This window comes from Geotrypetes seraphini, chromosome 4 (genome assembly GCF_902459505.1).
Source record: "Geotrypetes seraphini chromosome 4, aGeoSer1.1, whole genome shotgun sequence".
Lineage (NCBI taxonomy): Eukaryota > Metazoa > Chordata > Amphibia > Gymnophiona > Dermophiidae > Geotrypetes > Geotrypetes seraphini.
The window spans coordinates 232,848,653-232,992,831 of record NC_047087.1 but is presented as its reverse complement, the minus strand read 5'-3'; the positions used below and the strand labels follow the sequence as shown (position 1 = coordinate 232,992,831).

The window sequence follows — 144,179 nt, the reverse complement described above, 5'->3', positions numbered from 1 at the left end:
ACGTGATCAAAAGAGGATAGGTAAAATTCCTGTGGAAATTCCTGATTTTGTAGGCTAACTGGGCAAGCCTCCATTTTGTTAGGTGATTAATGATAGATATGGATGATGCAGTATATACAGATAGGTTGTGCATAATCTTACACTGTCACCTCTTGCCGTCTGTGGCTACTTGTGGCCAAGTGCTCCCCAAGGAGATGACGAGTTCTTGGAGTAGTCTGAGTGGAAGGAGCTTCTGCTTTTAGGAGAAGCAGAAAGAACTGATTAACATTTTGATACAGAAGCTGATGTCTTTAACAGTGGGTATAGATACTGTAATAGGGTGGGGGAATAGCGTTTAGCAGGAATATGAAGCCATAACAGCATTTGAGAGAAGCCTTTTGTTTCCTAGATATCTCAAGAAGGAAAAGGTGTGTGGTGTGTTAACTAAAGGAAGCTTTTTCCACTTGCACAAACTTGGTCTGAGAATGGGTTGAGTGGTGTAGGGATGATTATTTGTGATACTGTTACATTCTTTGAGATTGAATTTTGGAATCGTTTTTAGTCCAGTGCTGCCAGTCGAATTATAACAGCGTGGTGTTTTTTTATTGGGGTTTTTGGTTTTGTTTTGATTTTTTTTTTTGCAAGTCTTGTTTTTATGCATATAGATGTCAGATTAATAGCCTGCTGAATTTGCCTGTGGCTATTCTATTAACTAATAAAAGCTCACATTTTAATTGTTTTAGGAGGTGGAGGAACACAAAGACTTACAAAGGTAGTTGGGAAATCACTGGCAATGGAAATGATTCTTACTGGAGACAGAATCTCGGCCCAGGAAGCAAAACAAGCAGGTACCATGAAGCAGTAGATTGTTCTCAATGCTTGAGGTGGAATTCATCCACTTGTGGTATCCAGTGGTCAAAAACCAGAAGAAGTGTTATTCGGTCACATTTTTGGCCATTTGAGATTTTGCCACCCTGTTCATTTCTCGCATGAATGAAACAAAATGTTTGTTTTAAAATGAATAGTTCCTTTTTAATATGTTCTTTCAAGTATTCATTCTCCGGGAAAATGAGAAATTGGTACTACTGCTCAGATTGAATTTGAGAGCAGTTGGGGTCTAGAAAAATATTCTTTCCTCCATTTCTCTAAGCAGCTTATATATCTAAATAGAGCTTGTTACTGAATAGTGGCAGTATGACAAGTACATCTGTCACATGCAGCTCTGTATGCTATAATATTCCTATGGAATATACAATAATAAAGACCAGATTACCAGGAATCTGTTTGCATATTCATCAGGAGCTACTCCAAATGGAAAAATTTATTTTTTGTTTGACTTAATGTCCTTTCACAAATTCTTTTAACTTGGGCTGTTGGGCCTTTTTGATATTATAGAACTTAGCAGTGGCTATAGTAAGTCTGCATTAGAGAGCTGCACGGGAACAGGGACGACGGGAATCCCACGGGACCCGCGGGTTCCCCATTTGGGTCACGGGGATCCCGTGGGGACGCCTCCGAGGGTCGCGGGGTTCCTGCGGGGCTGGATGTATTCAGCCGCGAGGCTCGTCTCCCTACCTGCCCTGCTGCACACAGCCGAACGGAAGTCTTCCTGATGTCAGCGCTGATGTCGGAGGGAGGGCTTAAGCAAAGCCCTCCCTCCCTCCGACGTCAGCGCTGACATCGTGAAGACTTCCGGTCGGCTGTTTTCTGCGGCAGGGCAGGCAGGGAAAAGGCAGTGGTACAAGGCGGGGGGCGGTTCGCCCCGGGTGCAGCACAGCCGACAACAGGCCCGGTCCGTCAAACCTCCCTGCCCTGTAGCTGCGAATCTAAATTACTTTCTTACAGCAGCTTCAATACTCCAGCTGCTGTAAGAAGGTAATTTAGATTTGCGGCTACAGGGCAGGGAGGTTTTTTGGACCGGGCCTGTTCTGTTGTCAGTTGGGCGGGTAAGCGCCACAAAGGTAAGGGGCAGGGAGGGAGAAAGGGAGGAAAGGTGGAGTGGAGAGGAAAAGGCGCTTAAGGTAAAACTGAGGGGGGAGAAGGATGCTGAAAGTACTGGGGAAGACAAAGGGGTGGAGAAGAACGCTGAAAGGACATGGGGAAGATGGGGGGGAGAAGGACGCTGAAAGGACATGGGGAAGACAAAGGGGGGGAGAAGGACACTGAAAGCACATGGGGAAGACAGAGGGGGGAGAAGGACGCTGCCAGGACATGGGGTAGATGGGGGGAGAAGGACGCTGAAAGGAAATGGGGAAGAGAGAGTGGGGAGAAGACACTGGCAGGGAAGAAGACAGAGATGCCAGACTATGGGGGGAGTGGAGGGAAGAAGATGGGTGCCAGACCAATTTAGAAGGGGGGAGAAAGGGAGGCACAGTAACAGAGCAAATGGAAGACGCAGAGAGAAAGTATAAGAACATGGAATAGCATGAATGGATGTGTTCCCTTAGTAATCTTTTCCAGTGTAACCAATCACCTTCAAAAGTAAAAAACATGAGTTTCCATACTAGGACAGACTGATGGTTCATTAAGTTCAGTATCTTATTTCCAATAGTGCCAATCCAGGTCACAAGTACCTGGCAATATCCTAAAGCATGCAAACCAAGCACATTGCCCTTCTTGTTTAAATTGCACCGAATTGCACAATAACATGGTACATTAATAGGTTCCTGTTGATATTCTCTGCCTCAGAATTCTTCTGCCGGCTCCTTGCTGTTTATGGTTGGGTCTTTGCTTTAAAATGTACAACACAGCAAAGTTGCAAAAAGGCACGTATCTGTTGACCATTCTATCCCTGCCTCGGACCTTAGCCTGGTGCTGTCTAGCTATATCTAGGCCTTCTTTCAGGTGCTTCTCTGTTGGTTTTCACTCTCTAGACCGTTAATTTGGCTTTTCATTTTCATTGGATAGTGTGTTTGCCTGCCTTTCTGCCGACAGGTTCCTTGACTCAGGATCACCTGTTGAAGAAACTGGTCGTACGCAGGGTTCTCCTGCATTATTTGGAGGTCAATAATGAGTTTCGCCTCTCTGACCATCTGTTTGTGCTGACTCATTTGATTAAGCGGGTTGCTCCTGCTTCTAAGGCCACGATTTCCAGATGGATCCATAGGGTCATTTCATCAGCTTATATTCTTTCTAGGAAACAGTCCCCCTGTTTCCATCAAGGCGCTTTCCACCAGGAGTGTGGCTTCTTTGTGGTCCGAAGCTAAATCTGTCCCTCCTGAGGAGATTTGTGGGGTTGCAACATGGTCCTCGTCCCATGTGGGTCACGTTTAACAGAGTGGATGTTGCTGCAAGGCAGGACTTAGCCTTTGGGTCCTCGGTCTTAAGGGCCGATGCAGCAAGCACACCCTAGCTATTTGGGGGGGGAGGGGGTACTGCTTTTGTATGGGCCTATTGTCTAGAATGACTCACCTATTGCACTGGAAAAAGAGATTATGTACTTACCCTAGTAAGCTCTTTTCCAGTAGATAGGCGAGACATTCTACACTCCCCACCCTGTCCTTTCTGCGTCTGTTTACAGTTTTGTCAGTTTATGCTTCTCCATGCTGCTTCTTGGAGGCCACTCAGCCCTTGAGGGCTGGAAAGAATTTGTATATATGTTCATTTTGTTGGGGAGTTGTGCTGCACTCCTTTGGAGCCTGTGTTGGTGGTTAATGGTACTGTTTCCTTCCTTTCAACAAAACACTTTGGGGCTCATAATCGAAAGAGAAAAACATCCAAAAACCGGCTTAAGTCGGCACTTGGACGAACATTTCTCAAAAATGTCCAAGTGCCGATAATAAAAACGGGTTTTGGACGTATTTCTAAATGACCTAGGCCTTCATAGTGCCACTGAACAACCAAAGCTAAATGGGGCGTTTTGGGAGGCGTGTTGAGGGTGGGAGTTGGGCAGGACGTGGGCCAGCTTAGACTTAGTCGTACAGCATGTATAACCAAAAGTTTTACAACGGAGCCTACACGGAACTTGGACGTTGTGACTTAGACCATGGTCTAAGTCACAAAAACCCACCTAAAGTCACCAGATAAGCACTTCAAACACATAAAACAGACCCCCACACACACTACCCCAGTGATCACCAACCCCCCCCACCCCATAGAGAGAACCCATAGGGATAGGGACCCATAGAGAGGAGGACCCATGACCATAAGCCCCTGTAATACTGCATTGATACTGAAACATGTGCACTGCCCTATACACCCCCAAAACCCTTTTTTACTGGCATATAAGTGGCTCCTGCAGCCATAAGAGCTATTGGGGTGGTAGATAAGTGGGTCTAGGGGATTCTGGAGGCGGTTTGGGGGGCTCACCGTAACCTATAAGTGAGCTGTAGGGAGGAGGAGACATGGCACCCTTTCTGTGAAGTTCACAGCAGTGCCCTGTAAGGTACCCCACTATTTAGGTGGCAAGTCTGGGTGTGCAGTCCATCACTTTGCAGACCCCTCCCACGTCCAGCAGGGCTTTTCTAGGCGTTTTGGACTTGGACAGAAAGTTGGACGAAAATGTGGTATAAAGATAGACGATTTAGCTCCTTGGACGATCAGATCGTCAGGACGTATAATTAAACGATTTTCGAAACGGAAAAAAAGTTGGATGTATCTTTTCAAAATGTGTCTTAAGCTGTTTTTTACTTTGGACGACTTGTGAGATGGACGTAAACGGACTTAGATGTCCCTTTTGATTATGCCCCTCTTTGTTGAGCATGTTATTACAGGTGCCTCTCAGTGCTTGGGTATTGAATGTAGAGGGCACTAAACCAATCAGTGAAGTACTACAGAGGCGGAGTGAAAAATCTGGAGTGGATTCCTTCTGCAGAGCATGCGAGTATGGGGAAATAACCCTTTTGTCTAGAATATCTTGCCTATCTAGTGGGAAAGAGTAAGTACATAATCTCTTTTTAATGAAGACCCACCATGAATATCACAAGTATGCAAAGCAACACTCGGATACTGTAGCTGTGCATGAAAAGGTTTTCTAGTCTTGAGAACTAAACTAGAGATGCATTCCTACCCAACAAAGCACATCACTCTGAGAACACAGGGACAATGACACTAAGACTTACCTTAAGAACATAAGAATAGCCTTACTGGGTCAGACCAGTAGTCCATCAAGCCTAGTAGCCCATTCTCATGGTGGCCAATCCAGGTCACTAGTACCTGGCCAAAATCCAAAGAGTAGCAACATGTCTGTCTCAATAACAGACTATGGACTTTTCCTCCAAGAAATTGTCCAAACCCTTCTTAAAACCAGCTAAGCTATCCTCCTTTCCAGTTCATCCCAGGATGCACCAGGAAGGGGCCTCTTGAGTCTACTATAGTCAGCCCATGCCTAGCCATGTCTTCTGTTTCTGCTTCAGTGGTGCTGTTAGCCTGTTGTGCCCTAAAACTTTTTTATATTAAAAAAAGAAAGAAAGAAAAGACTGCAAATGACACAGGAAACTAAACAAAATAGAATTTTTGTCTGCCTGCACAACCCTATTCCTCACACACTTAAAAAAATTAGATTAAAATAAGCATGTTGGTGAAAGTCAGCCAGTCAGTTTATCTGGATTTTCAGGAAACATTTGAAAGTGCAGTCTGTCCATTTTTAATTTTGTCATAAATATACGGAAACTTGTTAATGGTAGGAAACAGTATAGAGGTTTAACAACGAAGTAAATCTCTTGATTTTTCTATTGGAGCTGAATCTCTACAGTTTGTGTCTAATGTATACATTAATGATCTTGAAAAATGAGCAGAGAGAAAGGTGATCAAATTTTGAAAATGGTGCTTATTCAAATTAAAACATGAAAGCACTGTGAGGAATTACTTGAAGATCTTGCAGGTTTGGGGAACTGGGCCTCAACATTAGGCAGGTATTAGCTAATAATGTAATTTGTGGTCTAATTGTTGCCAATGCTGCCCAGTTGACATTGCTTTTTACATTTTTGGACAGGCCTTGTTAGCAAAATATATCCAGTTGAGAAACTAGTTGAAGAAGCCATCCACTGTGGAGAAAAAATTGCAAATAATTCTCAACTTATAGTATCCATGGGAAAAGAAGCAGTTAATGGAGGTGAGTGAGAAACAGTAGACATAGAAGCAGACATGGTTAATGGAGGATAAAATATATATTTTTTATTGAAGAATCAAACAGAAAAATCAAGCCCGACACAACTGTGTTTCTCTCATTAAGTGCTACTTAAGGGGCTAAAACATTTTTGTTTAAACAAACTTAACAGCATTAGTTTTGCAGAATAACTGGGGTCAGTGAGTATTGGGCCAGTGAGTATTGGGAAGATCATATGAAGAATGGAGGGGGTCTAGCAGTGATGCTGACTAGCCCCTTATGTTGAATGTTTTTTTCCCTATATGAGTGACCATGGGATCTTTTGAGAAATGTTAAAACAATCCAAGAATATAAGCCTTCTGAAATAATAAATAAATATTTGGATACCCATCATACAGGACTCAACGAGGTCCTTGGCTTTCTTTCCCACTAAAAGTAAATTTAAACTTCTTTGACACCTCTTTGTCTCTAACTACCACTGAAATGCTTTCATATTTCCCTTATATATACTGATTTTGCCAACATTTGCTTATTTCTGATCTGAGGAAGAAGGGGTTACCTTCGAAAGCTAATCATAAACCACCATTAAGTTAGTCCAATAAAAAAGGGTATTTTTTTTCCCTTTTGTTTTTGGTTTTTTTTTTTTCCTACATATTACCTTAAAGAATGGACTAACACATCTATCACACCATTTCATTCATGATTTTAAATAACACTTTCTTTTTTTTCTTTAAGCTTTTGAATTATCTTTGACAGAAGGAAACAAATTTGAAAAGAAATTATTTCATTCAACATTTGCCACAGTAAGTACTCCTAAATCAGCAAAGAACATTTCAGGTTCTCTGGTAAAAGTAGGGAAGGGGCCAGATGAACATAGGACTAAAAATGGATGCCAGAACAGGACTGCAAGACTCAAATAGTCTGCCCGCTCCTGATGTAGTACTGCAGAACTTTTCCCAGCCTAAGACTTATTTGTAAGGGTTTTCTGTGTTTTATCCCATGCTTTTATTTCATTAAAAGTATTACTCACTTAAAACCAAAATAGCAAGTTACATAAAACAGCATCAGTGATAATCCACCAGTACTCCAGCACACTCCTCTCTGCATCATGAATTCTGTACTTGAATCCCATTATCAACTGCCCAAACAGCATTAACATTAGAGAATGACACGGTGGCGGTTTACCCGCGGCTACTGCGTTTAGCCGCAGGTAACCCGCCAAAAACGGGGAATGAAAATTAGCCTCTGCGGGGACGGGGACAAGGCCATCACCGCCCCGTGGAGCGGTGAATGGTCTTGTCACCGCAGTGAAGCATAAAGGATCGTGCAGTCCCCGCAGCGCCCACCCGCACGTCGGCTCGATCGTTTAACCAGCTTCCTCTCTCCACCTCACCTTAGTTTGCCGACTTTCTTTTTCGGCGATGGAACGCTTTCAAAAGAGCCGTGCACGCGCGGCTGCTCAGTATTCAATCTTCTGCTCTGACCCAACCGGAAACAGGAAGTTGCAGCAGAGCAGAAGATTGAACTTTGAGCAGCTGCGTGTGCGCGGCTCTTTGAAAGCGTGCCGGTCGCCGAAAAAGAAAACCGGCAAACTAAGGAGAGCAGTAGCGTACCAAGGGGGGGGGGCGGAAGGGGCGAAAAAGGTAATGGCGCCAGGCCTTGGAGCACCGAGGCAGACAGCTTCTCCCCTCCCAGCCGAACCCCCGCTGACCCTCCTATCTCTCACCCCCCCCCAAGTGAACCTTTCCGACCCTCCCAGGGAAAGCAGCAAACCTCCATACAGTAGCGTCGGCTTTCTCCTCCCTCTGCCGCATCACTGATGACGTCATCAGTGACGTGGCAGAGGGAGGAGAAAGCCGTGAAGGAGGCTTGCTCTCGCTGGGAGGGTCGGAAAGGTTCACGGGGGGGGGAGATAGGAGGGTCAGCGGGGGTTCGGCTGGGAGGGGGGAGTAGCGGTCTGCCTCGGTGCTCCATTACCTTCTTTGGGCAGCAGCAGCGTTTACAATTCGCTGCTGTTGCCTGCTTCAGGTCTTGTTCTCTGCCGGGTCCTGCCTACTTCCTGTTTTCATGAAGACAGGACCCGACAGAGAGGAAGGCCTGAAGCGGGCAACAGCAGTGAATTGTGAATGCTGCTGCTGCCCGATGAAGTTAAGGACATCCGGGAAGGAGCAGGGAGAAATCGGCTGCTGGCTTGGGGGTGAGGGTAGGGAAAGAATCGTGGAAGTGGAGAAATTGGCACGATGGCTTTATGGGGGCTAGGGGGAGAGGGAAAGAAAGGAAAAAATAAAGAGGGGGGGCAGGGGAGAGAGAAAGAAAGGCAGAAATAAAGAGGGGTCAGGGGAGAGAGAAAGAAAGGCAGAAAGAAAGAGGGGGTCAAGAGGGAGAGAAAGAAAGGCAGAAAGAAAGAGGAGGGCCAGGGGGAGAGAGAAATAAAGAGGGAGGCCAAGGGAAGAGAGAAAGAAAGGCAGAAATAAAGAGGGGGGCCAGAGGGAGAGAGAAAGAAAGGCAGAAATAAAGAGGAGGGCCAGGGGGAGAGAGAAATAAAGGGGGAGAGAGAAAGAAAGGCAGAAATAAAGAGGGGGGCCAGGGGGAGAGAGAAAGAAAGGCAGAAATAAAGAGGGGAGCCAGGGGGAGAGAGAAAGAAAGGCAGAAATAAAGAGGGGAGCCAGGGAGAGAGAGAAAGAAAGAGGGGGGGGGCAGGAGAAGAAAGAAGAAGGATCAGAAGAAGGACCAGAGACTCATGAAATCACCAGACAAAAAGGTAGGAAAAATGATTTTATTTTCAACTTAGTGATCAAAATGTGTCCATTTTGAGAATTTATATCTGCTGTCTATATTTTGCACTATGGCCCCCTTTTACTAAAACGCAATAGCGGTTTTTAGCGCAGGGAGCCTATGAGCGTCGAGAGCAGCGTGGGGCATTCAGCGCAGCTCCCTGCGCTAAAAACCGCTATTGCAGTTTAGTAAAAAGGGAGGGGGAATATTTGTCTATTTTTGTATAGTTGTTATTGAGGTGACATTGCATAAAGTCATCTGCCTTGACCTCTTTGAAAACCCGCGGAATATAAATGATAATTAACATTTTCTCTGCGTACAGCGTGCTTTGTGTTTTTAAAATTTTATTGTTGGTAGATCATTTTGACTTGGCCACAAAGGTAAGGGGGAGGGAGGGAGGGGAGCTGCTGAAAGACATCTAGTAATCCTTGCAGGCTTGACTTTGCAGGGAATTATTTTTGTAAAATCATGTTTTGTTATGTGACTGGCACTATCTAGACTTTAATTTCTATGAATGAATAGAATGAAAATGATATAAAATTACTTGCTTGCGGGGACCGCGTGTTCCGGTTCACACAAGGAAGGAGGGGGTGAAAGGGAAAAAGTTTCTCTTCCTTGGAAATAGATTCTGAAATGACCTCATCAAAGAAGACCAGCACCAAATGTACAAGAAATCCCTTAAACAATGTCAAAAGAGCCCAAAATAGAAAACTGCTACTGCCTTGAGACTCCATTATTGAAGGAATCAACTTGAAATCACAGAAGAGACAGGAAAAGGTTAAATGCCTCATGGAATCCTCAGGTACAAAACACAAACCAAATTGTGAATGAAATCAGAGCAGACAGTAAGAATTATAAAATTGATGTCATTATCCATCTGGAAAAAAAGGCGTACTAGAAATAATGCCTCAGCAATACAATTTTCAGAAGTTCTATTTGCTCATGGTAAGGGAGAAGAGAGACTGCTAGTGATGATGGGGGGACTGATAGAAGATATGAAAGAAGGGTGGTAGAAAGGAACAGATGGTAAAGGAGGGAGGGAAGGGTGGTGGTGGAAAGGAATAGAACAGACATTGAAAGAGGGTAGAGAGGAACAGACCCTGAAAGGAAATGTGGAAGGCAGAGTGGGGAGAAGATGCTGGAAGGGAAGAAGACAGATGCCAGACTATGGGGGAGCGGAGGGAAGAAGATGGGTGCTAGACGGGGACGGTGACGGGGCGGTGAATGGGATGGCAGTGGCGGTGAAAGGGATGGTGGTGACGGTGACGGGGCGGTGCAGAGGATGGTGGGCCGGGGACGGTGCAGTGACGGGGACAGATTTTTTCCCCGTGTCATTCTCTAATTAACATGTCAAGGAAACAGAGCCGGGTTTAGAAAATACATTGGGCTCCCTTCCAGATGTTAATCCATGGGAACTGATTCCATAAAAAATAATTTAGCATTTCTTTGCCTGGTGGAAGACAGTCGAGTCAATAATTTAGCATTTCTTTGCCTGGTGGAAGACAGTCGAGTCATAGAAGGAATAAAGTCACTATAATACTTGTTGGGAAGATGGTCTTAATTTGCATGTAACTAAATTGCTAATCTGAAATTGTTGGGACCACTTTGATTTGCAGGCTTTTGATCACACATTAAGAGCATTCCTTTTTGGTATTTTAACCAGTACTCTGGTGCCATCTACTGGGCTTCTTTTATACACCCCTGAGGAGGGCTTCCTAAGCCGAAACACGGACCGTGTTGGGGTCCAGTACTAAAAGGATTAAAAGACTCTCTGTTAAGCTTGCATCATCTTTTATATGTGTGTTAGCTATTTATATGTTTCCAATAAATTGATTGTCCTTTAAGTTGGATGACTATGTCCCTTCCCCACTCTTACTAACTATACCATCTGCTGATCACCGGACCTTCGGTATAGTCATTTTTGACCTTCTATCCCTCTTTCTGTAAACAAGCAATTAATTATGGAGTTTGTTGTGAAAGAACATGGTCAGATCTAGTAAAAAGGCTTGGACAAGTTTCTGGAGGGACATATACACAAGTTTGGATAGAGGTATTATACATAGTCTACATAGAGGTTAGCTACTTCATACTTTTTGGAGTGAGAGGGAGGAAATGATCTTTCTGGTGGGATCTGTTCAGTTTCCTCAGGTGACCTAAAGTGGTCTTTGCTAGAGACAGGATGCTGAGTTCATTGGACCAGTGTACTATACCGGCATGGCCGCCATATATTCTTATTTTAATCTGATGGTTGTTCACAAGGAGGGGTCAGAATTTGATAAAATAAGAAAATACTATAGTGTCACACATCTTATTTTTTTTTCCCAATTTTAAGGTTGACCGTAAAGAAGGAATGAAGGCTTTTGTGGAGAAAAGAGCAGCAAACTTCAAAAATGAGTAGTCCAGCAGATTTAGAATAATTTATGAATGAGTGTGTTGAACTGATGACACAATGTGATGACACAATGTGGATAAGTGATTTCAACTTTCTAAATTTCCTGCCTGACATCAATTGATATTAGATTTAAAAGAACACTATGATCCTTTTAATGCAGTAAAATGTTAATCACATATAATATAGGTGAACTGAAAAAATTGGAACATTTGGGCACCAGTTGATTTTGGGTTTGGTTGGGGTTTTTTTTTTTTTTTTCTTTTCCATTTGTTTTCTTTTTCTCTTGGTGTTTCTTCCTACAAGCTGCAGTTCCTCTCCCAAGCCACATCCAGGGTGGCTATGTTTGTATGGGCCAGAGCCATGCACTGATTTTTATGTGCCTGGGCAACTTGGCATCCAAGAATATTACATTCTGAATATAGGGCTAAAGTCAAAATTCGATGTTTAATGCAATTAAATACTAGAGAATTAAATGTAATATTTAACTATTGAATTGCCCTTGGTCATTTGTAGTAATTGGAGACAGATGCAGTGGCTACATCTAGTCAGGGTCGATTTTGTGTTTTGCAGGTGGCATTTGGAATCTGCTGACCACTCTCTTGGATATTTTGGACACTGATAACCAAGAAATTTGTTATGTTTTAAATAAATCCTTAGGAGGAGGTGTGGAGGAATAGCTTAAATGAGCAGTGGGCTGAGAACCATGGCAGACAGGTTCAAATCCCACTGCTGCTGCTTGTGATCTTGAGCTAGTAATTTAACTCTCTATTGCTCAGGTACAAACAGATTGTGAGCCCTCCAGGGACAGAAAAATACCTACTGTACTTGAATGTATACCACTCACGTCAATTGTCTTTCAGACTTGCAGGCAGTATATAAGATAAAATAAAGAGATATTTTTTTTAAATATAGGCAAATGTGTGTTTTACACAACAGTCAAAACAGTTTGGGAGCTGATATGCAGTGGGGGGCCACCACATTAATTTAAGCACAAGCATTTAAAACATTTACAGCATTCAGCAGGCAGTCGGTGGTACTGAATAAACGTGAAGCCCCATTTTAGATAGACTATAGAACTCAGAATTGAGATGTTCAACAGGATGTGCCCTCTGCTGATGTAGAGATGTTTCTAAAATACATGCTGGAATGTATATGTATCTAATGGCAACATGTAGTGGAAGGAGCAATTTTACATTGTCGATGTCTAAAATATCAGTGGAAGCAAACAGGAGAACTGCAGAGTTGATGTACCAAGTCCAGAAACTTTATTGGAATAAACAAATAGTGATAATCTAACTGGTGGTTCTCATAAATGAGAAGACGGTGTGAGTATTTCTGAATTTTGAATTCTGTTCTTTACAAATTGAAACGAACAAGATCCGTTTCTGACGGGACCCCACATGGTCTGTGTTTCGAAAAGCACTCCTTCCTCAGGGGTCTGATGATGTCTATGCGACTCAAAAGAGAACCTTATGATGTAAAACAGATTGGCATAAAATTCAAGTAAAACAGGTGACGTGAAGCTCCTGTAACACTGCTGCTCAAACTATCAGCTGCTGTGCATTTAAAACCAGTTAGTGTGGTTAAAAAAAAAAAAAAAGGAAAAAGCCCAAAACCAGAACCAGCTACAGGAGCAGATGGGGATGTTCCTAAAAGGTGCATTATTATAGAATATGCCCTATGTGTGCATAACTTAGGTGCATGCATTTAGCCCTGACCTAAATGTCTGCCCCTAAGTTATGCATTGCACACCAGCGCTAAGCATTAAACATAGAAACATGATGGCAGATAAAGGCCAAATGGCCCATCTAGTATGCCCATCCGTAGTAACCATTATCTCTTTCTCTCTTCGAGAGATTCCACGTGCCTATCCCAGGCCCTTTTGAATTCAGACACAGTCTTCGTCTCCACCACCTCTTCTGGGAGACTGTTCCATGCATCTACCGCCCGTTCTGTAAAAAAGTATTTCCTTAGATTACTCCGTAGCCTATCACCTCTTAACTTCATCCTATGCCCTCGCATTGCATGAGTCTATAAAAGGCATTTGCACCTTGGGGAATTGCACTAAGCATCATTTTAGTCAGCACTGTTTTTTTTTTTTTTAAGGCGCTATATATAGAAAATGGCCTAAGAGTGCAATATTATAACTGTGTGCCCACAGTTGCATGTCTCTTGCATGTATTTAATTTAATTTAATTCTTATATACCACTAATAACCATGAGGTTTCTAAGCAGTTTACAAAAATGATGCATTAAAAGATACAATAAATAAAAATAAATAAGATAGGTACTTGAAAATTCCCTAACTGTCCCAAAGGCTCACAATTTAACTAAAGTACCAGAAGAAACAATTTATGAAAAGTAAAGATAATAATATAAAGACAGAGATAGAGATAGAGATAGAAATGAATATTCCAACAAGATGGCGGCCAGTTAGGTCATCTTCTGTGCTGTCTCCCTTGTCCTGCTTTTTTTTTTTGTTTTATTTTGCCTTTGTTGATTTTTCTTTTAAATTTCTTTTTTGTTGGTTTTTTTTGTTCTGTCTCTGCTGTTTTCATTTGGGACTTCCAGTCTCGTTGGTGTTTGCTTCTTTTGAGCTCACCTACCAATTTGATTTCCAGTTTGACAGTTGGAACCAAACATATAAAAAGCCTTTGAACCAAGAAGGTGCTCAGATCCAATAGACGGAAAGAAAATCTCCGATCCGGGGACAAACCCCTGTAGGGACTTTCACAGAGTCTATCATTGCACCATCCTCAGAAGGTAGAAAAGCAATTTAATATTTGTTCATTACATCATTGTGTCATTTGTAGTATCCTTGTAAATATCCAATGTTATAAAAAAACCTGTGTTTTTCTAAATAATAAACTTATGTGCAAAAGGCCACTTAACTTAGGGTTATTAGGAAGAAGTCTCAATACAGTGTGTGCTGGCGGGTTCTAATGCGTTTCGCCGATAGGCTTCTTCAGAGAACCCCCTCGCGCTGGTTGTAACTTCAAATTCGATTCCTTTCTAGCAAAAGAAGATAGAGAAACACCATTTAAAAATTGAAACCACGACAATCTTCTAACAAACTCACGACGCTGTTGGCGGAGTACTTCACTCTTCACTCGTGATTGCTTACTTCCTGTTGACGTCAGAAGCAGCTGATCCCCCGGTATTACTAATGTGAATAAGTGTCAATCACTAGTGCAGGAGCGCCCACCACTCCACTTCCCGATTTAATCCTGTAGGGACCACTGTCTTCCAATGAAATATCCATGACTGCTCTCTTTTCCATAGCCAAGCCTGCTTATTCCCTCCTCTCCTCAGGTTTGAAACTTCCAACACCACCAATTTAAGATCTAATCTGTGCGACTTAGTCTGCCAATGTTGAACCAATGGAGCCCCCATGTCTCCCCTACGGATCTTACTCAGATGTTCCGTGATCCGTACTCGAACGCTTCTGATGGTATGCCCAATGTATAACAGATTGCATTGACAGGTAATCATATACACAACCCCTTGAGTATCACAGTCTGTATGATGTTTTAACATGTGTTTTGGGTAAACAGGGGTGTGTGACTTGACACGTCTCCACAGCATGGGAACATATACTGCACCGGCCACATTTAAAATGACCCTTAGGGGATGCCGGGGCACAGACGGCCTGCTCAAAAACTGAGAAGAGGTTTTCCAATCATGCAGGTTCTTTCCCCTAGAATAAGCGAACATGGGGAATTGCTCGAACCCATTATGAACCTGCAAAATGTGCCAATGGGATTTTATAATTTTGATTTCAAAAGCCTTATAAGAATATGGCAATGTACATATCATTCGGGTCTCAGCAGGGGCAACCGTACTGGCCAAGAGATGAACACGGGCATACAAGGCCCTCTTATAGGCCTTTTTAATAACTCCATGTGGGTACCCTTTTTCTGCAAAACGTTGCCACATTTCTTTGGATCGCACTTTATACTCTTCTACAGTGCTGCACAAACGTCGCAGCCTTAAAAACTGGCCCACGGGCAGATTTTCATGCAGGTGACGAGGATGGTAACTATGAAAACACAAAAGGTTATTTCTGTCAGTATTCTTGCGGTTTATTGTCTCAAAATGACCCTGAATCAGATGAATTTCAATGTCCAAGAATGGAATTTGTGTATAAGACATGGACGCTGTGAACTGTAGGTTAGGATCACTGCAGGAACGACTGAAAACAATCCTCTGTGTTGGTCCAAAGTAGAAAAATATCATCAATGAAATGCTTCCATGTGTAGATGTCTGATTGGAAAATAGAGGTGTAAACAAATTTCTCCTCAAAGTCACTCACATAAACATGCCAATGAGGGGGCCATAGTGGCCCCCATGGCTGTACCTTTTATCTGCAAGTTATACTCTGTGTCAAATTGAAAATAGTTGTTTTCTAAGGCTATACGTGCAATTGACACCAGAAAGTCTAATCTTGCCGCAGATAGGCTTAAAGTGCTAAGATGTTGACGTATAACCATTATAGTAGCCTCTTGAGGTATGTTGGTATATAGAGCAGTGATGTCGAGGGTGGGAGATAAGAGCATATGATGATGATTATTAAGTGTTATATTTATTGTTAATTTGTTTGGATATATTGTTACACTTATTGTAAATTTGAAAATGAATAAAGAATTAAAAAAAAAAAATCATCTTCATTAAATTATCTTCATGGTATTGGATTAACTTCATAGCATTTATAACTCCATATCATCATTGCAGCACTATAACCTTTCAGCATTGACATTCACATACTATCAGCTGTTTCAAAAAAACTTATCTGTAGGCAAATCTGATGCCACTACTTTCTTCCTCCCAGATCAGATAGGCTCCATTCAGTTGTTACGGGTGAAGTCAACTTCGGCACCTGGTCACATCACTGTACCTATAAGAAGCACGTCCGCCTTCACAATATCGATGAGGTCTGCATTTTGTGGCAAATGCTTTTAGCTGCTGCCTCAGAATTTCACATTTATAGGGATAGGAACATCAGTCTTGAAGCCCACCCTGTCATGATTCCTAGCCTGCCTTTCTGTCTCCGACTTGTCTAGCACAGGACAGTTTGCTTCTTTCCTTGGCCTCTAGCAAGAGCTGAGATAAGAGAAGCGCCTATATCTCAAGAAAACAGGTGGTATCTGATAGAACTCCGTGACTATTAGTGCAGGCTGCACTCAAGTAGATGACCTGTGTTCTGTCTCATTATGGGTTATAAAGCGTTCATCGTTGTTAATGTTATTTGTTGTTTTATGAATAGAACAGACTAGTTTCTTGGGGAGAGTCCCATACCCCTTACTTTTATGTTTATTCTCCAGGGCTGATCACCTGCTTTGATATGAACTGAGGCATACAGGAGAGCCCAGGGAGAAGGGAGGTGGAGCAGAAAATGCAAATGAGGCTCTCTACACATACCCCATGGATGAAGATGCATAAACCCACTGGTTCAGGACTGACATTCTATCTCCTAGAAAGAAAGTTGATACATAATCATCCCATCACACTGAACTTTTGGGGCATATTAGTGATCCATCAATTCTAGTGTAATGTAATTCTTTTGTAGATGTACACTTTTTTTTTTTTTTAAATTGGGAATAAAAACCAGTATAACTAAATCTGGTATATCCTTAGAAAAAGGCCAACTGAAGGTCAAGAAGATCCCAACTTACTCATAAACAAAGGTGAAGACTATATATCTCAAGTGCCCATAGCCAGTTACCAGAGCTAATCTTAGTTACTTGGCTTACAAATGGGCTATCATTGATAAACGTCTTCTCCGATATGTAAGCAAAGTGTGTATTTTATTATTATTTTATTTTATTCTTAAGCCCACTTATTGAGTCTGAATTTAATTCTTAATATGCCATAATGCTGTATGGTACTTAGCTTGGGTGTTGTGTATTGCCCGGCTTTCCTCCACTGGTACGATGGAAGATCTCCGTTTCATTTGAAAGCTTCTTCAGGACAGCATTTTGTATATCAATTGTTCTAAAACAAAAATACACAAAAGCAATCTTTTAAAATTATGTTAAAGTGTACTTATGCACTATTAAATCGAAGCTAAGAGCCTCTCATTCTGACCGTCCAAAAAGGCTCGAGGAAACCACCCTCTAACTTCAATTGTCTATATCTTATACTTTAAAGATCTTACAGGTCAAGCGGATCTCCTTCTACCAATATATTAAAATAACCTTGGTTTACTTACTGGTTATTATGACTGTGAAGCTGTTATCACTGCATTCTAATACATTGAGAATCGCCAGTGCGATTGCCAACGGAAAAACTAGTTTTAACGACTTTCTACGTCATTTCCGATTATACACCACTTCTGCTATTTTGTCCCCAGAGGTTAGGTATAATTTTAAAGCCAAGATAATTTGATCGTTGTACAACCTGCATCATACAAGGCAGGCTGCTGCTGGAACTAGCCTGTCCCATTTTTGTATAGAAACAATTAGTCAAGAGGAACAGATAGATACTCATATTCAAGCTCTAACTGTTCCTTTCCATTATTTATTTATTTATTTATTTATTTAACTATCTTAAACAATTACTGCCTGCCAATTAGTCAGTATATTAATCTATTCAAACCACATTTTTATTCTTATTCTATTTATGATGATCTTCAGTTGGCCTTTTTCTAAGGGTCTTGAGTAGTTATACTGTTGATTGGATTGGATTGTAAATCTGGTATATAACAGCTTTGCTTGTTTACAGCCACAAGATGGTGCTAATGGTTTAACTTTGATATGTAATGACTTTGCTCTGTCTCATATCTATTTTTATTAATGACTGCAGTCACTTCTTGTAAAATAATTCACTCTTTTGTTGGCTTTTTGATTTGTTACTTTCATTTTCAATTATAAAACTATTTTTTCTTCTGTTGAGTGACTTCATTACATGTTGAGTGACTTCATTACATGCGAATGAAATCCCCTAATAAATATTTAGAATATGGACAGCAATTTATAAACAAGCAAAAACTATTGTCATACTACCAATATGAAATAAACAGATGTTCTAGCTAAGGAACAAATAGTCTAGCATGTTGTTAGAGATCAATTCCAGAAACCATGTGTCATAGCCCAATTCTTCCTTTTTCCAAGTTGGAGAAGGATAGGCTGGGACAAGTGAGACAGTTCCTTTATGCTTTCAAAATGCTTCATTTTGTAGAGAGGGAGAGTGAAGGAATTCTGATGGCACATCATGTTGACCTGTGTAGATAATAAAGGATGGCATGGGACAGGCAACATACTACTGGAAGCCACCTGCATCACAATGTGTAAAGTGTCTAGAGAATGGTAAGCCAGCACTACACACTGCATGGATGGCTGTACAGGGTCAATTATCAACAGTCATTCATGCAAACAAGAGGTTGCTGCAGATACAGGCAGAAGAGACAACCCATCACTGCTCTGAGAATGTTCTTTTATACAAGAGCTACAGGAACCAATGGATCTAAAATTCAGATTGCTTCCTGAGAAGGTGCTTCACTCATGGATTGTTTATGGACTGTTTTCAGGAATGCATGATGTGAGGGCCCTTTGAGAGGGATGGAGGATCCTCTGTTCTTATCAAAACTACAATTCTCTACCATAAATCCACTCAAGCCCCAGAGAGAAGCAGGATCATCCAGGGTAACATAAATAATCTACAGTAAGATCCTCTTAAAGCCAGCAAGCCACAGGCTAATGGTTGGTAACAGTGAACTAGAGTACCCAAAACCAGTAGGGCCTGTGTGGAAAAAAAAAATAGTGTGTATTAATGCATAAAGCTGTGCCCTAAACAGAAAATTATTATTGATCATTGCATTGGAAACGTAATATACTTTTTAATATTGTAAGTGCAACCTTATCATTAAGTAATGTACACAACATATTTTTAATTGTTCAAAGGTAACCTGTAAACAACTTGTGTCTTGCTTTGCATTATTTATTGAGTGATGACCCTGTATAAAATGTTTCATATCCTCATAGTGTAATTTGTGCTTTGGGAATTCAGGGATAGATAGCAGCAGTCAGCCTTTTGTAGAACTCTGATGGTTTTATGCCCAGATATTCAGTACTGAGCCATGTCCAAGTTCCAGCTATCCAGGTTTACGTGTGCAGTTAAAACTTAACTGGCTAAGTGCTGGTTCTGCCTCCAGCACCAGAATGCTCCCAAAATAGCTGGTTTCGACTTGGGAACTAACTGGGTATTCTCAGCAATACTATCCAGGTCAGTGCCACTGAATATGTCTGGTTAGCCCCTAACCTGCAGTTTAAATGTCCAGGAGCTAGTTCTGGCCCATTTGATTGCTTTGAATATCATCTCCTGAAATGTGACTATTGAATGGCGCATATCTCATTTTGTAAAACCTTACTAACAACTGAAAATATAGATATCATTTGTTTGGTTTTTTAACAATTACATATGTTGGCTTTATAAAACAGATGGAAGCTAAATATTTCATTTAAAATAATGTGTTGCCTAAAGAGTGACTGGTTAAAAAGCATGTGACCTCATTCACAGAGCCAGAACTTTTTTTTTTTTTTTAGCTTTCGAGCTAGGTGCAATAGAATAAAATTGAGAAGCTAACACTGTAATTCAGGGAATTAGCTACCATTATTCTATTTATATTTCAAAACAGAAGTTTTTTAAAAAAAGTTATAAACTTGTGAAAGAAGAGCTTTGAAACAAAATCTTCCAATGAAGTCTCTACTAAAGAGTAGTAGAATCAATAGTCATTCTTTACTTTCTCTGCAGTTTGCTTTATTTAAGACAATTGTCCCCAAATTCTATAAAATGTGCTAAAAATTGCATGCACAATTTAATTGAATAACAAGCCAATTAACATCAGTTGGGGATTTTAATGAGCAATTGATGCTAATTTTAATTAAGATATGCATAAGCTGGTGTGGAACTGGGAGAGTTATGGGTGGACTGGGGCATATGTGCATAATTTTAGAATAAAGGGGATTAGTGCCTAATTTAGGTACAAGTATTTGCATCATGTTTAATGTGAATGGATGCACCAAAAGTTAGCCATGGGTCCTGTCCATAAGCACTACTCTATAATCATGCTTAACTTTAAGCGCCATTATAGCAGTCAGCATTTTGTTCAGCACCAATTCTTTTTTAGGCATTATAAATAGAATCTAGACCTTGGAACCTCATTTTACGTAACATAGAAATCAGAATTGAGACATCAGGTTAGGTTGTGCTCACTTCCAGTGATTGGAACAAGCCTGGTAGCTGCCATGTAGCGGCGTCAGTACTTACACATGGAAGTGGTGAGTTCACAACTTCCATGTGAAGCTGAGCTGTCCTGTCTTACAAACCTACACGTATGGGTGCCACCAATTAACCAGACAGGCTGTAATTTTAACAGGGCTTAATATTTTTGAGGTGGGATTAAGGCGAGAGACTCCTTTAATCTCTCATGTAAAGCTGTAGCTGAAACGAGCACTTTTAAAAAACCTACGCATGCCTTTGAGCTGGGTGAAACTTGAAGGTATGTTTTTCTTGTAGATATGTACGGTATTCCTTTTGTAATCATCTCACCCAGCCATGCACAAAACACACTCCCTTGATTTGTAAAAGTAAAGATAAGGGGATTTAATACCCTTCTGTGGTATGATCAAAGCAGTTTACATTTATTATATGCAGGTACTAAGGGCTAGATTCACTAAGCCCGTCAATCAACTTCTGACCACTTAGCGACCCCTTTATGACCCAATTTCCCTCTGACCCGATTCACTAACCTCTGTGCCGATCATCCTCTGATCTGCGCATGCAAATGAGGGGGAATGGCATTCAAATGCAGGCAGGTACCGATTCACTAAAATAAAAAAGCAACACCGGCTGGGCTGGCCAATCCAAAAATAAGCGACTGCTGAGGACCAGTCGCTGAGGTCCTTTCCGATTGCCGTCTTCTACGGCCCTGCTTTCTGCCCTGCTTCTCTGCTCTCGGCCCTGATATCCTCTCTCCTGCCTGCCCCGAATCTCTCCTGCCACCATACTCTCCTGCCCTTCCCATGGGTTTAAAGTGGGTTAAAACCATGGGCTTGTGAAGAAAAATAAAAAGTAAAAAAATAAAGTAAAAAAAGGTCACTGCTTTTAAACATGTGCAGACCATCTACATGGTCTGCACATGCGTCGGGATTGCTAGAGAGCGATCCCAACAGTCGGATGGGGGCGTGATTCCGATCTCCCTCATTTGCATGAGGGCGATTTTGTGAATCAGTCACCCGGACACAGATCAGATCCCTCACGAATCTGATCTGTGCCCTTTGTGAATCTAGCCCTTTGTCCCTAATGCACACACAGTCTTAGGCCCCTTTCATGAAGCCACATTAGTTTTTTTTTTAATCGCCAGCCGTGGTGAAAAAAACTCAGATGCTCATAGGAATTCTATAAGTGTTGGAGTTTTTACCACCATGGCTGGTGGTAAAAAAGCCTAACGCGGCTTCTTAAAAAGTTTTTCTACCCGCAAAAATGAAGTATTAATTCCCACATTCTATATAGTTGAGTGTGCCATTTTGGGCGCAGGTCACAGGACCAAGGGTGGGTCAGGGATGTTCCCAGAAATTAGGTGCGATATTATAGAATACCTGCATTGCCACGATGACCTGCCATTAGTTGGGCACAAGCATTTACAGCAGCCATTGGCAGGCCTAAAGGCTCACACCCAAAGTTAGGTGAAATGCATGCTCAGCTGGTATTCTGTAAAGGTTCCACACAGAGCACCCTTTACAGAATATTTGCTTAGCATGAATCTCACTGCCATTTACTGAATTTCCCCCTAAGTGACTTGCCCAGAGACACAAGGAACTGCAGTGGGGTGGAAATTGAACCCAGTCCCTCAGGTTCCAGGCCCACTGCACTAACCATTGGGCTATTGGTACGGTACAGTTTTCCACATCACCTGTAAATAGCAGTTTACTGGGAACAGCTTTGATACTTGCTAGTTGCTGATGGGAGACAGACATTTCCAGGGTCAGGAGGGAGTTTGCTGCCTCATCCAGAAGAATGCTGTATAAAATTTGCAGCCTGTATGTGTTTGTTACCTTGTTGAGGCAGATTAGTTAAATCTGATATCTTAATTTGATGTTACTTCTGTGCTACCTTAACAAGAGTTTTCTTGTGAATATTGTTTGAAATTGCAATAAATAAATAATATATACATTAAAAAAAAAAATCTGCAGTCTGCCTCGGATGGGGGGTGCATGACCCAAGGGGCAGGTCACACTCCATTAGTGCCCCTGCGGAGCTGTAAGTTTTTACCTAGGTCTCACTACTGTCCATAAATCCTTCAACATAACATCGGTTTTATCCCCAGTTTGAGAAACAGAATTTTCGTTAGACATAGATGCCGTTATCACCTTGACGGGAGTAGGAACACAGGATACTCGAGAACAACCAGCAGCAGCAATATTCCTAGATGTGGCTCTAGGCACACAGAGGAAAACACAAGTTTCTCTTTCTGTTGTTCCATCCTAAAGTGCTCCAGACTGGAGCTACTTTCTTTTCAAAATATCCATACAATTGTATACACAGAGATGCCAAATTTGTGCATATTGAGTCTTCACAATCAACTATGTTTCTAGCTGATAAAATCCCTGGGGGGGGGGGGGACATCTACTGTCTTATTAGGCTGCCCTGATATTTTGTCTCATAAATTTATGCTGCCAATTTAAATATATCTGAGCAGTGTGCTGTCATAATTTCTTTATATCAGTCAATATTCCTAAATGAAATTCTCCCCTCCTCATATAGTTGACTTTGTTTAATGCTAACATTTATAGGATAGGATTTCTTTTTCTATTTTCAGGTTTTTAAAAAAATATCTATTCCATTCTCTGAACAAGGGGATTCTTGGTATGTAGTATTCAAAATTAAAAAAGAAAAAAAAACCCACACCACAATCTTTGACCTTTCTTTTGCTTGTGTCTGTCATGTTTTCATGGGATGAATGTCATAATTTATTACAATGAACTTAGAAATAATGAAATGGAGTGGAATAATGGCATCTGATTGATTGGAAAGCATGACATTGTGGAGAAGGCTAGTTAGTTTCCATCTGTTGTCCTGGGCTTCTTTCTTTCTTAAGATTTGTCATTGGATATGAATTCAAATGTGGTGGCTCCAGTATGTACACTAGAAGGAATGAAGACTGCCATCTCTTTTCTCTTCCAACGCTGCTTCATTTAAGGAATGGGGACGAGCAAAGGCAGGGGCTATTTCCATAAAGTATGCTAATATTATAGGAATGAATATAAACATCAAGAAATAGCTCTTTGCAAAATTAGGAGGATCAAAGTCGGATAAATGTAAAGTAGAACAAAGTAATAGGCTTTATCCTTTTATCTCCTTGGGCTTTATAAAAATCAAGGTTGAATTACAGTTATGGTCCCCCAGTGCCTTGCACATTAGGAGGGCACTAGCTCCAAGAGTACAGGAATGGAGGCTGTTTTTCATTCAAGAAATGTGATGGTTCAGAAACTATGGTCTCCTTTTGCACTAGCAATTTTAGGGCTGGCCGCTGCGGTAACAGCTCCGACGCTCACAGAATTCCTATGAGCATCCAAGCTGTACCACTACGGCCAGTGCTAAAAATGCTAGTGTGGCTTTGTAAGGGAGGGGCTAGGCTTTTTTGTCACTGGCCACGATGGTATTAGCTCCGACGCTCATAGGAATTCTATGAATGTCGGAGCTAATACCGCCACGGCCGGTGATAAAAAAACCTATCACTGCTTCATAGAAAAAGGGGAGGGGGTGTATGTAATTAACAACAACATTTAGGAATTGTAATAAATATGAAATCCCGAGCTATTGCACTTTTATCTTCGATTATACAAACAAGTAAAGGCTGGGCCCTCATTCTTATTTATGTACATTTATAATCTGAAAATCCCAAAAAATCTTGTTCATGATGTATTTGTCATATTTTGTTCCACTTACATAATTAGGAGAACAAAACATATCACTTAGAACCAAACATTAAATAAAATATAAGAAGCCATTAAATAATTAAACAAAGTACAAAGCTAGCAAGAGTTACCACCTCTTTTACAAAGGTGTGCTAAGCTTTCTAGCCCACGCTAAATATTAGCTTGCGCTAAACGCTAATTTGTGCATGTTATCCTATGGATGCGTTAGTGGTTAGTGCATGCATTGATTTAGCGTGTGCCAAATCTGTGCTAAAATGTTTAGGGATCCTTTTATCAAGCGCTAGCGGGTAAGCATGTCAGACATTTCATCATGTGCTAAACCCCGCGGCTGGCTAAAAAACTAACGCCTTCTCAAGGCGTTAGCGGCTAGCGCGGCAGGAAGTTTAACATGTAGTATTACGTGTGTTAAACCCCTACCGCAGCTTGATAAAAGGATCCCTTAGTGCGCCTTTGTAAAAGAGGGCCTTAGTTTACAAACAAAACCTTACCCCTTCTTTTATCAAGCCACATTAGAGTTTTTTTATCGCCAGCCGCTGCGGTAAAAGCTCTGATGCTCATAGGAATTTTCTGAGTGTTACAGCTTTTACCGCCATGGCCTGTGATAAAAAAAAATCCCTAATGTGGCTTGATAAAAGGGGGAAAAGGGGGGGAAGGTTAGAAAATATGTATTTTTCACTTCTAGATATATTACCAATCAAACAATAAACATGCCACTAGACAGTTTACAAATTAAAATGATAGAAATGAGGAAGAACGAAAACGGAGCGTGCCAGAGAAGGCTTGCCAGCTAAGCTAAAGATGAGAGCTAAAGGTTTGAGGAAAAGCCAGGTTTTAACTGCATGTCTAAATTTAGGGTAGGAAGTCTGAAGTCTAAGTTCAAGTGGAGGTGAGTTCTGTAGATAGGAGTCTGCATAGGAAAAATATGTCACCTGTAATATCTAGATGGAGAATCCTGGCAGGAGGCTTGTTGAGAGGAGTGGAGGGAGAATGAGGAATCAGAAATATAATCAAATGTGAGTTTAGTCTACCCTTAAATACTATTATTGGTAGAATGGGGAGTCAAGGTTGAAGTACTACCTAGTAGTATACCTGAACTATAATACTCTTGAGGATTGAGATGGAAAAGGTGTAATGAAGGCTAAAATCATAATTCAAGATTTTTAAAAATACTATCCCTTCCCCCATCTATATACACACCACCTTTATCTCTGAGGTCAGAATTTCACGCAAATGCAACAACTCAGTGGGTCATAAATAAATTCATGTTACATTAATCAGGTTTTCTATTCCACCTTTACCTATTCAGTTCAAGGTCGGATTAAATTACAAGAGGTTGGGTCAGTTACTCAGGAAGTTACAATGGACAGATTGACACGGACATTCGATAGGGTCTCTAGTACTGATACATCAGTACAGTTATTAACGCAGTTAGGTCATAGTTACAAATACATAGTTACAAGTAGGTCATCCTTGGTTCTTTGCTTTGTCCCAGGAGTTGCATTACACAGTTTAGAAATGGATTTTTACAATTACCTTTTCAGTAACTTCAGGGCTGGCTCCCTGTCTTTGTACAGAGATGCTTTTAAAGTTTTCTGAACCTAAGATAGTACTCACAAGATCGTAGTGTACGTGGTAGTTGATGCCAGCATTTTGCTAATTGATATTGGATGGATATGGTAATTTGCCTGGTAGACTTTATATTGTTGCATGCAGGCAATTTTAAATGGAAAAGATTTCTGGTGGAATACCTGTTGGAGGCGCCCTGGATTCAAAGATGTATGCCACAGTAACATACAATAAAACGCCTTTTGCAAAAATTCTGCAGAGTATCTGAAAAACAGGAGAATCTATTTAATCCTTGTGAAATTAAGCACACCCAACTGGAAACAGCCTTGGGATGGGAATTAGTGCTATGGAGAGAGGCATGGTGCAGTCTTTGTTGCCTATTCAGTCTTGGGCTAGACCCCTCCATCTCTATTCTGTTGACAACCACATGTGACCTTAAATCTTTTCGAAAAGAAATCAAAACTCTGTTATTCAAAGAAACTATCTTGTCCGCTTAACCCCTCCTCCGTAACATCCCCCTCCCTGTATACCCCACCATATAACCAACCCTAATCTCCTCCCTCCCTACAAGTTTCCTCAAATGTCCCCCCTTCCTTAAATTTACCCTCTTAGCCTCCACTTCCTTAAATTCATCCTCTTAGCCTCCACTATGTATCTAACCCTATCTTTTATTCTAGCATCTCTATGTAGCTTTCCTTAAAATTTGTAACTTCCTGGAAATGTCCAGCCATCTTCAATTGTAATCCGCTTAGAACTGCAAGTTACAGGCGGAATAGAAGTCTCTAATGTAATGTAATTTCTTATACATCTTTGAAAGCTATCAAAGTATCAGGTACAGTAAGGTTTTCCCCCCCCTCCCCTATTCTTGGAGGGCTCACAACCTAGGTTTGTAGTCCTCAGGGTTAAGGAAGTTGCCCAAGATCACAAGAGCTGCAGTGGGATTTGAACGGGACTCCCTTAGTTTGTCTCCCCTCCCCCCTACCTAACTATTAGGCTACTCCTCTCTTTCTTGGTCTGCGGAAAAAAAACCATTCAGTCGCCACCCAGCCCAAGCACTCACAGACCCCCTTTTCTGGATGCAGCATTAGGTAGTGTTGAGCAGACGGAGACTGAACCAAACAAGTCTAACACCGCTGCTGTCTGCTTTGAAGTGTCCTAGAATGTTAATGCTACTTTGTTAAAAATATTTGAGGCCAAATAATATAACTTCCCGTTATGCTTTTTCTACATCATTTTATTAATTTTGCGTGGTGTACACAATATGATGCAGAAAATTCGAAAGTCTCTTCCGTGCATCCACCTCCATAAAACTTCTCCTTTTATCATTCTCACCAGTTGTTTCCCGCTTGAAATCTGTACACAAACTTTAATAGTTTCACTTTAAACCCCTTTAGGAACAATTGAAGTCCTGTGGAGGCTATTAAACCCCCCTCTGGGCTCTGATACAGTGCTGGTTTAATCGCATTTGTCATCTCTTTATTCACAGCCTAATAGATCATTTGATTCGGAACGCATGTGTTGGTGCAACCATTAAAAGCAGTGTAGCATAGGCCTGAAGAGCAGGAGGGAAAAGCATAAATTTTTGAGCCAGGAATTAAAGGCTCCATAATTCAGGTCTGTATTTCCACGATGCAGAAACTTTACTATGCTGTGCTAGCAGTTCTCACATCGACTCTAACTTGTTTGTAAAATCTGTGCGTTAGAGTTTTATTAGAATTATATTTTAACTATTGGAACATTTTAGTTCTCACGGTAAGATTAATAAATTAGTACATAACAAAGAAATATAAGAAATATTGCCTCCAACATAACGATTGAACGGGGTGAAGTAATTCTTTCCTGAGACTGGCAGCGCTTAAAAACCAATCCAAAACTATTCAATATTCAACGGAAATTGTAGTCAAAGTATCAACACTTCCCATAGTTTTGTTTTTAGCTCGTATATAGCTATTTTTAATAAATGGGGGTTATTATTCTTACGGTCCATGTAGAATTTATATGTGCAAAGATGTATTTTGTGTGTGTTTGGGGGTGGGAGAGGCTGAAGCTCAAAGCAAATGTTACAGGTTTCTAAATTAATACGTTCAAAATACTGTATTTACATTTGTATAAAAATATTTGACTACAACTAATTTCAGCAAGGCCTGAAGTGGCTGTGATTCTAGGGTTCAAAGATAGGAACTGAAGGGTTATACAGTTAGTAGGCAGGGATAATCATGTTTAATTCTTTATTGAAATGTTTTAAATAGAGGCAATAACTACTTTTTATTTTCTGAATCGAACCCGCCCCAGAAGCATCGATTAAAAACTGAGAAAACGGACAAGTTATGCAGGTAGCAGCAGAAAATCAGTCTTAGGCCCATTTTATATAACAGCCATCCAAATGTATGATCCTTGAATTTTTGAAAGAAGTCTCTGGGATCTGGCAGGTACCTTCTAGTCTAGTGCCTCAAGCTGGCTACTTTCAGAGACAAGATTCTGGGTTCAATGTAACTGGTCTGACCTAGCATGGTACCTTTTAGGTTCTTAGAAATCATTGTTCATATTATGAATGCAAATGATGTTGTTTGTATGCATACTCAATATTTATTATTTTGTCAAAATGGATTTGTAAAAAGCAAAAAAACAAAAATTAAAACCCAAAAACCGGGAAACGGTGATTTGTGTGTGTATGTGTGTGTGTGTGTGGGGGGGGGGGAGTTTATAGAAGAAAATGTAAAACTCAAGAAACAAATATTATTAGCTACCACACTGCATAATTCTATTTAACATAGCCACTTCTAGTTTACAAATGTAAAGCCAAAAAAATACGCTTGCTATTTATTCTATTTTCATGCCCTTGAAACGTATTCATTGATAGGGTGAATACGTTTCATCAAATATAGGTACAAATCAGTCTTTATCATGAGTCAAATGTACATTGATCTGTTAAACGACAATATCAAAACACCTCTTCTCTTTTAAGAACTTGACCTGTCGATACCCTTTAAATATTGCCATTTTTTTTTTAGCAGTAGCAAATGACAGCAGATATGAAATAGTTGATCCACCCACTTGTCTTCCTCTTAGGGCTCCTTTTACTAAGCTGAGGCAGCATTTTTAGTGCGCGCTGAAGATTGGCGCGCGCTGCCCCCCACGCTACGTGGAAAATCTAACGCTAGCTCAATGGAGGCGCTAGCATCTAGCGCACGCGGCATTGCAGTGTGCGCTAAGCGCACACTAAAACCACTAGCGCAGCTTAGTAAAAAGGAGCCCTTAGGTTTTCTAAGAGTATATTGTTTTTAATTTAAATGTCTTTTAACCAGTTTTTCATTCACATTGACAACATAAACTTCCATACTAGAATGTTTATGTTTATTTAAGCTTTGATATACCGCTTCTGCATTTTACTGACTTAAGCGGTTTACAATGTATCAAACGAAAATGAAATTAGGTATTTAAGAAAAACTATCCCTATTCCAGAATGTAGTAAGTAAAATATAACTATTTTAACCCAGAGGTCGATGTTCCTCTACCCCCTATTCCTTCAATGCCCCCCTTTAGGACAATTAGTGGGTGAGAGACCCGAACATCAGGCCACCCTCCTTCACCAGAATTCCTATCTTCTTCCATTTCTCTCAAGACTCATCGCTGTCATATTGAATCTACCATCCTCTTCCAATATTTTTGAAACAATCTTAAATGAAACAAAAACAAAAAACTGTGGATACAGATGTTCTGGAGATAATTTATTATATACTGACATATAAAAACATGAAAATTCAATTCACTGTATTTTTTATCATTGTACTTTTCTCATTGAATTTTCATGTTTTTATATGTCAGTATATAATAAATTATCTCCAGAACATCTGTATCCACAGTTTTTTGTTTTTATCGGAGGATTGTTTTCACTGTGGATCATTGGGTCTCCCCATTTTTTTTTGTTGCGTTAAAACCAGGTCCTGGTTGAAATAGGAACACAGAAAGGATGAAATCCAAAACTATTTTTGATGGTTTGAGTTTGGAGCTTCCTCATTGCTAATTAATACTTATTATTTAAAACATAATCTAAAGATACATTTCTTGGTTGTTGTTGTTTTTTTAAATCTGTTCCAACTATCGGTATTAATATGAAAGAAGGCTTTTTCACTGTTGTAATAGTCACATGAGATTATTCCCATAATCCTTCAGCATCTGTCTTTTGGACCATTACTGTGGGCACTTAAACACCTTCAATAATGAGCAAATTCTTTGACTGTCTCTAGGCAGGGGTGATTTCCATTATTCCATTAGGTTAGCACCCCCTAAACCATGTTGAAAAGTTAGCATTTATGTTTTGGGCAAGTACAATCTAGAAAAGCACAGTAAATAAGCAAAGGTGAGTGCACGGTTGAAAATGGGGGGTGGGGGGGGTGAACAGGTGAGATGTTAAGGACAGGCGCCAGGGTGGTTCTGTTTGCGGCGTTCACTGCAGGGTGAGTGAAGGGCACAGGATGGAAGCAGCCCCCACCCCCTCCAACCCTAACCCAGCCAGAGAAAACTCAGCAGGAGCTTTTCCCATGGAGAGAAGGCAAACCTGGAGTGCACACAGCAACTTTCCCTGCACTCCCTGGGCAAGGCTCCGCCATTCAGCTGGATCCGACATATTCTTCCAGATCTGGCTACTGTACTTGTCTTGTTAACGCTACCATTTCCTAGAACTGTGAGTTTATCTTGCCAAAACTGTATGAAAGGTACAAAGCAATATTTTAGGATAGTCTAAGGCTGCACTCTGCGTCCAGAACAGTTTGGATCTTCATACAATTAAAATAATGTTTCCTGAGTATATGTATGCAGCAATTTTGCAACAAGTAACTTCTGTTCATTTACTAGTCTTCACTCTTCCTATGGAAATTATGAAGCCTCAAGACTGTAGGTAAACTTTCTATAAACAGCTTGAAAAAGTTAGAAAATCGTTTTCTTGATGACTAGAGAATGGCTGGATGTAGAACAGACCAGCTTCGGTCTAAGGCAGGGGTGTCAAAGTCCCTCCTCCGGGGCCGCAATCCAGTCGGGTTTTCAGGATTTCCCCAATGAATATGCATGAGATCTATTAGCACACATTGAAAGCAGTGCATGCAAATAGATCTCAGGCATAGTCATTGGGGAAATCCTGAAAACATGACTGGATTGCAGTCCTCGAGGAGGGACTTTGACACCCCTGGTCTAAGGCATCTTCTCTGCTCTTTTCATGTTCAAAAAAGTGCTGATCTGCAAAGGTGTGGATGGGAGACAGGTATGAGCGATCTGGCTGGCCTAGGCAGGTCTATAATCACTCAAAATGGTTTCGGCCTCTGCTTAATCACTTCTGTACAGCAGATCAAAAATATCCTTGCTGGCCTGCTGACAGGGCATTCTTCTATTTTGAATGATGACCAGAGAAAAACGAATCCAATTATAAGTGATTTGCACTTATACTTTTTTCATTATTCAAATTGGGGAACACAAAATACTGGAAACAGGTCGTACAAATTTTCCAAAATAGAATTAATCGCTCTTCTTAGTACAGCAAGCCAAGCGTCATTTCTCTTTTTCCTGCGTACACCATATTGTTCGGGTGACGCACTAAATTTAAAAATGATGATTATTGAACAGATTTTCGTAAAACCAAACACAACGGTGACAGTCTCCCGGTCAACAATACCTGCTTAGTTTTGCCGTTGCTCCCCCCCCTCCTCCCTCGGGAAAGCGGAGTTTCTCTTTCTCACTTTCTGAAATGTACCATGGCCGATTTGATTATAGAGGAACCCCTTTTTCCTTTTCTAAAGCCCATTTTTTTTTTTTTTTCAGACTGAAAAGTTCCCCCCTCCTTCCACCTTCACACTATTTCACCCTGGCTTCAGATGTCCATAGACTAATTGATTTTTATTTTCATTCAATATTGCTCTAGAGATGGCTTTCTTCTCAGCTTCTGGCACACAACTTTCTTTTTTTTTTTTATTCATAGAAAAAGGAGGAGTAGGAAAAAAAAAAAAAAAAACCCTTCTCATTGAAGCGGAGTCACAAAAGCTTTCTCTTAAAAGAAAACAAAATAGCCAGTGGCTTCACTTTGATGTCTCTCCCCTGCAAACTAAAGGTCAAAATAATAAATGTAGACCCAAATTGAAGCGTTCAAGGAGGACAAAGAAGGCAAAACGTTACATTTTGGCAGAGGCAGCCCTCAGAGCGTGATAAACTCATTTAAAAAAAAGGAGAACTAAAAGGAAATCAGCATGGGTCCGTCGGCGAAGAATGGAGCTTTCAGCAGATCAGACAGCGCTGGCTCCTCCGTTCGCGCTCCTTTCTTTTTGCCCCTTCTCCCTGTCTGTCTCTCACTCTTTCCCTACCTCTCTCCCTGTCCCGCAGCTGCGGTGCCTCCACACTTACATTCAATAGTGAACTGGAGAAAAAGTTCTCCTAAATTACAGACTAATCAAGGAAAGAGGGAGGAGAAAGGGGGAGAAAAGTGCGGCAGCAGCTGCTGGCTTGTGATTACGATTTGGGGGATTAAAAGCAGGCCTTATTTATGATGCGGCTTGTATTTTTTTCCATTCATGTTGTTGTTGTTGTTTAAATTCAGTCTTGATGTTAATTTTGCATTAAAGTTTTTTTTAATAAAGATTGAAATCTACTGTTTAACATCTTAAAACAACCTTCCATACATAGTTGTCATGTATCTTTTCTTTTTATCTGTCCTCCTTACGCATCCAGGGTGGGAGGGAGGGAGGGAGATGGGAAAACATTATAATTATTATTCATTATATCTATTTTATTGAAATTATACATGTGGTTTTATTTTCATTAGTTAAGGGGAGGAGGGGTATGTGAAAATGTTTGTTGTTGAAATATTTAAAGTGCTTTTGTTTGATTCGTTTATTTTTAAATTCACTGTATTGCACTGTTAATAATTGAAAACTAATAAAGATTTACAAAAAAAAAAACCCACCCCAAACAACCCTCCTTCTTTCCAACATAAAATTATCTATTGACATGTCTAAACTCACATTTGATGCATTCCATGAGCTGTTTGTTCAAAATTAATTTATTATACAGTATCTATAAATCACCTGCTGAGAATCCATGAACACTGTGGAAAAACATTTTCATAGCACCTGTACTGTATATAATGTTCAATGTCCACATTTTCAAATATCCTTTCTAAACTCTGTAACTGCTTTCAAAGCTGTTTTAATGCGTGCATGCACATATATGTATACAGACACGAATTAAGCACAAAAATTGCAACACTAAACACCTACTGTAAGTGCAGCAATAAATATACACTTCTTCCTCCGTATTCACTGTGATAGGGGATTAACAGAACTGCAAATACAGAAAAACCACGAATAACTTTTTCATATGTGATTCGCTGTTTTCTATTAAAAGCCATCGTGAATATGGTGAAACGGCGAATAACATGGTGGGAGACCTGACCTGTTTCTGAAGGAGAGGCAAAACACGGTGAAAAAAAGTGCTGGGAATCAGCGATTTTCTCTGTAAACGCTTGACATCAACAATTTTTCTATGCAAGCTGATATAATTTTGGGGGGGAGGAGCCAGCATGCTAAAAACCGTGAATAATCGAAACCGCGAATGCTGAAACCGCGAATACGGAGGGAGAAGTGTATTCAAATTTTGGATGTGTTGCATAGGTTGCAAGATTGAAGTAGACTATTCAAATAACGTGACCTATGTCAGTCAGTCACTCACCTTTAACACTGCCCACTTCCTCCTACCTGACAGCAATTACACAGGACTACAGCTGCCTATTACTGCGCACCCTGTAACATGTACGTGATGCTGAAGGGATACACTTATTGAGACAGCCCTTGCTCCGTGCAGATGACAAATACCAATAATAAAAATTTCCCAATCTTTATAAACATTCTTTTGTCTCCTTTAAGTGTTGTGAAGTCAGCCGTGTGACTTTGCCAAGTCAGTACTGGGGGGAGGGGGGAACCATTTTATGTGGAAGGTTTATTCTGATTAATAAATAAGAGGGCATCCTCACTGATTAATAGCAGACATCAAACAAATGGGAAAATAAAACACAGTCCTCTAAGACCCCAGCTGGCCTCCACAACACAGACATTCTGTGGTAAAGTAGAAGGGTGACTTTTTAACAACAATTTAGGCGAGCAATTCTTGGAATATTTTCAAACAGAGATATTAAAAAAGGAGACGTTCTTTGAAGAAACCGGCAGGTCTTTTCATTACAGAGCTAGGGAAGCAAAGACTTATTCACCATATATATTCTCCAGCCTAGATTTAGAATACACTAACACATGTTTTAATATAAGTAAATGTTTACCAGGTTTGTGGAAATGTAAAAGTTTTCTTTCTAAGAGGTTAGCCTATCAACTTGGGTTTTTTTTTTTCCGGTTGTGTTTGGATTTTTTTTCTGTTGGTTACGATTTTTTTTCACTAAAAATAACAAAGATCACCAATATGCATAAAAATCTTTCAAGCAATCATTTTTACAAATCCTTGTATACATGTATCAACTAAAAAAAAGGGAATTTCAGCCAGGGCTTTGGAACAATGATCAAATATCTATGGAATTAATTTAATTAAAATTAAAATTGTTGCTTTACAGACCAGTGACTAGCAGGTGTGAAGGAGGAAGCTGCAGATTGTACAGATTTTGCATTCAAAAGAAAATCTTAAAAAATGGTGTTTTAATAAGTTTTTCACAGCACATATAGCTATATATAAAACATATTAAATAAAGGTTCCAGACATAAAATAATGGTAGGAAAAATAGTACAATACAAATATATAACTATTTATTGTCATGATGATTGGAAAAAATAATATGCCAAGGAAAGAACCTTATTTAGAATAAATAATTTAATTTTATTTTTTATATACCGCTATACCGTGAGGTCTTAGTGAAATAAAAGATAACGTTATTTAAGAACATAAGAATAGCCTTACTGGATCAGACCTGATGGGCTGCCGCGTGAGCGGACCGCTGGGCGGGATGGACCTCTGGTCTGCCCCGGCGGAGGCGACTACTTATGTTCTTATTTTCACACAGAGGGTGGTGGACACATGGAACACCCTTCCGGAGGCCGTGATAGGAAATAGCACAGTAAAGGGTTTCAAGGAAGACCTGGATAGGTTCCTGGAGGACAAAGGGATTGAGGGGTACAGATAAGAGCAGTGGAAGGTTTAGAGATAAGTGTAGAGGTAGGTATAAAATTAGTCAGGGACCGCTGCTCAGGCAATATGCCTGATGGGCCGCCGCGTGAGCGGACCGCTGGGCGGGATGGACCTCTGGTCTGCCCCGGCGGAGGCGACTACTTATGTTCTTATGTTCTTAGACCAATGGTCCATCTGGCCCAGTATCCCCTTTTCATGGATGCCAATCTAGGTCACAAATTCCTGGCAAAAACCCAAATAGTAGCAGCATTCCATGCCACCGATCCAGGGCAATCAGTGGCTTCCCCTATGTCTGTCTCAACAGCAGTTTATAGACTTTCCTCCAGGAACTTATCCAAACCTTTTTTTTAAAACCAGCTACATTAACTGCTCCTATCATATCCTCTGGCGATGTGTTCCAGAGCTTAACTATTCTCTGAGTGAAAAAGCATTTCCTCCTATTGGTTTTGTATCTAGTAAACTTCCCAAAGTTTATTAGATACAAAACTGCAGTGAGTAGAGAATGTGCTTATTTTTGCAGCGTTTTATATTTTTTAAAGAAATAAATTAATGTTTTCTGACATTAAAATGTTATATTTCTAGGACTTGAAAGACAAAGGAACTTAAAAGCAAACTCTGAAGCAGATTATTTTGAAGGGATGATTATGAGAGCTGCTGTATGCCCCTTCCCTTCTCCTGCTGAAAATAAGTAAAAACATACAAGCCCCTTGCTTTCTATTTTAACACAGAAGAACATACTTACTAAGCTGCATTAGGGGAAGGGATTTTGGACTTAGATCATGACTTTTTCAATGCTATCTTTCAAGGTGAGTTACATTTGGGTATTTCCCTGTCTCCAGAGTGTTTACAATCTTAACTACCCATCACTCTTTTTACAAAGCCGTGACAGAGGTTTCTACTGTGGCCCGGAGGCTAAATACTCTGACAATGCTCCGACATCAGAGCAACACAGGAGCATTTAGAACCCAGGACCACAGTAGAAACCTCTACTGTGGCTTAGTAAAAGAGTGCCTAAGTTTGTATCTGTGGCAATGGAAGATTAAGGGGTGAGTGCTCAGAGCTATTGTCAACATTAACATGCAGTTAATGCTGGATTTATACACATTATAAGCACCCAATGCTCAGGGGGCTCGAGTGCCAGTGTTAACATGAGCACTTAAGATGGGTGCAAATCACATATGTATTTAAATGGATGCTAAAAAGGAGGGCCGTTCTCCCCCAATGCTCAGAGAGAAGTGCTCTAATGCACAGAAGCAAATGATGGCCTATAACACGGAAGACTTACCACTGGCTCGGAGGTCACATAGAAAGTTTTAAGGACAGGATTTCTTGGCAAAATCTCATATTGAACTGCAGGTTTTGGCTTATTTCACAAGCCGAAGGAAATCCATGGAAATCTGAAATATAGAGAAACAAATGTGTGTGTGTGTGTGTCCGAAAAAAAAAAGAAAAAAAAAGAAAAGCACACATCGATGCTTGTTTTTTTTGGCATTTAAGCATAAGCCTTTCAAAAATTTAAAGTGCAAACAATTTGTGAAAGGCTCATTTAAAAAGCACCGAAGAACAGTGTTGATGTGTGCTTGCTCTTCTGGTTTTTGTCCGGGCATGTGCACAAGAGCCATGCTTCCTGCTAAAGCTTTATGTGCATGCGTCGGGCCCATTCCTCCCCCTATTTTCGGTTTAATTCCACAAATTTACTGCACATATCATTTGCATATGTTTTTTCGTTTAGCATCACTTAGCTATTTTTTTTTTTGCACTGTTCTTGCATTTTGGGCTTTAGTGCCCAGCTTTGAACATTAGCCTCTTAGGCTCATATTCTATAAATGACGCCTTAATTTAGGCACCGGTAGGCACCTAAATTAAGTGCAAAACACCGTTTAAAAGCAGTCTTAAAACAAAAATTCAAGGTGCCTACCAGTGCCTAAAAACACAGCACCAGAATTGCGCCTGTGGAGGAGCTTTATTTATTTATTTATTAGTTTTTTTCCCATCTTCTCTAAGAAGCCAAGAACGGGTTGCAAAGGTACATCCACATTAATCTGAATACATTAGATGGTTGGAGAAGCATAATCAAAACAAACATCTAAGTCCATTTTGGGCCCCCCCATAGTTAACAGTGTCCACAGTCCATTCTCGAAAAATACGTCCAAAATTATTTATTTTCGAAAATCGTCTACTTCTACGTCCAGCTGTTTGATGGTCTGGACCGCTAGTACGTCTATCTTTATACTACATTCTCATCCAAAAAATCATTCAAGTCCCAAATACCTAGAACAAGACCTTTTGGATATGGGAGGGGCCAGCAAAGTGATACACTGGCTACCCAGACATGGCACAGAGTGGTGGGGCACCTAAGAACATAAGCCGTGCCTCTGCTGGGTCAGACCAGAGGTCCATCATGCCCAGCAGTCCGCTCACGCAGCGGCCCATCAGGTCCAGGACCTGTATAGTAACCCTCTATCTATACCAGGGGTGTCCAACCTGCGGCCCCGTGAAGTATTTTGTCCGGCCCAGGTCAAGGGCGATGCAGTGTTTTCCTCTGCTGCCCCTGAGTGTTTACCGCCTTGCCGGCTCCCTCCTCTGTCTTGCTGAAGCGTTTGCGCATTTGTAAGGCCCCAGAAACATTTTTTTTGGCCAATGTGGCCCAGGGAAGCCAAAAGGTTGGACACTCCTGATCTATACCCTTCTATCCCCTTTTCCTTCAGAAAATTGTCCAATCTCTTCTTGAACTCCAATACCATACCCTGTCCTATCACGCCCTCTGGAAGCGCATTCCAGGTGTCCACCACCCGTTGGGTGAAGAAGAACTTCCTAGCATTGGTACTAAGTCTACCCCATTTTAATTTTTCTGAATGCCCTCTCGTTCTTGTAGTTGTCGAAAGATTGAAGAATCTGTCCCTATCCACTTTCTCTATGCCCTTCGTGATCTTGTAAGTCTCTATCATATCCCCTCTAAGTCTCCGCTTCTCCAGCGAAAATAGTCCCAGTCTCTCTAATCTTTCAGCATATGAAAGGTTTTCCATACCTTTTATCAAATGTGTTGCTCTCTTCTGAACCTTCTCGAGTATCGCCATATCCTTCTTTAGGTACGGCGACCAATATTGGACGCAGTACTCCAGATGGGGGCGCACCATCGCCCGATACAACGGCAGGATAACTTCTTTCGTTCTTCTTGTAATACCCTTCTTGATTATTCACAGCATTCTATTCGCTTTCATAGCGGCCTCTGCGCATTGTGCCAACGGCTTCATTGTCATGTCCACTATTACCCCCAAGTCCTTTTCTTGGGTACTCTCACTCAATAACAGCCCTCCCATCGTGTAGCTGTACCTCGGGTTTCTGTTTCCTATGTGTAAGACTTTACATTTCTCTACATTGAACCTCATCTGCCATCTCGTCGTCCACTCCCCTAGTTTGTTCAGGTCCCTTTGTAAATCTTTGCAGTCCTCTTTAGTCCTAGCCCCATTAAATAGCTTGGTGTCATCTGCAAATTTTATTACTTCGCTCTTCGTCCCTGTTTCTAGATCGTTTATAAATACATTGAATAGCAGCGGTCCAAGCACCGACCCCTGCGGAACATCACTCGTGACCCTCCTCCAGTCCGAGTAGTGGCCCTTCACTCCTACCCTCTGCTTCCTGCCCGCCAACCAATTCCTGATCCATCTGTGTATGTCTCCTTCCACCCCATGGTTCTTCAGTTTCTGAAGTAGGCGTTCAAGGGGTACCTTGTCAAAGGCTTTTTGGAAGTCTAAGTATACAATGTCTTTGGGGTCCCCTTTGTCCATCCGTTTGTTAATTCCTTCGAAGAAATGTAATAAGTTTGTCAGGCATGATCTTCCCTTGCAGAAGCCATGTTGGCTTGTTATCATAAGTTTATGCCTCTCCAGATGCTCCTCGATGCTATCTTTTATCAGCGCTTCCGCCATTTTCCCCGGAACCGAGGTCAGACTTACCGGTCTGTAGCTCCCCGGGTCACCTCTCGATCCCTTTTTGAAGATGGGCGTAACATTGGCTATCTTCCAATCCTCCGGGATCACACCTGTTTTCAGGGATAGATTACAAACCTGCTGTAGTAGTTTCGCTATTTCCTCCTTTAGTTCTTTCAATACCCTAGGGTGGATTCCGTCCGGGCCCGGTGATTTGTCAGTTTTTAATTTTTCTATCTGCCTGTGTGTGGTCTCCTTTGAAGATTTGTTCAGGTTCCGGTATGTTGGATGTGTCTTCTTTTGTAAATACTGACGAAAAGAACATGTTTAGTCTTTCCGCCACTTCTTTCTCCTCCTTCACCACTCCCTTCCTATCTCCGTCATCCAGCGGTCCCACCTCCTCCCTAGCCGGCTGTTTCCCTTTAACATATCTGAAGAACGGTTTGAAATTTCGTGCTTCCCTGGCTAGCCTCTCTTCATATTCTCTTTTTGCTTTTCTAACTACAAGGTGACATTCTTTTTGATACTTCCTGTGTTCTTTCCAGTTCTCCTCAGTTTTGCCCTTTTTCCATTTCTTGAATGAATTCTTCTTATCAGCTATCGCTTTCTTCACTTCTTTAGTTATCCACACCGGGTCTTTTGTTCGGCTCTTTTTGCACCCTTTTCCGAATCTGGGGATATACAGATTTTGCGCCTCGCTCACCGTGCCCTTGAATAAAGACCAGGTTTGCTCTACAGTCTGCCATTTCTTTGTGCTGTTCCTAAGTTTCTTCCTTACCAATACCCTCACCTTATAGGCAACTGCTATGAACTTTGCAAAAAGGGTGCCACATAAACATCTCACCACAACTCCCTTACAGGTCATGGTGAGCCCCCCCAAAACCTACTATATCCACCTGTCTACAACCCCAATAGCCCTTTTGGCTGTATGTGCCACCTATATGGCAGTAGAGTAGGGTTTTTTTTTTTTTGGGGTGGACTCACATTTTTCACCATGAATGCAGTGGTTAGAGTGGCTTATGATCCTCCTCTGTTTCACTAGCCCACTCCTCCAGACTACTTAAGCCACCTCTGTGCAGCTCTACTAGGTTTTCCTATGCCAGGTGCTGATGTTCTGGTGGCAGGTATGTACGTTTTTTTCTGATTTTTACAGTGGTGTGGGGTGGGGTCATTGATCACTGTGGGAGTATGTGGGGATCTGTACTTTGCATCTACAGTGGCTATCTGGTCACTTTGGATACCTTCTGGGCACTTAGGCCTGATTTTAGAACGCCTAAGTCACAACATATAAGTTCTGTCCAGGCAGCCTCATAAAACTTTTGATTATTCCTGCAATACGACTAAGTCCAGGTCGGCCCACATCCCGCCCTAATCATTCCTTCAAAAACGCCCCTTTTAGCTCTGAGCGCACAGTAGGGTTCAGAGGCCTAAAAAGTCTCTGGATACGTCTAAAACCCCGTTTCAATTATCGGCACTTGGACGACCTGTCTTTTAGGTTGTGCAAGTGCCGATTTGGGTGGGTTTTTAAGATGTATTTGTGTTTTGATTATGAGCTCCTTAGTGAACAATAGGCAGGGGATCAACGTACATGATATTTGTCCAGGGTGACCCATAGTGTTGGCATTGGCAGTGAGGTTAGGATAGTTAGAGTCTTAAGCTCAAAGTATGATTTGTTTGGCGAACAAGAGTTTTTTCATGGCTTTCCAGAAAGGTAATGAAGCATTTATTCTTCTGGTAGGAAGAGAAAGTTGGTTCCATAGTTTTGCCACATTATGGGAATATGATCATTTCTGGGCAGTTTCCAGGTGGAGCATGTTTGCTGGTGGAAAGCAGAGCTGGGGATTCTATTGGGATCAGAGCGCCTGGTTGGGTGATATATAGGACGCTTTCCTATCATATAGTAGGGGGCCATGCCATGGAATCATTTATATGCTACTACCAATACTTTGAGGGTAGTTCATTGCTTTATTGGGAGCCAATGTACTTTCCTCAGTGCGGAGGAGATGTGGTCAAATGGGCCTAGGTTTTCAAGAGTCTCACTGTGGCATTTCGAACTCTCTGTAATCAACATAGCTCCTTGTCTGGTAGGCCAGGCGAGATAGGACAAAGGCATACAGTAACTGGGTAAAGTCCAATTCAGAGAAATATCTTCGGAGATGTTTCAATTGTCACAGATAGTAGAAGGAAATGGACACTTTAGAGATTTGAGTTGAAAAGGATAGATTAGCAGCATCTAGTATAATGCCCAAATTGCATACTTGTCCTTGGACTCAAGAATGGAATTATTCCAGGTTAGGGAAGGACGAGAGAATTGGCAGGGATCTCTGTGAACCCATAGTAGTTCTGTTTTAGAGGAGTATATTGTAATTTGTTTGTTGTCATCCAGGCTTTAATCTCATTGAGACAGGATTATACTCATAGTTTTCCCAGTTGTACATCCTGGCATGTACCTGGTGGGAGATATAATTGGACGTCATCCGTGAATACGTGGATGTAGATTTCATATTTTGAGGCAATCTCAATGATTGGTCTAATGTAAAGGTCAAATAGTAGTGGGGTTAACAGAGTTTCTTGGGGTACGCCATATTTTGAGATTCTTGGTTTTGAGAGGGTGGAGTACATGAGGATGCTCTGCTGTCTATGCTGTCTAGGATAGTGCAGTGCTTCTAATCCCAATCTCGGTTAATCTGGATAGAAGGATATTGTGGTCTGATGTGTCAAAAGTGCGCTCAGATCTAATAGGACAAGTAATATATCTTCACCTTTGTCTATGTATTTCCAGCAGTCTTCAATTAAATCGAGTAGAACTGTTTCAGTTTTATGGAATCTCCTGAAGCATGACTGGAGTGAGGACAGAGCGTTTTGGTTTTGAACAAACTCGGCTAGCTGTTGTAGGACTACTTGAATATAAACCGTGATTTTTGGACCAAAAAATGGTCCAAAAATAGGGGTCTCAGTTTATATTAGAGTCTTCCTCCTTCACCACTGCAGCAACCCATCTGAACAGGCCGACTTTTGCTGCCACGATCAGCACATGCCTGCACACCAGCCCACACCCGCACCAGAACGTCAACTAATGCTCCCTCCCTCCCAAGCAGTCCCTCGTGCCCCAACCCCCACCAGTGCATCAACTACTGCTCTCTTCCAAGCCAGAGGAACAACCACAACCCCCCCCCCCGTCTAAGCACCACTAGAACGTCAGCTAGTGCTCCTTCCCTCCCTAAGAAGCAAGACTGACATCCCCCCAGGCCTACCGTGATCTTCTGGTGATCTAACGGCACATTGGGGCAGGAGCAATTCCCGCTGACTCCTGCCCATTCTTCGTCCACAATAAAAATGGCAGCCGGAACTTCCAGCAGCAGTCTCACGAGGCTCCCAGCAGGTTTTGTAGGAACTGGTTGAGTGCCAAGTTCCTGCAAAACCCAGGCATTTGCCACACTTCCTCCATTAGCCACCAAACTTTCTATGCATACAATTTGAATATATTTAACATTCTGCATGGCAGCTCTAGCATTACTCTTGTGATAGAAGCCGCGTGTTCAGATGTTTATTTATTTATTTGGTTTTAAATCCTGTCCTCCCAGAAGAGCTCAGAACATACATAAAACATACATAAAACATAACATGACAAACATGGTATGGTGTGACATAGCATGACGAACATTGTATGACAAAACACAGGATGACAACTTAGCATGACAAACATACGGCCTCTTTTGCAAAGCCGCGCAACAACAGCCCCGAAGCCCTTAAAATCTCTATGGGCTTCGGGGCTGTTAGCGCAGTGCAGCCTCTAGCACGGATTTGTAAAAGAGGTCAACAGTTTTACATATACAAGCCTAGCATGACAAACATAACATTACAAGTGTGGCTAGCATAGCATCCACATCTGGCTTTACTGTGAGCCTGTCTGAATCAGTTTCCAGGTGTTTCAGGTGGGTTTTAATGTGCACATCAACTGTTAATGCATGCTAATTGTCACATCAGACACACAGGGGGTAATTCTGAAAAGGTTGTCAATATTTAGGTGCTAGGATGCTATACACTAGACACAAATTTTATATCTATAAATTATGCATATAATTGTCATTCTAGAATACTAACAGAAGTGGGCATTATTGCTCTGATTCTGCAGATGGCGTCTAACACACGTAGGTTTTTGCTTATGTTTGAGAGCTTTTATACCGCTACTAATGACTGGGGAGTCAATTCAGAGTGGTTTACACGAGCTTCTGTAGAGATGTTACAATACATGGGCTCTATACTGAAATACACGGAGCTCTGTGGTAGGAGTTATTTATACCGGCATGATTATGTCATAATCAACCATCCTACTTATATGTGCACGTTTATACCAAATCAATCGTCCTATGTATATACACATATAATACCATGGGCTCCTTTTATTAAGCTAGCGGTTTTAGCGCTCTAGACGCTAATGCCAGCATTGAGCTGTTGTTAGTTTTTGACGCGTAGCGCGGGGCTAGCGCGCGGGGCAATGCAGCGCGCACTAAAAATGCTAATATCTATATCAATGACCTAGAAGAAGGAACATCCAGCGAGATCATCAAGTTCGCAGACAACACAAAGCTATGCCGGCAATCATATCCCAAAAGGATAGCGAGGAACTCCAGAGAGATTTGTGTCAGTTAGAGAAATGGGCGGAGAAATGGCAGATGAAGTTTAATGTGGAGAAATGCAAAGTGATGCATTTAGGCAGTAAGAATAAGGAACACGAGTATAGAATGTCAGGTGCAACTCTGGGTAAGAGCGAACAAGAAAAGGACCTGGGTGTACTAATAGATAGGACCCTGAAACCATCAGCACAATGTGCGGCGGCGGCAAAGAAAGCAAATAGAATGTTGGGCATGATAAAGAAGGGAATCACGAGTAGATCAGAGAGGGTCATAATGCCGCTTTACAGAGCAATGGTCAGACCCCACTTGGAATACTGCGTCCAACATTGGTCTCCCAACCTAAAGAAGGATATAAAACTGCTGGAGAGGGTGCAGAGACAAGCAACAAAACTAGTAAAAGGTATGGAGAAACTGAAATACGAGGATCGACTTAAGAGACTGGGATTGTTCTCCCTTGAGAAAAGGATACTGCGAGGGGATATGATCGAGACCTTCAAAATACTGAATCGACAAAATAGAGCAGAAAAAACTATTTACATTGTCAAATTTGACACGGACACGGAGGACACGGAATGAAGCTAAGGGGGAACAAGTTCAGGACTAATATCAGGAAGTTCTGCTTCACTCAGAGAGTGGTTGACACCTGGAATACTCTCCTGAGGAGATTATTGCGGAATCGACCGTCCTAGGATTCAAAATCAAACTAGATGAACATCTCCTTACGAGAGGCATAGAAGGATATAGGTGACTAAAAATTACGCCAGGTGTACACCTGACAGGGCCTCCGCGTGTGCGGAACACCGGACTTTATGGACCGAAGTCTGATCCGGAGATGGCGCTTCTTATGTTCTTATGTTCACATCTTGGTAAAAGGAGCCCTAAGTTTACATACCTCCTAAGGTAGTTTAGTAGGTGCCATTCAGTGTGGTTATCAGTCATTGGCTAGGCGCTGTTTATAGAATCTAAGCGGTCATAGCCACCAGTAGGTGTTGAATCCTTAGGTGCACTGCCATTTAGGCCAGGGGTTTTTCGGCCTAAATGAGTGCACCTAAGGTAGGCACCTAAGTCAAAGCATGCCCAAAATGTACCCCTAACCATGCCTACTTTCTGGTAGGCACCTATGAGAAAATTAATTTAATTGGTTTTTAATGGTGCTGTTCAATTATTATCAACACTGATGAAGCCAATTAAAAAATTAATCCCCTGGTTAGTACAAATGAAATAATGGGGAGGGGGGTTAATTTTTTGAATTTTCACTAGGTGCTTTGAAATATGAAAGGAAAGTTTTTATTATATGATATATGTGTTATGATATATTGAAGAGTTGGGAGGGAATGGGATAAAATATATTGAGTATGATTAATTATAGAATTTCAAGTGATATATTTAAGTTAAAATGATGTTACTTTTTGTTACACTTGATGTAAGTTATAAAAATGAATAAAGAATTAAAACAAAAAAAAAATTAACCCTCTTCCCCTTTTACAAAGCTGCATGGCAAAAACACTGAAGTCCTTTAAATCTCTATGGGCTTCGGGCAGTTACCACAGTGGCAGCCACTAGTGCAGATCTGTTAAGGGGGGAGGGGGGTAAGTTAGGACCCAGGATTAGCTAGGCGACCTGATCTGGGCATCTAATTTTAGGCGTCTTTTATGGAATCAGGGCCTATGTGCCAACATTTAGGCGTGGCACATCATGTCAGTTAGATTGCTGCAGTTGCGCACATAACTGACAGTATTCTAGAATCTTAGTGAGTAGGTGCAGGGCACGCTCCTAACCTGCCCGTTCCCCTCCCATGTCCACACCCCATCACAGTTACACATTACAGATTTTTCTGCACTACGTTACTAGAATAGTGACTAAGGGCTTCTTTCACAAAGGTGCGCTAGCGTTTTTAACGCATGCACCGGATTAGCGCGCGCTAGCTGAAAAATCTACCGTCTGCTCAAAAGGAGGCGGTAGCGGCTCGCGCACGCTATTCCGCGCGTTAAGGCCCTAGTGCACCTTTGTAAAAGGAGACCTAAGTGCATTTGTGTAGGCAACTGCATTATCAGAGCCAATTAATTCCACTATCAACTTTTGATTTAGTGACAATTAAGGTCTAATTTGGCAATAAACTTGCGTTACTGAAACTATTCTATTACCTGCATGTGCAATTTGCATGTTAAGTGGAAAAATGTGCACACAGGATCAAAGAATGAGAGGAATAATGCAGGAATTCATATTAAGTAGTAAGGAATGGGAAGAAAATGCATTATGCATTAACTTTTTTACTGGCTGATAATGAGTTATATAGTTCATTAAACCTCCTGAGGTGTAGCTAATTGCATTTCATGTTAATGGCCATGCTATTAATGCATGTAGAGATCTTTGTCCAGCTTTAGCATCATGGCTGCATTTCTATACATGCTAGAAATATTCCCAAAAGTTTCTACAGAGGTTTTACAACTAGTGCAAGTTAACTTTTATAGTTAAGCCATATTAGCTGCAATACCTTAACACAGCTTAGTAAATAGAGGCAAGACCTGCAAGCATATACTCATATTGTAAAGCATTTATTGAGCTGAAATCTACAGACTCTTTTTAAGATCGCATAACTCTAAAGTTTTTATTCTGATTTTATAATATTGACCAAAATGTGAGTTTGTAAGATCTGAAAAATAATCAGACATAAATATGTGAAAGTGGAAGTGCCAAAATCGTTAGAATTGTTTGCTAATTATCAAAAGTGATGCTTTTAAAATTTTTATTTAAAATCAGGAAGGCGTTATTCACTCCATCAAACAGATAATTAAATAAGGCATACAGTAGAATAACTTCACCTTGGATAGGTTAAATGACTGCAAACATAGCTCTCTGGTTTTCTTCGTATGCAGAAAGGGGGAGCTCTTGTCTTTGCATTGAAAATCCTTGCAATAACCTGTGTGAGATGAACAAAATCCATGTAGGAGGAGATTAATACAGTATCTCATGATCAGACCTTTTTTTTATTCGAGTCTGGTTATGGAATGAAAGCAGGCTCAAACAACTTAACAGCATTTCTGGCATAATGGAACCTCTCTCCTCTACTAGAACCTTCCATGACCTGTAATGTAAAATGTTGTTGCAGGCTTGCTAGGTGCTTTTCTAAACAGGTAGTGCCTGAGTGCCATAGCGCTCAACTACAAGGGGGATATATAAGTGGGCAGAGCATGGGCATATCTGCCCATCCTCATAGCTTAAAGAATACGTCACATGGTGTAATAAGTTGCACCAAGTTACACCTACCATTGATATAGCGTAACAGCTGGGCTTAAAGATGGGTACACCAAAGCTGACTTTGTGTTAGCATTCTATAATAAAATGCTGTTATAGAATTGGTGCTAAAGATGGCATTTGGACACCTAGACTGTATTTCTAGCATGTATAGACTGAGGCATCACAGAATTGACTTTTATATGTTTACCAGCAGGCAGGGAACATATAACTCTGCTATTGTTGGTTCTTTGGTCACCATACAGATAGTATTGGGCCAAACATCACTCTAACTGGCCTGGTACTATCCAACTATCCATATAGTGAAGGGGTGGAGGGAGGACAATGCTGCAACATTATCTGGATAGCAGTGATATTCAGTTGCTATCCATGAAAGTTATACATTTAGGCCCAGATTCTATAAACAGCGCCTAAAACATAGGCACTGAGGAAAGCAGAGCCTAGTGCATGCCAATCTTAAGTTAAGCAACGTTTATAGAATCATGCCTAGAGGCACCTAAATCCACCTTAGGTGCCTGAATCTTAGGTGAACCCTATTTATGCCAGGGTTTTCTTGGCCTAAATACTGGCACCTAAGTCCGCTTTAGGTACTTACATGCAAAACATGCTCATGATCCGCCTCTAACCATGCCTACTTTCTGGTAGGTGTCTTGGGCTAGGCACCTACCTGAAAATGGTAGGCACCTACTGAGTTAGAAACCTATTGTTAGGTGCCATCAACACGTGCTTGAGTCCTAGCAACTTGATGAATTGTGGATCTAAAAAGAAATCAGTTTTGTGCTACTCTGGAAAAGTCCTCCAACGTCATCCTCATGGTTGTTTTCAATGTGTTTAGCCATCTGATTGCAGGTAGCCCTCTTTGCCTGGTTCCTTCGATCTTCCCAAATATGATGTCCATCTTAAGTGATCTCTCTCTTCTAATGGTGTGACCAAAATAAGACAATCATAACTTCATCATTTGGGCTTTGAGTCTCATAGCCGGTTTGATCACTTCCAGAATCGATTTGTTAGTTCTTCTGGCAGTCCACCGCATGCCTAAAATCCTTCTCCAGCACCAAAGCTCAAATGAGTCAATCTTCTTTCTGTCTTGTTTCCGTAGTGTCCAGATTTTGCATTCATAACTGACCACTATGAAAATGAGTGTGTGGACAAGGCTGATCTTCATTTGAAGTGTTACCTCCTTGTCTTGAATACTTTGTTGAGAGTCTTCACTGAAGAGCGACCAAGTGCTATTTGCGGAGTATTTCCTCCCTGCTAGTTGCTTCTTTGTTTACAAAAGAGCCCAAGAGATAGAATAAAAATTGTAAAGGATTTCAATCGCCTTCAAGCTCAAAATCTTCATCATTTTCCATGTTCAAGATCTTCATCTTGTTTATGTTCAGTTCTAATCCTATGTTATGACTTTTGGCTTTGACTTTTCTCAGTAGATACAGCATGTCTTCTTTGCTGCTAGTGATGAGCGTTGTATCATCTGCATAGCGCAGGTTGTTTATATTTCAGCCACCAATTTTGAAACTGACACACTCCTTCCAAATCTGCTTTTCTGAAGATGATTTCACCTTACAGGTTGAACAGATAAGGTGACATTACAATACATTAAAATACATTTCTAGACTGCAATACCTTCCAGATCAATGCGGTTTACATCATCAAGAGACTGTATATCACGGTGACAGGTCAAAAGCGCGCGCCGACAAAGGCACGCCGAGACAACTGAGCGCAAGGCAGAAGCCCGCATGGAGAACCCCCCACTTTACTGAATACAGATTGCGCCGGCGTTGTGGGGGGGTTGTGGGGTTGTAACCCCCCCATTATACTGAAAACTTCACTTTTTCCCTAAAAAACAGGGAAAAACTGAAGTTTTCCGTATAATGAGGGGGGTTACAACCCCACAACCCCCCCATAACGCCGGCACAATCTGTATTCAGTAAAGTGGGGGGTTCTCCATGAACACCCCTCCGTCAGAGCCCCTTAAAACACTGTTTTTCTTCGGCGTGGGCTTCCGCCTTGTGCTCAGTTGTCTCGGCGTGCTTTGTCTTTGAACCACAAAATAAATACCAATCACTGTTGCCATATTCAGTTCTTACTGTAGCTTCTTGATTTTCATATAGGCTGTCTATCAGCTGAGTTATGTGTTTGGGTATTCCCATTTGCCCTAGAGTTCTCCGTAGTTTATTATGATCCATACAGTCAAAAGCTTTGCTGTAGTCTATGAAACAAAGGTGTAGGGGTTTTTGGTATTCTTTGCTCTTCTCCAGTATCCATCTAACACTGGCAATAATATCTCTTGATCCTTGACCTTTTCTAAAACCAGCCTGAACTTTGAGTAGTTCTTGCTCAACATATGATTGGAGCCTCTGTTGTATTATTTTCAGCAATATTTTGCTGGCGTGTGGAATTAATGCAATAGTTCTATAGTTGTTACAGTCCTTGGCATCACCTTTCTTCAGTATAGGTATAAACAGTGATCTCCAATCAGTTGTCCATGTATTTTCCTTCCAAATCTGTTGACACAGTTAAGTGAGGGCCATGATTAGTGCTGCCCAATTCAGGAAAAAAAAAATTTGATTCGATTCAGCCTATTGAATTGATTTTTCGATTCGATTTGATTTTCCTGCCCAATTGGGTGTTTTTTTGCAAACATCCTGGTGGGTTATTTTATAGCCTCTTCACCCCTTTTGTAGCCTCTTCACCCCTTTTGCCTTCTCTTAACCACAATGGCGCTGTGGTGTAAACAAAATAAACAAACAAAACAGACTTTTCCTCTCTCTGTTAAATCCTAGCTCATGTTTGCAGTCTAACACCAGCTCTGGCAGGATACACATTTCAAATCTGACATATTGTAATCACAAAACAGAAAATAAAATTATTTTTTCTACCTTTGTTGTCTGGTCATTATTCAAATCTTGTTGGTCCACGGCTCTGGTTGTCTTCTGATAACTTGCTTGCCAGGGTCTCCTTCTTTCTTCGTGCTAACCATCTTCTATCTCTGTCCTCTCCTTCCGTTTCCCTTCCTTCCCCCGGAGGTCTGGCATCTTTCCTTTTTTTCATCTCCATCCACAGATCCACCTTTTCTCAACTACCCTTTCATCCAGCATTTCTCCCTTCTTCCCCACCACTCCAGGGTCCAGCATATCTCCCTTTCTTTTCCCAACTACCCTCCTATCCAGTATCTCTATCCCCCCCTCCACACTATCCCTTGTGTCCAATTTCTCTCCCTTTCTGTTCCTTCCCTCCCTAAATCCCATTGTCCACCATCTCTCTCCCTCTCCTCTGTTTTTAGATCCATTATTTCTTCCCCCCAATGTCCAGCATATGCATGTCTCTTTGAACCCCCTTCCCTCCCTCTGTGTACTTCTACACCAGGCCCCCCTCCCCTGAAGTTCTATCCCCCCTTGAAAACCTGTCCCCCCACCCTTTGAAGGCCTGCACCACCCCGAAGGCCTGTCCCCCTTGAAGGCCTATCCCACCCCCCTGAAGGACTGAGTAACCCCCCCCCCAGAAGGCCTGCGTGTTCTCCCTGGCCTCCCGCGCACCATTTACCTAATATCAGTAGCCTGTAGACTCACAAAGAAGATCGTGGTGCTAGCAATCTTGCAAGTTGCCATAGGTCTTTGGAGCTGTTTCCTCTGCTGCAATACTGCCTCTGACATCAGAGGAGGAGCGGGTCCGCGGCAGAGAATACAGCTCCAAAGACCTATGGCAATGTGCAAGATCGCTAGCACTGCGATCTTCTCTGCAAGTCTGCAGACTACTGATATTAGGTAAATGGTGCGCGGGAAGCCAGAGGGGAAGCCGGATACTAGCGGGAGGCCAGGGAAGAAGCCGGACACCAGCACTTCCTGACTAACCCTCCCCCCTCGTACTCTAAAGCAGATGCGGCAGTGGCTGGCCAGCAAGAGGCAGCACTGCCACTCCTGCTTTAGGGGGTGAGGGGGGAGGGTCAGTTACTGAATCGGGAGGCCAATTTTTTTTTTGTTTGAAATCGATTTGAATCGATTCACCCAATGTGAATCGGTAAACGATTTGAATCATGAATCGGGCAGCACTAGCCATGATAGCACTTTCTGAGCCTTCTATTAATTCAATTGGAATACTGTCGATACCAAGTGACTTGTTTTTCGATAAAACTTTAATCGCTGCTATGACTTCTTCTTTTAAAATATCTAGTTCTTCTTCGGCTTCAGTTTCCAGTTCAATTTCCCCATTGTTATCTTTATTGCCTTGTTTGTATAAATTTTCTGTATATTCTTTCCATCTCTTTTTAATGCTTTCTGGATCATTCAGTATCATACCATTGGCGTCTTTAAGCATCCCCAATCGAGGTTGGAATTTCTGCCGCACTCTCTTAATCTCCTGAAAAGCTAATTTGGTTTTTCCATTTACATGTTCTGATACAATTTTCTGACAAATATCCTTGAGATATTGGGCTAGATTCACTAAGCAAACCAATCGTGTACCAATCGGTTTGCGAGCCCTTTGCAACCCAATTTCCCTCCTGCAGTACTCACTAACCTGTTTTGCGATCCGATTCTGATCTGTGCATGCAAATAAGGGGAACTGCATGCAAAGTAGGCAGGGACGTGATTCACTAAACAAATTTGCCAATTCAACTGTGCTGGCCGATCAACCCAAAAAGCGACGGCTGAGGCCCAGTCGCTGAAGCCCTTTCCGACTGCCTTCTGCCTTCACAGCCCTGCTCTTAGCCCTGTCAGCCCCGATCTCCTGCTTCCCCGATTTGCCTGCCTGCCTGCCCTGATCTGCCTACCTGCCTGCCCCGACTCCTACCCTTCCCCGCAGTGCAAGCCCGTGGTTTTAACCCGCGGGCTTTTAAGCAGGTTAAAACGATGGGCTTCTAATGTTAAAAAAAAGAAAAAAAAACAACCCCTAAGCCGGGCCTGGATGTCTAAGCCGGGCTCTCCGGCCTAAAGTAAAAAAGTGAAATTTTTTTTAAAAAAGTCACGACAGATGCATGCCCCCCATGTGTCCCCCCCCCCCCGCCGATGCCCCACAAAAGGCAGGAGGGATGCCAACTCCCTCCTTCCATGTGAAACCAACCTCCTTCCCTGTACTTTAACCTAGGCAGGCCTGCTGACCGGGCCCGGCCCACCCGCTCCCCCCTTATATTTCAAAATTGTTGGGAGCAGGAGTGCTCAGCTCCTCCTGCTCCAGGCCTCCTCCGAGGTCGACAAGATGACTGGGCAAAGCCAACTCCCTCCCCGTACCTTAATATTGTTGGGAGCAGGAGGGGTGCTCAGTCCCTCCTGCTCCACACCTCCTCCGCCGATGAGTGTGGCCTTAGGACAGGGAGGGGGCCTAAGGCCCTGATTGGCTGAGACATCCCGGGCTATGGCATAGCGGCCTTAAGAGCAGCAGGAGCAGGAGGGCTTTGCGCTTCCTCCTGTTCCCGAAGATGTGCATGGGGAGGCCTAAGGAGCAGGAGGTACCGGGTACCCCCTCCTGCTCCCAAAGATGGAGTGAGGCGGCCTAAGGAGCAGGAGGGACCGGGTACCCCTCCTGCTCCCAATGATTAGTAAGGTACACCGGGCAGGTGGGTCGGGCACAGCCGCCTGACCCAACCTGGGGTGGGCTGGTCATGGGTGAGGTGGTGGGGCGGTCGGGGTTGAATCAGGAGGGCTGTTGGGCTGGGCCTGGGTATTGGACTACTGCAGACTCTCCTGCCTGCCCTGCTCCAAACTCTCCTGCCTGCTCGCCCCGACTCTCCTGCTCTCTGCACAGTTCCCTGCAGTGCAGGCCTGCTTTAAAACCACGGGCTTGCACTGCGGAGAAGGGCGGCAGAAAGCAGGAGAGTCAGGGTGAGCAGGCAGGCAGAAGAGATCAGGGCAGAGCCCTGACAGCAGTGACAGAAGAGCATGAGCGGGGATTACACATTTGTGATCCCTGCTTGCAAATGGGGGCATTCCTCCGATCGCCCCCTTTTGAATATTCTTCCTTAGTGAATCCCTTGGACCTGCCCAAATTGGAAATGGATTGGTCCGATTTAGGCAGGTTAGTGAATCTAGCCCATTGTTCTTTGTCTTGCCGAACTTGATGTTGAAACACTTGATTCATTTGTAATACTTTTTCTCTATCACCAGATAGTTTTGCTTGTTTTCTTTCTTCTGCTACTTTTCTGGTTTCTTCTGAGATCCAAGATGATTTCATGGCTTTGTTTTTCTTCTGGATTGTGTTTTTTAGCTTCATCACTAATTACAGATTTGATGTCATTCCATAACAGGGATCTCTATCTCCTGCATCAAGCAAGGCAAACCTGTTGTTTAGTTTTATCCAGTAGTCTGATGGAATGTTTTCAGTGCTTCATTGAAAACATTCCATCAACTATTGGATAAAACTAAACAAGTTTGCCTTTGGCCTAGATTCACTAAACCTCCAAACCGTGCACGATCCGTTTCCATTTGCATGCCGGTCGACAAATTCAGTAAAGACCTGCATACACATGGGGATGATCGTTAACACGCCTCCCCATACCCACGGCCAGGATCAGTAGAGAGTGATCCCCGCTCATGCGCACACCCTGACAGCAGTGACAGGAGGCTTCTTCTCCTGTCACTACTGTCAGGGCTCAGCCCAGGTCTATCTTGCCTGCTTCCGGACTCTCCTGCTCCTATACCATATTAGCCTATACCATATTAGCTCTTGCTAACCTGTTTTTCTAAGTGTTACCTTATCATGTTTGGATAAATAAACATTCTTAAACAGTCCCTTCTGTCACGTGTCCTTCATTGTAACATGTATCTTGGAAGTAGCTGTTTACCACGGGAACCTCCTGACATCACTAACAACGCTCTCCATAGTTGATTATAGGATGGACATTTTGAACAGTAACTTGGACTTTGGACGCACTTTTACTGGATGTTTTTATTGGACATGTTTGACACATGAGATATATAGTTTGCATGTTTTTTAGATTATCGCTGGTAATTTTTGTGTGTATTCAGTAAAACATCCAAACTCAGAATTAGGGCTCCTTTTACGAAGGTGCGCTAGCGTTTTTAGCGCATGCACCAGATTAGTGTGCGCTAGCCGAAAAACTACCGCCTGCTGAAGAGGAGGCGGTAGTGGCTAACGCGCAGGGCATTTTAGCGTGCGCTATTTCACTGTTAAGACCCTAAAGCACCTTCATAAAAGGAGCTCTTAGATGTCCTATCAAAAATGCCCCTCTTTATCTGCTGGGAAACTAATGGGCCTTTTTACTAAGGTGTGCTGTTCCTAATAGGGGCTTAGCACACCAAAAATCACTAAAGCATCCTGAGGTAATTTACTTGTTTGCATGTGGTAATTACATTGTAATAATTATTATCTATTAATTTATAGGAGAGGGCAGAAAATAGGTGGAGAGTGGGAGTGGAAACATTAACCAGCTAGCACACTAACATTATTGCATGCTAAAGGGATAATATGGGGTTAATGCAAGGGCCCTTAGCACCTCCTAAGTAAAAGGTGGTATGGGCTCTGGCAATAATATTTTTTTAATGGCCATACGCTAATGCTAACATTAGCACACAGCCAGAAATGAAACAAATAGAAAAATGGTTATTTTATGCCCAAGGTAGAAATGAGCTCAGCATTCAGGAAAGTCCCACGTTAGGACAAATTAAGTCCACTTACTCGCAAAGCTTAGTAAAAGGGCCCCTATGTCTTAAAATGTGGAAAAATGGAGATTGAGGGTTAAATTGATAAAGTCCATATCCATTAAAAAGAAAGCTAAGCTACAAACTAGTTAAAAACTTCCTGTAAGCTTTCTGTTTAATAGAAAAGTAAGCTAAGCTTTAGGCTAGGTAAAAGTTTTCTGCTTTTTCAAATTGGGCAGGATTATAAAAACGTATCTGACAATACTGGGAAGAGGGCACCGGTCTCTCGGTCTCTGAATGCATGCGAAGAGGGGTGCTTGGCGTGTGGGAGTGTGAGGACAACCTCCTAATGCATGTGACTGGTATCTCTGCATTGTAGAGAGCTGAAATTTCAGGAAACAAGAATTATCAGTTTTGCTTCCTGCTGGGGCTGGGTGAGACACTGTGGTTAATAAATCCAAATAAATAAATAGTGATGAAGTATTGATATTTCTGGCTAGGACAATGATTTTTTTTGGCATTATGGGGGAACGGGCTGTTCCATTTAAAAAATCTTTTGACTGACAGTTCTCTTCAGTGTTAAAGCCTGGGGAAATAAGAATTGTTTAGCAAGATGTTACTAGAAATGTTATTTTTTAAAAGTATTTTTTAAAGAATATTTATATTTTTTTTCTTATTTGAGCTATTGCATTCTTTGTTTTCTGAAGATGACATAAATACATAGGTGACTTTGATATTGTGATGATGCATATATCTACATTTTATTTTATTAAACTTTTTGTTCTTAAAGTTTTTCTATTCCTTTTCCTTAATATGCCCCCCTTCAATATTTTTCCCACAGGCCCCGGTGTTCTAGCACATCACTAAGCTGCCCACTACTGTTTTAGGCTACTTCCCCGCTCTCGCTCTATATAGCAGCCTAGCACACGATGATTTTCAGTTTGCGATAATTTTATGTTTCACACCTGACCTAGCGATACTTCACGGAATTTGAAATCACAGCAGCTAGTGCAGGAAGCCCCTCCCCCCCCCTCGACTCTGAATAGAGCTTGGCACCCAGAACTTCACAATAAGAAGACACTATAGAAAGGCCGAGAAAGTTTCCTGACACAGAAGCGCGAGCTTAGAAAAAGGCAATAAAAAAAGCGTTGCTTCCTTTCCCCTCCCCCTAGAAAGAGAGCACTCAGGTGAAACAAAGAGAATGGCACGCGGGCAAAATTTTCCCCGTCCCCGCGGGAACTCATGTTCCCGTCCCGTCCCGTCCAAGCGAGATCTTTCCCTGTCCCTGCCAGCTCTGCCCTCATCTGCACAAGCCTCAAGCACGTTAAAATCTTAAGTGTTACGAAGTTTGGGCGGTTAAGGCAGAGCTATAGGAAATTTGTCCCCGTGTCATTCATTCTCTAGGACGGTGAAACAGCACAGCACCGCTGTATCTGAGACTGAGGGCGCGCGAGCTGTAACGTGCAGCACTGTAAGTGTGCTGGGCGAGGCTGAGGGTTGTTTTGTTTTTTTTTTCTCATTAGGGCTCTTCCTGCTTTTCAGCGGTGGCGCCATGGTTATGCTAAAAGGAATTCCCGCCATCTTATCCCCTGAGCTCCTGCTTGCTCTGGCTCAGATGGGACACGGGGATGAAATTGGTAAGAGAAAGCCAGAGAAGGAATGGAGAGTAACGTTCTCATAATGCCCCCTCCTTTCCTCCCAGCGTGGGAAACACAAAAGCAAGATGGCGTTGTACTGTCGGGAGCTTTTGCTTCCTGTAAACAGGAGCGTACAGTATTGCAAGGCGTGTTTTGGGCCATGTCGCTGCTTTCCAGATCACTTGACATAAGAACACTGAATGACTTTAGATTGTTTTACTTTTATCTACTGGGTACTTTCCTGGTGTACTGAGCAGCACTTTGCAGCATAAAAATATTATATTACAAATAGCTTTGGAAGTGCGTTTTCCAATTTACGAACATTTTTGGTTACCGCCCACTACCGATTTTCAGAATCATTTTGTTATGATTGCTGATTCTGAAAGCTGTACTTTGTTATATAAGCAGAAAGTCAGATTTTTGTTATTTACTCCCCGTGAGTTTGTTGGAAACATGTTAAGTACAAAATAATAGCACATTTTCCCCTTCACAATATACTGGCTTAAATAATGGTCAAGAAAATGCAAGTTGCTTGTTTAGAGGACTATGGTTTTTTTCCATATGGCTCCAAAAAAAAAGGATGGATTGAGACATCTGGGTTTTACTTCCATTGAAAACAATGGAAGTAAAACCTTGATGTCTCAATTCAGCTTCCTTTTTTACCGGAGCCATACTGTAAGCCTATGGAGGGGGAGAAAAGTTTTATGGCAGGAGCCCAGGCTTAGGTGAACCTGTGGTCAAGCATTTCCCATCATTCTCTACCCCTTTCCCCTGGTAGTTGAGCATGTTAGTCTCTGTTTAGGCCCCTCCCCTCCAGCTAGCAGTATCTCCCCATCACCATTAGCTAGCTTCCTTCCTTTCTTGACATGATGCCTTCCACTGCAGCCTCCTTACCTCCTCCTGGGCTGGCCCAAAGATTAAATAAGTGTCAGCGCTTTACAGGCTTTGTCCTGCAGGTGGTTTTCGCAGAGGGGAGCTGGACAAATGTGATGCTTCACCATGTACTGTATATATGCTGATGCCTAGGAGGGGTAGCAAACCAAATATTCCCTCAATTCCACCTACTATTCCAATTTTGCAACAAAATACATCAGCTTCAGCTGGATCATCAGAATGCCAGCAAAGTAGTATAACTTCAGCTGGCTGGAGTCATATATCCATACACTGGAGTGAATAACACATTTACTTTTTTTAAAAATTGCTCCAGAGTAATCTAAGGAAATACTTTTTTGTACATGGAGCAGTCTCCCAAAAGAGGTGATGGAGACTAGATTCACTAACCTGCCCGACTAATTCTGCAATGCAGGCCGACTGATTCACAACGGGCCTGTATTCAGATGGGGGCGATCGGAGAAATGCCTCCCCTGTAGATGGTCTCTGCATATGTTTGATGTCCGTATTTTAAAAATTTAATATTTTACTTGTGAGTTCTTGGTTTAAACCCATGGGCTAAAACCACGGACTTGTGCTGCAGGGAAGGGCGAAGAGTCGAGGCAGAAAGTGCGGGGTGGCAAGCAGAATCACAGCAGAGAGCAGGGAGCAAATTGTTCACTTTCCCTGCAGCAGCTAGCGTGAGCCGAGAAGTCTTAAAATAATTGCGGCAGAGAGCGGGGCACAGAAGTTCGGGGCAGGAGAGTCAGGGAAGAGCTCATGGCAGCGAGCAGGGCTGGAAGTTGGCAGGGATTTCAGGGCGGCAATGGAGCAGGAGAGTCAGCAGGGATGTGTCAGCGCTTTACCGGCATGGTCCTGCAGGAGGTTGGTCCTCAGCAGTCGCTTGTTTTGGGATCGGCCAACCCAGTCGGTGTTCCTCTTTTTTTTTTTTTGTAAATCGCTGCCTGCCTATATTTGCATGCAATTCCCCCTCATTTGCATGTGTGGATCAGAATCGGATTGGGAGGCAGGTTAGTGAATCGGGTCCGGGTTGCAAAGGGGTCACTAAGTGGTTGGGACTTGATCGGTGGGCTTAGTAAATCTAGCCCAGAGACTGTGTCTGAATTCAAAAGGGCCAGGGATAGGTATGTGGGATTAGAGAATGACACGGGGAAAAATTCTGTCCCCCGTCACCGCCCCGTCCCTGGACCACCATCCTCTGCACCGCCCCATCCCCGTCTCTGCCGTCCCCTTCACCGTCTTGTCACCGCCCCACTGTCTCTTTCATCGCCCTGGTCCCGGCCCCGTCTTCAGCGTCTTCTCCATCCCCCCACCCCCAGCACCCTTCACGTGGTCCAGCAGCTCCCTCCCGCTGACCAGCCGTGCATTTCCCTCCTTTTCCCTTACCTTTTCTTCTTAAAATGGCGATTTCTATAAGGCTTCGAGCTGTATTACAGCCGGAGCCTTGAAGTCACGTCGGGTTGCCTGCTAGAAGTCTCCTCCGATGCAACTGGAAACAGGAAGTTGCGTCAGAGAAGACTTTTACCAGCAGGCAACGCAACGCGACTTCAAGGCTCCGGCTGTAATACAGCTCGTAGCCTTATGGAAATCGCCATTTTAAGAAGAAAAGGTAAGGGAAAGGAGGGAGGGAGATACATGGACGGATGGCGGGTGAGAGTGGGCTGCCGGTTGGAACGCTCAGTCACCGCGCGTTCAAGATTGTTCACCGCCCCGTGCTACCATTCACCGCTCCACGGGGCGGTGAATGGCCTTGTCCCCGAACTTGCGGTGACCATTTTTTTTGTCACCGTTTTGACGGGTTACCCGTGGCTAAATGCGGCTAGCCACGAGTAACCGCCACCGTGTCATTCTCTATGTGGGATCTCTCGGAGTGAGAAAGAGATAATGGTTAAGGTGGATGGGCAGACTGGGCCATTTGGCCTTTATCTGCCATCAAGTTTCTATGTTTCTGTGTTTCTATCATCAGGGTAAAGATAACAAAGTGCATTAATCTTTTCAAATTCGATCCTTAAAGATAACACGATTAAAACGTATAAGAGATAAAAGAAAGCCCTGTGGTATACTCCAGCTGGGTTTCCAAGAGTCTGATAATTGTCCTTTCATCCTTACTGTATAAAATCATTGGCACAAAAACCTTTTTAAACCATTTCAACACATTTCTCGTGATCTGTCTCTACATCACTTAAAATCTGGATCCATGCTGTATGATTGACCAAATCAAACACACTAGAAAGATCAAATTGGATGAGAACAGCCTGCTTACCCTGGCTGAGTAAGGATCTTGCATGTATGATTATAGAGCCCACAACTGTTTCAGGTCTATAATTTTTTTTCTAAATCCCAATTGTATGGGGTCCAAAACATCAATTTTTTCATAATAATTATTCAATTGAGCTATGACCAAGCCTTCCATTACTTTTGTTGTGACAGGGAGGGATGGGGGGGGGGGAATTGGAGGCCAGTTTTAGCTTTTGAGCCATTGCTGCTGTCTGCGCAGAATTCTGAACAGGTTGGGATTTTTTTGTTTGTAAATTTTGCATTGAATTGTAATGTAGAATTCCCCCAAGTACTTGTGACCTAGACAGTTCACTGTAGGAAACTGGATACTGGGCTAGATGGACCCTTGGTCTGACCCAGTAGGGCAATTTATATTCTGATGTAATCTGTATTTAGAATTGTTGTGAAGTTATAGTATCTTTTTTTCTTCTTATGCATATTCCTCCCCATTCAACTTGTGTCTCTTATTTATTCCCCGTTCTTCTCATTGTGAAATACAATAAGCTGAATATGAGCTGCCACCTGCAGACATCAGAGTTTGGCAGTATAGAATTTTATCAGCTCGGGTGCGCAATTACATTTCTGTTATAAATAATTCTAGAACTTCAGAGAAAAACTGTCTGCTTTTAACTGACAGGCAAATTGGAAGCTATTATGAAGAGGTATGGTATTCAAGTGAACTGATTTTTTTCCCCAAACCTGAGAAGATGAACTAAAAGCGGCATTGAAAAATACATGCAAAATTCATCTTTGTGCACAATGAAGCATGTAAAGTCTAATGTAACCTTTGGAACAATTCAGGAGAGGTGTATTTGAAGGTATGAAGACTTTATGCAGCTAAAGACAACTATAATGTTATGATCCTAAATCTATTTTATAACAGTTTGATAAATTTTAATATTGATGGAAAGTAAGGACTAAATAGTCCTGGTTAAAACGAAGACTACTATAATACAGGTTTCTTTACAAAGCTGTGCCAGTGTACTTGAAACCTGACTGTTGTCATGGACTTCATTTCAGCAGAGGTTAGTCACTGGGAAATTATTTGTTTTTGTTTAAAAACTATTTATTTATATCACTTAGCATTCCAGCTAAAATTTATATGCAACTTTCTAGAGGTACCTTGGCACTTTGCATCTGAATAGGCTGTTTTGTAAATTGCTGTGTAGAAAATGATGTTATAGCAGAGTATCAATAGAAAAAAATTCAAACAGTGCCCATTTTAGGCTTGTCTTCTAGAAGCAAGGTTCACATGTGGCTTTATAAAGTAGACTCCCAGGAAAATCTCCACTAGTTTATAAATGCACCTGCACAAACCTTCATCTCCTCTGAGGCAGGTACCACTTTCTTCATGTTGTCTTTTGTAGATACACACATTCATTGTAAAGTACACATGTACTGCATCACTCTGAGCTAGATGCACTAAACAGGACTGGTAAGACCGTGTTGGTCCGCTCCGATCCGATTTTTGAGTGATTCTAAAAGAGCTGTTGATGCACTAAAAATTTTGCATGCAAATAATTTGCACGGAGGTTCGTCATAATCCCCATCTCTCCCATCCAATTGATCGCTGTGAGAGCAACTCTCACACATGTACAGAGCCAGCAGGGGAAGCCCCAAAGCAGCCTTCTGCCACACAGCTGTTCAGGGCAGGAAACCTTTTTTTTTTCTTTTTCTTAATGGGCACAGATGCTATGTGTGTGTTACACATGCACAATATCTGTCCCATAAAACAAAGCTCCCCCTCTTTGCCGATGATGGTCCACCCAGTCTCTCTGATGAACCGGCACCGGTCCTGATCCCTCCCCCCCTTACGCGAGGAAAACAATTAGCAGGAGGACAGGGGCAGATATTGTGCACAGCATCTGTGCCCATTAAAAAAACTGCTGGTAAGATTGGTAAGCGACTGGTCTTGACCAGTCATCTTTTTTTGATTGCTTTTTGTGTGCATCGCCAAGCGATTTTAGTGCATCAATCGCTTGGGTAGTTTGCATGGGGCTTTAATATTAAATAGCTAATTTGCATGGCCAGATCAGAAAATGGGTGATTGAGGGGAAAAACTCATGGTGAGCCATTTTGTTTATTGGTTCGGCAAATGCAATCGTCGCTAAAGCAGTCAAAACTGGTTTAGTGACGGTCTCTGTCCTCCCTGTTCCAGCCAGACTATGGGGCTCATTTTCAAAAAAGAAAAATGTCCAAAAGTCATCATAAAGTGCCATTTTCAAAACCTACTTTCTAGACAGTTTTATGTCCATAGGAAAACTGCTAAATAAAAATAACATCAGAACAGCCTACAGTGCACCACTGAAACTTGAATCCGCACTCAGACCAGTTACCTCTGCTCCAAACCCCTGGAGTGTCCAGAATTCCATGCAGTTGCAGCCAATCTTACACTGGTGAAACTGGTCACTCTGTAGAAGAAAGGCTGAAAGAGCACAAGAGACACTACAAGCTGTGCAACACAGAAAAATCATTCCTCCGCACCAAGAAAACTGGTTATACGATTAGATTTGAGAATATAAAAGTCTTGGAGAAAGAAGACCGTTGGTGGCCTAGAAGAATCAAAGAAGTGGTTCTACCTTCCCAGACTCGGTCAACCGTGGTTCCCTCTTCTCCTACAAGTCATTGTGCGGAAGCCTATTACACTTCAAATATTTCCAACATTGCTGACACCCCAATAACTTCAGTGGAGATTAAGAGCTCTCAATAAACAAAGCATGGCAATTGCTCATCCAAAAGAAATTTAGCATTAAAATGCCTGGGGCGAGGACAAACGCTTCCTCCTTCCCTCTCAAAGTTTCCAGCCTTTTTCCAGCCAGAATTTAAAAATTGTGACCAATGTTCTTTCCCTCCATAATTCAAGTTTGACCAATGAACTTTCCTGCCAAAATTCAAATTTGTGACCAATGGACTTTCCTGCTTCAGCCACCTCAACCCCCAGCCAGTCATGTTGAAGGACCCACTATATATAAAGACAAACTGCAAACCTCACAGCACACCCTGAAGAAAGCCACAGCATGATGGCTGAAACATTAGTTCTATCTACCCAGACATGGAGAGACCCAGACAACTGCAACAATCAAGTGGTACTCATTCAAATGGACAACGAGGTAACCATGCACTACGTAAGCAAACAAGGAGGCACAGGGTCTTGCCCTCTCTGCCAAGAAGCCATCCAGATTTGGTCCTGGGTGATTCCTTGCAATATAATTTTAAGAGCAGTTTATCTAGCAAGAAAGCAAAATATCTTAGCAGACGAGATGTGCAGACTCCTACAACCTCATGAGTGCTAAGTCAACTCTCAGATTGGGAGGCTCTGGAAGTGGACCTTTTTGGAAGTGGAACTTAAACCGCAAACTTCTGCTCTTTTGTTCCAGACTGTACAGTCTCAGTCATCTGGAGTTGGATGCCTTCTTCCATGACTGGCAAGGCAAGTTTCTTTATGCTTTACCTCCAGTTCCCCTAGTCGGGATGGGAAGACTCAAACTTTGTCCAGAGCAAGCCACCACGATTCTCATAGCATCTCAGTGGCCTTATCAATCATTGTTCCCTCTTCTCCTACAACTCAGTGTGCAGGAGCCTATTACCCTTGAAATATTTCTAACATTGTTGACACAGAACGAGGGCTCTCTTCTCCATCCCAATCTATGTTCATTAGCACTCACTGCATGGTTTCTCTCTCCCACTGAGTAGATGCTTTCGTACTCTCTATATCAGTGTCGGCTATCATTGAAACTTCTAGAAAACCTTCCACACAGCATTGCTATTGTTTCAAGTGGACTTGCTTCACAGTCTGGTATAATCTCCACTCGCCAGACTCAATCACTTGTCCTCTCCCACTGGTTCTGGTCTATCTTCTACATTGTACCAACTCTGGTCTCAAAACTACTTCAGTCAGAGTTCATCTCAGTGCTATTAGTGTTTTTTATGCACTACTGGACAAAAATACATTATCTTCCTTTGATTTCGAGATTCATGAAAGGCTTTTTTCATACCAAGCCACCTCTCAAGCCTCCTCCTGTGACTTGGGCCCTTTGCACTTTCCATTCTGATGAAGCCTCCATTTGAACCACTCTTCAAGTTTCAAGTTCAAGTTTCAAGTTTAATGGTTCTTTTGATTAATCGCTTAATCATAATTCTAAGCGATGAACAATTTAAAATATATTCAGTGGGAAACAATACAATACAAACTTTAAACAATAACATAGGATTAAAAAATAGCTCATCATATTCATAACATAAGACAAAAAGGGGATGCGAAATACAATTCAAGATAGGAAAGCAGAACAAAAAAGGAAAAGTACACGAGGGAAACAAATAAAAGCATAATATAATACAATAAAATTATTGGCCTAAGGGTTATTAGATTAAATACCAAAGGCATCTTTAAAAAGAAATGTTTTTAGATTACTTTTGAATTTTCCCAGATCATGCTCTTGACTTGATCTCTCAAGCATTTAATTTGGAAAGTAGTATTCCTCATATCTCTCACATTTGCATGTTGAGTCAGTGAACTTCAGTCACTTGTGTCAGATGTACTTTGTACAACATTCTACCACGACAGAGTGGTTCTTCATGCCCATCCTAAGTTACTCCTGAATGTCATCTCGGAATTTCATCCAAACCAGTCTGTAGTTCTCCTTGTCTTCTTTCTAAGACCACATTCTCACCCTGGTGAAGCTGCACTCTACACATTGGACTGTAAACATGCCCTTACTTATTACTTGGATCACTCAGCTGTTGTTTTTATTCGATCCAAACAGACTAGGAGTTCCTGTCACCAAGAGAGCCATCTCCACATGGCTGGAGGACTGTATTTCCTTTTGTTATGCAAGGGCTGGACTGACGCTTGAAGGCTGTGTCACTGTGCATAAAGTTTGAGCAGTGGCGACTTCAAATAGCTCATCTACATTTCACTCCCATTGAGGACATCTGTAAAGTAGCCACCTGGTCCTCAATTCATACCTTCACATCTCACTATTTCGAGAATCATTCCAGATGGGATAGTTAGTTCAGCCAAGAAGTTCTACAAAATTTATTCTCCATTAAGATGCCAATTTTCCTCCAACTCATTTGGTTTGTCAGGCTCATGGTAGTTGTCAATAACTCTGTTGGAGGCATGATCCTGGCAGCTAGGGAGCCCCACATGAGCATATACTGGCTGCTTGTCCTTAAATAAAGCATAGTTATTCACCTGTAGTAGGTGTTATCTGAGAACAGCAGGCAGATATTCTCACAACCCTCCCACCTTCCCTCCCCTAGTTGACTTCTTAGCTTTCTACTGAACTGACAGTCCCGTGAGCCGATATTGAGTGGGAAGGCACCAGCATGTGAGCTGTATGAGCGGTCTTAAAGTTTTAAAGTGACAGTACACTTTTAGACGGTCTGTGCTGGGTTCCATGGGTGTTGTCACCCATGTGAGAATATCTGCCTGCTGTCCTTGGATATCACCTGCTATAGGTGAGTAACTATATTTTACTGTAATTATTCCTGCAGATTGAAGAGTGGTATTGATAGGTTCAGAGAACTTTTCTCTTAGGCAATTAAAATGGAAAAGTGGAGCAATCATTAAATGAAAATTATTCAGGGGCAATTTTTAGACTAGCTTGTCCAGGTACAATCTGCTGATACTTTGCACTTATTCTTTGTCAAATTTTCAAAGAAAACATTGGTGTACTGCAGGGGTGTCCAACCTGTGGCCCCGTGAAGTATTTTGTGTGGCCCCGGTCGAGGTCAATGCAGTGTTTTTCTCTGCTGCCCTTGGGTGTTTACTGTTTTGCCGGCTCCCTCCTCTGTCTTGCTGCAGCGTTTGTGCGGCCCCAGAAACATTTTTTCGGCCAATGCGGCCCAGGGAAGCCAAAAGGTTGGACACCCCTGGTGTACTGTATACTTTCCTTTTGAAAATTGCTACACATGAACCTGATTTTCTTGTGAGTACTTTTACAAGGGAAAGTAAAATACCCCCTGTAATGCCTTCTCTTAATATGAACTAAAATATATTTATTATGGAACCTTGAGCATACATTAGCCAGTTAAGGACAGGAAGAAAGCAATTTTACTTTGGTGAATGGCTTTTGAAAATTGCCCAAGTATTATTGATGCTTTTGAACTTAATGTGATCATGTGATCTTTAAAGCTCTCCCCCCTCCACTTTTGTACAATGAAATATTGAACAAGTAAGCATAAATATGTATATTTGTATTTCTTAATGTGTATTTTTCAAGTTCCATCATTTGATTTAGATTCTCCTGTTGTGTTCTCTGACCTACAGTACTTGCAGATGCCAATTTTCCAGCTTTTTCTGTGTGCCGTTGTGGACCAGTGCATGTGAGAGCAGATGGTAAGTTCTTGTTTAAGACTTTTGATAATCACCCAGGCTTGAATTTTTCATTTGTTTTCCGAAATACAAAGAGAAATTCCATTGTTAGAACTTTGAGCTTAACAGAGATAAAAATTATAAAATTACTGTGAAAAGACCATTTTACACCCAAGGGACCAGCATCTGTCATGTAGAATAGATGCAATCATTGTTTGATATTCTAGGATCCAGTTAATTATGGAACTGTTATGTCAAGAGGTGCAAGCTATGTTTGCTGGAGGAATAGATTGACCTATTTATTTTCTCTTACAAACAGTTGCGATGGTATTCCATTATAATAATAAAAAGAGGATGAAACAAAATGAGAAATGAATGGCATACAGTTATAGATGAACCACGCTAATCAAAATATATAGGAACTAAGGGGTCCTTTTACTAAGGCATGCTAACTGTTTTAGCATGCGCTAACCGATTTAGTGCATGCTAAATGCTAAGGTGCCCATTATATTCTATGTGCGCCTTCGCATTTAGCGCACGCTAAATCGGTTAGTGCACCCTAAATCAGTGAGTGGGCCTTAGTAAAAGGACCCCAAAGTCACAGAGGATGAGATTAAAGAAACTGGGCCTCTTCTCCCTCGAACAGAGGAGATTGAGAGGGGACATGATTGAAACATTCAAGGTATTGAAGGGGATAGACTTAGTCGATAAGGACAAGTTGTTCACCCTCTCCAAGGTAGGGAGAACGAGAAGGCACTCTCTAAAGTTGAAAGGGGATAGATTCCGTACAAACGTAAGGAAGTTCTTCTTCACCCAGAGAGTGATAGAAAACTGGAACGCTCTTCCGGAGTCTGCCATAGGGAAAAACACCCTCCAGGGTTTCAAGACAAAGTTGGACAAATTCCTGCTAAACAAGAACGTATGCTGATAGGGCTAGTCTCAGTTATGGCGTTGGTCTGACCAGAGGGCTGCTGTGTGAGCGGACTGCTGGGCATGATGGACCACTGGTCTAACCCAGCAGCGGCAATTCTTATGTTCTTATGAAACTAGGTCGCTGGACACGCTGATAACAATCATGGGAATGATGCTGAAGGATCATTAATGTATCAAATTGCTAGGAATCGAATCCATGTCAGTGGCACCTAACACACACAGAAGTTACAGCACCCCTGTAGATCATCTGCAAATCAGAAAAAAAAAAAACCACATGGATTAAAAAGAGACCTCAGAAAATGTCACTCCAATAGAGCAAAATTTTCTGAGGTCTCTTTTTTTTTTTCTCCATGTGATTTTTTTTTTGCTGATTTGCAGATGATCTGCAGGGGCACTGTGATTTAGCTTCTATTATATTTTGATTAGCGTGGTTCACTTGTGGGTTAACACAGTGTATTGTGTTCAGGTTTAATACAGTTATATACCGTATTTCCACAATGATAAGCCGCCCCACATGATAGGCCGCTCCGTTCTATAAGCCGCAGAAAATGCTCATTTATGTTTAAAAACTCTAAGATAAGCCGGCCCATGTTATTAGCTACGGCGTTACTGAAGTGCACCTGTACCTTTTTAAAATCCTGGCTCGCTCCTGTCTCTCTCTCGCTGGATGGCTACTGGCTGTCTCCTCCAATCTCGCGGCCAGCGTCACAGGGCAGGAGTGAGCTTTTCACGCTCCAGCCTGGCCCCGTGCTGCTTCCTGAATGGCTGCCGTCAGTTCTTGACTCGCGAGAACTGATGGCAGCCATTCAGAAGAGGTACGGGGCTAGGCTGAAGCGCGAAAAGCTTGCTCCTGCTCTGTTCCACTGGCCGCGAGATTGGAGGAGGCAGCCGGCAGCCGTCCAGCGAGAGAGAGACAGGAGCGAGCCAGGATTTTAAAAAGGTACAGGGGGGATGATTTTAAAAGGTACGGGGGGGGGACATTTAGTGCCGATGTTCATAGATAGGCTGCCCCATTTAAGCAAGCCACACCCTTTATGCAGATTTGCATAATCAATGTATAAACCGCGGCCTATCGGGGAAATATAGTACTCATTTAAAAAAAGGTTGTAAGACAGAGTTGGACAAAGGCTCCTTTTTGTCAATCTGCGTTAGGGATTTTTATTGCTGGCCGCTTCGGTAAAAGCTCTGTCGTTCAAGAATTCAATGAGTGTCAGAGCTTTTACTGCAGTGGCTGGCAATAAAAAAACTCTCATGTGGCTTGATAAAAGTAGACCAAAGTTTTTTTTAGAATCTAGGTGGTAGGCTTGGTATGAAAGGATTTTTTATTTATATATGCACATTTATAAATTGTGGTTCACAACTTCTGCTTTCTCCTTGTGTGGCTCAAACAAACCCAGCTCTAAGCTCTCGCCCTCCTCCACCACCTGTTGTAGCGAGGGCCTGGTGCTGGTCAGAAGTGGAAGTAAACAAAAACAGCTGCAAGTCAGGCCAGAGCTTCTTCCTTGGCTGCTTTGGAATGAACCCCTCTTTTTACTAAGCCTAACAGCAGGGGGTGGTGTTGTAAATGCTCCAACGCTCATAGGAATTGAATGGGCATCAGAGCATTTGTCAAATGGCACTTGGCTGTGCGGCTTAGTAAAAAGACCAATAAATGCAAAATTTTAACCACATGGCTCACATTTTACATAACAGAGGAAACTCTGCACGCAGACACTCTAACTGGCGGTGCTGGGCCTGGGATGTTGTACCGGGTGGGGGGAGGGGAAGCATGCATGCCTTCATGTATGCATCAGAAGTGCTGCTTTGGATTAGTTTGGGGAATGGAGAGGAGGGAGGGTGGAAGCATACCAACATTGCTGCCAGAGCTGTTTGCTCTCTGCAGTATGACCAAGCTGTTCATATTCGGGCTTCAAAACTTAGGCACCTGGTTTGATTTTTTTTTTTTTAGTTGTCATGGCGACCCAGTTCCTGGGGTTTGTTGAGTTCTGCTTTAAGATAGCACGTTTTCTCTCGCTTGCTTTAGTTTCTGTCTTCCAGCAAACTATTTTAGTAGCTAAGCTAAAGAAGCTCTCAAAACTAACACCTCAGCAAGAAAGAAAAAGAATAATGGAAGGTAAGCTTAATTTGTTTCAGTGGGGAAAAAAAAGCCTCATATTTGTTATTGAAAAAATTCCCACTGTGTTCATAATGAAAATGCTGATGCAAAGCTGAGGACTTTTTCCAGTTTTAGGCTCCTTTAAATATCTAATAATTAATGTCACCCTTTTAAATGGTTTGTTCACTCTCTTTTTACTAGACATGCTCATGTTTAGTTAGACATTAAATTCTACAGCAAAAATGTATGTACTCATACATTATTATATATTGTAATTGGAAGGGCTGAGTTCTAGATAATATATTTCCAGTGCAATAGGTGTGTCATTCTAGACGAGCGGGTTATCTCCCCATGGCCACGAGCCATCTGCAGAAGGAATACACTCTGGATTTTTTCTGTGTCCCTCCTACTTCACTGTGAGCTCTACTGCCACCTGCAATTTTTCCTTTTTGCACGCAAGCTGGAAGGAGTGTTTCTGTTCTGCTCTCTCCTTTTCTTATTTTATTGAGTTTTTTCTGTTCTCGGAGCTTTCACCTTCGTTATAGTGACATTGCACTAACAAAGCTAAGTTATCTAGGGAATAAGAAATGTTCAGTATATTACTTGAAAATGAATCAGAAAGAATGATAAATTATTGAAATGAATGAAATGACTGAGAAAACATATGGAAGAGATAAAAATTCAATGAATTGAGATTTTGGAAATAACTTTAAAGATATTAGCATATTTATTTATTTATTAAAGAGCACAGAAACAGTGTGAAAAATTAGAATTAGAAACTGTGAAGAATATAAAAAAGAGATTAGAATAGAATAGAGGGCACATTTGGGTGAGCCAGTGACGAGTGCTGCCACATTGTACTGCAGGAACCAACAAGCAGACAAGTGGCATTCTGAGATTCCCCTTGTGTCTTTTAAAAGTATTATAAGCTGCTTCATAAAGCATGGTATAAATTTAAATAATTGCTTAGAGAAGAATCAGAATCCAGTCTGCAGCTGACAGGCCAGTCCCTGGTGGTACCTGTGAGCCAGCCTGCACAAGTATTTTTGGACTCGGGGCCGTTCCCGCATTTGTCTCACCTTCTGCCTTGCAGGAGTTCGAGTGCAGGCTAAGGGGCACCCTTAGGAGGCTCAGCGATGTCTCACAGGGTATCGGGCTGCATTGTCCATCGGTCTGTGGGGGTGGGGGTGGGGGTGAGGGTGCGACCAGGCTCCGTGTCTGACTGACAGCCTGAAGATCACCATTGAAGAGGCATTTCCAGCTTGAAGCAGTGATTCTTCTCCTTTCTAGCTACTGCACATGTTTAGCACAGTCCACATTGAGTAAGGCTGTTACAGCTTGTGAGGTGAATCGGGAAGGTCTGAATTTCAGTTTTTTGGGTGTGTTCTGCATATTCCCCTGTGTTCCTCCACCTGAAAAATCCTAATTTTGCTTTTTTGCATTTTGTAGAAGTGTTTTATTAGTGTTTTTAAGCGTGAATTTCTTAATGGAAGCCATCTCGTATTTTTAGCGATCTTTTTTCAAAAGTTCCCTGCACTTCCAAAGCTGCAATTTTTGCCTCAAAACTGATTGCGCTGGGGTCCTTGGGCTCTTCTACCCCAAATTCATGTAAGGATTGCACAAATTTGGCAGCTCAGGAGCGTCCTTGTGCAACATGCCACGTAGCGTGGTCTAGAGAGGTGACTAAAAGGGCAGCCTTCTCTATTTTTGGAGCCTGGAAATCCTGTCAGATCCATTCAACGGAACACAGCCCAAGAAGTACAAGCTAAAATCATCCACGGGTGACTCCACATACCAAAGTCCAGAGGACTTCTCAGACTTTCTGAAATTTTTGTGGAAGTCCTTTACTGAGAGCTGTGCTACTCCTGCTCAGTCTCGCTACACTTCTGATTTGTCTCCTTGTGGCATTGACTTGCAAGGCATTTCTTCACAGTATGCTGCTGTTTAGAACTTGGGAGACCTCTCCCCAGGAGGCACTGATGACAATGACCACTTTGTGGATCCCTTATTTTTTGGGGATGCTCTTCCCATGGCATCTCTATATACACCGGCTCTGTGGATTCTGCTTTGGCTTTAGAGCCAGGGGATGATTCCGTACAAACGTAAGGAAGTTCTTCACCCAGAGAGTGGTGGAAAACTGGAATGCTCTTCTGGAGTCTGTTATAGGGGAAAACACCCTCCAGGGATTCAAGACAAAGTTGGACAAGTTCCTGCTAAACTTGAACGTATGCAGGTGAGGCTGGACTCATTTAGAGCCCTGGTCTTTGACCTGGGGGCTGCCGTGTGAGTGGACTGCTGGGCAGGATGGACCATTGGTCTGACCCAGCAGCGGCAATTCTTGTGTTCTTATCTCTGAGCATGCAGCCTCAAGCATCAGCACTTATAATTGATGTAAATGATTGATGCCTATCATAGATGCACATCAAGGATGTGCACCATCGACACCCAGATGTCGACCATCTACCTCGAGGCATGCATCTTCGTCAAGAGAGTGCAGTTCATCTCACTCTTAGCATTCCTACTGACGTTCATCAAGGCACTCTAGTCAACGTTACCTCGACATTGCCTTCTATTTCCTTGATGCCCCTCTTGACGATCTCCTCAACATCGTTCTTCACTAACAGAATCTGGTATCGAGGACTATGACTTAATTTGGTGCTCTTCTAGCAATTTTCAAGAGTTGTCAGTGGATGAGTCTTATATTTCTCCATCTCCTTCCCTGCCTTGTAGTAAGTCGTCCCCAAAAGGTCTGTCTTTCATTAAATTCATTACACGGATGGGGCAGGAACTCCCCATAAAAATGGAGTCTGATTCAAAGTCTCAGGCAGAGCTTAGAGAGGCCCTTAACTATAAAAAATTGCCTCCAGACTGCATAAATGTTCCTCTTCACAACCTCATGAAAGAGGCATTATTGAAGAACTGGGAATCTTCTCTTCATGTTTATGTTTCTGTAGTGTTGCACTTTATGCAGAGTCTGGCTTCATGGTGGTTCAGTTTAACTTTTGTCTATGTATTTCTATTTTTAGTTTGTGATTTACATATGCCATAGTGGGCGAGGGTGTTTCTGTGTTCTGTGTAAATGAAAGACATAGTTTTCTGTTAAAATTGTGCAGGATCGATCAGTACTAGTCTGGCTTGTTTAGTTTCACAATGGGTGTATTGATGTTCTGTTGCTCACTACAGTATGTAATATGCTGCTTTTTCCTAGGTACACTTATTGTACGATGTATGGATTATTACTAAAAATCATGTTTTTCATATAGAGGAGAGGTGTCATATATGCTAGGTACGCCACTGCCTGTGGTACTCTCATTGGACGTTGAAATGGTGTGGATGTTTTGCCATTGAATGTAACAAAGTAGGCCCTAGCATTAAGAAAAGATACAAACCAATTCAATTATGAACTATCAATTCCTATCAGAATGGAGTGACTAACAGTATCAAATGCCATGACTATATCAAAACTGACCAGAAAATAGTGTTTATTTAGATAAAAACTTCTCTAATCACAATAAATATTTATAGCATTGTAGTGCAATAGACACATCATTCTGGAACTGATGTATAGTGATTCTCTGATCATGAGATCTGTGTAGAAAGCCTCATTTACATTTTTATGCTTTGCGTCCCTTCACTCTGGTCTGTCCTGCAAATCCTCAGTTTTACTGTCTACATGCAAGATGGTAGGAGCCAGTCTGTTCTGCTCCTGCTTAATTTTCTTTTAATCTTTGATATTCTTGTCTGCTTGTAGGTTCTTGGTGCTGCAGAGGCTCCCTGTTCGGGATACACAGACTCTGAGAGCAGTAGTCTTTTAGCAAAGAGGCAACCTGCTTGGCTGGCCTGTAACAGTCCAGGAGCTCAGGGACCATTCTCTTGGGAGCAAGACTCGCAGTCTGCAGTGGGCTTGAGAACAGGCTGAATAGCCCCATGGTGTTTTTTTACCAGGATTGGGTGCTGACTATGGTTTCTCCCCTTGACTTCTTGTGTGGGTTCCAATGGGGGATGAGGTCTGTCTGGTCAGTTGGACTGAGAAGCAGTCTAAAGAAACAAGCTTTTCGGGTTTGCAGGTTGTCTGAGGCAGAAGTTCTCTGGCTGTAGTTTGCAGCTACACACATCAAAGGAGTCGTGAGGATAAGATGCCAAGTAATCAGCCACGGGTGTATTGTTCTGGAGTCACTTTATTGATAAATATCAAGAGTCTTGGACACTTGTTTATTTGCTGTGCCTCCAGAGATTTCACCAGCGCTTCATTCATAGTGCCCGTGTTTTTCTGTGTCATCCCTTCAAGACTCTTGATAAAGGCACATATGCCAAAACACTGCCAGTGTTGAGTCTATGAACATGTAGCATATTTATCAATAAAGTGACTCCAGAACAATATACCCGTGGCTGATTACTTGACATCTTATCTTCACAACTCCTTTGGTGTGTGTGCTCCACTCGTCGTTGAGGCCTCTCTTTGGCTTCTTCTTGAGTGTAGTTTGCAGCTCCCAGGAACAGCATGGATCAATGAGTAAGGCTGTGACAGCCTTTGAGAAAAATCAGGGTGGGGGGAAGGTGTTGTCTTTAAAAGTAATTTTTAAAGTCTTCTAATGGTTTTAAGCAGTGCACTCGGTGCAACAGGAACATTTCAGTCACTGATCCACATAATTGGTGTGTCCAAGTTCTGATTTAGGACGCTTTTTGGATGTTTAGATTTTTTTTTTATTATTAATCTTTTAGCCTCTCCAAAATCCCACATTAAAATATAAACTATTAGACATTTCTTCAATTGCTAGAGAGCATGGATGGACAGTAAATTATGTTTTTTTTCCTATTATTTTTAATATGTGACAGAAGTCAGATAAATATGAACATTTTTATAGTTCATATATCCTTAGTTGATGGGTTGAGGAAGGTTTAATGCAATGTCAAACTAAGGCAAATAAGTGACTCAGTCCAAGAAAAGTTTGCTTGGTTCCATGCTCTAAGCCATTCTCTACTAATCTTTCCGACAATACTTCATTTCCTTTTCATAGTTTCCATAAGGCAGGGTGATATGGATTAAAGGGATTCTGAACAGACCAATTGGTATGTTTCTATTTTGCTATCTTTTACACAGTTGTGCATGACTTCTGCTGACAATTTCAGCAGAAGAAACTTTGTAAAGTACATGGACATTAATTTGCATTACAGATGTTTCATTTAAAAATTGTATAGCAATTTTATTGTCCTGTCTCTCATGTATGTTCTTCTTTTAAGGATTAGGTATTCCTGAGTTGTTGAAAGCCATCTTAAAGCTCTTTCCACTGGATTCATATGTCGAGAGCCCGGTAACTACTCTTATGTTATACTGTAGTAGTTATTTTTAAAATTGAAGAATTCATGCAACTGTATGACATCAATCCTGGTTAGAGTGCAAAAGATTTAGGGGGTAATTTTGTAAGGGACTTGAAGGTATAGAACCATAGGCATCAACATTTCAGAATAATTAGGGTGCAAAATATAATATAAGTTACCTTTCCATGGACATATTGAAGGAGTTTGCTCAATACTGGGAGTGCACAGCATCAACTGGCACCTACACATGAAACACTTCCATTCATAGGAGACAGTTTCATGTGTTCAAGTAGGTTCTTATAAACTTGTCCATGGTATATGCTATATAAGCAATATAACCTACTTTTACATGATATGTGTAGGTATTGACAAGGCAGGAATGGTACTTAGGGCCTGATTCTGGAAATGGCATCTGTTGCAGTAGATGCCTGCAAAACGGTCACCTACCGCATGTCAATCACTGGTAGGCGCTGCATCCAGAATCACATCCATTTTCTTCTACAGACGTCTAAAATGTAGGCCAGCATTTTACAGGCCAGCATTTAAGGCATCTGACTTGTGCCTACGAGAAACACCTAGGCACGCCTACGGATGCCTAAGGCCACTTCCAGCATAAACCATGCCTACGCCAGCCTTAGATGTCCATGGATGTGTCTAGACATCTATGTACGTATGCAAAAAATGCCTACATTGTAGGCATCCTTCGCTCCGATTACAAAAAAAAAAAAAAGGGTGTCCCGATTGGTTCGTTAGATGGCAGTAGGACGTCAGTAACTCCTAATCACAGATGCTTTGATGTTAGGATGGGATGCTTATCTGGACATTTAAGGAGTATGGTCTCACCACAAGCAAACCCTCCATATCCATCTTCCCAAACTGTGAATAATAGGCAACGCTCTCAAGACATTCCAGATATGTCACCATGTTCTATCTGAACAAACAAGGAGGCATGGGATCTCTCCCCCTCTGCATGGAAGCAATCCAGATTTGGACTTGGGTGACTGCTCACAGCATTCTTCTTTAGGGCAGTTTATCTAGTAGGGAAGGAAGCAGAATAGTTAAGCTTTGGAACGCATTGCCAGAGGTTGTTGTAAGATCGGATAGCGTAGCTGGTTTTAAGAAAGGTTTGGACAAGTTCCTGGAGGAAAGTCCATAGTCTGTTCTTGCGAAAGACATGGGGGAAGCCACTGCTTGCCTTGGATCGGTAGCATGGAATATTGCTACTCCTTGGGTTTCGGCCAGGTACTAGTTACCTGGATTGGCCACCGTGAGAACAGGCTACTGGGCTTGATGGACCATTGGTCTGACCCAGTAAGGCTATTCTTATGTTCTTCTTCAACCTCATGAGTGGTATCTCAGTACAACCATCTTGCATCAGATTTTCTCCAAATAGGGAACTCTTTGCTTCCCCCTAGAGAATGACACGGTGGCTGTTACCCATGGGTAGCCACGGATAACCCGCTGAAACGGGGGAGAGAAAAGAAATGGTCGCCGCGTGTACGGGGAGAAGGCCATACACCACCCTGTGGAGCGGTGAATGGCCTTGTCTCCGCAGTGAAGGGAGGGAACGCGCGCGGTCACTGATGGCGCTCCCTCCATACTGATAGCTGCCGCCGCCCGATCACCACCGCCACCCAAACATCTCTCTTTCTCCATCCCTCCTGATCGCTGCCATCTCGAGCTCTATCGATGCAGCCGTCTCAGCATCTCCCTCCCTGCTCCTTACCTTCGCAGCAGGCAGTTTCTCTAAAAGTGATTCCTACCAGCAGCTGGAGCGTTGAAATCGTGTGTGGCTGCAGTAAAGGTCATCTCTGACGCAACCGGATGTTGCATCAAAGACGACCTTTCCTGCAGCCACATGTGATTTCAACACTCCGACTGCTGGTAGGAATCACTTTTAGAGAAATTGCCTGCCGCGAAGTTAAGAAGCAGGGAGGGAGAAAGGGAGGAAAGGTGCGGTGGAGAAGAACAGACGCTGAAGGGACCTGGGAAAGGTGGGGGTGGAAAGGAACACGCTGAAGGGACCTGGGGAAGGTGGGGTGGGGAGGAAAAGACGCTGAAGGGAACTGGGGAAGGTGGGCTAGAGAGGAACAGATGCTGAAGGGAACTGGAGAAGGTGGGGTGGAGAGGAACAGATGCTGAAGGGAACTGGGGAAGGTGGGTTGCGGAGGACAGAAGCTGAAGGGAACTGGGGATGGTGGGGTGGGGAGGAACAGACACTGAAGGGAACTGGGGAAGGTGGAGTGGATAAGAACAAATGCTGAAGGGAACTAGGGAAGGTGGGGTGGGGAGGAACAGATGCTGAAATGGGGAAAAGAGAGATTCCAGACTATAGGGGGAGCGGAGGGAAGAAGATGGGTGGCAGACCAATTGGGGTAGGGGGTGGAGAGAGAGATGGAAGGGAGAGGCACAGTAACAGAACATATGGAAGAGACAGAGAAGGCAGATAGTGGATGGAAGAAAATGAATGAGTAAATAATATTAGGAAAAATTTTAAACCAAATCAACAAACCATTTCTACATTGGATTTTGATAAGTCTTCAACATTAACTTCAAAATGTTCTCACTTCAATCTGCCTAATCTCAAGGACTTAGAACAAATCATCAAATCAGTTAACCTTAAAGGATCCTTTACGGAATCCATTCCACCCATTACCATTAAAAAATATTTTTCTATTTTTGGTCCCTACATACACACCTTGATTAATATTAGTTTACAACAAAGTAATGTTCCTATATCTTGGAAAAAATCGACCATATGCCCAGTTCTTAAGGATCAAAAAATCGGCCCTGACATAAAATCTAATTACAGGCCAATTGCCAATATCCCATATTTAGCAAAAATAACGGAAAAAATTGTGTATAATCAATTATCAGAATACATAGAAAAAACTAACGTATTACACCCAAATCAAACTGGATTTAGACAAAATCATTCTACAGAGCAATCTTTGATTGGTATGACTACAACAATGCTTTAGCATTTAAATCACCATTCTTCGGTCGTACTGATTTCACTTGATTTGTCCTCTGCCTTTGATACTATCGACCATACTCTTTTAATTCATAGGCTTCAGTCCATTGGTGTGACGGATCAAGTTTTGGTCTGGTTTAAATCTTACTTCCAAAACCGTTCCTCCAATGTCTTCTTTAATAATTCCTCCTCTAACAGCTTCTCCGTACCTTATGGTATACCGCAAGGATCTATACTTTCTCCAATTTTATTTAACATCTTTCTCGCTCCACTTTTGACCTTATGTCAGTCCATTGGATTTTCGGTATTTGCTTACGCCGATGATATACAAATATTACACCCAATAGATCCCAATAACACACAGGATATAACAGCAATAAACGACAAACTGGATCAAATTCATCATTGGCTGGATGTTAATAAACTATCATTAAATATTCATAAAACCAGTGTGATGCTCTTTCCATGGAAGGATTGTAGCACACCGCTTGTTCCAATTTCCATTGATGGCACTCCATTGCAGTTGCACCAAAATATTAAGATCCTAGGAATAACATTTGACAATAAATTATCATACCACGATCACATAAGCAATGTGGTTAAATCTACTTTCTTTAGATTGAGACAAATTCGTTCCGTCGCCAAGTTCTTATGCGCAAAATCCCTAAATATTCTAATACATTCTCTAGTTATCTCCAAACTAGATTATTGTAATGCCCTATTTAAGGGCTTGTCCCAAAAAGAAATTAGACGTCTTCAAATTATACAGAACGCCTCTATTAAAATAATTCATAAAGCAAAAAAATTCGACCATGTCACACCCTTACTTAAAGAATCACACTGGCTCCCTGTTGCACACCGCATCTTATATAAAATATGTTTGCTTACTTTTAAATCATTAACATTTCAAACCCCCGCTTTCATTTTTAGAGTTTTAATTCCTTACACTACTTCTAGAACACTGAGATCTCAGGATCAACATTTATTGGCCATTCCCTCATTGAGAGTCATCAATACGAGACGTCTTACTATTTTTTCAGTGACTGCCCCCCAGTCTTGGAATGATCTCCCTCTCTATATAAGAGAAGAAAAGAACTTAGACAAATTCAAGACTAAGCTTAAAAGTTTCCTTTTTAATGATGCTTTTAGTGAATAAATGATTCTACTATCCCTCTTTATTTTATACTTCGTTCTCCTTATGTTCGTCTTCCCTCCTAATGTTGTTATCCTTATATCTTGAACTTGATACAGATTGTAACCTTTAAAGAACTTTCCTATTGTTTCTATATTGTCTGTTTTTGTAATATTGAAATATTTTTTGTCTATGTAATAATTTACCTATGTTTTTATATATTTGTACTATTTTGTATATCGCCTAGAATATAGATTAGGCGATTAATCAAATTGTATAATAAACTTGGAAAACTTGGATAAACTTGGAGAAAATGAGAAAAGCAGAAACCAGACAACAAAGGTTGAAAAAAAATTTATATTTATTTTATTTTTTTGCTTTAGGATAAAGTAGTATATTAGTTGTATTGATGAAAATTTATAAACAAAGCCCTGCCAGCTGAACATCTCTTTCTCTAGTTCAGCAGCCAGAACTTTAATTTATAAGGAAGAAATAAGCTAAATATTGCAGTACTGGGACTTGTATGGATGTTGTGGGTACGGGGATGGAGCGGGGATACTGGTTATGGGGACGGGGTGGGGACAGGGTCAGTGGTTGTGGGGACGGGGCAGTGACGGGACACATTTTTTCCCCGTGTCATTCTCTACTTCCCCCCACAACCACAATCTTCCACCCTTCTGCTCCAGACTTGAAACCCCCAATTACCTGGAGTCAGATGCCTTTCTCATTAACTGGGGAAACAGATTCCTCTATGCATTTCCTCTGATACCTGTTATTGGGAGAACTCTACTCAAATTTTGTCAAGACTGGGGCACTATAATCCTCACAGCACCTCACTGGTCACAACAACCTTGGTTCCTACTCCTAGAGTGTTGTTTAAAGTTAACCATCTGCTGGAGACAGAGAAATATTGAACTCTGTGAGGCTGCATGATGCCCCACTCAGATCTACTTTGTTTTCACTGTCTCTGCCTGCAAGTCGATAGGTAAAACCCACAGGTTCTGGACTGGTCTTATCTGGACACTAAGGAAACACTGATTTTTTTTTTGTCATCTGAAAGAATACATAATTAAATCAAAATACCTAAATTTATAATTTATAAACACCTGTGAATAGACCCTAATTGGTAACTCATAGATTTTTTTTCAACAAAGCAACAGCAACCCAGAGGTAATCAAGTGTCTCAGTTGGGGGCTGGAATAATAAAATATCTTTCTGCCTCTTCAGTGGACCTAACTGTAGGATAAAGCAGCTCAAGTTCCCCTTCCTTTCAGGCGTACTTCTTTCACCTTCTTGGGTGCATCTGTGACCCCCATCTGCTAACAAATTCTTTTTGAGACCTCGAGGCTGTTCCTCCAGGACCTCTGACTTTTTACTCTGTGACATATTGGAGGCCTATGTGCATCACAGCAAGTAAGATATAAGAACATAAGAATTGCTGCTGCTGGGCCAGACCAGTGGTCCATCGTGCCCAGCAGTCCACTCACATGGCGGCCCCCAAGTCAAAGACCAGTGCTCTAAATTCCAGCCTCACCTGCGTATGTTCTAGTTTAGCAGGAATTTGTCCAACTTTGTCTTGAATCCCTGGAGAGTGTTTTCCCCTATAACAGTCTCTGGAAGAGCGTTCCAGTTTTCTACCACTCTCTGCTCCCTCTGTGGCCAAAGCTCCCAATCCAGTGTTTTCCTCAATCTACAGGTTTTTTTTTTTTTTTTTTTTTGCCACTCAGTGAGAGGAAGCTATCAAATATAGCCTTGACTGAAGTTCTGGGGAATAAACCCCTTTTTTGTTTCCTATGGTCAAAAAGGGAAAATTTAAGGGGAAAATATCCATGGTGTTCTCATTAGTCATGAACACATACATAACACTGTCTTGGATCTGCAGGCAACAGGTAAATTCTCTGTCTGTTCCCAAGATTGCAGAACCACAAGAAAACTTTAGACTTGGCTTGGTGTTGGTATCAAATGCAGTAGAACTCCATGAAGCAGATGCTAGTAGTTTTCAAGTTTCAAGTTTAATGAGAATTTGATTGATCACATATCAAAGTTCTAGGCGATTGTACAATATATTAAAAATAGGGGGATTAAAAATATAAAAAAGCAAAAAATTACATTGCTAAGACAAAACAGACGAATGAGAATCAAAAGGGAGAAGGGTGAACTACAATAAATTCAAGAAAAGAGACAAAGGATAAAACGATAGGATAAGATTAATTTAGAGCTGTCTGAATAGAAACAAGAAAGAAAGCTATCTTCAGTGCATCTCTATATAGAAAGGTTTTTAGAGCCCCTTAAAATTTATCTAAGTTGGATTCCTCCCTAAGATAAGCTGGCAGAGAGTTCCAGATAAGGGGAGTGGTAAATGCAAAATAGGTGGTACGGTGAGTGCAGGATGCCTTGAGGAAGGGGACTAAGAGTAAATTTGGGGAAGGAGATCTAGAGGGAGGGTGAGGGATAAGTAGTTTATCGATAAAAGCTGTTTCTCTTGATTTATGTGTTTTGAACGTGAGTAAGGCTACTTTGAAAGTAATTCTATGAGGGATAGGAAGCCAATGGGCATTTTTAAGTAAGGGGGTAACGTGATCATATTTCTTAGAGTTGGTGATGATTTCGATGGAAGTGCTTTGGATTAGCTGAAGTCTTCTAATCTCTTTTTGTAGAATACCTTTGTAAAGAGAGTTACAATAGTCGATTTTAGAATTTACAAGAGAGCGTATTAAAGTGTTTAGGGAAGGTGGCTCCAGAAAGCTGGCTAGGGATCTAATCATTCGGAGCTTATGGAAGCAGTTTGTTTAATTATTTATGTACCACTTATATTCTAACCTCAGTTTCTGACTACTGCACCAATCTGTTGATGGAAATTTAACTTGTCATTGAGTATGCCCAAGATTTTGGTTGAAGTTACCTCATTAATCGGAGAATTATCAATACAGACTGCTGAGAACAGATGGGTGCCCTCTTTCCATGGGAAGAGGAGGCCGTTTGTTTTTTGATGTGCTCAGGGATAACATGTTATCTCTGAGCCAGGTTTTAATACTAGTTAAGTTTTGAGTTGATGTTAAGAATTTCGTTCTGGATCAGTTGGATGGATGAGCTGAATATCGTCGGCGTAGGATGTAAAGCCTATCTATTGGCTTAATGTCAGTATGTTGTTCACAATTCTGCTCTCGCCAATAATGAAGCTGCTATTCCTCTTCTCATATGCACAAATCATAAAGAGACCTTTAGTGAATAAGGCCCTAAGGGACCTTGACAAAACAATATTTCTATCTAATGGATTTTTTTCTGCTTAATGGAGTATACTTAATCTACAGTATTAATCAAGGAACATTCTCCCTTTTAATTACCATGCACAACTCGAATACGGAATGTAAATTATGGGTTTAGCAGGGAGACACTGAGACATTAATAATTAAACATCTTTGCAACATTAAGCTCTGATTCCTTCTGTTACACAAAATACAACAGGAGAAGCAGCTATCCATTATCACTAAAAGCAAGAACAGCAGACTTGGATACATTATAACCTACAAAAATAGCTGAGCAAATGAAACATTGTGGCGTATTCTTTGTAAGTAACAAATCAGCATAGCCATAACAAAATTATCAGTGCTTATTTTCCGATGTTTGCTAATTAGATTTTAGGGAAATAACCTCTAACACAGTATCTGAACTGATGTTTTAAGTATTCTTTCCTCAGTGTGAAAATTTTCAAGATTGTTGCAGCTTATTAAAATAGAAAAACTAAGTGCACAACAGGATTACATATTCTTGCTGTTCACTTCTCAGGAGCAACAAAAAAGAGACCCTTTTACGGAAGGGGCAAAAAGATTTCAGTCTATGTTTAGATTATTTTCCACATAGTATTATCACGCCTTTGACAAAATTAAAAAAAAAACCCACAGTGTTGTCATGTGCTACTGGCCAATATTTATCAAAATGAGCCTCAGAACAACAGGCAGGATAACTTAGTCCATGCCAGACAATCAAGCCAACAGGCTCCTCTTGTGTCCGGGTACAATTGCAGCAAATAAAATCTCAGAAATCTAAGAAAAAAACTGCAATTCACCCGGGTACAGAGATATACAATCTATAGTACCATGCTGCAGAACAAAACAGTGTTTAATATTTAATGTGATGAAAAAACAAAATCAAAACCACAAAATTACCAAAAAACATGTACATACCATTTTAGTAGCCTTCCTCTGGACCAACTCCATCCTTTTTATATCTTTTTGAAGGTGCAGCCTCCAGAATTGTACACAATATTCTAAATGAGGTCTTATCAGAGTCTTATATAGGGGCACCAATACCCCATTTTTCCTACTGGCCATACCTCTCCCTATGCAGTGGTTGAAGCTACAGCCTAAGCACCCTGGGGTTGTGGGTTCAAACCCCACGCTGCTCCTTGTGATCCTGGGCAAGTCACTTAATCCTCCATAGCCCCAGGTACGTAAGATAAGTTGTGAGCCCATCGGGACAGATAGGGAAAATGCTTGAGTACCTGATTGTAAAACCGCTTAGATAACCTTGATAGGCGGTATATAAAATCCTAATAAAACTTAAAAAAAAAACAACAAACATATAGCTTTCGCCGTCACCTTTTCAACCTGTTTGGCCACCTTAAGATCAGTACATACAATCACACCCAAGTCCCACTCTTCTGTCGTGCACATAAGTTCTTCACCCCCTAAACTGTACCGTTCCCTCGGGTTTTTGCAGCCCAATTGCATGACCTTGCATTTCTTAGCATTAAATTTTAGTTGCCAAATTTCAGACCATTCTTCAAACTTCGCCAGGTCTTTCTTCATGTTATTTACACCATCCGGCATGTCTACTCTATTGCAGGTTTTATCATCCACAAAGAGTCAAATCTTACCCAACAACCCTTCAGCAATATCATTTATAAAAATGTTAAAAACAACAGGCCCAAGAACAAAACCTTGAGGCACACCACTGGTAACATCCCTTTCCTCGGAGCGATCTCCATTGATCACTACCCTCTGTCACCTTTCACTCAACCAGTTCTTGATCCATCCCGAGAGCACTCAGTTTATTTATTAGACGTCTGTGTGTCAAAGGCTTTGCTAAAATCTAAATGCACCATATCTAGCGTACATCTTCTATCCAATTCTCTGGTCACCCTGTCAAAGAAATTGATCAGATTTGTCTGACAAGACCTACCTCTAGTGAATCCATGTTGCCTCTGGCCTTGTAATCCACAGGATTCCAGAAACTTGACCATTCTCTGTTTTAAAAGTGTTTCCATTAGTTTGCTTACCACAGAAGTCAGACTTACCTGCCTGTATTTCCCTACTTCTTCTTTACTTCCACTTTTGTTGAGAGGGACCACATCCACCCTTCTCCAGCCCTCTGATACCACTCCCGACTCTAGAGACTTGTTGAAAAGGTGAGTCAGTGTAGCTATCAGAACTTCTCTAAGTTCCTTCAGCACCCTCGGATGTACACCATTTGGCCTCATTGCTTTGTCTACCTTTATTTTAGATAGCTCCTCATGAACACAACCCTCTGAAAATCGATCAGGGTCTATTACTCCTCCATCCCTATTCATGATTGTCTTCTGCGGTCCCGCTCCTGGTGCTTCAGCCATGAACACAGATCAGAAATATTTGTTAAGGATTTCGGTCTTTTCTTTATCAGCTTCTGCATATTCCTCATCTTCACCTTTGAGTCTCACAATGCCACTTTTGCACTTCTTCCTATCACTAATATATCTAAAAAATGTTGTCTTCCCGTTTTACGTGTCAGCTATTTTTTTCTTCCATTTGCATCTTTTGTTCCACACATTTGTGTTAAAATATTTTGAAGTGTGTTAAAACTTCTAATGTATTAATAGACTTAGCACATGTTAAATTGGTTTAGTGTTCTCTAAGGGGTATGTCTACTAAAGGGCGTTAAGCTCGGTGCATGTGAAAATGCATACCGCAAAGCACATTAAAGTGTTTTTTGGTAAGTAGCCTTCCTACAGGCACTAAGGGCTGGATTCTATAAATGGCCCCATCATCATCAGCTACCTAAAAAATGTCTGCCAATCGTGTGTCAATCATGCAACGGTGCCATTTATAGAATCATGGCTTTGTAAATGGTAGGCGCTGGAAATATAGGCTAGGGGTTTTCAAGGCCTACAATTCCGGCACTTACCTTTCCCGTGAATCATAGCTATAGAGGTGCTTTATGATGCCTAACGCTACTTCTGGCATTAGCTACACCTATAGTGATGTTAGGCATCTCAAAACGCCTCTGTAGCCGTGAAGAAGGAGCCATTTTTCTAGGCACCAATAGGTGCCTACGTTTAAAAAAAGTGCTTTTAATTGTTTTTGTAAATGGCTTTTACCACTTAAAGTTAGGTGCATGACCTGAAAAATAAATTCCTGGAAATACCCTATTCCCTGGACGTGCTAGAATTGGACTTAATTCCTGTGTTCCCTCTAAGCTGAAATTAGGGATCTGTGTTTGTAAACTTTGTAGTTTTTCAAAGAAACCATTTTTAACCTGAAGCTACAAGAAAAAGAAAATCAGAGTAGTGGGTTTCTTCCTGTGTCGTAAAAGTGTACAGTGGTACCTTGGATTACGAGCATAATCCGTTCCAGGAGCATGCTCGTAATCCAAAATGCTCGTTTATCAAAGCGAGTTTCCCCATAGGAAATAATGGAAACTCGCTTTGATAAGTTCCCCCCCCCCACGAGAACCAGCATTGCTCCCCCCGAAGGCCCCCCTGCGATCTGGCACCCTCCCCCCCCCCCCGCAATCCGGCACCCCCCCCCCCGCCGCGATTGGGCCCCCCTCCCGCCGTGATCCGACACCCCCCCACCGCGATTGGGCACCCCCCTAACATGATCGGGCACCCCCCCGCCGCGATTGGGCACCCCCTGCCGCTTCTTACAGTCATCTGGGCACCGGCATGTCCTGTGCTTGGTGCCCGAAGATCGGCCTCCTCTTCTGCTGGGCCTTGAGCATCTGCACATGCTCAAAGCCTGCGAGTTCACGTTCAGAACGTCCTGATATTATCTCCAAAATGTAAGAAAATAGCAACCCCCCTCCCCCAAACTAAGTGAAAATTTCCCTTTAATGATATTGGAAAATAAAATGAAAGGTTGTAGGCTGTAAACCCTTAGCAGATATTATTTCAACAATTGGTCCCCTCCCCAATCGCACATGCACTCTCCCCAGCAAATAACACACTAGTCATCCCCTTGAACCTCATTTACGAAAAATATCCAAACTCCTAAATAAGCATCTCCCTTAGGTATCCATTTAACCTTCTCCTAAATAAGCATCTCCCTTAGGTATCCACTTAACTGATTCCTTCAAAGTTAGGTTTCTTTCTTCAGTTGCCTATATTGTTTTCCCTACTGAACCTTGTAACTACTTGAACCCTGTCAAGTTATTCTATCGATAAATCCAGATATCTTATACTTGTATTTTTATACCACAGCATGTAATTTACTTAAATCGTTGTAATGTAATTCTCTCGGTAATGTCCTGATCTCTTTTAACTGTAATCTGCTTAGAACCGCAAGGCACAGGCGGAATAGAAATCACAAATGTAATGTAATGTAATGTAATATATTGCCTTTAGATTTACAGTACAGTTTCTTGAAAACAATGGTATAAAAGTTTTGTCTTGTGATTGACTTTATACTTCACACATTAGGCTGCTGTCATGGATCTCGTAGATGATGATAAGAAGAAAGGGCTTCAGACTCCAGTGTGGTCAGAATATGAGCTGTTGTTCTCCAGTGCTGGCTCACTGGTAAGTATCACAGCATTAGTGATATGTATTATTAATGGAATTATTCCAATAATGAAGCAAACAAACAATTCCCCCCCCCCAAAAAAAAAAAAAAAATTTCAGAACATAGGTAGGATGGCCAGGTTTACTAATCAGCTTGTTTTCTACATGGACATTATTTATTTATTCTATTTGTTATTCGCTTAAAAAGCCTAAGCGGCTTACAGTAAAACATACAAAAAATACATAAAATTGAAACTTCAAAGTCCTGCCATAATTCATTCTACACTAGAAGGAAAACATGTGAAAGTACCGTGAGTGTGAAATAACAACTGCAGTTTTACTGAGCACGACAAATTAAAAAAAAAAAGTGGGGAGGAATATATGCCAGCCTGCCTCCTGAGACAGTCTTGATCTTTCTGCATATGCTGTACCATCTGCTACAACGATCCAAGCTAGATGGCAGATAAGTCAAATTCCTGAAGGTAACTAACATTATTTCAAGCTAGGCCTTTCAGTGTTCACCCTGTCATGTTGTTCCTTTTTACACGTCAGCACCTGTGGCTATTTTGCTAAGCTAGCTGCTGCCATTAGAATACATTGCCAGAGATGTTTCACTCTGGAATATCTTGCTTTTTTCATTGTGTGACACTGCTTGTTTTTTTTGACTAAGGTGGATTGCTGCAGATCCAAAGTAGTGCTCTCTCTCTATGCCCCCCACTCCCTTTATAAATGTAGGACCTAATGTTCAGTAGTAGTAATGACTGTTAATTTAAATGCTGAATAAACCTATTGTATAATCACTGCCACTATCCGTATCATCGCTGATTCAGGTTATCAGTCTGTACTCACAGAAACATGTGCTGACTGGAAAACACTGCAGACAGAGCTACAACAGCTCACAGGGAGATCCTCTGCCTCAAATAGCTGGAAAGCTGGACTTCAATTCTTCTGACTGCCCCACTGGCTGGACGTTCATGGCCAGGTGCCTCCGCCACCCTCAGACATGCTGCGCAGAACACCTGGTGGAGGAACGCAGTCTGACTCCGATCCCGGGCGTGCCTCCATGGAACCATGTAGTATGCGCTTGATCACTAGTGGACAAACCTGGTGGTGTCTCGGTCCCGCAGCCTTTGAGTTGATTGTGCAAGCTTGAGGTCAGCTGGTCATGGACCTGATGGCCCTGAGTGTCAATGCCAAAGCTCCATGGTTCTTCAGTTGGCGCAGGGATATTCAGGCGAGGGGCTGGATGCTTTGGTACAGTCTTGGCAGGTGGGTGGCCTCTTGTACGTGTTTTCTCCTCTTCCGCTGGCCCTCTCGACCTTCAGACTAAGGGCCCCATTTCAGTGTTCGATCTGGGCCCCTTTTGTCTTACGGCTTTGGCTCTTGAAAGGGATCGCCTGGGTAAGAAAGGTTATTTGAATAAAGTGATATCCACTCTCTTGGGGTCCCGGAGACTTTCCACTTCTCAGGTTTATGTGCGTGTTTGGCTTATCTTTGAAGAGTGGTGTGCCACCTGTGGAGTGGTTTCCTTTCGCTCCTCTTTGCCTCACATCTTAGAGTTCTTGCAGGATGGCCTACACAGGGGCCTGGCCTGGTCTTCTCTCTGGGTTCAGCTTGCGGCTTTGTCTGCATTTCATGGTTTGCTGCAGATTAGACATTTAACTTCTTCTCCAGACATGATTCGCTTTTTGAGGGCAGCCAAATTGCTTCAGTCTTTGGATCCGGGCTGGGTTCTCAATCTGGTCCTGTCTGTGCACCCTCCCTTTGAGCCCGTAGGTTCTTGCTTGCTGAAGGACCTTATTCTTAAGGTGATATTTCTGGTGGCCATTACTTCTGTAAGATGTGTTTCCGAGCTGCAGAGTTTCTCTTGTAGGCCTCCCTTCCTGGAGTTTTCTAGGGAGCGCATTGTGCTGCAGCCTGTTCTTTCCTTTTTGCCAAAGGTGGTGTCACCTTTTCATGTCAATCAGTCCATAGTCTTCCAGGTTTTAGGTAGTCGGGAGGGCTCTTTGGAGCAGAGGCAGTCGCGCAAGTTGGATGTCTTTTGGGTCCTTCGTTCTTATGTTCAGCAGACCCAGGAGTTCCAGAAATTGGATCGTCTTTTTGTCCTCTTAGCGGGTTCTCATAAGGGGGACAGTGCTTCCAAGGCTACCATTGCACACTGGATCAAGGAACCTATCGCTTCGGCATACCTTCTTCAGAAGAAGCCTGTTCTGGAATTTCTCAAGGCTCATTCCATTCAGAATCAGTCAGCTTCTTGGGCTGAGTCTTCTCTTGTGCCTCCAGTGGATATCTTTAAAGCTGCGGTTTGGTCTTTTCTCCATTCCTTTATGCGATACTACCATGTGACCATTCAGGTGCATTAGTACGCGGTGTTCGGTGAGATTGTTCTGATGGTGGCCCTTCGGGGGGTACCACCCATGATGGGTACTGCTTGGGTACATCCCATCAGTGAGCTGTGCCGGTCTAGAGAGACGCTGAAGAAGGAGAAATTAGGTTCTTACCTACTAATTTTCTTTCTTTTAGTCTCTCCAGACCAGCACAGCACAGCCCCCACCTTGTCTGTCTGTTGTTTTTTCAGGATTTGCATGAAGAATGCATTTTTTTTCTGCGGGATCTCATGTTTTTAGTAGGGTAGATGAGATTAAAAGAATAGCGGCTTTTCGCTTAGCTGGCGTAGCTGGGGAGCTGTGGGGACATTTGCTGAAGTTACTTCTATTCAATTTTGAACAGTATTCTATGCTAGTTGTTGCTCCTGTTGGGAGTGTTGTTACTGTTATAATTCACACTTTTTAGTTTCTTAATTCTGCTTGGCAATTTGGCAGACTGAGTGTATTAGGGACTGCACAGCCCACTTGTACTACAGCCAAAAGTTTATATCTCAGTCTCCACCTGCTGGTCATGGTGAGCTATTACCCATCAGTGAGCTGTGCCGGTCTGGAGAGACTAAAAGAAAGAAAATTTCTCTGTTTATATTCAAGGTACAATTTTTCTCCTAAAAAGGGGGATAAAAATAGTATCTTGGTTTATATTTGGATGGTTTTATATTAGAGTTTATATAGTATTACAAGATTCCTAATGGTTTCTAATTTAATTGAACATGTAGATTTGATAACTATCCTGGATAAGCATGGAAGCGCCTAACACTTACTGCTTTCCCATTTGTATGGTTCTGATCTATCCCAGTGGGAAATTAAGATTTTTCTACTTTCCTCAAATTTCCCACTTACTTTAAGAGCCTGCGTTTGGTAAATGATTTAAAAAATCTGCAGAGATGACATTTACAAATTACAATAGAAACTGTTGAATATTTTCTAAATAAAATAACATAAAGAACATATGTTTTCTAGAAACAAACTATTAAAGTCCATCAGTTAAATAGAAACAAGTCTTGATTTTATGTTGGCAATGTTTTCCCTTCAGGATGGAGTTAAAATGCTATCTATCATGTTTGCTAAGAGCAATCATTCCATGATGCAGAGGAATTCCAAATTTGTCTCATGACAAATTGGTTACAGGCCTTCCCAATTAAATAATAAAGAAAATTCATCATTGATGTGCATTCATCAAATAAATATGTGTTTTGTAAAGGTCTTTTGGATAGGCTAATATTTTCCAATGACTTCCTTCTCTTAGTGTCCCAGACTACAACCTGTGTATCAGGAGTGAATCACTGTACATACAGTACAATCTTATATTTGTAATGAAGAAATAAAAAAATTGGAGTTGAAAGAGTTAAGGAAAGGATCAAAGAATTTGGAGAGCAAGTAGTCATGAAAAATTAAATTCATATGTAGAGTGGAAATGGGTGAGATTATTTTTATTGTTCTGTTTTTGGATACTTCCCCCAAATTCTGTAAAGCCAATGTGAAGTTAGGTGCCTACATTGGCACGCCTACCCGATGTAGGTGCCTAACTTAATTGATTAATAGGCTTAATCGGTGCCAGTAATTGACAATTAACTTGTAATTGACCTTAATTGGACTGAAGTTAAATTTAGGCGCACAACTTGTTAGGCTTATAGCATAAAGTAGTATGTGCCTAGTCCAAAGTGCCTACCTAAAAGTGGGCGTGGTTAGAGGCAGATTGTGGGTGGGTGTTTGGGTTATGCGTCTTGACTTAGGCTTCAGTTTGTGTTCAACTTAAGTGCATACATTTAGGACAAGAAGACCCAGACATAAATAGGATGCACCTAAAATTTAGTACACATAGCGATGCCTAACCCTGCTTAGGCAGTACTAAGCATGATTCTATACAGTGTTCCTAACTTATAGAATTGTGCTTAGCGCCACACTAATTGGCACTGATTTTTTTTAGGTGACCTATGTATAATCAGGGTCTTTGTGAATAAGGTGGGAAAAAGAATGCCTTATTGTCAGTCATGAACTTCCATTTGTGATCCTCTTTTGTGCAGTGCTCCAATGTCTGTCACATGAAAGTGTTGTGCTAGTGAAAGCAGTGGACTACAGCCCAGTCTTCTGCTTTTGGGGCTGGATTCTGTAACTGGTGCCTATGTCGGTGGTTGCCTAAAAAGTGGCCACCTAACGTGTGTTAATCACATGACAGCCCCTGTTACAGAATCGCACCTAAAACCCTGGCCTACATTTCAGCTGCCTATCTATGCTACCATGGGATCCTAAAGTCAGGCCCTGCAGCCATAAACTGATCTCAGCTTCGGGGAGTCCTGCCTGCTTAGCTGATTAGGGGGGGAATACCCCTGCCGCGATCAGCTGAGGACCCCAGGGGACCCCCAACATCAGCAAGAGGGATACCCACTTCCTCCTTTCGGAACACCTGAAACCCCCTTCGAAGTCCCACAGCAGGAGGGATGCCCACCCCCTCCTGCTGGAACCTCCAAAGCACCCTCTCCCAACCATGATAGGCAGAATAGATGTCTACTTCCTCCTGCATTCAGGCTCCCCCGACCCCATGACCCGCCCCAACTGCTGATATCCCCAAACTCTCCTCCCGAACGCTGATACTTCTGACACCCCTAAGCCCCAACCCCCCTGCCTCCCCCCGCCCTGTAATTTTGGCTGTAAGGCCTACACCCTCCAGCCGGTAGGCCCACCTCTTCACAATGGTGGGCTGTCCTCTTTCCAGTGCATCCTGGGATGCACTAGGAAGGGGCCTAAGACCCTGATATGCCCAGGCACCTAAGGCTCCTGTTGGATGTTGAGATAACCGTATGGGGGGAAGGAGGAGGCATTGGGAGGATAGATGGAGAGCAGTGATGGAAAATGACAGGAGAACATCATTTGGTCTTAAAATTTGAATGTAATCACCTGCTTTGATTCCTGGATCATGATTGGCCAGATAGTTTCATGGGTTGGGAGAAGGCATACAGTATTTATAGAAGCCTTTTATGAGTTTATAGGGCTTTTTCTTCCTGCTCCTTGTATGCAGCTTTTTTCCTCCGTCCCACTCTTTAATGTATTATAGCCAAATGGTTGTTGTCTGTTCAGGAAGAACATTAGTGTGGTAAAGATACTATCAACTAAAACTAAAAGAAAAACCTTCTGAAGAAAATTTTATGAGTACCCCATAGAGAACAACCAAAAAAGCAGACTAGCTACCCAGCATATGAAAGCATTCAAAAAAGGCAAAAATCAAAACTATTGAAGACCCAAAGTAAGAACAAAACAGATAGAAAACAGGTTAAAAAGATCCCTAAACTAGAACGGCCCTGGCCAAGGTGATATGACTAATTTTTGGCTCAATTAATGTCTTTCCATCAAGGCCAGGCAAACTGCAAAAACCAATTGATCAGGGAACCAGATTTAACACTACAATGGCTACCGTCAGGACAGTGGCGTACCTAGCATATGTGACACCTGGGGCCCATCATTTTTTGGTACCCCCCATCTGTACGAAAAACATGATTTTTAGTAACAAGCCACATATCACACATGAGTACCTAGGAAAAGGCAGCATCTTCCATACTGCAGTGAGCAGTACAACATCAATACACCCATTGTAAAACTAAACAAGCCAGACTAGTACAGATCAATCCTACACTGTCAATCCTAACAGAAAACCATGTCTTTCGAATACACAGAACACAGAAAACACTTTCGCCTAGTATGGAATATGTCATCACAAACTAACCCCTCCCCCTTTTACAAAACTGTAGTGTGGATTTTAGCCACGGTGGTAACAGCTCTGATGCTCATAGAATTCTGATCATCAGAGCTGCTACCACCATGGCTGGCGCTGAAAAATGCTCCACAGTTTTGTAAAAGGGGGGATAAAATAGAAATACATAGACAAAGGTTAAATTGAACCAGCAAGAAGCTGGACTCTGCATACAATGCAACACCACAGAAACAGTGACACATGTCTCCTAAAGCAACAAATAAATAGAAAATTTTTGTTCTACCTTTGTCTTCTCTGGTTTCTGCTTTCCTCATCTTCCTGTTACTCTCTTTCTTCCATCCACTGTCTCTCTTCTCTCTGCATCTTCCATTTGCTCTGTTACTGTGCCTCTCCCTTTCTCCCTCTTTCCAAATTGGTCTGGCACCCATCTTCTTCCCTCCGCTCCTCCCATAGTCTGGCATCTCTATCTTCTTCCCTGCCAGCGTCTTCTCCCAACTCTCTCTTCCCCATTTCCCTTCAGTGTCTTCTCCCTACTTTCTCTTCCCCGTTTTCCTGCAGCATCTTCTCCCCACTCTCTGTTCCTCATTCCCCTTCAGCATCTTCTCCCCACTCTCTGTTCCCCATTTCCATTCAGCATCTTCTTCCCATGCTGTCTTCCCCATGTGCTTTCAGCATCCTTCTCCCCCCTCTGTTTTAACCTGTTTTCCTCACCACCCCACCTTTTCTCCTTTCTCCCTCCCTACCCCTTACCTTTGTGGCGCTTTCTCCCCCCCGGCCCGGACAACAGGCCCGGTCCGACAAACCTCCCTACCCTGTGGCCGGCGATGTCTAAACTGCCTTCTTACAGCAGCCGGAGCATTGTAGTTGCATATGGCTGCCGTAAAGGACGTCTCTGATGCAACTTCCGGTTGCGTCAGAGATGAACTTTATGGCAGAAACACGCAGCTTCAACGCTCTAGCTCAGGGGTGCCCACACTTTTTGGACTTGTGAGCTACTTTTAAAATGACCAAGTCAAAATGATCTATCAACAATAAAATTAAAAAAAAACAACACAAAGCACACTGTACGCTGAGAAAATGTTAATTATCATTCCTATTCTGGGGTTTTTTCAAAGAGGTCAAGGCAGATGCACTGTCACCTCAGTAGCAACCATTCAAAAATAGAAAAATACCCCCCTCCCTTTTTACTAAAGCACAATAGCAGTTTTTAGCACAGGGAGCTGCGCTGAATGCCCAGGGCTGCTCTCGATGCTCATAGGCTCCCTGCGCTAAAAACCGCTATTATGGTTTAGTAAAAGGGGGGCCATAGTGCAAAATATAGACAGCAGATATAAATTCAGACACATTTTGATCACTATATTTAAAATAAAATCATTTTTTCTACCTTGTTGTCTGGTGATTTCATGAGTCTCTGGTTGCACTTTCTTTTTCTGACTGTGCATCTAATCTTTCTTCCCTTCTTTCAGCCTGTATGCTTCCTCTCCTCCACACCTCATTCTCTCCCCCAACTTTTTCTTCCTCTCTCCCTGCCCTTTCTTTCTCCCTGCCTCCCTTTCTCCCTTTCTTTTTTTCTCTCTTCATGCCCCCTTTCTTGTTCTCTTGTTTCCCTTCTTTCCTTCTGTCTCCCTGCCTGCCCCCTTTCTTTCTTTCTCCCTGCCCTCCCCCAAGCCATTGCCGCCACCATCGGGAAACAGCCCCCCAAGTCACCGCCATCGGGTAACATGCCCCAAAGCCGCTGCCGCCCCAAGCTCTCCTTCCCTGCGTCTTCCCTGGGTCGGGCCGACCAGCATTCCTCTCCCCGACATCAATTCTGCCATCGGAGAGGAAGTTCCGCCCAGCTAAGCAGCAATTGGCTGGCCCGAACTTCCGCTCCTAAGGCTGCACCCGGGGCCTTGGTATGCCACTGCGTCAGAAAGAACATTTCTTCCAAAGGAAGATCCAAGTAATATTTCCAAAAATTATAGACAAGTAGCCTGTCTACCTACAATTTATAAACTGTTCACTGCAATAGATGCCAATAGAATACTGTATATGATTATAGTGGCCATTTTGACGAATGCTAAAAAGGTGGAAATCTCAGTGTAGCATGGAATGATTATAAGAGAGCCTTTGATAGTACCCCCGCACTCCTGGATAATAAATTGCCTCAAAATCCGTCAGTGGGAAGTATTTCAGGAGGGCTGTCTATCACCACACTTGTTTTATATGGCACTTACCGTAATCTATTGAGTACACTTACTAGCTCTTTGGGCTATGTATTTAGCCTTAATCCTAAAGATGGTAAAGATCTAGAAGTCCATAGACCAAACTTATGTAGACAAATCAAAAAATACTACAATCTAGAGCAGGGGTGCCCAACGCGTCGATCGCGATCGACCAGTAGCTCAGGAAGGCAACTCGAGTCGATCGCACTCGTGTTGCCGTCGTGATCTACCGGCCGATCAGCCTTCCTCTCCAGTGTTCTCCCTAGGGCCTTTTAGCTGGGCGGTCCGCCCAGCTGTCATCTGCCGCTGCTGAACATTAAAACCCTCCCCAAAAAAACCGGCTTGGAAATTTCAGCCCCTAGCGAACTTATGCTCCGGGCTCTAACGTGTGCGTGCAGGCTTCTCTTCTCTTCCCTCCGAAACCGGAAGTTATGTCCGGGGGGGGGGGGGGGGGGAGAAGGGAAGCCTGCACGCACATGTTGAGAGCCCTGAAGCAAGCGTTCGCTACGGGCTAATGCTGGAGACAGGTTAGTGAAGCATTTGTTCTTCTTCCTGCCGGGTCCTGCCTACTTTCTGTTTCCGCGAAGGCAGGACCCGGCAGCATTTCCCCCAATAGGTTGATCACGATCTTGGGCTGATCAGCCTTCCTCTTCCCGACGGCAGAATTGACGTCGGGGAGAGGAATGCTGGTTGGCCGAAGCAGGGAGAGCTTGGGGCCTGTTATTGGTGGCGTTTGGGTCCTGGTCCCCGATGGTAATGGCAGTGGCAGTGGCTTGGGGGAGGGCAGGGAGAAAGAAGGAAAGAAGAGAAACAGAAAAAAAAGAAAGGGAGGCAGAGAGAAAGAAAGGGCAGGGAAGAGGAAGGAAAAGTTGGGGGGAAGGAATGAGGTCTGGAGGAGAAGAAGCATACAGGCTAAAAGAAGGGAAGAAAGATTGTATGCACAGTCAGAAGAAGAAAGTGCAACCAGAGACTCATGAAATCACCAGACAAGGTAGGGAAAATGATTTTATTTTAAATTTAGTGATCAAAATGTGTCTGAATTTATATCTGCTGTCTATATTTTACACTAAGGTCCCTTTTTACTAAACCGCAATAGAGGTTTTTAGCGCAGGGAGCCTATGAGTGTCGAGAGCAGCGCTGGGCATTCAGCGCAGCTCCCTGCGCTAAAAACTGCTATCGTGGTTTAGTAAAAAGAGAGGGGGTATATTTGTCTATTTTTGTATGGTTGTTACTGAGGTGATAGTGCTTAGAGTCATCTGCTTTGACCTCTTTGAAAAACCCTGGAATAGGAATGATGATTAACATTTTCTATGCATACAGTATGCTTTGTGGGTTTTTTTTATTTTATTGTTGGTAGATCATTTTGACTTGGTCATTTAAAAAGTAGCTCGCAAGCCCAAAAAGTGTGGGCACCCCTGATCTAGAGGTACCATCACACTTATTGTTGTAGGTAACTTGAAGCTCTATAGTTCTAGCAGAACAACTCTGTGTAGTAAAAATCTTTTATATTTACATCAAATGACTTGGCTAGAGGCCAACGTGCTAAGGCAGATTAAGCAAAACTGAAAACATCTCTCTAATTGATGACTGCACCATAAATGAACTTCAACAGGAAGATACATACAAATTTAGTTATTTATTAACCACATTATCATGAAGAGATTCACCCATAGCAGTTTTTACAATACATTGAATAAAAATCAGGTACGCTTAAGTATTTTTCCTCTTTGTCCCGGCAGGCTCACACTCTAACTAGGAATAGAATAAAGAGTAAAAGTCATCCTATTGATTTTGAAAAGTACTTTAACATCACTGAATAAAATACAAGCCATCAATTAGCTTGCAATTCCTGAACTCTCACTGAGTTTTGAAATTGTAGACTGACTTTAAATATCAAGAAAAACTGGATGTATAAAGAAAAAAATACTCCTTCATGCCAGTAAGGAATTTTATAAGAACCGGTTTATGCCAAGATTGTATATTTCTAGAAATCAAAGAGGAATTAGCCTTATAATAATAATAACTTTATTTTTCTATACCGCCATAGTCAGGCAACTTCTAGGCGGTTTACATTGTAAGAGGGCAGGACATTCAGCGAATAACAAAAGGTCTTAATACAAAACAATAAGTCTACATACAATACAATACAAAACAGTACAGTACAATACAATGAGTCTAAATACAATACAATACAATAAGACTAGATACAATACCATGCAATGTGTCTAATACAATATAATAGTCTAATGGGAAACAAACGTGCTAATTGGAGTTCTATGGGTAATGAATAGAGAATGACACGGTGACGGTTTACCCGCGGCCACCGCATTTAAGCCGCGGGTCACCGCCGAAAACGGGGAAGAAAACTAGCAGTCGCTGCGGTGACGGGGACAAGGCCATTCACCGACCGCGGAAACGGTGAACAGGTTTGTCCCCGCGGGCCAATGTACCCCCTTCTAGGAACCGCTATTTCACCGTGCTCCTCATTTGTCATTTCAACCCTTCCTGCCAATCGCAGCAGAAGGGTATCCAACCCCTCCTGCCGGTCCTCCCAATGGCCTCCCCTAAGATCGCCGGCAGGAGGGTACCCAACCCCTCCTGCTGGACCCCCCCCCAACGAACCCTCCCACCCCGGAACCCCCTTAGTCTTACTTTTCAAGTTGGACCGGACAGCTCCTCGCTCGTCTGGCCAGCAGGCCTGCCTCCGTCCAAATGAGGCGGGCCCGCCCCTCCCCTCCCCTCCCCTGCCTCCCAATGGCCTCCCCTAAGATCGCCGGCAGGAGGGTACCCAACCCCTCCTGCTGGACCCCCCCCCAACGAACCCTCCCACCCCGGAACCCCCTTAGTCTTACTTTTCAAGTTGGACCGGACAGCTCCTCGCTCGTCTGGCCAGCAGGCCTGCCTCCGTCCAAATGAGGCGGGCCCGCCCCTCCCCTCCCCTGCCTAACCCACAGGATCCTAGGGCCTGATTGGCCCAAGCACCTAAGGCCCCTCCTATAGCGGGAGTGGCTTTAGGTGCCTAGACCAATCAGGCCCTAGGATCCTGTGGGTTGGGCAGGGTAGGGGCGGGCCCGCCTCATTTGGACGGAGGCAGGCCTGCTGGCCAGACGAGCGAGGAGCTGTCCGGTCCAACTTTGAAAGTAAGACTAAGGGGGTTCCGGGGTGGGAGGGTTCGTTGGGGGGGGTCCAGCAGGAGGGGTTGGGTACCCTCCTGCCGGCGATCTTAGGGGAGGCCATTGGGAGGCAGGGGAGGGGAGGGGAGGGGCGGGCCCGCCTCATTTGGACGGAGGCAGGCCTGCTGGCCAGACGAGCGAGGAGCTGTCCGGTCCAACTTGAAAAGTAAGACTAAGGGGGTTCCGGGGTGGGAGGGTTCGTTGGGGGGGGGGGTCCAGCAGGAGGGGTTGGGTACCCTCCTGCCGGCGATCTTAGGGGAGGCCATTGGGAGGACCGGCAGGAGGGGTTGGGTACCCTTCTGCTGCGATTGTCGGGAGGGCCGTTGGGGGGGTCTACAGGAGGGGTTGGGTGCCCTCCTGCCGTGATCGCTGGGGGGAGGGGAGACTTGCAGCCGTAGCCGCGGTCACTATGCTAATCACGGCAGCATTTAAAGTACATGTCGTGTTTGTTTTTGCATTGCTAGCCCCAGGGGTGGTGGAAGATTAGTGATTGAAAAACTGTATGAAAAATAACTATTTTAAATTTAGTGATCAAAATGTGTCAGTTTTGAGAATTTTTATTAATTAATTTTTTCTCTGCGTGTTTTGTTTTTGTATAGTTATTAACTAATATTTAACTAAGTTTTAAAGTTTTAAAGAATGTTTCCTTTATACGTAAATAAAGAAAAGTGAATGGGATTGCAGTGGCGGTGACGGGGCGGTGAATGGGGTGGCAGTGGCGGTGACGGGGCGGTGAAGAGGATGGTGAGACGGGGACGGGGCGGTGACGGGGTTGGTGAGACGGGGACGGGGCGGTGACGGGGATGGTGAGACGGGGACGGGGCGGTGACGGGGACCAATTTTTTCACCGTGTCATTCTCTAGTAATGAATACCTGAATACTTTAGAGCTTACATATGAGTAGGAGTTCTATGAGTAGAGGATATCTGAATAGATGAGGAGCTTCTTGAGAGGAAGAAAAAGGCGTTTACGGGGAGGGGAGTCCTAGTGAGGGAGGGTCCTAGTGAGGAAGGGGACAGTTTTAGTCAACAAATTTAGCGAATAGGGCGGTTTTGATCGATTTACGGAAGGTACTGTAAGACAGATTGGGTTCGTTTATGTAGTTTTTCAGCCAAACTTGCTGTCTGCTTGCTTGGAACTTAAAGGTTCTGTCCAGGAATGATTTGTATCTGCAGCCTGCAATCTTTGGGTATGCAAAGAAATTTTTGTTTCTGGTTGCTCGTGTGGGGTTGTGCAGGACGAAGTGAGTTTGCAGGTATGAAGGTGCTAGTCCCCAGGCTTGTCTGAAACAGGTGCAAGCAAATTTGAATAGTATTCGCGCTTCTATTGGAAGCCAATGCAGTTTTTTATAGTAGGGGCTGATGTGATCGTTTTTTCTTAGTCCGAAAATTAGGCGAACGGCGGTGTTTTGTATTAATCTCAGTTTTTTTTATTGTTTTTTGTGGGATGCCCAGGTAGATGATGTTGCAGTAGTCAAGAATGGATAGGATCAGTTGGGTCAAAGTATTTTTTTATGGTTCTTTGACCCAACGTCATTCAGGTTGCTGGTACAGGCACTGATCCTATCCATTCTTGACTACTGCAACATCATCTACCTGGGCATCCCACAAAAAACAATAAAAAAACTGAGATTAATACAAAACACCGCCGTTCGCCTAATTTATAGACATAGATGATATATTATCCTCTATAATAAAACCCTAAGCGCGCATGCGCACTTACAACACTGTGATCCCTGACAGCATAATGTGTGACTCCTTGGCCGTGTTCGATTTTCATTACGTGTGGCATGTTGAAGTGGACTTAGACCAGATATACTATCAGATCGACAAACTTAAAAGCGACAAATCCCCTGGACCGGATGGGATTCATCCGAGAGTCTTAAAGGAATTGAAGGTTGAAATCGGAGAGTTATTGCAAAAACTTGCAAACCTGACAATCAGAACTGGACAGATACCGGACGACTGGAGGATAGCGAACGTCACCCCAATTTTCAAAAAAGGATCGAGAGGGGAACCGGGCAACTATAGACCTGTGAGTCTTACGTCTGTCCCTGGCAAGATGGTTGAAGCACTGATCAAGGATAGCATAGTCCGGCACTTGGACGCATATGACTTAATGAAACCCAGTCAACATGGATTCAGGAAAGGGAAATCATGTTTGACTAATTTACTCCAATTTTTTGAGACCGTGAACGAGCAAATCGATAGTGGGAAGCCGGTGGACATAATATATTTGGACTTCCAGAAAGCGTTTGACAAAGTTCCACACGAAAGACTTCTCAGGAAACTACATAGCCATGGCATAGAGGGGGATATACAAAGATGGATAGGCAAATGGCTGGAAAACCGAAAGCAGAGAGTGGGCATAAATGGGAAGTTCTCCGACTGGGAGAAAGTGACTAGTGGTGTGCCCCAGGGCTCGGTACTTGGGCCGATCCTTTTTAATATTTATATCAATGACCTAGAGGAAGGAACATCCAGTGAGATCATCAAGTTTGCAGACGATACAAAACTATGCCGGGCAATCAGATCGCAGGATGATAGCGAGAAACTCCAGAGCGACTTGTGTCAGTTAGAAACATGGGCGGAGAAATGGCAGATGAAATTCAATGTGGAGAAATGCAAGGTAATGCATTTAGGCAATAAAAATAAGGAATACGAGTATACAATGTCAGGTGCAACTCTGGGGAAGAGTGAACAAGAAAAGGACCTGGGTGTGCTGATAGACAGAACCCTGAAGCCGTCGGCACAATGCGCGGCAGCGGCAAAGAAGGCAAATAGAATGTTGGGCATGATAAAGAAAGGAATCTCGAGTAGATCGGAGAAAGTTATAATGCCGCTTTATAGGGCAATGGTCAGACCACACTTGGAATACTGCGTCCAACATTGGTCTCCCTACCTAAAGAAGGATATAAAACTGCTGGAGAGGGTGCAGAGACGAGCAACAAAACTGGTGAAGGGTATGGAGAAACTGGAATACGAGGACAGACTTATAACACTAGGATTGTTCTCCCTTGAGAAAAGGAGACTGCGTGGGGATATGATCGAGACCTTCAAAATACTGAAAGGAATCGACAAAATAGAGCAGAGAAGATTATTTACATTGTCCAATTTGACACGGACTAGAGGACATGTAATGAAGCTAAGGGGGGACAGGTTCAGGACTAATGTCAGGAAGTTCTGCTTCACTCAGAGAGTGGTTGACACCTGGAATGCTCTCCCAGAGGAGATTATTGCGGAATCTACCGTCCTAGGCTTCAAGAGCAAACTAGATGCATATCTCCTTAAGAGAGGCATATAAGGATATGGTGGAATATAAATTACGCCAGGTGTACACCTGGCAGGGCCTCCGCGTGTGCGGATCGCCGGACTTGATGGACCGAAGGTCTGATCCGGAGAAGGCAGTTCTTATGTTCTTATGTTCTTATGTTCTTATGTGTCGGCTTGTGGCGCGTGCGGCGGTTTGAGCAGCGGCGAGGGCAACGGCAGGAGGGTGTCCTTTGGCCTGGATGAAGCCGACAGGGTGCGGGTGCTGCGAGGCGTCTGGCTGCTACTGCTGCACAGGGAAGTGGAGGGGGAGAGGGCATCTACCACCCTTTTCATAAAAAAGTATTACCTCAGATTACTCCGGAGCAACCTCTTAACTTCATCCTATGCCCTCTCCTTGCAGAGTTTCCTTTCAAATGAAAGAGACTCGACTCATGCACATTTATATTACGTAGGTATTTAAATGTCTCTATCATATCTCCCCTCTCCTGCCTTTCCTCCAAAATATACAGATTGAGATCTTTAAGTTTGTCCCCATATGCCTTATCACGAAGACCACACACCATTTTAGTAGCCTTCCTCTGGACAGACTCCATCCTTTTTATATCTTTTTGGTGCAACCTCCAGAATTGCACACAATATTCTAAATAAGGTCTTACCAGAGTCTTATACAGAGGCATCAATACCTCCTTTTTCCTACTGGCCATACCTCTCCCTATGCAACCTAGCATCCTTCTATCTTTCGCCATCACCTTTTCAACCTGTTTGGCCACTCAAGGTCATCACATACAATCACACCCAAGTCCCGCTCTTCTGTCGTGCACATAAGTTCTTCACCCCCTAAAATGTACCGTTCCCTCTGGTTTTTGCAGCCCAAATGCATGGCCTTGCATTTCTTAGCATTAAATTTTAGCTGCCAAATTTCAAACCATTCTTCAACCTTCGCTAGGTTTTTCTTCATGTTATTCACACCGTCCGGGCTCTCTGCTGTATTGCAGATTTTGGTATCATCTGCAAAGAGGCAAATCTTACCCGACAACCCTTCAGCAATATCATTTATAAAAATGTTAAAAAGAACAGTCCCAAGAACAGAACAGATTGGAAGTAGTATGAGCAGGACACTCCAGTCCATGCCGGCTCCAATCCTGAAATGGTTGCTGCGACTTAAGGCATCAGCCTGGTCTGTAATCTGCAAGGGTAGGGACAAAGGGAAAATGAATGATAGTGTATCTGATTTTGTAAGGGTTGACATATCACAGTATTAGTGGTCCCAGGGGCTAGAAAGGATGATTGTCATACACAGAGGGAGCCATCTGTAGGAAGAGAAAAACAAATTAATAATTGTAAGGGTGTGGGTGAGTATTGTGAGCTCACATAGCTGTAATTCCCAGTGATCTTGTTACCCTTAAAGCTATGTGACATGAAGAAAAAATGGAGAAATCTTCATGGTCATGTCTGCATGAAGCATGTTGCTTGATGTCACGAGAGCCCTAATTAAGCTCCCTCCTACACACTGTACTACTACTTATTTATTTAATTCGATATCTATCGCTTCATCCCAGTAGCTCAGAACAGGTTACAAGCTATAATTCACAGTGGATTACATTGGACAGTACAAATGACAAGCAGCTGATTCAGCTACTTAAGCACAAGCAATTTAAGCACAAGTTTGGGAGAACAGTGATTTGAGGACAGCTAGGAGGGGGTATGGAGGGGACTACATTGGTTAGCAAAGGCGTACGCAGCGCTGTACATTTTGACATTTATAGATGGTCCCTGCTCGGAAGAGCTTACAATCTAACTTGGACAGGCAAGACATGACATAACGGGTAGGGGATGTAGAACCCAAGGTGAGAGGAGTTAGGAGTTGAAAGCACTCTCAAAGAGGTGGGCTTTTAAACAGTCCATGAACACTGCCAGAGATTCATATATCTTTTTCTCTTTTTTTCTAAGTTTTTTTTTATTGATTTTTTCACATATCAACAAGTGTTATAAATTTTCCATACATTTATCTTAACAATACACTTGATATCTCTATAATGTATTTTATATAAACCATATTTTATATTATTTTTCTTATGAATTTATATAACATATATATTGTAATGATTTTATCAATTATTATTTAATTATGAACCCTTTTCTCTCCCTTTATCACATTAATTTCTCATAGGACTATTCATTATGATATATTTTTTATAATGTATAATAAAGAGAATAAATTCCTTACCCCTTCCCTCCCTCCCTTCTTTAACCATTATCTTATTATGGGAAAAAAAAAATTAAAATCATTCATTGCAAAAATCTGTTAATGGTCCCCAAATCTTCTTGAACTTATCCATATATCCTTTTTGTGTTGCAAATGTACGCTCCATCTTATATATATGGCAAACTGAGTTCCACCAAAAATTATAGTTCAATCTGTCATAATTTTTCCAATTATGTGTAATTTGCTGTACTGCTACTCCGGTCAATATAAATAATAGTTTATTGTTATTTGATGAAATTTGACTTCGAGCTCTCATTGCAGTACCAAACATAATCGTATCATATGTCAAGGCTACCGGATTTTCTAACATCCTATTAATTTGAGGCCAAATTGATTTCCAAAATATTAATATGAATGGACAATAGAATAAAAGATGATCTAATGTCCCTGGTTCAAGATGACAATGCCAGCATCTATTAGACTTAGAGCTATCTATTCTATGTAAACGTGTGGGGGTCCATAAAGCTCTATGTAAAATAAAAAACCAAGTTTGTCTCATAGAAGCTGACAATGTGCATTTTAACCTCCAAGACCAAAGTCGTGGCCATTGAGATGCATTAATCTGATGCTTAATCTCAATGCTCCAAATATCTCTAAGACCATTTTTTTTCTTTTTATGTACGAATTCAGATATTAATTTATACCACATTGTGGCCTGGTGACCCATGGAGTCTATCTGAAAACATAAGAATTCCATACTATGATAGTTATTAAGATTTTTCCATTCAGGGAACCCTACCTGAATGGCCTGCTTCAATTGCATCCATCTGAAATATTGTGATTTATTCAAACCGAATTTATTTTGCAATTGTGAAAACTCAAGCAGTTTACCTTTATTCATTACATCCTCTAAAATACGAATTCCAGCAATCATCCAATGTTTCCAGATAATTTTAAAACCGCCAACTTTGATCTTTGGATTGAGCCATATTGTTTGAGTCGTTGATTTAGTTATTGGAATAGGAGTTAGATTACTTATATATCTTATAGTTTTCCAAGTATCAACAAATATTTTGTGATCCTTATATAACCTTGGCATTTGAATACTGATTACATGACTCAGACGTAAAGGGAAACATTAATCTCCATTCTAACCAGAACCAATCTGGTATATGTTCAATGGGCTCTGGGAGGATCCAATACATACCCTGACGCATAATATAGGCTTGATGGTACCTATAAAAATTTGGAAAATTTACCCCTCCCTCCGCAATTGGTCTTTGTAAAGATACTAGAGCAATTCTGGGGTTTTTTCCAAGCCAAATAAATTTTGTTAACATCTTATCCAATTTTTTGTAAAAAGACCCCTGAAAAAAAATTGGTATCATACCCATTTGGTAACAAACTACTGGTAATATCATCATTTTTACAGTTTGCACTCTCCCCCACCAAGATATGCATAAAGGATTCCATTGTTCACACATTTCTGACACTTTTTGTAATAAATTTTTTTCATTAATTTTCATAGTCTCATCCACAGTTTTTGTAATCCAAATTCCTAAGTATTTTAATCCTTCTTCTTTCCAAATAAAAGAAAATGAGTTAAATAAACTTTTTGTACAATGTACATTGAGTGGAAGCACTTCTGATTTATTCCAGTTTATTTTATAACCTGAAAATTTTCCAAATTTTTCAATTAATTCAAGCAAATTTGGAATAGTTGTTTCCGGATTTCTCAAATAAAGTAAAATATCATCCGCATATGCTGATAATTTATATTCTCTATCTGAATGCGGAATACCCTGTATCTCCCTTACCTGTTCTATAGCTAATAATAAGGGTTCTAAAACGATATCAAAAAGCAAAGGAGATAGTGGGCATCCTTGTCTAACCCCCCTTTGTAGAATAAATCTTTCTGAAAAATTGTTATTGATATATAATCTAGCAGCAGGGGAGCTATACAATGCTTTTATTGTTTGTATAAATCCGGATCCTATTCCAAACCATTCCATTGCCTGAAACATGAAGATCCATTCCACTCTATCAAAAGCTTTTTCAGCATCTAATGAAATAGAGAATGCTGGGTCATTAATTGATTTTGTCAAATATAACATGTGATGTGCCAGTCTAGTATTATGAGATGAGTGTCTTTGAGCAACGAAACCTGTCTGATGCATATCTATAATGAAAGGGAGAGCTTTAGCCAATCTTAATGCTAATGCCTTAGTTAAAATTTTTCCATCCACATTTATTAAAGAAATTGGTCTATAATTTGAAACCAAAGTGGGATCTTTATTTGGCTTAGGTAAAACTATAGTTATTGATTCAGCCATAGTACCTGTAATACAACCTTTATTTAGTTGTGTCTGATATAGTTTTAATAAATAGGGCATTATAATGTTTTGAAATGATTTATAAAACTCCACTGTATAACCATCTCCACCTGGAGCGGATCCAACCCTAAGGGATTTCAAAGCTGTATCTAATTCTTTTAAGGATATTGGTTCTTCTAAACTTCGTTTTATATGTTCAGGAATTTTTGGTCCTTTTATTAACTTTAAAAAATCTAAACCATCCTTTTCCTTTTTCGAATAAGGCTCAGAAGAATACAAATCTTTATAATATTTTAAAAATTGTTTTATAATGGGATCAATTTGAGATAAAATTTCAACATTCTCATTTTGAATAGCAATTATTTTTGTTTTTCTTTTTTTCGCTTTAAGATAATTTGCTAGCATTCTTCCTGCCTTATTCGAATTTCCATAATACAAAGCTTGCTGTACAAATAAATCTTTTCTAATAATTTTTGAAGAAATTTCATTATATTTACCTTTAGCTTTTAAAAGTTCTTGTTGTGTCAAATAATTCCATTTTTCAATTAATTTTGATTCTAGAGACTTCACCACTTTTTCCAATTCTGTAAATTGTTTTTTTTCTTTTTTTATTTGCAATGCTGAATAAGAAATAATTTGTCCTCTAATATATGCTTTAAAAGCATCCCACAAAGTCTCTATTGAAATTTCTTCTGTATCATTAATTTGAAAATAATCTTTTATTTTTTCTAAAAGATTTTCACAAAAATCAGCATCTGTGAGCAATGTATTATTTAATCTCCATATAGGTCTATTTCCATTCTGATCTATTATTTTAATTTCAATCCACACTCCGGCATGATCAGATAGTATAATTGGATCAATGACAGCCTGTGTGACTTGATGTACTAATTGATTAGAAACAAAAATGTAATCTATTCTAGAAAAAGAATTATGAACCTGTGAGCAAAACGAAAATTCCCGACCATCAAAATGAAGAATACGCCAAATATCTTTTAAATCACAAGATTGTACCAAATTATCAAGGCCTAGTGATTTTATAAATCTTCTCGGACTTTTATCCATCAGTGGATCCATAACAGCATTGAAATCCCCTGCTACTACTAGATTTGAAGTAGCTAGTGGAAGAATTAATTGTTGCAGAGTTTTAAAAAATTCATTCTGGTTCGAATTAGGGGCATATATATTGAAGAGCGTCATGGTGGTATTTCCCATGTCCATTTCCACATATATCCATCTTCCAAGAGGATCAGCTGCCTTAAATTTAAATGAAGCAGAACATTTTTTATTTATTAATATAGCAACACCAGCTTTTTTTTTTATTGCTGTAGAAAAGTAACATTGTTTGACCCAATCATCTTTTAGCTTTATAGATTCGTTATTTGAAAGATGGGTCTCTTGTATGCAGCATATATCAGCGTTCTGTCTTTTTAAAAATGATAATGCTTTTTTTCTTTTAATCGGGTGATTGAGACCATTAACGTTTAAAGATATTATCTTAAGATCCATTATGCATTAATATAATTTGTAATGTAACATCCCAATCTTCAATATTTTTTTTAATCTTTTTTTCCCCACATATAAGATAAAATAAAGAATTACCTATTGTACACAGACCCTTGAAATTTAATACCCCCCTATTTCCTCCCTCCCCACCCCATACATATACGAATACTTGGAAACGCAAAATTAGATCAGGTTTAACATCACTCCTTACAAGCTATAAAATATTTTAATATCACAAGCTCCATAGTAATAATGTAAATACTACTATTAAAATTCAACAATTTATATATCTTTGTTTTCTTATTTATATGAATACTTTTATTTATTTATCTAAATTTTGTTGTGTTCAGCTAAATTAAATATATATAAGATATTTTGAATTTATAAAAAGGATAAGATTATTAGAATACTTTAAGCAAACATTTTATCTTTTATAACTTCAATCATTCATCTCATTCATTATAATTTCTATTCTATGAGATACATTCATCTAAAATTAAAAGGTAAAAATTGTGAAAAAAAAAAAATAAATTAAAATCTATCATAACCCATTCTCTTACTCATTCTTATTCCTATTTTAATAGGTCAATTGAAAACTTTAATGATTCTTATCCATAAACCTTTTTCTCTATATCCGGTAAAGAACTGTATCTTATAGAGAATGGATTCAGCTTGTATCTGAATCATAAAACATATTCTTACTATGAAGTTATTATTATTTTCTTTGTAAATACAGTTTATTTCATTCTATATTTTATATTAAATATATTTTCATTCCGTATAGTTCCGTTGGTATGAATGTCTTTTTTTTTTTTTCCTTCAAGTTTCCTCTTCTTCCTCCGTAGACGTGATGACGTGAAAACAACCTTTTCTTTTTTTTTTTTCATTTCCGGTGTAGTTCATTGGTTGAATAGAGATTTCCTGTAGATGCATGCTTCTTCGTGTTTTTGTTCAGCAGTGTCATAGCAACCATCATATCTCGGGTATTTCTGTGTCTCTGAGGGACTATATGGCAGGGAGACATTCACCTCGCAATCCTCTCAGTCTATTTGAAATCCGACTCAATCCTTCAACTCCCTGAGTTGTGCAGCAACACATAGCATGAAGTCAACATTCCGCCCCTCCCCCATGTCAGCCACTCATTCATGCTCTCACCGAGCCAGGTTCCGTGCTCGTGTCATCGATCTTTCTCTTTTTTTAAAAGTAAGTTGGAAGATTCTATATATTCAAACCAGTTAATTCAAACTGTTTTTTTTTCAAAGTCTATTTTTAGTAACAATTTAAAATAATATGAAATATAAACACATTCATTTGAAAAAAAAAAATCAATCTTGATAAACTTACTCAGCGTTTTATTTAAGAAGTCATTGGTTGTTCACATTGTTCTATATATTCTGCTAATTTCTTGTAATCTGTGAAGTTTTGTGTTTTATTTCCCAAAGTTACTTTCATAATCGCTGGATATAGAAGTCCATATCTTGCTCCTAGTGTTCTTAATTGAGGTCTTAAATCCAGTAGTTGTTTTCTTTTTAAGGCAGTTTCTCTGGCAAAATCCGGTACAATGTGTATACGTGCATCTTGACATCTTAAATTTTTATTTTCTTTAGCCAGTTGACATATTTCAGCAACATGTTGGTATCTTAATAGTTTAAATATTAAAGTTCTTGGACCTTTTTGTAATGTTGTTTTTTGTCCTGGTATTCTGTGTGCTCTTTCAATTTCGAGAGGCACTTTGGATTTAAGAGGCAGGATTTTTGGAAGAAATTGTTCCAGGAAAGTGATGGGATCATTTTTTTCCACTCCTTCAGGCATCCCTATAATTCTTAAATTATTTCTTTTTTCCCTATTCAAACAATCTTCCAAGTCTCTCTTCATTATTTCCATTTCTTTCCAAGCTTTTTTATTTTGCATGACTTCAGTATGTACCTCTTCCGATTTTTCTTCTAAGTGAGTTATTTTGTTATCTATTAGGTCCACTCTTTTTGTAAGCATGGCTACGTCGTCAATTGCCTTTTGAAGTTGTTTTTTGATATCTAAAACGATATCTTTGATCTGTCTTATTTCCATCATCATGTCTGTTTCTCCTTCTGAAGGCAGCGGAACCTTTGAAGGTGTCCCTGGTTCAGGCTTTGATCTTTTATTACTGCTTGTTCCTGATCCTCTGGCTCCTGTATCGTTTTTATTTTGTTTGCCCGATGCCATTTTCTTCTTATCCACTGTTTTTTCAATGAATTCTAGAACTTGGACACGCAGGCAAATGGTCGGTTAATAGCTGTGCTCCATGTCAGACAAGCTAATATTTCAACGGGACCCGTTTCGCCAAAAAGGCTTTCTCAAGGGTTCCAGCAATCTCCTGCCCCGGAAGTGTGAGGAAGCCTAAAATGAGTGCTCCCTGCTGGAACCCTTGAGAAAGCCTTTTTGACGAAATGGGTCCCGTCGGGCATATAAGCATTGGGGCAAGAATACTACAATAAAGGAAAAGTAAAGAATGACATAAGTTTGTTCATCATCTTTGTTCTTAATGACTGCCATTTATTTGGATCTTCAATCCTATTAAGTGAGGTTTTTTTGTATCGTGTGGACTTTATGCTTCATGCCCCATAATCTATGCTGATAATTGTTTTAAACAATTTTACATCTCTATTCTTGACTTTTTTGTAGATACAGACATTAACTCATTGCTCTTTAATTTTCAGGTCACTCTAGAAAAAGTGGAAAGATTTGCTTTTTATGAACGGGCAAAAAAGGCTTTTGCTGTGGTGGCAACAGGGTAAGTACTAGTGATTTTGATTTATTTTAACACTGAGTCATGCATCGGTTTGCTGTAGCAGACTTTGTTGAATCTGGGCAGAATTTGGTGAAGTACAGAAAAAGCAGATCTCGCAGGTTCTCAATTTGCTTGCATTAGTAACCATTTCATAGGAGTTGAATGGCTTCATGCAGTATTGAACCATCCTTCTATCTTTTGCTAGGAAAATTGATTGAGTCCAGTAGTAACCTAGAAGAGGAAGCGTTTATTGTAATATGTCTTCAAGTTAACACAGAAAAGAAAAATGCTGATATTCACATGTAGGGCTCCTTCCATTCAGAGTTCTATCCCCTAGTAGTATTGTGAATATTACACATGTCCCTAGAACAACCTACTTACTATGGAGAAAATAGAGCACACCAAACTGCTGTAAATCGCTATACAGAAACTACATGCTAACAGAATTCATCACTTCAGTCATAAATGGAATATGGACAGAACCTCACCAATTCAGAATTAGGAATATAAATATGCAGACATATAAAGTGACCTGTACTACACGTATACCTCATTTGTCAAGAATCAATCTCTAAAGGTAGGGCATGCCAGGGAGCATAGCATGCCACGTGAGACCAACGGCTTCCAAAATTTAACTAAATATATATAAAACTAGTGTTTAAGCCCGTTACATTAACGGGTGCTAGAGTAGATGTCTGTTTTTTTTTCTTTGTCTCTCTCTCTTCTTGGACGCTGTCTGTCTGTCATTCTTTCTGTCTGTGTCTCTCTCTGGTCCCCTGTCTGTCTGTCTTTCTTTCTGTCTCCCTGGCCCCTTGCCTGCATTTCTCTGTTGCACCATGCCTGCCAGTCTCTCCGTGGCCCCCTTCCTATGTCCATAGTGTCCCATCCTATGTCCTTAGTGCCCTCAGTGCCTCCTTCCTATGTCCTTAGTGTCCCTTCCTATGTCCTTAGTGCCCTCAGTGCCTCCTATGTCCTTAGTGCCCTCAGTGCCCCTTCCTATGTCCTTAGTGCCTCCTTCTCATGTCCTTAGTACCCCTTCCTATGTCCTTAGTGGCCCCAGTGCCTCCTTCCAATGTCCTTATTGCCCCCAGTGCCTTCATCCTGTGTCCTTAGTGCCCCATTGTCTCTGTCCTGTATCCTTAGTGCCCTCAGTGCCTCCTATGTCGTTAGTGCCCTCAGTGCCTCTTCCTATGTCCCCCTTGTCTTACCCCCACCCTCTGAAGCCAGCCTGCCTGCCTTCCATCCCCCTTTGCAATATAACCCTTGAGAAGCATGTTTCCATCTCCCCCCCACCTGCCACTACCGCCGCCATGCAGCCGACTCCACTGACCCTCCCATTGCGAGTCGACCGACGGGCCTCCCGGCTCTGGTAGCGTCCGCAGCGTTCTGGGCGTGCTGCTTCGCGGCCTTTTGCTGCCCTGATTTCCTCTGTCGCGTCTCTGTTGATGGAGGTGGAGGGCCGCGAGGCAGCGTGTTTGGAGGGCTGCGGACGCTGCTGGAGGTTGGAGGTTTGTGTCGTCTCGCAGTGGGACAGTCGTGTTGGAGGGTCAACGGGGGTTCGGGTGCAGCGGAGGGGGGTGGGCGACGACGATGAACTGCGTTATGGGAAAACAGAACCCTAGGCGCGCATGCGCACTCCTACGTGCCACAGACATACGGATCACAGAACACGCAGGTAGGAGTGCGCATGCGTGCTTAGCATTTTATTATAGTAGATAATATAAATTGTGAAGGAGTGCCTTCAGAGTGAAGTTGAAAATTCTTAAGAGTAGCCCAAAATAGTGAATCTGGTGCTTACAAGAAGCTGAGCAGGGCAACGCAACACAGGCCAGCCGCACACCATCATCTGGGTGCTCCTGTGTGCAAATTAGTGCTCAAATCAATCAATTAATGAAACAGTGTTCACTTAAATATGTAAGGAATGCCAGAGAAAACATAAAACTCACATGGCATACAATACCCCAAGTGCCAAGCCCGCAGACCCGAGGAAAAAATATTTTTAAAACACAAACAATGGTCAAAAGATACTCTGGGTACTTAGCTGAATTAAAGTCCACTCGATCTATGAGCACCGGAGGTCTGTAATGTCCTAACAGTTTTTAAATCAATGGTTGGAATCCAGTATCCACACAGTTCAACTCTGCAGGGTTTCAGAGCACAAGCCTCTTCCTCAAGAACCGAATACGGGTAAAGCAAGGTAGCAATAGGTCTGAAAATGAATGGGCCAGCAAGGCAAAGGGGCTCCCTGGCATGCCCTACCTTTAGTGATTGAATCCTTTAAGCATTTGGGAAAAAAAATTTTGGGGGGCTAATCTTTGTCCTTTGTCAAGAAGGCATACAGATCTGGTCTTGGGTGATCCCTCGCAACATGTTTCTCAAAGCTGTTTACCTAGTAGGAAAACAAAACATGCTAGCAGACATGCTCAGCAGATTCCTACATCCTCATGAATGGTCACTCAACTGTGTTACATCAGATATTTTCAAACTTGGGGATTCCAGAGATTGATCTCTTTGCTTCTCCCCACAATCACAAACTTCCACTTTTCTGTTCTAGAATATAAGAACATAAGAATATAAGAACATAAGAACTGCCATCTCCGGATCAGACCCATGGTCCATCGAGTCCGGCGATCCGCACACGCGGAGGCCCAGTCAGGTATACACCTGATGTAGTTTTTAGTCACCAAAAAGCCTTCGACAAGGTGCCACACGAGAGACTGCTTAAAAAGATATGGAACCACGGGGTACAAGGGGAGGTCCACCGATGGATCAAAAACTGGCTGGCAAACAGGAAGCAGAGGGTTGGCGTAAAGGGACACTACTCAGACTGGAAAGGGGTCACGAGCGGAGTTCCGCAAGGGTCGGTGCTGGGACCGCTCTTGTTCAATATCTACATAAATGATCTAGAGGCGGGAACTAAGTGTGAAGTCATTAAATTTGCAGATGACACCAAACTATACAGCAGGGCTCAAACCAAGGAAGACTGCGAGGATCTCCAAAAGGATCTAACGCAGCTGGAAAAGTGGGCCGAAAAGTGGCAGATGAGCTTCAACGTGGGGAAATGCAAGGTCATGCACGTGGGGAAAAAGAACCCGATGTTCACATACAAAATGGGGGGAACATCACTAGGGGTCAGTAACCTGGAGAGAGACCTGGGAGTGATGGTAGACGCAACACTGAAGGCATCGGCGCAATGCGCCACAGCCTCTAGGAAAGCAAACAGAATGCTGGGTATCATTAAGAAGGGTATTACGACCAGGACGAAGGAAGTCATCATGCCGCTGTATCGTGCAATGGTACGGCCGCATCTGGAGTACTGTGTCCAGTACTGGTCGCCGTACCTCAAGAAAGACATGGCGGTACTTGAGGGAGTACAGAGAAGAGGCACTAAACTGATAAAGGGAATGGAAAATCTCCCATATACCGACAGATTGAAGCAGTTGGGACTTTTCTCACTGGAAAAGCGGAGACTTAGAGGAGACATGATAGAAACCTTCAAGATCCTGAAGGGCATAGAAAAAGTAGACAGGGGCAGATTTTTCAAATTAAGGGGCGCCACAAGTACAAGGGGGCACTCGGAGAAATTGAAAGGGGACAGGTTTAGAACAAACGCTAGGAAGTTCTTTTTCACTCAGAGGGTGGTGGATGCATGGAACGCGCTTCCAGAGGCTGTTGTAGACAAGAAAACATTAAATGGTTTCAAAGAAGGTTTGGATAGATTCCTAGAAGAAAAAGGGATTGGGGGGTATAGATAGGTATAGACCATTGCTCAGGCAATGGGCCTGATGGGCCGCCGCGGGTGCGGACCGCTGAGCAGGATGGACCTATGGTCTGCCTCAACGGAGGCAACTTCTTATGTTCTTATGTTCTTATCCCTCTATGCCTCTCATAAGGAGATGTGCATCTAATTTGCCTTTGAATCCCAATCACCTGGAGTCAGATGCCTTTCTTCTGGACTGGACTGACAAATTTCTATATGCCTTCCCTCCAATTCCATTATTAGGAAGAACTTTGTTCAAACTACCAAGAACAAGCTACCATGATCCTCATAGCACCTCGGTGGCTGTGACAACCATGGTTCCCTCTTTTTCAACTCAGTGTCTGGGAACCCAACCTGCTTCTAATCTTTCCAACCTTAATAATGCATCCCATCCTTCATTCATTGAATCTCATAGCATGAGTTCTCTGTCCCAGTGAGTAGATATATTTACACTAGCTGCACCAGTATCAGCCATCATTGAAGCTTCTAGGATGCCTTCCACACAATGTTGTTACCACTTCAAGTGGACTAAATTCACATTCTGGCGTAACCAACACTCACTGCATCTGGACATATGTCCTCTTCAGTCCTGGACTATCTCCTACACTTCTCCAGCTCTGGTCTTAAAGCCACTTTAGTCAGAGTTCATCTTAGTGCTATTAGCACTTTTAAAACATCTCTGGATTAAAAGCTGCTATCTATCCATCCTTTGATCTCCAGATTTATGAAGGGCCTTTTTAATACCAAACCACCAATCAAACCTCCGCCAATTGCTTGGAATCTTAATATTATATCGGCAGCCCTGATGAAGCCTCTATTTGAACCAATGGTGTCTTCATCTCTCAAACATCTCACTTGGAAAGTAGTATTCTTAATCTCCATCATCTCAGCATGCCAAGTCAGTGAACTACAAGCACTCATCTCAGATCCACTATAAACAACATTCTACCATGATAGGGCGGTTCTCTGCACACATCCAACATTTCTTCCTAAGGCCATCTTGGATTTTCTTTTGAACCAGTCTATAGTTCTTCCTGTCTTCTTTCCAGGACCACATTCTCACCCTGGTGAAGCTGCACTCCACACATTGGACTGTAAGTGTGCTCTTGCTCACTACTTAGATAGAACCAAACCTCTCAAGATTTCCACTCAACTATTCCTGTCATTTGATCCAAACAGACTTGGACTCTCTGTCAGCAAGAGAACTATCTCTACATGGCTTGTGGACTGTAGTACCTTTTGCTATGCTCAGGTTGGGCCGATACTAGAAGGTCATGTCACAGCACACAAAGTTAGAGCTATGACGACTTCAGTAACTCATCTATGTTACACTCCCATTGAAGATGTCTGTAAAGCAGCCACTTGGTCCTCAGTTCATACCTTCACATCGCACTACTGTCTGGAGAATCATTCCAGATGAGATAGTTGATTCAGCCAAGCAGTTCTACAAAATTTATTTTCTAATTAAATGTCAACTACCATCCAACCCTTTTGTTTCCAGCTAGGGAATTCCACATGTGAGAATATACTGCCTGCTTGTCCTAGGATAAAACACAGTTACTTACCTGTAACAGGTGTTATCAGAGGACAGCAGGCAGATATTCTCACATATGGGTGACATCATCCACAGAACCCGGTATGGACAGTGTAAAAGTGTACTGCCACTTTAAACTTTTTGCAAGTCTTGAGACTGCCCATACTGCACATGCGCTGGTGCCTTCCCAACCAACATCAGCTCGCGGGACCATCAATTCAGTAAAAAAGCTAAGAAGCCAATTAGGGGAGTTGGGAGGGTTGTGAGAATATTTGCCTGCTGTCCTCAGCTAACATCTGTTACAGGTAAGTAATAGTGCTTTACCAAAACCAGCCCCAATAGCACATAGATACCCATGTACAAATGTTCACTTGCACTGAGGCAGGTTTAAATATGTGCGTGCACTCACGTGTTTTATAGAAGACAAACATGCATTGTATAACATTGCTTTCAGGAACAATTAAGCACAAATTATATAAAAGTCAGTGCACTCCTTATGGTTGCCTGGTTTTTTTTATGTGCATATGCAGTTGCACAATTTTATCAAAGCCCTTTTCTGAGTGTAACATAGGCTTTACAGGTGGAAAAGGCTTTATAAAATTGTTCCCTATATTCATAAACCTTGATTTTATGCTCCTTTGAAGAAGGATATCACAAACATGTGAATTACTGTCTAGAGTGCTAAGATGTTAAATAGTAAACGAGTAAGTGGTAAGTAAAGAGTTCTTTTACAAAAGTGTGGTAAAGAAAAGCCTTAGCATGTGCTAAGGCCATTTCTATCATAGCCATAAAATGATTTATTTTCTATTTTTGCTATTAATGGCCATGTGCTAATGTTACCAATAATGCAAGGCCATTTATAAAAATTACTGCGTGAGTACTTACTGTCATTCATTTTATCGGCAGTAAGAGCTCATATGGTATCCCTGTGCTAAAAGTTAGTGCACGATAATTTAGATACATTAACTGGTTAGATCAGAAATTCCCACTTTCTGCCCCTGATATGTCCTTCCAAAAAATCAAAGAAATATTTTGTAGCGTACAATTAGCACATTTTGAAGTTACCGCAAGACACCAGAGCACATCCAGTGATGCTCCATTTTTAGCTGCATTTGTGCCTAATGAAGCTTAGCGAAAAGACCCCTAAATGAGTGAGTGAGTTGGACTATGGCTAGCTTCCTCTATGCTGACTCCTCCCCATATAAAGGCAGGCTGGCCTGCTTTTGACCAGCCCAGGGTACATGTATTGGTGTATTAGCATGTTTTAAGAGAGATTTGGGATTTAGCAGCTGCCTAATACTTTGTTTAAAACAGTTTATCATAGACATTTAATTAAACTTTAACATTTAAACAATATTGATATTTATATTGATATTGCTATGCAAATAATAAATCCTAAGTAACTGAAAATGATATGAAGGAAAATAGAGAATCAACGCTCCTGTTGAGAAGATATGATTAAATATTGTTTTCCTGATTGGAAAATTGGAATGGTGAGGATTTCAAAAGCCATAATTTGCTTTATATGCTTTTTTTTTTTTTTTTCAGAGAGACTGCATTATATGGAAATCTTATCCTTAAGAAAGGTGTGATAGCTCCAGAAGACCAGTCCTAATTTTTAAGTGATGCTGCTTTAATCACAGATTCATCATTGTCCTTGTATCAGAATAATACACAGATTTAACCTGAAGTTGAAGAGATGTTGGAATAGACTTTCCTATAATTCCAACAATTTGATATAAATAATGCAAATTTTTGAAATCAAATTATCAAAATTAGGACATGCTCCACATTAAAAGGGGATTCCAGATACATAATTGTTTCCTGTTCAGAGATCATTCCTCAAGATTCCAAGAAACTGATCCTCTAAGAAAATCATAAAGACTGAAATTCATGTGGGTAACTGTGACCTTTATGTACTGAATTCAAAGTCACTTCACAAAAGTGCACTTCACAATAGTAAACTTTCATGTGAAAGCTTTTTAAAAATTTACCATTGATAAATTGCTGTGCAGCTAAATAACTGCAATTGACAAGCAGGTTGAATCAGGCATGCAAGTGGGTAGTGTCATCTGGTTCCTTTGTCAGAGCCTCTAATTCCAGCTCCACATCTTAGCTTTGACTTCACATTCTAGGTTAGATTCCAGTTGTTCATTTATGTGTTGCTTTTGTAGATAATGAAGGTGACTTACAAAGCTACATAGTAATGGTTAAAACACTTAGGGAGATATATACGACGAAACATTCCACCCAATGTGTGGCGGCGGCACAAAAAAGCAAACAAGATGCTAGGAATTATTTAAAAAGGGATGGTTAACAAGACTAAAGATATTATAATGTCTCTGTATTGCTCCATGGTGCAACCTCGCCTGGAGTATTGCATTACATTCTGGTCTCCTTATCTCAAGGTTCAAAGAAGAGTGACCAAGATGATAAAGGTGATGGAACGCCTCTCGTATGAAGAAAGACTAAAAAGGTTAGGGCTCTTCAGCTTGGAAAAGAGAAGGCTGAAGGGAGATATGATTGAAGTCTACAAAATTCTGAGTGGAGTAGAACGGATACAAGTGGATTGATTTTTCACTCTGTCAAAAATTACAAAGACTAGGGGACACTATGAAATTGTAGGGAAATACTTTTTAAATTAATAGAAGGAAATATTTTTTCACTCAGAGAATAGTTAAGCTCTGGAATGCATTGCCGAAGGGTGTAGTAAAAGCAGATAGCGTAGCTGATTTTAAGAAAGGTTTGGACAAATTCCTGGAGGGAAAGTCCATAGTCTGTTTGTAAGACATGGGGGAAGCCTCTGCTTGTCCTGGATTGGTACTTTGGAATGTTGCTACTCTTTGAGTTTGGCCAGGTACTAGTGACCTGGATTGGCCACCGTGAGAATGGGCTACTGGGCTTGATAGACCTTTGGGCTGACCCAGTAAGGCTATTCTTATGTTCTTAAGCTGTGTTAGGATCTTAAATTGTGTTATTTGCCCCTTAAAGGGCTCTAACACAGTTTGTCTTGCTCTGCTGTGGTGATATTTAGGTCACTGCGGGTTACATTGTAATGAGATGCGAGCATAGAAATGCATATAAAGGGTTTATTACTATGTAAAACTGGAATGCAATTTGTGGTGTGCATGGGTGCATGCTGCAAGTTGTATTCTGGGCTTAAAATGATAGTAAAAGAACCCCAACTTAAAGCTGGGGTTATTTTACTATTCTTGAAGCAATTGGGCCTCAAAGCCACAGCTTGATTGTCCTGGGCTAGAGCCTGCAGGGTCTGTGCCTGTCTCCCTTATCACCTAGTCATTACCATCTGATCCTGACAACCCCCTTCTTCCCTCTCTCACTCACCTGATGATGTAGCGACAGCCGGCAAACAAAGGAAGTGCTAGTAAAAAGGCAGCTTCTGGCCAACCCCAGCAGGGCCTTTTCTCTGTCACATCAGAAGTGATGCAGCAGAGGAAAGGCCCTGCCAAAGCTGGCCAGAAGCTACCTGTTTACCGACGCTGCCTCTGCTCGCCAGCTGTCACTACATCATTGGGTGAGTGAGGGAGGAAGGGGATTGTCAGGACTGGCTCTGCTGCTTTGGAATTGCAGGGAGGGGGTTGACTGGATCAGCTCTGCTTCTTCGGGAAAGGAGGGAGTGGGGAGAGAGGGGGGAAGGAAAAAAAAATGGAGGAGAAATAGTGACCAAGAAAGAAGGGAAGAAGATGTTGGACCTACAAGTGGGGGTAGGGGGATGATAGTGTGAGATGAGAAGGAAGACACAACTATTTTTACATTAACTCTCAAATAACCAGTAACTACAGTTATCCGGAATTCACCAATCAACCATGGGTGCCAGATAACTGAGATTCTACTGTCCTAGTTTTAATACTTTTCTGATCTTTCCTGAGAAGCTGAAGTTCACAGTAGTTGTCTTAAGGTTAAAGACTGAATTCTACATATAGTACCTAAAAATCAGTGCAGAACCCTCCCCCACCCAACCACCCCGCTTAATTATTCTAATTTTGATTGCAAGAGCTTTTAAATTTGGTTGATTTTTGTTGCTTCAGTTTTTTTCAGTTCTGGGTTTGCTGAGCAAGCAAGGCACTAGTCCAACAGTTAGCTGTAGGCATATTTATTTATTAGGATCTATTACCCTCTTTTTTGAAGAAATTCAACCAAGGCAATGCACAGCAAAAATCATTTGTACATAGGCAATGGACAATTACATACGACAGAATTGGAGCTCTTGAGAGGAAACAATAGGTGTTGAGTGCTGTTCTTCAGATGTACCAGCTGTCTCGATTGTTGCACTCTGAAAATAAAGGGCTCCTTTTACAAAGGTGCGTTAGGGCCTTAACGCGCGGAATATTGCGCGCTAGCCGCTACCGCGTCCTTTTAAGCAGGTGGTAATTTTTCAGCTAGCGCGCGCTAATCTTGTGCGTGCGCTAAAAACGCTAGCGCACCTTAGGTAAAAGGAGCCCAAAATGTGTTTAGAGATACTGTCACTGAAACATGTGACGCTGTCCTGTTTCACCATTCGCTGATGACCGTACAGGGTGCTATATTATGGAACGCCTCTTGAAATTAAAAAAAAGCGTGTCCAGCCTGCCCCAGTTTAGGAAGTTGATTAAAACCATGTTATTCAAGAGATGTTTTTCCTAAAAGATTTTATTCTGAGATAAAGTAATCAATGTAATTTTTGCTTTGGTTTAATTGTAAATTTAGTTTTAACTCGCACAGAATTGTTGGATGTTAGTGAGTAATAAATTATTTAAATAAATAAATAGCTCTAGGCAGCTCTGATCATTTAGGGCTCCTTTTATTAAACCTGTGGTAAAGGTTTCTACTGTGAGCCGGTAAGATAAATGCTCCGACACTCATAGGAATTCTATGAGCGTTGAAGCATTTACCTCACCGGCCCAATGGCAGAAATCTCTACCTCTGTTTAATAAAATCCAGCGTTACAACCCTTGCTGGAGGATTGGTGTTATAATAAAAGGTCACTTGGGCAGCCACAAAAACCAGAGACGTGAAGAAAGTACAAAAGTATCTTTATTCAGCATATGCGGGACTCCTGGACAATAAATTAGCTGCCTCAGAAGTGTCCAAATGAGGAAAAGCAAGTTCTTTTATACCATTCTCATATACATGTCGGGATGCTACAGGGGGGGTTTCTATAGGTTAGTTACAGACAGTTTTACAACTGGTCCTAATACAAAGCATACCATTGGTCATCTGGGTGTCCTTAGGAGCCTATAGTAAATACACAACATATCTAAGCATTGCAGTTTTGATACATGTCCACAAGGGCAAGGTACGTTATCACTTTCTTACAGCAGAAACAGAAATGTAACACGTGATTTCCCAGAAAAGGCACCAAACTAAGGAAATGAAACTTATTCTAAAATAATGATCAAGGCCCACATTCCTTCAGGCAAAGTAATTCAGGTAAAATCATAAGAGAGGTCGCTGACTCCTTCAATAACTGTAAGTACAAAATAATTTATAATATGATTGGTTGAAATAAAACTTTCTTTTTGAAAAAGTCTTCTGACTTCTGTCCTTAACAATTAAATTGATCAAGTTACTACATGTGGATGTTAATGGTACTCATTGTTATGCAACCTATCATGGTGTCAGAATTAAGTCAGAACTTAAAAGCAATTTCTATGGCTGTGTATAGCAGCAGGAAATTCTTTTAAAAATGAATCCCTCCCCCCCCCCCCTTTTATGAAGCCACGTTAGGGTTTTTTGTCGCAGGCCGAGGTAGTGAAAGCTCCAACGCTCATAGTAATTTTATGAGCATCTGAGCTTTTATTGCTGTGGCCGGCGATAAAAATCCCCTAACACAGCTTCCTAAAAGGGAGGGGGAACTGACAGAGCATCAGGTACAACTCTAGCTACCTTGCTGGGCACACTAGATAGTCTTCATGTGCTCCACCCTAGACCTCTCTTTCTGCCTCCCACCTCTCCCACATACCTCCTCCCCCCCAACCACTTTCATTGTAAATCTTCAGGCAGAGTGAGCCTACTGCTGTCGATGTGCCCTGGTAGTTTTCATTCTGAAGCAACTGGAAGCAAGCTGCAGACACACCTTGAATTCTGTGTGCAATTCTGGTTGCCGCTTCTCCAAAAAGATATAGCAAAATTTTAAAAGGTACAGAGAAGGGCAACAGAAATGATAAAAAGGGATGGGACGACTTCCATATGAGGAAAGGCTAAAGTAGCTAGGGGCCTGGAGAAGAGACAACTCAGAGGGAGATATGATAAGAATGTATAAAATACTGAGTGGAGTGGAAAGAGTAGATTTGTGAATTGTTTGTTTACTTTTTCCAAAAATACTAGGACTAGGGGCTCCTTTTACTAAGCCACGTTAGGGCTTTTATCCCAGGACAAGCAGGCAGCTATTCTTGACTGATGGGTGACGGCACCGACGGAGCCCCGGTACGGACAATTTTTTAGAGTGATTGCACTCTAAGAACTTTTTAGAAAGTTCTAGCTCGGCCGCACCGCGCACGCGCGAGTGCCTTCCCGCCCGACAGAGGCGCGCGGTCCCTCAGTTTCTTAGTTTCCGCGGAGCTAAGAAGACGCGTTTTCAACGGCTGTTGAAATTTTTTCTTAACTTGCCTTCCCGCTCGCGTAAACGTTTGGCTTAATTTGCCTTTTTTCTTTCTTTTATTTTGTTAAAAAAAAAAAAAAAAAATCTTTTATTTTTTCTTCAAATTTCGGTTTTCCCCGGCGGGGCCTTCTGCCACCATCGAAGCCTCGGCCTTCGATTTGGCGGAAGCCGTTTTTCCTTTCATGCCCCCTCAACCGGGTTTTAAAAAGTGCCAGCGGTGTGCTAGGCCTATATCTCTCACGGACCCACACAACTGGTGTTTACAGTGTTTGGGTCCTGAGCATCAGGCCTCTTCTTGCACCCGCTGTGCTACTTTGAAAAAACGAACTTTAAAAAATCGCTTAATTCAACAGCGATTGTTGTTCGGTGCCGAGATGTCCGACCCCGTTCCTTCGACTCCGGCTTCGGCACCGATTCAGTCGGCACCCTCGTCTTCGACGCCGCGTGATTCCACACCGGCATCCCAACAGTCAGGTAAGCCGGCTAAGAAGCCTTCCCCGCTGGAACGTCTTCCGGCCTCGAGTGCAGTGAGCCCAATCCTGCCGCCGGTTCGACGCCAGCGGAAGCGCTCCGCCCCTATAGAGGTGAGTCCCTCGACATCGGGCTCCTCATCTCCGGGGCGTCGAGCGGCACCGCAGGTACCGCAGAAGAAAAAGGCGGTACCGGTGCCATCCCTCGATGACCGCATTACGGCCATTCTTCAGGTGCAGCTGAAGGAGCAATTAGAACGACTCCTTCCTGCTATCATGACACCGAACCTTCCGGTGCCAGTTCGCACCGAGCCATCGGTACCGGTTGTTGTACAACCTGTATCGGTACCGATTGTGGAACCCGTATTAACCGCTTCCACTGTTTCGGTACCGCTTCACCTAACCTCATCGGTATCGATGCCAGTCCTTGCACCGGAGCCGAGAGCTCACCATCAATCGGTGCAGACTTCGGCACCGATGCGTCCGATAACTTCTCCGGACACGGTATCGATGAGGTCGGGCAAGTCGATGCGCAAAACCCGACACATGCAAACGTCGACACCTGAGTCTCGGGACCATTCTTCCCATGTAAGGGACCCTGATCTGTGGGGAGACTCAGAGGAACCCTTTCTTTCTGAAGGAGAATGTTCCTCAGAGGAGGAGGATTCGGCTGTCCCTGACCCATCCTCCAAACAGGCCACTTCCTCTTTCTCTAGTTTTTTGAAAGAGATGTGTGAGTCCTTGTCCATTCCTTTGGAGGCTGAATCCAAAAAGTCTAAAGCTTTTTTGGATGCCCTTGATTTTGATCAGCCTCCAAAGGAATTTTTGAAACTTCCCCTTCATGACATCTTGAGGGAAACTTTCTATAAGAATTTAGAGACTCCTTTAACTGTCCCAGGGGCCCCACGTAAACTGGATTCTCTGTATAAGGTAATTCCCATTCCTGGGTTCGACAAACCTCAACTACCACATGAATCCTTATTTGTCGAATCCACCCTTAAAAAGACTTCAGGAGCCAGTGTATATGCATCTGTCCCTCCTGGCAGAGAAGGAAGGGCCATGGATAAATTTGGTAAGAGGCTCTACCAAAATGCTATGTTAGCTAATAGGGCTAGTAATTATGCTTTTCATTTTTTCTTTTTATTTAAAGCATCTCCTTACCACCATGGCTTCTTTCGAGAAATATCTTCCTTCACGTAAGCATTCCGCTTTTCACACATGCTTGTCGTCTCTTCTCCAATTGCGTAAGTTTATGGTGAGATCCATATATGACACCTTTGAACTTACATCCAGAGCGACAGCAATGTCAGTAGCTATGCGTCGTTTGGCCTGGCTTCGGGTATCCGAGCTTGATGTTAACCATCAAGATCGGTTAGCCAATGCCCCATGTCTAGGGGATGAGCTCTTTGGGGATTCCATGGACTCAACCACACAAAAGCTCTCTGCTCATGAGACGCGCTGGGATACCCTGCTCAAGAATAAAAAGAAGCCTCCTCCGCCAAGACCATACAGGCAGCAATCGGCCTATCAACGCCGTTTCACAGCCCGTCCATTGCCTACCACTGCTCAACAACCTAGGCGTCAGAGGCAACAGCAACGTCAGCCTCCCAGACAACAGCAACAGCAACAAGCTGTAAAACAACCCCCTCAGCAAAAGTCACAGCCCTTTTGACTTCATTCTCCGCAGTATAGCCAGTATTCCTATTCCTGCTCTCCTGCCTCAACCAATAGGAGGTCGACTTTCTCTGTTCCTCAGCCGGTGGGAAGTAATCACTTCGGACCAATGGGTCCTCAACATCATCCACCACGGCTACTCTCTCAACTTTCAGACTCTCCCACCTCAAAGCCTGCCAAAAGAGTCTGCTTTGAACAGTCCTCAATCAGCCCTCCTTATTCAGGAGGTCCAATCCCTCCTCCTTCTGAACGCTATAGAGGAAGTTCCTCTAGATCAAAAGGGGCAGGGATTCTACTCCCGCTACTTTCTAGTTCCCAAAAAGACAGGAGATCTCAGACCCATCCTGGATCTTCGCGATCTCAACATTCATCTAGTAAAAGAAAAATTCAAGATGCTTTCTTTAGCCATCCTTTATCCCCTTCTAAATCAAAACGACTGGCTATGCTCCCTCGATCTCAAAGAGGCTTACACTCACATACCGATCAATGTAACCTCAAGACCATATCTCCGATTCATGATCAATCATTGTCATTACCAGTACAAGGTGCTGCCCTTCGGTCTTGCCTCATCTCCAAGGGTATTCACCAAATGTCTCATTGTGGTGGCGGCTTTTCTACGCTCTCACCACCTGCATGTATTTCCTTACCTGGACGATTGGTTGATCAAAGACACTTCTGCCCAAGCGGTCCTTCTGGCCACCAACCAAACCATCCAGTTTCTACAACTTCTGGGATTCGAGATCAATCTACCCAAATCCCATATCATTCCCACTCAGAGACTTCAATTCATTGGAGCGATCCTAGACACACTCCTCATGAGAGCTTTCCTGCCATCCAATCGTCTTCAGACCCTTCAGTCTCTATGTCACCAGGTACTTCCTCTGCCGTCCATCTCAGCAAGGCAAATGATGGTGCTCTTGGGACACATGGCATCCACAGTTCATGTCACACCTCATGCCCGTCTTCACCTACGCACTCCTCAATGGACCCTTGCGACCCAGTGGTCCCAAGCGTCGGACCCTTGCTCACGACACATATCTGTGACATCATCTCTTCGTCAGTCTCTGCAATGGTGGTTGGTATCCTCAAATCTATCCAGAGGTCTTCTGTTCCATCAGCCTCCTCATCAACTAGTCATCACCACCGACGCCTCTCTGTATGCATGGGGAGCTCACTTGAACGAGTTCCAGACTCAAGGTCTTTGGTCAGCCCAGGAGAGGAAACATCAAATCAATTTCCTGGAACTCAGAGCGATGTTTTACGCCCTCAAGGCCTTCCAACACCTTCTCTTTCCTCAGGTCCTTCTGTTGTGCACAGACAATCAGGTTGCGATGTACTACATCAACAAACAGGGTGGGACAGGCTCTCGCCTTTTATGCCAGGAAGCCCAGAAGATCTGGACTTGGGCCATAGATCATCATCTCTTCCTGAAAGCTATATACATTCAAGGGAAACAGAATTCCAAAGCAGACAAACTCAGCAGAATTCTCCAACCTCACGAGTGGACACTCGATCCCGTAACTCTGCACTCGATCTTCAATCAATGGGGCACTCCTCAGATAGACCTCTTTGCAGCTCCTCACAATCATCAGCTGCCCCTATTCTGTTCCAGACTTTACTCTCCACACCGTCTGACAGCAGATGCTTTTCTCCTCGACTGGTCGAATCTGTTCCTGTACGCCTTCCCTCCTCTGCCTCTCATGTTGAGAACCTTGTTCAAGCTCAAGAGGGAACGAGCCACCATGATTCTGATTGCTCCGAGGTGGCCCAGGCAACATTGGTTCTCCCTTCTACTTCAACTCAGTTCCAGGGAACCTTTTCTTCTTCCTCTGTTTCCTTCTCTGCTTACGCAACAGCAGGGAACCCTTCTGCATCCCAACCTCCAGTCTCTACACCTGATGGCTTGGTATCTCTCGGGCTGAACTCGACTGATACTCTTTTATCTCAGCCCGTTCGTTCCATTCTGGATGCCTCCAGGAAACCAGCCACTCTACAATGTTACCATCAAAAGTGGACGAGGTTTGCTTCCTGGTGTCTTCTTCATCATCTTGATCCCACTTCCCTAGCAGTGGAGACGTTGTTGGATTATCTTCTTTCTTTGTCTGATTCTGGCCTGAAGTCCTCTTCCATCAGGGTCCACCTCAGTGCCATTGCAGCTTTTCATGAGCCAGTCCATGGAAAACTTCTTTCAGCTCATCCCCTGGTATCCAGGTTCATGCGTGGGCTTTTCAATGTGAAACCACCTCTTAAAGCCCCTCCGGTTATCTGGGATCTCAATGTGGTTCTTTCGGCTTTAATGAAGCCTCCATTTGAACCTTTAGCTACTTCTCCTTTCAAATTTCTCACTTGGAAGGTACTTTTCCTTATTGCTCTTACCTCTGCCAGGAGAGTCAGTGAGCTTCATGCACTGGTTGCAGATCCACCTTTTACGGTCTTTCATCATGACAAGGTAGTTCTGCGTACACATCCAAAGTTTCTCCCCAAGGTTGTCTCGGAATTTCATCTCAACCAATCCATTGTTCTACCGGTTTTCTTTCCAAAACCTCATTCTCATTCTGGGGAACAAGCTCTGCATACTTTGGATTGTAAAAGGGCTCTTGCTTACTATCTGCAGCGTACGAAACCCCACAGATCAGTTCCCCAACTTTTTCTGTCCTTTGATCCGAACAAATTGGGACGTCCTGTTTCTAAACGCACGTTGTCTAATTGGCTAGCAGCGTGCATTTCTTTCTGTTATGCTCAGACCGGACTGACACTGGAAGGTTCTGTCACGGCCCATCGAGTCAGAGCAATGGCAGCATCTGTAGCTTTCCTCCGTTCCACTCCTATTGAGGAAATCTGCAAAGCTGCTACTTGGTCCTCAGTTCACACTTTTACATCTCATTATTGTCTGGATGCATTCTCCAGAAGGGATGGTCACTTCGGCCAGTCTGTTTTACAAAATTTATTTTCCTAATGGCCAACCTTCCCTCCATCCCTCCTTTTGTTAGCTTGGAGGTCACCCATCAGTCAAGAATAGCTGCCTGCTTGTCCTGGGATAAAGCACAGTTACTTACCGTAACAGGTGTTATCCAGGGACAGCAGGCAGATATTCTTGCGTCCCACCCACCTCCCCGGGTTGGCTTCTTAGCTGGCTTATACTAACTGAGGGACCGCGCGCCTCTGTCGGGCGGGAAGGCACTCGCGCGTGCGCGGTGCGGCCGAGCTAGAACTTTCTAAAAAGTTCTTAGAGTGCAATCACTCTAAAAAATTGTCCGTACCGGGGCTCCGTCGGTGCCGTCACCCATCAGTCAAGAATATCTGCCTGCTGTCCCTGGATAACACCTGTTACGGTAAGTAACTGTGCTTAATGCGCGGAATAGCGCGTGCTACATTGCCATGCGCATTAGATCTTCATGCCAGAATCAAGCTGGCATTAGTTCTAGAAGCGTAGCGCACAGTAATTTCCCGCGTGCGCTAAAAACGCTAGCGCACCTTAGTAAAAGGAGCCCTAAGGGGCATGCGATGAAACTACAAAGTAGTAGATTTAAAACAAACAGGAGAAAATATTTCTTCACTCAACATGTATATTAGAGAGGAAAAAGATCTTAATCATTTAAAAAAACTTCTTAAAAGTTATCTTTTTAAAGACACATTTAATATCTAATTTTAGACGAAGATTTTTGGCTCAGTCTTTTACCCACCCTATTGTTTTTTCCTAGCTTTAATCTTTTTTTCTTAAACCAGGAACATGTAACTTTGCCCCTCTTTCCCACTTGTTTCGTGTTTGTCTTTGATTTGTAAGTCTGAAGTTACCTTGTTTAAAGTATATAACATGATTTTATATAATTGTAAATTGCTTAGCAACCCGAATAAGCGATTCATCAAATATTAATAAAAACTTGAAACTTGAACTTGAAAAGGTTTGGATAATTTCCTAAGCCATTATTGAGATGGTTTGGGAACATCTACTGCTTATTCCTAGGATAAGCAACATCAAATCTATTTTATTCTTTAGGATCTTATCGGTACTTGTGACCTGTGTTGGCCTCTGTTGGAAATAGGATACTGGGCTTGATGGACCTTTGGTCTGTCCCATTATTTGAATAATGCCCATCTGATTAGGCATACTAGAAATCTCGATTCCCTCGATACTGCACACTTGGCACAACTTGTCGGTCTTCTCTAGCATTGATCAAGCATACTTCTGTCTTTTGAGAACTAAGCTTGCACCATGACCGTTGCTCTTAAAGATGTGATGGATACCGTTGCTCCCTATGCATCTGTTACCATTAATAATCACTGCTCAGATCCTCTGCTTATATTTTGGTTTATGAATAATTAATCAAGTACGCGAGGCAGAGAATCCATGGAGATGAACTAAATCCTGTCAGCTTTGCAGGCTGCAAGAGACTACTTAGAATAGCGAGAATCCAACTAAGCAGTTATTTCATTTACCCCCCTCTTTTACTAATGTGTAGCAAGGGTTTTAGCACTGGCAGCAGCGGTAACTGCTCCGATGCTCATAGGAATTCTGTGAACGTCAGAGCAGTTACCGCCACTGCCAGCGCTACAACCCGCGCTACACATTAGTAAAAGAGGGGATTAGTTACCATGTTTTCTCCCCCACTGTATTTGCAAAGTTGCCCCGACAGATTCCCTTGTTATATTTTTTTCCATAAGATTGCTGATTTTCAGAAAAATCTTACACTTTCACTTATTAGAACTGTACCATCTATCTTTCATTCTTGCTTTGACTTGCCTATACATTGTGCTATATTTATTTAATTCATTTTCTATCCCGTTCTCCCTAACGAGCTGAGAAGAGGATACAGGTTAACATACATAATATACAGTTAACAGGTTATAATTTCCCATAGTTACAGTAAAAGTTTTTATCCTAACAACACATACTAGGGATCTAATACCAATATACGTAATATAGTTTAGAGTTTAAATTTGCCAGTTACAGTGCAAGTTTTTTCAATACAAGTTTTCATCCTAACGTGGCACAAAGGATATACAGTGCTCCCTCGGTCATTCGTGGTTGGCGGTTCACGGTCCCGGTCATTCATGGTATTTTCCGACTGCGGATGGCTGGGCAGGGGAGCAGGAGAGGGCAGCCGGAGCGCCGGCAAGTGAAGGAAATCACTCGCTGTATGCTCCAACGGCCTCTTCCTGTACTAAAGTCGGGCCTTACCAATCAGGAGCATTTGGCAAAGTTACTCACGAGATATTCCTTAGAAAATTAAAAAGCTATAGGATAGGAGACAATGTTCTGTTCTGGATTGGGAACTGATTAAAAGAGAAAGCAACGAGTAGGTTTACATGGCCAGTTCTCTTAATGGAAGAAAGTGAATAGTGGAGTGCCACAGGGATTTATAAAGGGACTGATGTGTTTATTTTAACATATCATATAAATGATCTGTAAATGGGAATGAGAAGTGAGGTGATCAAATGTACAAATGACTTAAAATTATTCAAAGTTGTTAAGTTGCATGTGGACTTTGAGAAATTCCAGGGTCCTTATGAGAATGTAAGACTGGGCATTCAAATGGCAAATGAAATTTAATGTGGACAGGTATAAATTGATACACATTGAGAATAATAATCAAAATTACAGTATAGCTACTTGATGTACATTAGGAGTCACCATCCAATAAAAAGATCTAGGTGTCATTGTGGACAATACATTGAAATCTTCACTTTTATGTACAGTGGCGACAAACAAAGCAAACAGAAAGTTAGGAATTATTAGGAATGGGATGGCAAATAATGACGCCTAGATCTTTTTCTTGGGTGCTGACTTCTAAGGTGAACCTAGCATCTGGCAGCTATGATTTGAATTCTTCTTCCCAATGTGGATCACTTTTCATTTGTCAAAATTAAATTTAATCTGATGCTCAGTCTTCCAATTTCCTAAGGTCTTCCTGCAATTTTTCACAGTCCACATGTGTTTTAACAACTTTGAATAGTTTTGGGTTGTCTGCAAATTTAATCACCACTTGGTCTATTTTGGTTCTTCAGTTTCCTTTCTTAACACACATCCAAAAACGACCGACAATCGCTGATCCTTTCTCTGTTGTCTTCAAAGTTTGCCGCTTCCAGTCTGAATCTACCACTAAAAATCTCACTTTCTCATCACCTCTTGCATAGACTGTTGGAATCTCATGGGTCTGCCACTGAGGTATCTCTTTTTTTTTTTTTTTGTAAATAATTTTTATTCTTTTTTAAATTCTTACATCAAGTGAAATACATGTATTACATTCAATTATGAAGAAACACTTGAAATTATCAATAAATGTTCTTACATTGTAAATTAAAGAAACCCTTTATCAAAATTTTATATCATATTATTATTACAATATTTTCCCCTTCCCTACCCCCTCTATATGTTCTATACATGTGTTATGATATCTGATCAGTAGAATAATTTGTCAATGGTCCCCATATTTTATTAAATTTTTTAATATAACCTTGTTGTAATGCCATTACTTTTTCCATTTTATATATATGACAAATTGAATTCCACCAGAAAGTGTAATTTAATTTAGTGTAATCTTTCCAATTCTGAGTAATTTGCTGAATGGCGACCCCTGTTAGAATTAATAAAAGTTTATTATTGTTAGCTGATATCGGACTCTGTGTTCTCATTGTTGTTCCAAATAATATTGTATCATATGATAGTCCAACATGATTTTCTAATAATTTATTAATTTGGGGCCAAATTAATTTCCAAAAGGAATTAATACAGGGACAAAAGAATAATAAATGATCTAATGTCCCCACTTCTATCTTACAATGCCAGCATCTATTAGATCTACTACTATCTAATTTCTGTAATCTTGTAGGGGTCCATAAAACTCTATGTAATAAAAACATCCATGTTTGACTCATAGATGCTGACCTTGTAGTATGTATTCTCCAGGACCAAAATTTTTGCCATTGAGATGCAGAAATTGTCTGTCCTATCTCAATACTCCAAATGTCCCTAAGTCCTGTTCTCTTTTTTTTGTTTGAAAATTCATATATAATCTTATACCATTTTGCAGCTTGGTGTCCTAGAAAATCTGCTTGAAAACAAAGGATTGGCAAACTATATTGATTATTAAGATTCTTCCATTCAGGGAACCCTTCCTGAATAGCCTGCTTCAATTGCATCCATTTAAAATATTGTGTTTTTTCTAATCCAAATTTTTGTTGCAATTGTGAAAAACTAAGCAGTGATCCATTTATTATTACATCTTTTAAAGTACGTATACCTGCTATTATCCATTGTTTCCATACTATTTTAAATCCACCAATTTTGATCCTGGAGTTTACCCAAATAGATTGATTTAAAGATTTAGCCAATGGATTTGTTGATAAATTGCTTATAAATCTTAATGTTTTCCATGTATCTATTAGAATTCTATGATCTTTATAACTCCTGGGCATTGTTATACTAATGAAATGTTCTGGATGTAAAGGGAACATGAGGCGCCATTCTAAATATAACCAATCAGGTACATTTTCCATGAGATCTGGGAGGATCCAATACATACCCTGTCTTAAAATATAGGCTTGATGGTACCTATAGAAATTTGGAAAATTTACCCCTCCCTCCTTAATTGTTTTTTGTAATGATGCTAAAGCGATTCTGGGTCTTTTCCCAAACCAAACAAATTTTGTTAGTATACTGTTTAACTTTTTATAAAATGACCCCTGAAAAAATATTGGGATCATACTCATTTGATAACAAACCACAGGTAAAATCATCATTTTAATTGTTTGAACTCTTCCCCACCAAGAAAGATGTAAAGGATTCCATTGCTCGCACATTTCTGTTATTTTCTTTAATAAAAGTTTTTCATTCTCTTTTACTGTGTCATCAATTGTATTTTTTATAAGAATACCTAAATATTTTAGTCCTTCCTCTTTCCATTTAAATGAATATGAATCAAATAATCCTTTGGTACAATGGATATTAATTGGAAGAACTTCAGATTTTTCCCAATTGATTTTATATCCAGAAAACTTTCCAAACTTTTCTATTAAGTTAAGTAGATCTGGAATGGTGTCTTCTGGTTCTCTTAAATATAATAAAATATCATCTGCATACGCAGATAATTTAAATTCCCAATTAGAAAATGTGATTCCCTTTATTCCCTTAGTTTGATTTATTGCAATTAATAAGGGTTCCAGAACGATATCAAAAAGTAAGGTATCTCTCTTCACTTCAGTGGGCTGAGAAATTGGCAGCGTGACTGATGCTGATAGGACAATTTAAATCCTCTTCTTGAATCACTACCTTTACTTCCCATCTGATGCCACACAAAAATCAAACTCCTTTTCCTTACCTATAAATGAAGTCACTCTGCAGTGCCTCATTACCTTTCCTCTACCATTTTCTCTTAAATTCTTATTTCTAAATTATGCTCATTGGGCAATATGCCTCTGTCTGTTCCCTTCTTCTCCACTGCCAAATCTTGACTCTGTCTGGCTTGCTGCATCATAATCTGGAAATGTAGGCTCCCTCAAATGTTTCCTTTATTCCTTTATATAGACCAGTGGTTCCCAAACCCTGTCCTGGAGAACCCCAGCCAGTCGGGTTTTCAAGATATCCCTAATGAATATGCATGAGAGAGATTTGCATATAATGGAAGTGACAGGTATGCAAATCTCTCTCATGCATATTCATTAGGGATATCTTGAAAACCCGACTGGCTGGGGGGTCCCCCAGGACAGGGTTTGGGAACCACTGATATAGACCAATGTATCTCAACCTGTGTACTGGTGCACACTAGTGTGCCTCCTGAGATTTCAGGTGTGCCACAGCACACCAGGGAAGAGGAAAGGTGCTAGCGCCAGCTGACTGCCTACAGTAGCCACAAACGTCTGACTCTCTTCCCTTCTAGTACCACTGACATCTCAGGGCCCTTCTGCAGGGCCTTCACGCATGCACAGCCATTGACATGATGATATCACACCTGCATGTGACATCATCACAGCAACATCTGCACATTTCTGGGTGCCTCGAACCGCGGCCACTACCTTTAGTGTGCTGCGGCTCGAGAAAGTTTGCGGGACACTGATATAGACTCTTTCAGAAGATATAAGAATACTTAGGTAGACTAATTCTCTTCATTATAATTATAGTCAGGGCCTAAAAGAATACAATTAACTTTTAGTTAATTCCTGACCTCTTCCTGGTGTTTTTCCCTTTTCTGTGCTTTCCTATCCAAATTCTAGTTCCTGCCTTCTATCCTCCCCTTAAAGTCTGACATGTGTTTCAAGTTTATTGATTTTTAATATACCGACCATCAATAGGTATCTAGCCGGTTTACAATAAAAGATAAAATAGAAGTAAAATTATGCTTATAGATAGTAAAATTAATAAAAGAGCAAAGGGGAAGTGGACATTAAAGACATTTGACGATAACAAACATGAAAGTGAGGTTGACAAGATAAGGAGGGGGAAAGTTACATTATTAGTGGTGAAAAGAGAGTTTATTTGTCTTAAATAATATTTTATTACTACTGTAAATCACTTAGAAATTTTTTATAAGCGGTTTTTTAATCAAATTTTGATAAAACTTAAACCTACATTTCTGGTGCCTAGGGTCCTTCCTGAATTGTGTGCAGCAGTGCATAGTGACGCTGAAGTCCAACACTGCCCTTAACCACACCTACTTCTGGCCTTTGGCTAGACCACTTTCCTCAGGGGTCCTAAAAAGTTTGAACAGATGTGTGAGAAATTAGAAAGTAAAATGAAGAAATTATATTCCATCCAGGATGTCTTGCAAAATGTTTGATTATCACTGCAAGATGTCCATGTCTAATCCATCCTTGTGAATGCCCAAAGCTTACCCACACCATGCCCATCGCATGCTCTGAATGCACAGAGGCTGGAACACTTCACTAGTTGTACAGAAAGACAGTTTTGATTATTGCCACTTGGAAATCCTGGTGATTAGGACTTCCAAGTGCTGATTTAGGATATTTTTTGGATGTTTATGCTTTTTTTATTATGGGCCCCATAGCACATAGTGTACGTATATGCTGAACATATATGCAGGTATTGCCATTTATATGCATTCTTGGTGCTTAAATGTTGGTGCATGCTTTATAAAATTGCTTAATAACAGTATAAGGGTAAGAGCAATGGGTGTTGATATACCACCTTTCTGTGGTAAAATCAAGTTCCCTAGTGGTGAATTTTTCAATGATATTGTATGGATAGTGCCACTGAAAATGTCTTCTAACTGCTCCTGCACTATCCATGGAATGTTGGTGCAGAATGAGAGCATGTTGCCTATTTGTATCTGTGTTTCCCAAGGCAGTCCTGGAGTACCCCCTTGCCTGTCAGGTTTTCAGGATATCCACAATGAATGTGCACAAAAGAGATGGATACAACCGAGGCTACGAATGCAAATCAGTCTCATGCATACTTATTGTGGTTGTCCTGCAAACCTGACTGGCAAGGGGGTACTCCTGGATCGATTTGGGAAATCTACGAGTTATTGGGAGATCTATGAGCTGCTATCCATATAGCTAAGGGAACAACCCCCCCCCCAGTCCTAACAAATTGCATAGTTCTATGTATATAGTGACTGAATATTATCGCTGTATGTATAGTGGCTGGTGGTGAGCACTTTTCATGTATATCCAGCAGTCGGCCCTTTTTTTGTGTGTTTGATTGACCCAGCCTTGTATTAACAAAGGACTTGTTACCTGTGGATTACAACACTACAGTGACCCCTGATGCAGGCATTTTTAGTCTCCGAAACACAGTTCTGTGTCGGGTCCAGAGTTTGTGTATGTCCTTTATTGGAATAAAAAAGACCTTTTTTACATCAGTAATCCTCTGTGGAGTGTTCATTGTCCGTTCCCACTGTGTAAAATTCCAATTAAAAAAATTATAAAAATGAAAAATAAATGTGATGGTCAGCACTAACAAAAACATGCTTACTGCTTTGCCTAAATACTGGACTAATACTGGATTAATAATAATATTGTAATGTTCATTTTTTTATAATAAATTTGTTCTACTTTGACTATGAAATAATTTTATAGTGTTTATTGGATTGTATTATGTATCTGAATACATATATAGCTACAAGATCCTTTATCCAAAATGCTCAGGACCAGAGACATTTCCATTTTTGGAATGAGGTTTTGCTTGTGGCCTTAGCGATTCATGTTTGTCACCTGCTGTGGCCCTGCAGTTTTCTCTCTGCCACCTCCTGCCTGCCTTCTTCTTTCCTTCCTGGCTAGGCATGGTGGAGGGGAGTGAGCAGTGCCGCAGTGGGCAATGATTGTGAATCACTGCGGCCACTGAGGACACCACAGAGTTACACTAGTGTGAGGTAAGATGAGGGGACTGAACTGCTATCAGCGTGAAGTCTTTGAAGTGACTTTGGGATCAGGTTTCACTTTTGATGCTGAAAGTGGGCTTTTTTTTGTACAGATTAGTAATGAAACAATGTACAAACATTTTTTGGTTTTTGGAGCTTTTTGTTTTCTAGAATTTTGGATAAGGAATCTTGTCCCTGTACTGTTTTACATATCATTAACCTATCATAGGGGTCCTTTTATTAAGGCGCACTAACCGACTTAGCATGCACTAAATGCTAAGGTGTCCATAGAATATAATGGGTGCCTTAGCATTTAGCAACCACTAAATTGATTAGCATGCACTAAATTTGTTAGCGCACCTTAGGGCTACTTTTATGAAGGTGCGCTAGGGTTTTTAGTGCACGCACAAAATTACCGCGCGCTATAGCGCACAGTAGCTGAAAATCTACCGGTAGTGGCTAGCGCGCTCGGGAATTTAACATGCAGTATTGCGTGCGTTAAGGCCCTAGTACACCTATGTAAAAGGAGCCCTTAGTAAAAGAACCCCATAATGTAGCAATAATAGCTGATGACAAAGGAGAATATTGTGAGTACTGAGGTGTTTTTTCTTGGTGTCAGGGATACTACATTACTGGGAAAATATGAAATTTTATTATATGGTTTGTTAAGATTTTATTAATATGCATTATTTATTTTGGATGATAAATGTGATCTCGGTCTTCTTCTGGCTCTTTGTCATCCTGAGGAAAATCAAGCATCAATTTCAATTGCTGGACCTCCATCAACGTATCAAATGACTTATGGTAAATATGATCTCTATCTTCTTCTGGCTCCCTGGACCACGTAGAATATAGATGTGCAAAGGAATCATCTTTGGCAGCTGCAAATGAAAATTGCAAAGTGGAAATATACTAGATCTTTGATCTGACAACCAGTAATAAAAGTATGGAAGAGCAGATGACTTGGGAATGATGGAGATTACAAGTACTTACCAGTTTCTTTTTGCAAAGTTTGCGAGAGGATCATCAGTTGAGGATCAATATCATAGATTGTTTCCTTCTCTTCAGGGGGTTCAATGATTACTTCCCCTATATCACTGTAAGAAAAAAATACCCTTTTAGAATATGCACTTTACTACGATCATGATATCACATCAGACGCAAACATGTCTTGTAAAGATAGTGATACTGGGGACAAAATAAGTTACAACATTCATTGTCTCTTTTATTTGATGACAGTAATACTGAATTCTGTAACTCTTTATGTCAGATAAGATATCTGTTGTATATTTCCTCTGCTGTTACCCTTGTACACCCCTCATCAGCAGACAAAGCTAAAAATTTGTTTATCTGATGCACTGGAGATTGCTTCTGCTTATTCTGGTTCCAGTCTCAATATGGCAGCTGGAACCTCTCACAGGATTCTTGTGAGACTGCTGCTGGAAGTCTCAGAATACATTTTGAAGAAGGAACTGGCCATGTGCAGGAGTGAGTGGGGATCATTCCTACATCCACTACCTATCAATGACATCGTAGAAAGGGTCTGCCACTGGGGGAGGGGTGGCATATGGTTCAGGGCGGGGGTTTGCTGCCAAGAGTTGAGTTTCAGAAGGGGGCTGCTGCTAGATGGTGAGCCCATGAAGGAGCCACTTTTGGGTCAGATGAGGGGTGGGACAAATATTATTTTCATCTTCAGTTTCCACTGAAACCAAGTGGCCAGTTTCAGCGGAAACCAAAGGTTCTGGTTTCAGTCAGACTCTACAAATAAATTATATTAACTTTGATTTTGAAAGCTTTTGGAAAAGCTATCTTTCTGATGTACTGGAGAACTTGTTTAGCTGACTGGTGCTGAACTAGGATATCTGAGGTACACAGATAACATTGTTTCCCTGGAATGACATCTTTGCATTGAATTTGCCTATTATGGGAACCTTTGCATTCAGAACTACTATGGATGCTGTTTTCCTACATAAGCTGTCAGAAGGCTAACAAAATTCTGTGCATTAAATAATCAGAATAAGTACATTTATTTATTTATTTTATCAGACGATAAATGGTAATTCACCTCATGAATTAATGAGATGAATTATTATATCTGCTATTTACTAGCATATAATATATAAGAATAGTTTCTCTAAAAGTATCTCAAGAATCCTAGGTGGTAGGAAAAATAATGGAGGTACTTCTGAAAGAAAGGATTGTAAAATTCATGGAATTCAATGACTTACAAGATCTGAAACAACATAGTTTTACCAAAGGAAAATCACATCAAGCAAATCTGATTGATTTCTTTGACTGGCTGACCAGAGAACTTGATTGAGAGCATGCGCTAGATGCAGTCTAGTTGGACTTCAAGCAAAGCCTTTGGCATAATTCCTCATAGGAGGTTTATGAACAAATTGAATGGGCTGAAGTTAGGAAACAAAGTGGTGAACTGGATTAGAAATTGCTTGACTGACAGACATCAGGGAGTGGTTGTGAGTGGAATTCACTTGTAGGAAAGAAAAGTGAGTAGCAGAGTGTCCCAAGGATTGATATTAGGTCCAATTATATTCAATATATTTGTAGGTAACATTGAAGAAGGGTTGGAATGGGAGGTTTGTTTTGTTGCAGATGACATTCTCCCAGGGAGAATGGACAATATGAAAAGTGATCTAAAAAGATTAGATGAACAGTCTGGCAGTTAAAATTTAAATACCTGGAAACGTAGAGTGATGCATATGACGTTTAGAGATCCAAAAGAGTTGTATTTGCTAGGGTGTGATTGACTGACAAGTACAAATACTCCAAGTGGGGCCTCAGCAGTGACTCTTACAGAGGCTTTAACACCTCCTTTCTTCTACTAGATATATCTTTCTATGCAGCCTAGTATCCTTCTGACTGCAGTCACTGCCTTGTCACATTGTTTTGTTCCCATAAGATCCTCTGGCATTATCACTCCAAGGTCTTCTCCCGGTCTGTTCTTATCGGTCTCTCACTCCCTAGCAATTACAACACTTTTGGGTTTTTATACCTCCTGTGCATCATTCTGCACTTCTTTGCATTAAATTTTAATTGCCAGTTCATTCTTCTAATCTTTTTTAGATCATTTCTCATGTTGTCCACTCCCTCTGGTGTGTCCACTCTGTTGCAAATCTTCATGTCATCCACAAAAAAAGCAAACATTCTCTTCTAACCCTTCAGCAATGTTACTCATAAATACATTGAATAGAAGTAGCCCCCATACCGATCCTTGAAGCACTTTGCTACTCATTCTTTCTTTCCTACAAGTGAATTCTGTGCATGCCACCCTCTGGAGACCATCAGCCAGTTTCTAATCCAGTTCATCACTTTGGGTCCTAACTCCAGCCCATTCAATTTGGTCACAAGCCTCCTATAAGGAACCTTATCAAAGGCTTCGCTGAAGTCTACATAAACCGCATCTAGTGCGTCACCTCAATTGAATTCTCTGGTCACCTAGTCAAAGAAATCTGATTTGTTTGATACGATTTTCCTTTGGTGTTGCCTTGAATCATGTAAAGCCATTGAATTGTAGGAATTCTACTATCCTTTCCTTCAGCAGTACCTCCATAATTTTTCCTCTGCTAGAGAGCAAAGATGCCAAGATCCAAGATGGTGCCATCTTAGAGCTTGGTGTCTATGTCTGCTAGCAGTGCTGGAAGGCAGAGGCACCGTCTTTGTTCCTGGCACCATAGTGGGCAGCAGCGAAGGAGGACTGTGGCCCAGGACTTCTAGGATCCCTTATCTACATCTCCAGTAGATTCCATATGGGTGAGGGGTAGGAACTGGGGTTACTGCACTTTTTAAAATCTGGAATAGGGTTTGGGGCAAGAGGAAAATTGAAACTGGGGGCTTTGGGGAGAGTGGAACTTGGAAGACAAATCAATACACATGGGGAAGATGGAAGAGGAATATCACTCTTGTGTGGGGGGTTGGATGACAGATTGAGGCATTATGAACATCTATGTTATTTTACAACATAGACGTTCATGTGCTGTGAAGGGAATATCTACAGTATGTACCTATGTTTTAGCAGTCCATATTTTTTTTCTAAGATGACATTCATGCTACATGTAGCTAGCTATAGATGTCTTTTCACTTTGGATTTTATACCAGGCTCTATGTCAGCAGATCCTGTTCTAAAAATCTACTAGAATTCCAAACATCCTGATTTGGATGTCTGATTTCTGATTTAAATGTTCTTTCTAAAATGCTCTTCTGGGCATCATATGGTTTGTGGAGAGCATTTCTATAAAGTGTGTGTGTGTTGGGGGGGTTGAAATTTAGAAACTATAGGGTGTCTAATTGAAGCCTATTTGATAAAGAAAAGTAGGTGCCTACTTTCCTTATACAATAATAGTACTAAATAGGTATGTATGCACATATATAAGTTTAAATTATCACTCTTTCCAGCACAATTTTCAATTTGGGGTTGTCTAATTATCCAGCACCTCTTGTATGTATGCAACTATAGATACACACCTCAACTCCAGATTACTTCAATCTTCCCAAACATGATGTCCTTCTCCAATGATCTCTCTCTTCTGATGGTGTGACCAAAATAAGGCAGTCGTAGCTTCATCCTTTGGGCTTCGAGTGACATAGTCGGATTGATCTCTTCCAGAATCAATTTGTTAGTTTTTCTGGCAGTCCACGGCACGCTTAAAAATTCTTCTCCAGCTCCAAAGATCAAATGAGTCAATCTTCTTTCTGTCTTGTTTCCGTAGTGTCCAGCTGAGAAAATGAATGTATGAAAAAGCCTGATCTTCATATGGAGTCCTTGCCTATGAATTATTTTTCGAGAGTCTTCATTGAAGAGTGACCAAATGCTATTCTGCAAAGTATTTCCTCCTTGCTAGTTGATTCTTTGTTTACAAAAGAGCCCAGGAGATCCTTGACAACTTCTTTTCAAGCTCAAAATTTTCATCATTTTCTATATTCATGATCTTTGTCTTGTTTATGTTCAGTTCTAATCCCATATTATGTCTTTCGACTTTGATTTTTCTCAGTAGATACAGCATGTCTTCTTTGCTGCTGGTGATGAGTGTTGTATCATCTGCATAGTGCAGGTTGTTTATATTTTGGCCACCAACTTTGAAACCGACACTTTCTTCTTCCAAATTTGCTTTTCTAAAGATGGTTTCACTGCATAGGTTGAACAGGTAAGGTGACAAGATGCATCCTTGCCTGATGCCAAGAATCTCGGAGAGAGTGAGAACCAGAAGGCCTTAAGCATGCATAGATGCTCAAGGCCCAGGCAAGAGGCAGGAACTTCTTTCACTGGCACGTCCTGTGGGCTGCGTGAAATGCCAGATGGGGTAAGGCTGAATGCTGTTTGGGCGGGGGGTTGCTGGTTCACGTGGGGGGGGGGGAGAGTCATGAGCGGGGGGAGTGATGCCGGTTCTTGGGGGGGTGCTCGCAAATCGAGTCAACGCTCGGTTTGCGAGACAAAATTTGCGAGAATGTTTTGCTCGTCTTGCAAAACACTGGCAAACCGCATTACTTGCTGTATAAATTTTCTGTATATTCTTTTTAATGCTTTCTGGATCATTCAATTGGCATCTTTAAGCATCCCCAGTCGAGGTTGGAATTTCTGCCGCAATCTCTTCATCTCCTGATACGCTAATCTGGTTTTTCTATTTACATGTTCTGATTCAATTTTCTGACAAATATCCTTGAGATATCATTCTATGTCTTGCCGAACTTGACATTGAAACACTCGGTTAATTTGTGATACTTTTTCTCTATCACCGGATAGTTTTGGTTGTCTTCTTTCTTCTGCTACTTTTCTAGTTTCTTTTGAGATCCAAAGTGATTTCGTGACTTTTTTTTTTCTTCTGGAGTGTTTTTTTTTTTTGGCTTCATCACTAATTACAGTTTTGATTTCATTCCATAAATCTTCTGGCTCTCTATCTCCTGTATCAAGCAAGGCAAATCTGTTGTTTATTTATATCCAATAGTCTGATGGAATGTTTTTAATGTCGTATTTTGGGAGGCCTCTAATGATCTTCCTCTTTCAAAGCTTTACCTTGATCTTGCATGTCAAATGTTCATGGCCACTTCCACAATCAGCTCCTGGTTTAGTCCTTGCAGTCAAAATTGCAAATTTCCATCTCTATCCTACGCAGATGTAGTCAATTTGATTTTGATACATGACATTTGGAGCGGTCCATGTATACTAGCGACGTTTGTGGTGTTGGAAATGCATATTCATGATTGACAGTTGGTTTGTTTTGCAAAATTGTACTAAGTTATCACCAGCTTCATTTCTTTCTCCTATGCCATGCTTTCCAACCACTGCTTCTTCAGATGTACTTCCTACTTTTGAACTGATGTCCCCCATAACGATCAGTAGCTCTTGTTTCAGTGTTTGATTTATTACATTTTGAAGTTGTTCATAGAACAATTCTACATCCTCATCTTCTGTGTCTGTCGTTGGAGCATATTTTCGGATCAAGATGACATTGATCGGCTTTTTCTGCAGATGGATTGACATGACTCTTGTCACTGATAACATTGTACTTTAATACTTTGAAAGCTTATTATTGAGGATGAATGCCACACCATTTTTCCTGTGTGGTTCATGACCAGAGTATCAGATCTAATGCTTATTTGATTGAAAATGGCCCTCTTTTGCCCATTTGAGCTCACTGATCCCTATCAAATCGATTTTGGTTTTTTTCCATTTGATCTTCAACAATTTCCAGTTTACCGTGATTCATGCTTCGTACATTCCATGTTCCTATGTTGAGAATATGTTTACAGCTTCTGATCTTCCTTTTCTGTCCAGTAACATCGGCATCAGGATGTCCTGGTGACTTTGATGTGGTAGCTTCATAAATATTGGGCATACTCTGGGAGACAGTCAGCTCTTCCCTAATAGAATGGTAAGTGCCTTCTGACCTAGGGGACCATCTTCCAGCACTATATTTCGATTATGTCTCATCTTCATCACGTTTTGTTGGCAGAATACAGAAGTAGATTGCTGGGCCTTTCTTCTGCGCAGTATAAATTTGCCTTTGTCGCCTCAAACATGATCCTCCTCCTCCAACACTGCATGTATTATGCAAAAAACATCTGCCATGTGTGGAAACTGCAGGACAGATGCTAGCCATTCCCCAACAGCTATGGCAAAGGCTTTGTAGTTAAAACAAAAAAAAAAGGAAGAAGAAGATAACTGCAAAACTGCACTTGGTAACCCAAACACTTGACATATTAAGGGAAATGGTAACAGATCAAATTTGGAGAAATAAACCAGTTACAGTTCTTGAAAATTTACCAAAGAAAACATTAATGGGTCACATATACCCTTATGCAGGAACTAACACTGAAACAGCAGCCAGTTGCAGGTTCCATGTGGGTGTCATACCACTTTTCTTCCTTCTTGCTCGGTTTGTGCGCTCCTTTTTCAGTCATTTAGGGCTGGATTCTATAAATGGCGCCGGTATCAGTGGCTGCCTAAGAAATGGCCACTGATTGCATGTTAATCATGCGCCGGCGCTGTTTGTAGAATCACCACTGCTTTGTAAAACAGGTGCCTTAAATGTAGGCTACGTCTGGCGCAAACCACACCCCTGCTGACTGACCTTAGACATCCCTATGTGCCTCCATAGGTGTGAGACTGGTACCTTAGAACGGTGCCTTCATTTAAAAAATTGTTCAGTTAGGCAACGATAGGGTGCCAACCGTTGCTCAACTTCAGCGTGTCGTGTACAGAATTTGGCTGTTAAGTGTTTAGAGGCAGATGACTAGAGGCAACAAGCACCGTCTTTAGTAACCCAGTGGTCAATATTATGCTCCTTTCCTTTTTACAATGCAATTTTAAATTCTAAATTATTATGCTTTTCCCTTGTTTATGGATATAGATGCATGCATATATTGAATTTTCAGATCCAAGTAACTGATACGCTGCACTTACTTGTCAGTGCCTTGTGCCAAATGACCTTTTGTTTCCTTTGCATCAATGATGTTCTGAAAATGGAGTTTAAACAGGATCTTGGTAAATTCAAATGAGTGGGCACCACCTTAAGCAGTTGTAAAAATCTAATAATAATACTTTGTATTTTACAGCAATAAATTTCAATTTGTTTTTGAACTCATCTAACTGACAGGCACATCCCGTAGCTCTAAGGGACGGTATCAGCATCATCGTGCCACAGGGGTCGATGGATCCCTGTTGATAATCACTTTATAATAAGCTGCACAGTAGTTGGTCCAGTAGTTTGTCACTGTGCGATATCAGTTGTGACAACCCAATGTTGCTGTTGAATACACTTATAGAATGATGAAATTTCCAAGCATTTCAGCAGACTCTTAATTTGAAATATTGCTATTACTGTTCTAAATAGAGGATTTATTGTGTGCTTCCATCTGAACATTTTTCTGCAAATTCTATATGTCGTTCAATATTGTGCACATCGATTTGCTTGAGCAATTTAATTGCATAAAGAGCTAATTAACATCAATAATTGGCATTAATTGGCAACGATTTTGAATTTACATGTGCATTTTTATAGTTAGCATTCTATAAAGATGCACAGATATGAGGGGCTGCTGAAAAGTTTTTATCCAACCAAGAAGAGAATGATGTAGAACCATGAAAATTTCGTTATTCCACACTTTTCTTGACACTCTTTGTTTCATTTCTTATCATTGAAACGAAAATGGTCAAGAAAAGTGCATAATTGAAAAAAATAAAAATTGGGCGATAGGCGCCTTCCATCATAAGCATGATTCTACAAAAGATAGGCACCTATCGCATGGCACCTAGCAGCGCCAAACTCCAATGTAGCCGTGTTTAGGGGTAAAGGACTTATTCTTTAAAAGACTTACCCCCTCTTTTACGAAACTGCGATAGCAGTTTCTAGCACAGAGAGCCGCACTGAATGGCCCGCGCTGCTCCTGACGCTCATGGCTTGCTATTATCTGGAAATTATTCAAAAACTGCAAGGGAACTCGCTTATCCAAGGTGATACTATTAAATAACTCCTTCACTAATCACCTTTTTTCTTTATATCAAATACTAATACTTAATTCAACACATAGCTGATGTGGTTAAGTGAACACTCAGACCCACAGCTGAAAAATCACTGGGACCTCAGCTGTGGGTCTGAGTGTTCACTTAACCACATCAGCTATGTGTTGAATTAAGTATTAGTATTTGATATAAAGAAAAAAGGTGATTAGTGAAGGTGCTATTATCTGGATACATGACTTTGAATTAGAGAATGACACAGGGACGGGATGGGGGAAATTGAGTTACTGCAGGGACGGAGACAAATTTGTCCCTGTGTCATTCTCAACTTTGAATATTGGCCTTAAAGAGCCAGATTCTACATCAGCGGCTGAAAGTTATGCGGCAGTATTTGCTCTACTGCTGCCTAACTTAATTGGTTTAATTGGGTGTAAGTGGCATGATAATTGATTGCACCATTAAAACCCAATTAAAACCTCATTAAAAAAAAATAGCCGCCAAGCAGCCTCTGGGACCGGCACACGGTGACGCCAAAAACTGGAAGCGGGCAGCACCAGAGTTGAACTTCATTATGCACTGCTGGCCGCGATTCAGGAAGGACCCTGGCTGCCGGAAATGTAGGCCTGCAAAAGCCTGGCCTACATTTCTGGTGCCTAGGGACTTACAGAAACAGAGCCAAAAGATGAATTTCATTCTACTT

General features: G+C 41.7%; 2 protein-coding genes across 2 annotated transcripts in view; both read left to right on the top strand.

Moving 5' to 3' along the window:
- ECHS1 (enoyl-CoA hydratase, short chain 1) overlaps window positions 1–12,103 on the top strand; it is a 23,880-nt gene extending 11,777 nt beyond the window's left edge. Inside the window, exons 5-8 of the mRNA XM_033943392.1 lie at window positions 723–827; window positions 5,912–6,031; window positions 6,761–6,828; window positions 11,133–12,103. Coding sequence (XP_033799283.1) covers window positions 723–827; window positions 5,912–6,031; window positions 6,761–6,828; window positions 11,133–11,198 — 359 coding nt within the window. The 3' untranslated portion in view covers window positions 11,199–12,103. The remainder of the gene's footprint in view (window positions 1–722; window positions 828–5,911; window positions 6,032–6,760; window positions 6,829–11,132) is intronic.
- A 43,672-nt stretch (window positions 12,104–55,775) lies between these two features.
- On the top strand, window positions 55,776–116,442 carry FUOM (fucose mutarotase). Its single transcript, XM_033940472.1, has 6 exons — window positions 55,776–55,908; window positions 65,348–65,416; window positions 73,662–73,732; window positions 85,518–85,616; window positions 109,081–109,154; window positions 115,994–116,442. Exons 1-6 carry the CDS (start codon window positions 55,824–55,826, stop codon window positions 116,058–116,060), a joined length of 465 nt encoding a protein of 154 aa, XP_033796363.1. The 5' UTR covers window positions 55,776–55,823; the 3' UTR covers window positions 116,061–116,442.
- Window positions 116,443–144,179: the final 27,737 nt, after the last annotated feature.

Bases quoted from the DNA above. Each gene is read 5' to 3' on its own strand.
- FUOM (XM_033940472.1), top strand. From the start codon at position 55,824: ATGGTTATGCTAAAAGGAATTCCCGCCATCTTATCCCCTGAGCTCCTG. The intron at 65,417-73,661 runs GTAAGTTCTTGT...TCTTCTTTTAAG, and splicing joins AGTGCATGTGAGAGCAGATG to GATTAGGTATTCCTGAGTTG. The intron at 109,155-115,993 runs GTAAGTACTAGT...TTTTTTTTTCAG, and splicing joins TTTGCTGTGGTGGCAACAGG to AGAGACTGCATTATATGGAA.